The 144,179-nt window shown below is 39.0% G+C and overlaps 9 protein-coding genes, 1 long non-coding RNA gene and 2 pseudogenes across 17 annotated transcripts in view; 2 read left to right on the top strand and 10 right to left on the bottom strand.

The window, feature by feature from the left end:
* Nucleotides 1–1,632: 1,632 nt before the first annotated feature.
* LOC120296206 (calmodulin-binding protein 60 D-like) lies at nt 1,633–6,960 on the bottom strand. The gene is made up of 6 exons (XM_039317906.1): nt 6,820–6,960; nt 3,722–3,774; nt 3,021–3,514; nt 2,849–2,922; nt 2,508–2,639; nt 1,633–2,010 (listed from the first exon to the last, which is right to left on the bottom strand). The coding sequence occupies exons 1-6, from the start codon at nt 6,958–6,960 to the stop codon at nt 1,633–1,635; spliced, it is 1,272 nt and encodes a 423-aa protein (XP_039173840.1).
* A 17,914-nt stretch (nt 6,961–24,874) lies between these two features.
* On the bottom strand, nt 24,875–33,974 carry LOC104434906 (calmodulin-binding protein 60 B-like). Its single transcript, XM_010047756.2, has 11 exons — nt 33,812–33,974; nt 33,583–33,650; nt 29,301–29,362; nt 29,161–29,214; nt 28,192–28,270; nt 27,599–27,651; nt 26,897–27,390; nt 26,602–26,762; nt 26,285–26,491; nt 25,931–26,102; nt 24,875–24,957 (listed from the first exon to the last, which is right to left on the bottom strand). Exons 1-11 carry the CDS (start codon nt 33,972–33,974, stop codon nt 24,875–24,877), a joined length of 1,596 nt encoding a protein of 531 aa, XP_010046058.2.
* Nucleotides 33,975–35,890: 1,916 nt separating this feature from the next.
* LOC104429079 lies at nt 35,891–39,766 on the bottom strand (annotated as a pseudogene).
* An 8,810-nt stretch (nt 39,767–48,576) lies between these two features.
* Nucleotides 48,577–52,356, bottom strand: LOC104435220 (calmodulin-binding protein 60 D-like). The gene is made up of 8 exons (XM_018863924.2): nt 52,257–52,356; nt 52,082–52,157; nt 51,271–51,323; nt 50,602–51,095; nt 50,305–50,465; nt 49,987–50,193; nt 49,630–49,801; nt 48,577–49,416 (listed from the first exon to the last, which is right to left on the bottom strand). The coding sequence occupies exons 1-8, from the start codon at nt 52,340–52,342 to the stop codon at nt 48,983–48,985; spliced, it is 1,683 nt and encodes a 560-aa protein (XP_018719469.2). The 5' UTR covers nt 52,343–52,356; the 3' UTR covers nt 48,577–48,982.
* A 15,055-nt stretch (nt 52,357–67,411) lies between these two features.
* Nucleotides 67,412–69,736, bottom strand: LOC104434909 (calmodulin-binding protein 60 D-like). The gene is made up of 5 exons (XM_010047758.3): nt 69,418–69,736; nt 69,158–69,318; nt 68,840–69,046; nt 68,480–68,651; nt 67,412–68,265 (listed from the first exon to the last, which is right to left on the bottom strand). The coding sequence occupies exons 1-5, from the start codon at nt 69,734–69,736 to the stop codon at nt 67,832–67,834; spliced, it is 1,293 nt and encodes a 430-aa protein (XP_010046060.2). The 3' UTR covers nt 67,412–67,831.
* A 6,762-nt stretch (nt 69,737–76,498) lies between these two features.
* Nucleotides 76,499–79,280, bottom strand: LOC104432821 (uncharacterized protein YKR070W-like). Its single transcript, XM_039317907.1, has 8 exons — nt 79,264–79,280; nt 78,883–79,158; nt 78,660–78,763; nt 78,402–78,437; nt 77,900–77,973; nt 77,745–77,785; nt 77,304–77,375; nt 76,499–76,938 (listed from the first exon to the last, which is right to left on the bottom strand). Exons 1-8 carry the CDS (start codon nt 79,278–79,280, stop codon nt 76,698–76,700), a joined length of 861 nt encoding a protein of 286 aa, XP_039173841.1. The 3' UTR covers nt 76,499–76,697.
* A 155-nt stretch (nt 79,281–79,435) lies between these two features.
* LOC104432824 (enoyl-[acyl-carrier-protein] reductase, mitochondrial) lies at nt 79,436–83,089 on the top strand. The gene is made up of 9 exons (XM_039317908.1): nt 79,436–79,451; nt 79,669–79,795; nt 80,169–80,317; nt 80,409–80,511; nt 81,849–81,948; nt 82,059–82,146; nt 82,223–82,290; nt 82,557–82,679; nt 82,809–83,089. The coding sequence occupies exons 1-9, from the start codon at nt 79,436–79,438 to the stop codon at nt 82,899–82,901; spliced, it is 867 nt and encodes a 288-aa protein (XP_039173842.1). The 3' UTR covers nt 82,902–83,089.
* Nucleotides 83,090–107,666: 24,577 nt separating this feature from the next.
* LOC104432446 (calmodulin-binding protein 60 D-like) lies at nt 107,667–109,858 on the bottom strand (the record flags this gene model as incomplete). Its single annotated transcript, XM_010044913.3, has 5 exons — nt 107,667–108,100; nt 108,315–108,486; nt 108,675–108,881; nt 108,993–109,153; nt 109,270–109,858. Coding segments are annotated over 5 exons (1,563 nt in total), but the record flags the coding sequence as incomplete, so codon positions are not given.
* Nucleotides 109,859–123,694: 13,836 nt separating this feature from the next.
* On the top strand, nt 123,695–131,342 carry LOC104429088 (annotated as a pseudogene).
* Nucleotides 131,343–134,122: 2,780 nt separating this feature from the next.
* Nucleotides 134,123–138,447, bottom strand: LOC108957115. Of its 8 annotated transcripts, none has more exons than XR_005553057.1 (8): nt 138,112–138,447; nt 137,916–138,019; nt 136,812–137,169; nt 136,575–136,640; nt 135,732–135,985; nt 135,522–135,630; nt 135,329–135,394; nt 134,123–134,740 (listed from the first exon to the last, which is right to left on the bottom strand). It is a non-coding gene; the product is annotated as an uncharacterized LOC108957115 (long non-coding RNA). The 8 variants fall into 8 exon arrangements; XR_005553051.1 differs by having other exon boundaries at nt 135,726–135,985; XR_005553056.1 differs by having other exon boundaries at nt 134,123–134,759; nt 135,726–135,985.
* A 955-nt stretch (nt 138,448–139,402) lies between these two features.
* On the bottom strand, nt 139,403–140,479 carry LOC120286274 (putative adenylate cyclase regulatory protein). Its single transcript, XM_039317909.1, has one exon. The coding sequence runs from the start codon at nt 140,477–140,479 to the stop codon at nt 139,403–139,405; it is 1,077 nt and encodes a 358-aa protein (XP_039173843.1).
* Nucleotides 140,480–140,621: 142 nt separating this feature from the next.
* Nucleotides 140,622–144,179, bottom strand: part of LOC108955720 (disease resistance protein RUN1-like) — a 5,500-nt gene continuing 1,942 nt past the window's right edge. Inside the window, exons 2-3 of the mRNA XM_039318227.1 lie at nt 141,319–141,536; nt 140,622–141,216 (exon numbers count right to left, since the gene is read on the bottom strand). Coding sequence (XP_039174161.1) covers nt 141,168–141,216; nt 141,319–141,536 — 267 coding nt within the window. The 3' untranslated portion in view covers nt 140,622–141,167. The remainder of the gene's footprint in view (nt 141,217–141,318; nt 141,537–144,179) is intronic.

Raw genomic sequence — 144,179 nt, forward strand, 5'->3', positions numbered from 1 at the left:
TCTATCTCGAGATAATTATTGTCAGAGGATTTATAATCCGCTTCCGCATGTGCAATAAAATAAAAAGGGTCGGCGACTAGTCCTGAGAAGTCGCAAAATTTAATCGACCAGAGAGGGATGGGCACGCGCTCGGGGTTCGGGGCGTGACATTGCTTGTCTATATAAGGCTCGCAACCAAATAAAAGTTTAAGAAATGTTAAAGTAGGCGTGTGATTGTTTTTTCTTCTAGAAGATTAGAACATGACCCCACCATAAAAATGGAACAAGACTTATTGGAGATCTCAAATCTCTTTCCTTCATGCTTATGTATCCTCCAATACTTATGTGATATATGCTGTACTTGCGGACAACTACGTAAGTCGATAATTCTAATTATATCTCTTATACAATATTAAAATCTAAATCTTTTCTATTCTATAACTACCTTCCTAAAGAAAAATCAAGTATCGAGATATCTTTATCCTTTGGCATGCACAATTTCGCTAGAATAGTTCTACCAATAATTCCTTTCCATATTAATTATTTTTATACTTCATAACAAAATACTTCACTAAAGCCATTACCACCTTTTCGCACACATGCAACGCCTGTCCATGTTTACTAATATATACGTAGTATGACTTATAAGACCCCCTGGCATTCAAAATGTTATTTTGGACCTCCTCGATGAGCATAAAATCATGTCTAGCTAGCGTGATTTATTGAGTGCAACGAGTTACCAAGTAAGCCTCAGTACAAGTAGATAGTCTGTGTTGCGAGTATATGAGAAGGAGACAAGTCTTGATAACGAGCTCATCAGATAAAGAGAAGCAAAACCATCGTCAGAGGGAATTGCGTTAAATGACAACTCCCCCTGACGATGATGATGGAGAGACTAGCAACTCACGAGATAGAGTTGCTCTTACGGATAACCAGAGCAGGTCTAAGACCGCAACAAGCAGAGGATGATGATGCTACCTCTTGAAAAAGCAACAGCTGTGGCTGCTCTTGAGGATGAAGATTGGTGGGCGAAAAACAAAGACTTGGAACAACGGAGAAGGGTGGTGGTCTAAGGGTGCGTTCGTTTCATGGAAAATAAATGAATTGGAAACCAATTTTTTCGAAAAATGATTATTTATATTGTTTAAAAAATTAGTCAATGATTTTTTTTTAATTATCGATAATAATCTGTCTAATTATTTTCATGGGTGATATTAAATTTTCCATTCATTGATTTTTATTAACGATAGAAGCGATTATTCTTTGAAAAAAACTTTTTAAATTACTCATTTTCTGTGAAACGAACGTACTTTGCTAGAATAGAAAAGTTGATGGCAGAGATAGTGATTTTTTTTCTTTTTTTAGAAAGACTGATGGCAAGAAGAAAGATAAAGCTAGGGTTTTGATTTGGGTGGTGCTCTCATGGTGGCTATGATATATTTAGATGTTCTAAGAACTTCAAAAGAGTAGGAGAGAGAAAATACTAAAAAACATCTTTACTCAATAACTTTATTTGTTGGTCGGTTACTCAGGAACTTGATAAAAGAGTACATTGATTGTTCTATCTATAGACTATGAAATCACTTGCATAATCCTAACGTCTTATTTATGACCACCTACACAATAACTTGATAAAAGAGTACATTGAACACTTCAACAGAAATTGCCAGGGATCGGAGATGGCACTTGGTAGAGGTCCTCAGGAGATGAATGAAATTCCAGGGCAAACGGTCCTTGAGAGTAACCAGGATGATGACTGCTTTTGCCAGCACTACAACCGGACGAAACATCCTGCCTCGCCGAGCTCTTTGCCACGGTCGGATCCAAGATTTTTGCAATGATATGGCTCTCTAGCCCCAGACAATCTAACTTTCTCTTCTCTGTGACATTGTAGCAGTGCGGTGTTGAAGCCTGGGAGTAATTACATTCGGGAGTCACTTCGGGTCTATCTGAATAACAACGCGGTTCGGTTTCAGCTACCATAGAGATGCAAAATGATGGATGTGCCACTAGAGAAATAGAAACACTTTCCTACGAAAGTTTAAAAAGGCCAAAAAGAAAAAAGATAGAAGTGAAATAACATCACAATACCTTGGTTTAGCACTGTGTAATCTGGATGATGAAGAGGCGGGTTCAGGCCAATTAACGGCTCTATAGGCAAGTTGGTCAGGGCTCTCGAAGGAGTGATGCTGGGGAGGGAATCAAGCGGCACCCATTGATTCTTGCTTTGGTAAGCTTGCCTTCTTAAGTTCTGCACCAGAATCTGGCGACGGAGCAGCCGGTTTGATTGAATCCAAAATCAAACAACTGATTACGAATTTTCAGAAAAGTGTTTGTGTTATATATTCTGCCAGGTAAACGAACTAGTCCAATGAATACAAGCCCTTCGATAGTTCCAGATAGATTGACAGTCAGGTATTCGACAGTAAAGTTTCAGGTTCTGATTTATGTACCTTCTGAGAGTGGGTCAGTTTGTCTACCGACTGGTAAGTTCAGCCGTCAAGTGTTGCTTGAGTAACTTTCATTACCGAATTGAACAGTATGCTAGCCTTGTTCAAATCTTGGTAGTAAGCGTACATCTTGTTATCATTGACCACACAGGTGCCGGCGTGTCTGACAATCTTCTCCCATGTCCGATTGGTGATCCTAGTGCCAAGTATCTGAGATGACATCTTGGTAGTTAATAATGCTTAGAATGACATGTAAAGAACAAGATTAGCATGGCTCAAAGAAAAATGGAGGTTACGTTTCTCAGAGAGGATGCATCGACTTCGTGCAACTGGAGGAAATCTTGAACAGTGTTGGTACTTCTTGAACTCATGCACTTATGTAGAGGGCCGTGTTTGGCTATTTTCTGCAAACGCCATACTTCATCACTCAGAGATGGAGGGTGGTGCTTCTTGTTCACTGCGCTTAACAGAGAAAACTTGTCAATCTTTAAGTCTTTTTAAGGTCCACAGATAGAATCAGGAATTAATGGTCAAAAATCAAAATTCTATTGTCTAACGAATGGCATCGAAACTAGGGCATTGCAAACTTACACTCTGCTCGACGATCTTTAACGACAAAAGGTTCACTTCTTGCTTCCCTTATTCTCATTTCTGTAGAAACCTTTTGAGCAGCTTGAGCTCCTAACCTGAATTTCCGACTTTTCATCCAGCTTGAGTTGTCGGTGATGATTAAATTACGCAGGGAACCAATTCCTCCTTGCAAGGTCACATTCAGCACCCCGGTAATCAATGGCCTTTTCCCTTCCCTTTCATGAACGATATTGCAATTGAATTCCTGCTCAGTCCAATCCTCTCCCTCATCTGACCCGAAATCGCCATCAAGGATGACAATTTGGAGCTTTATGGAAGATAGAGGGCCACTTGTAACCCTCTCATTGGTCCTGCCATCTACTACTTCGATCCTCAGAGGAGTACCATCCTCAGCTTCTATCTGACTGTCAGTGAAGATGGTTGCCGGCGATTTGGTAATGAACTCCAGTCGCAAACTGCTTTCTTCAGAAGTTCCAACAGGATTAGACAGTGCTCTGCGATATAGACTAGAAATACATAAGTTCTCCTGTGCATAGGGGATGTTGAAGTGCCGATATGATGTTGGAAAAGAACTTATTTTGTACTTGAAACCAGAGTAGTGTGTCTAGTATGAAAATACTAAAACGAAACAAGATCAAGATGGCCTCTTTTGATTGGGAGCCAACCTTGGAGGTTGATGCAGAACTACAAGGAACACTGACCTTAACGGTGGATCATGAAAGCTCGAGATCACACGTTCCACTTCCTCACTAACCTGCTTGATGCAGAATGTAAATCAGATTCAAAGTGACATTAATACGATAGTTTCGACCTGTTTAGCATCACGCTCAAAAAAGGTGATTTCATTAGACTACGTGCAGGGCAAATCTTACGTTCCTAGTCTTTACCAAAAAAAAAAAAAAATCTTACGTTCCTAGTGTGCGATGTTTACAAATACAAGGAACTTCTGGAGAGCATACCAATCAAAATAAATAACTAGAAAATGGAAGGATTCATTTGATTGTTCAATAAAAAGATTCATTCATAAAAAAAGAGGTGAGGATCAACAAATATATCCTTTTTATTTGGAATTTAGTAATGAGAACAGGATTCACAGATCTTTACTCCAAAATGAACCCAACGAACAAATCACTTCAGAAACAAGTAATATAAAAAAATGGAGCAAATCAGGACTTCATGAAGTATCTTCCATAAGAAACAAGACATGGACAGGATCCTCTACATCTTTGTGATTAAAAATACTTTTGCCTGAGCCATATAATTTGGTGATTACAATGGAAGTGACCTAGATTAAAATGTTTACTTTGCTGACCAAACATCTAAATCACCACATAGAAAACAATCTTCTCATTAAAAATCGGAACTACATCCACAACATGCCGACTGAACATCACTAAGCCAGGTGATATGAATTGTAAAATCCTATTGGAAAAACTGATGAGTCACATACTAAGCATAACGGTTGCATGAAATTATTAATCAAAGTGTGAAGAACCGGACTTGAGTCCTTCTCAAGCAACACAGCTAGAGACTGAGAAGCATATCATACCACTTTCCGAAAGAGAGGCTCGACAAAAGAAGCAAATTCACCCGGCAACAGTCCACCGTTCACATTTCTCCAATGACTGCGAAGTAATCAAGAATCTGAATCAGGTCTGTTATCGTCATACATACTCACAGACACTTCTATTGGAATACAATGGTCCCTATTAAAGTAATTCTACTTAATGTTAATCCTTCTTTTTGATCCTCGAGCCGAATATCCGGAACCACCCTCCTGAAGTTGCCTTTTCGCCATCTCCTGAGAATAAAGAACACTTAAAATTTAAGTCCAGAGTTTCCAAAACTTGCAGTATTTATAAATACAGCAACCGGCACTGCCAAACCAGCAGAGAACACATGGAGAGTCGAGATTGGCTCACCACAGAAATGGAGAGTTCAAAAGAGCTTCAACTTTGAAACCACTGACAATCAACATGGCATTGACACGAGTAATAAATAGTTCTATTTGTCTTCGAAAATGATACAGAACCAAACAAAAATAGTTCAGGTTTTCTAACGTAATTTTCGCACGTTTGGTTATAGCATTTTGACAATTCCAAGTGCCATCGACTCGCTTTTGGACCCAAGAAAAGATTGGGCGAAAATTACCCAGTAGAGACGAAGATTGACTAACAGTGTCAAGTGTTTTTTTTTTTTTTTAGGTCATGAACTGTGTCAAGTGATTGACAACACTGGCACAGTCTAGAAGACAAGCGAATTTTCAATTCTTTACATTTTCTCCCTGTGGGATTTGAGAGAGAGCAAAGGTCACAGTGACACATGGCGAAACCGACATGTACGTGCGGATACGACGGATAATATTAGAATATTCGGGTTTCTAGGTTTTGTCAAATGAAGTGGCTAATAAAATTCAACCAAAAAAAAGTGGTCAACAAAGTGAAAAAAGACCACTTTATTTAAAGCAAAGAGACATGGTCGAGAGAAAAAAAGGGGAAGAAGAAAAAGTGAGCATGATTGCAAACATAGAGGAAAAGAAGAAAAGGAGAAAAGAAAAGAAACAAAAGGGAAAGGAGTATATGCCATAGAAACCTCAAATTTAGTTTGTTTCACAACCCCGGTAAGGATTCAAATTCTTTGTTCATCTAATTGGGATAGTTAGAAATGTTACCATTCCGGTTCTATCCGGGTGTTTCTAGGCTCTGAACTAAAGGGTATAGTGGTTTTCCTGCCAAAAGACTGTCCTTGAAGGGCTTGAACAAGAGGTTCGCCCATTGTGGGAAGGCATACTTGCAGAAAACTGACTTTGTCCTCCATGGTTCTAAGCCTAAGTTCATTCAATGGTATCAGAGCTAAGGTATTATTTCTAATGATATCCGTTCCATGCGCTTAGTAGGTCAATCCAGTGCTGAGAAGATCTTTTCACACCATGTCTACCGAACCAAAAATTCTCGAAGCACCTATTTCTCTCGCTACAACTCCATCATCCTCAACCCTTTTAGATTTCCATATTTCAAATACTTCTAAGATAGACTATCTCTATGAAGTCTCTCTTAGTGAGGAAACTAAGATCTCTGAAACCCAGCTTCGTTTGATGAACCCCTATTCCACCTTTGCTAAACCCACCTCATCATTTTCATCCATCCGCTCTATTCACCAACTCATTGAGGTTGGGATACTTGGAGTACCATAACTTGGCACGGAAGGACACTTAAGTGCCATAACTTTGAGATGGTACACTTAAGTGCCAATATCGGAGTAAAATGGAATACTTAAGTGCCGCTCCGGCGAAAATCTGGCCAAATGGCGACGTGGCAATTTTCCGGCGAGTTTGGTCCAAAACGGCGTCGTTTTGCACGCTGATGTGGCGGAAAAAATGCAAAAACGACGCCGTTTCATGTCCGACGTGTAAAAAAAAATATAAAAATTAATTAAATTAGATTTAAACTTAATTTTATTTAAAATTAAAAAAAATTTTAAAAAATTAAAAAATTAAAAGTGCGGGGGGGGAAGGGAGGGAGGTTGAACGAGGTGGCCGAGGGCTAAGCCCTCGCTGCCGCCGCCTCCTCGCCATTGCCAGGAAGGGCCGGCGACGGAGGGGGAGGGGAGGTCGAACGAGGCGGCTGAGGGCTAAGCCCTTGCTGCTGCCGCCTCCCCGCCATTGCCAGGAAGGGCCGGCGACGGAGGGGGAGGGTCGGCCGGGGTTGTCGGCCCCGGCCGACCCTCCCCATTCCATCGTCGACCCTTCCGGCGTCGGTGGGGAGGCGGCGATGGCCCGCGAACCTCGCCCCATGCGAACCCTCCCTAGATCGAGCGAGGGCTCGTGGGGCCTCGCCGGAAGGGGCCTGCCCGCCGCCTCCTCGCCATTGCCGGGAAGGGCCCCGGAGGGGGAGGGGAGGTCGAACGAGGCGGCGAGGGCTGCCGCCTGCCGCCTCGCCATTGCCGGGAAGGGCCGGCGACGGAGGGGGAGGGTCGGCCGGGGTTGTCGGCCCCGGCCGACCCTCCCACTCCATCGTCGGCCCTTCCGGTGTCGGCGGGGAGGCGGCGATGGCCCGCGAACCTCACCCCATGCGAACCCTCCCTAGATCGAGCGAGGGTTCATGGGGCCTCGCCGCCGCTGTCGGGAAGGGCCGGCGACGGCATGGAGGCGGTGGCGGCGAGGTCTCGGCCCTCGGCCGCCCCGTTCGACCTCCCCCATTTTTAAAATTTTTCTTAATTTTTTGAATATTTTAAATAAAATTAAGTTTAAATCTAATTTAATTAAATATTATATTATATTATTATTTACACGAAACAGCGTCGTTTTTGCATTTTCTCCGCCACATCAGCGTGTAAACGATGCCGTTTTGGACCAAACGCGCCGGAAAGTTGCCACGTCAGCCATTTGGCTGGATTTTCGCCGGAGTGGCAGTTAAGTGTTCTATTTAACTTCGAAACTGGCACTCAAGTGTACCATTTTGAAGTTATGGCACTTAAGTGTCCTCCCGTGCCAAGTTAAGTCACTTGGGCTGTTCTTCTGCCCCAACTCATTCGCCAAACTCCAAAGGAAGTGAAGGAATATGTTCAGTCCTCCAAGTTTGACCAGCATCCCATCCCTGCCACTGAAAATGAGTAGTTTGTTACTCTTCAAATTTCTTCAGAGTTTCCTAGATAGTGGATTTAGAATGGATATTCCCATGTTCATTATGGAGTTGTTCGTCTTGCTCTTACTTTTTATGGTCATAACAGTTTGCTAGTTGTGGCAAGAATTGCGTTATTAGATACCAGGTTTTTAGAATACCAGCATACTTGCATAGCTACTGTTAAGACAACTTTAAATGCTAGAATAGTTTTTGTAACACTATATCCAAATTTCAACATTGCTCTTTCAGACCCTCAATTACTTTCTTTTCTAAAAGTCCAGGTCCAACTCACTGGGGCACCTTAGACTGCTGATTCTATAGCAGCAACTTTGCATTACCAAATGGTTTATAGAGTGTAGAACCATGTGCTTGACTTAAATTTCCACAATGGAAATGAAGATGCTCTGTTCATATCCATGCAAAATGATCAAGTATCGTGTATCCATGTCCCTAGACAGATCCCAAAAGAAAAGTTGGTCACGCTTTTTCTAGAAACGTGGATTACCAACTATGAAAAGTTGCATCAAAGCAACAAGCCTTTTCAGTAATCAAATTCTGAGTTTGTCAAAAAGAAGGATGGAACCGTTTCCATCAAATTCGGCAAGGAAAAAGAAGAAAGTCCTTCTATCTTCCAGACTCTCTTTATGATTGAACCATGTGTTCCTGAGTCCATTTTCGAACCAGATCAAAAAAGCTTATTCGACACTTTAATAGTGATGGACATCATGTCCATGACTATAAAGACTAGTATGGCCATTGTTTTTGGGACCCTTTATGCTAATGTTCTTATTGTACACATTCTCCTGATGAGGTAGATCCATTTGCAAAATCTCCTCCTCGAAGAAAAAGGCCAAAAAACCTTGTGTACCAAAGGTACCTAAATGGAGACCATTCTGTTGATACTCTTGGTGAATGTGATAAATTTCAGTTCATGGTTTCATATGTACCAACACCACCACCAGAGTTCACTGCTTCCTCTTTAGTATCACTAGATCCACCACAATCACCTCCTCCATCTCCTCATCAGAAAAAATCAGCCATTTCCCGTTTTATAACCCAATTGTAAAATGGGCCAAGAAACATTCGTACCCACTCGAGGTTCCACGAGAAACACCATCTAGTTCTTCCATTGCTATATTCCAAGAAACAAACTTTCCTCTTCTTGTTCAGGAAAGTTCTAAACTCTCTTTTCCTGCTTCAGAAGAGTTTATCGATCCATAAGGCAGATATAAGCATGTTCCCAAGATACCTGCCCCAACTGATGTGGATGAGCATGGAGGATAAAAAAAGAACTCCTATTGTTGAATCTGTCTTAAATTGGCAATCGGAGATTCTTCTAGCACACAATAATGCTTTCAAAGCAATTGATTCCAAAATTGGAAATGTGCAACAAGATTTGCGAAGATATGATGAAACCACTAAGAAGATGCTTTTAGATTTCCAGAAGAGGCTTCATGCCTTAGAATCTGGACAACATCTAGGCTATCACCATCTTGAAAGTCCTAGAGCAGAAATAGAAAAGCTTAAAAGACAAATCTAGATCCTCGAGGAAGGAAGGCTCAACCCATTCCCAACTACTCTGCGAGCAGATCCTCTCCCTCCTCCACCACCTCAGACATCTATTTTTGCTACTATTACAGATACACCTGTCAGACAGGATAGAACGTATGTGGCTGAGATGTGGAAATCATCTCAGAAAACTTGATCACATAAGGAAAGAAAAGGGAAAAGAAAAGATGCTCGAGAAATGCTCTCTTATCATAAGGGAACTTGATCAGATGATGTTGTCAAATCCGTTGGAATCATTTTTAAGAGATTTGGGTAATCAGGAACTATAGCCTGATCCTGACTCTATTATTCCACAACCTCCACCCCAAATTGATCCTGTTATCCCAACATATCAAATTATGTTCCCAACAAAACCGGCTTTTCCAAATATTGTTGACACTGAATCAGACTCGGTATCTCTTTCATCCTCATCATCCTTTTCAATCCCTACTATTGATTCCTTTCCCATGGCACCAGTAACGTCATCAATATTCATGGACGATCCCCCATACCATGATATGGAATCAAATCCTTCTGCATCAGAGGTTGTTCAGCCAAATGGCCACTCTTAGAGTGTGTCCACTTCATCAAAACAGTTTTTCACTATTGATGACATACCTTATCATAAATGGCCAGAAAGACTTGAGGAATTTCATACTTGGTTGAATACCCAAGTTATTACCAACTGGGACAAGTATGATGTTCTTTTCAACTTTGTCACAAGGTTCACAGGTAGTCTCAAACTTTGGTGGCAATCTTTAGTAGAACAAGATCAAATTCACTTTTTGATCTTCCCAAATTTTGGCCATGCCATTTATGTCCTATATCATTTCTTTGTGGGGAAAACTTGTTGATCTCATAAAGCTCAAAAGAAAAGAATTTTTTGAAAGAAGATGCTGCTCCCTCCAGAAAAAACATCTTGATAAGTATCATCGTGAAATGCTTAAGCTCTTCTACCAAATTGGAGTTGATGCCAATTTAAAGCATATTTTTTTAACCTCCATCCCCAAAGAATTATCTCAAACAGTCGAAAGGACCTTTCTATCCAGACAAAGAAGGATCCAAGATGTTCCGTTGGAAGAAATCCAACAAGAAATTCATTTGCACCTTGAAGAACTATGCATCAAATGCCAAATGATCCAGTCCTATGTCAACGACAACAAAGAACTTGACAAGGCCTGTTCTCACCAGAACCTGAAAATTAAATGTTCCAAGAAAGATTGTGATGGTTATTGTGGAAAATCTTCCAGAAAAAAGAAGCACTTCAAGAAGATCTGGATAAATAAATGCAGACATGGCTCTAAGCACTTCAGAAGGAAGAAAAGATGGCGATATTTACGCAAGAGGAAGGATCACTCAGGCCACAAGAAATCAAAACGATGCTTCATCTGCAACCAAAGAGGACACTTTGCCAAAAACTGTCCCTAGGCGAAAAAAGGTCAGAATCATTTGATACATCATATAGAGAATGAAACTAGTATTTCTATTCAAAATGATGATATTGAATCTTTATTCTCTACGGATAAAGAACCACGTGAACAAACTCTTTATGTCATTCCTTGTTATCAAACTCCCAATGAAACTGATTCAGATTTAGATCCCGAAGAAATCTTCCACATATCTTTGACTCCTTCAGAGGAAAGCACTGACATATTTTCAAGCTAAACTCATTGTCCTCATTTTCTTGTGAAAATATTCACTTCAAAGTTTGCTAAGCCAATCACTGTCATTGCTCTTATAGACACTTGAGCTGCCTCTTCCATTTTAGACACTAAAGTTCTTCCTGAAGAATATTGGACTTCCTGTGTCCGATACTTCAATTCTGTTTCAGGAGATACATTCTCTACAAATATCCGAACTATTCCGATCATCGTCCAGTTTTTTCCACAATGTTCTATAACCACAAAGATTTTTGGCTCAAGCCTTCCCAACAAAGATTTTAATAATTGGTTGGGACATTATGACTCAAATTTCTCAGCTTTGTATCATTTCTGGAAAATGTCTTAAGTTTAAAGACCAATTTTCTGAATTTGTCAATATTCAGAGACTCTTTTCCATCAAAATGAGCCTATTGGATCCGATCATGCAAAAATTGTTAGAATCCTGTTCGGAATCTCATTCTGACTTTGCTCAGAAGTATTCCCATCCTTTATGGAAAAATCTAGAATTCTTTGTTCGCCTTCCTTTAAAAAAGAATGAGGATATCAATCCAACTAAGGCGAGTTATATGGGAATAAATCCAGAACATCTAGTTTTGGCTTAAAAGGAATGCTCAAAATTGTTGCAACAAGGCTTTATAGAAGTCTCACATTCTCAATGGGCATGCGAAGCCTTCTATGTTAACAAATGTGCTGAGCAAAACCGATGAAAGATGAGATTGGTAATTAATTACCAACCCCTTAACCTTTTTCCTTCAAGATGATAAATTCCCCTCTACCTTCCAGAATTTCTCTTTTTGCTAGACTATCCAAGGCCTAAATTTATTTCAAATTTGATCTGAAAGACGAATTTTGGCAATTAGGCATTCATCCTGAAGATAGACCCAAGAAAGGGTTATGTATTTCAAACCAGCACTTTCAATGGAAAGTTCTTCCTTTTGGTTTAAAGGTTGCAGCATCTCTTTTCCATAAGGCGAGGTGTGAGATCTTTCAGCCGATTCTCTCAAGTGCTGCAATATACATCTATGATATCTTGCTCTACAGTCTTGATGAGCAATCACACTGCCAACTTCTTGAGCATTTCGTTGAAATTGTGAAAAAATATGGAATTATGCTTTCTCAAAGAAAGATGAACATTGCCTAGATAGAAATTGAATTCTTGGTATGCACCTTAATAAATGGACATACTATCCAGGGCCACATATTGCTTAGGAATTACTAAAATTTCTTGAAGAAAACTTCACAACAAAACAAGTTCAACAATTTCTAGGGATAATTAATTATCTTAGAGATTTTGTTCTAGATCTTGCACAACTGCTAATGCCATTGCAGACAATGTTGAAAAAGAATCCCTTACCTTGGGGAAAATGTCAGACTACTGCAGTTGTTGAACTTAAAGAGATTATACAGTCTCTTCCTCCGTTACAAATCCCATCAACTGGGAAGAGAGTTCTCCAGATTGACACTAGTGATGAATACTGGGCCGCCATCCTATTCGAAGAAATTGATGGTAAGAGACATTTATGTACTTACAAAAGTGAAAAATTTTCTCAAGCTGAAATGCATTATCATTCCACTTTCAAAGAAATATTGGCGGTAAAAAATGGTATAAAAAAGTTTGAGTTTCATCTCATTGGCCATCACTTCCTAGTAGAATTGGATATGGAATATTTCCCTCAGATGACCAAATTCAAACAGAAGCAGATTCCAAATTCCTAACTGCTTTAATGGGCTAAATGGTTTTCAAAATATTCCTTTGAAATCAAACAGATTGCTGGAAAGAAGAATGTGCTTGCTGACTTTTTGTCAAAACCAAAAGCTCTAGCAGAAATTAACATGTATATCATGAAGCATGTCTTTCGTACTACTCATCACAATGAGAAGTATGAAATTGAGAAAGTTAAAGACTAGCCAAGCTGGCGATAACCCCTGGAGATCATCGAACAAATCCAGAAAGACAGTCTTACTGAAAATCTGGATAAACTCATTTGGCAATGTGATGCAGACTTGTTCAAACTCAATGGAGGTTAGATTCTTTATCTTTTTGGATTAAATGCAGATTATCCGTTCATACATCCTTTGAATTGGAAAGAAGATGATTTTCCTGATCAACTTCGATGGTTATTATGGTACTTAACCAATAAGTACTTAATAGCTATTGAAATTCCAACCAGAAGATTCATTGTCAACCTCACCAGGATATTGGACTCGGCAGAGGTAAGATTGAAAATGAGAATGACAAAAACCTTTTAGATTTTCTTAATTGGTTTTATCCTCCAACTCGCCTCGAAATGGCTCTTAGAAAAAGAATTGAGAACTACACAGCCAAACCCTAAAGTCCATACCATTATGTTTTTTTTGAAGACCATGGGCTTTTCTCACTAATAATGGAAACATCATCAAAGCTCCCTTGAGTACATGAACCTCATCATATAGACCTGTTCCACATAGTGTAGAGGCTTGAGTTCACAAATCTTATCTAGGAGCTGTTGGTTGCTATAAGCACCAGTATCGAGAACTCCAAAGAATCCTATGCTAGGAAAATAAAACTATTCCTCCAGATGCATGGAATTATATTGTACCAACTGCATAGGATCATTATGACCTAGCATCAGAAGCCAAGGAAGCACTCGAAGAGTTCAGACAAGCTGCATCATCCGAGGAACATGCACAAACCTCTCAAGACCCCTATGCTAGATGGGGAGGTCCTCTTTCTCAAGACCCCTACAGCCAAGGACCCTTGTCCTTATCTTATGACATGGACACATCTTTTTACACACAACCATCCAATTGGCCACAGCCAAGCATTCCTGCCGACACTGTAGATGATGACAATACAGACTGGGCTCAGGAAGAAGTATCCCACTGAGCTCACGAGGAAGCATCAGCATCCACGACACACTAGCTAAACCAAATCCTCACGCTAGAAGACCTTGAAGCTCTTGAAGAAAAATATGATGAACATATTCTGGCAACAGTCCACAGCTCAGATGACTCAAACTATGACTACAATGCTCGTGACGGATGAGACCACTGAACAAGATCGTTGTCTGTACAAGTTTATTGCAGTAAGTTACTGTTCACTTTTACTGTAGCACTAGGTTAGGGAAGTTACTGTTCATACCGTGCGAATAATTCCCTACTGAGAGTTTTGGAAGTCTTTGTTTGTCCTCGGACCCGTGAGCTTGGTCCTTATTTGTTTGTGACCTCTTATTGCCTATAAAAGGCGAGGATGATGTAATGTGTTGGGTAGAGTCCCTTGAGTAAAGTGAGTGTTTTGTGAAATTCTCTCATGGCTTTCTAAACTCCCTCTTCTTCTCTAGCCTGGTAGGATCCTCTGAGAAATGCAGCTCGGATAGTTAGAAATGTTACCATCTTGGTTCGAGAGTTCAAGTGAGTTTTTAAAATTTTGCGGATAGCTTTGAATATTTTCTTTGAAGGAATGATTTATTGACTTGTGGGAATCATTTTAGTTTAGCCGATTTGCAGTTTAGGTGGCGTTTCAGTCATTGTGATGTTGTTTCTTGTTTATTTAACGGGATTGTGGTTCGAGTGTTCAAGTGAGTTTTGTTGTTTGGTCTTAGGCATTCTAGGTAAGTGGTACTTATCTCTTCTTTGAGTTTGTAAACTAATATTTTAAAAGTGATATGGATTAGATATAATATGAGTTATGAAATGACATTTTTGTTGTATAAATGTTTGTATTTGTGGTGGTTTGAGAGTGGTTTTAAGAAAGGCTTTGTGAAAGGATATATATTACTTTGCAAATTTTGTGTGGTAAAAATAGTAGGAGTGTCATAATTTTTGTACGATACTCACTTGAGTGTCAAAACCTTTTTTTTTCTAACTTGAGGGCTACAAATTTGAAAAAAAAAAATGATCACATAGTGCCATCGGCAATTTGCTTCGCCAAAAAATTCGATGTGGAAGCTAGTTGTCTGACATGGCTTTGTTGTCGCTGATGTGGATATTTTTTAATAGTTTTTATTTTTTATTTTTAATGTTTTATTTTTTATTTTGATTTTTCTTTTGCCTTTATTTTGCCTTTATTTATTTATTTATTTTTTTGGGTTGGCGAGGGTCATTGGTGACCCTCACCAGGGCCGTGAAATTGTTGCCCAATTTGGGTGAGGGCTGCCTCCCTTGTCGTAAGCGAGGTCGTGAAAGCCCTCACCAAACTTGGGTGAGGTAGCATCATTGCTAGTCACCCACTCTAGGTGAGGGCCTTCGCGGCTTTGTTCGCGATCAGTGACGCAGTGCCCTTGCCCAAGGCTTTCATGATTAGATTTGGGCAAGGGCCACCTCACCCTAGACAGTGAAGGCCTCAACTAGATCTGGGTGGCCGGTGGTTACACTGCCTCACCTAGGTTTGGCAAAGGCCTTTGCGGCCTCGCCTACAATCGGTGAGGCTACGATAGCCTTGTCCCAGGCCTTTGCGGCTGAGGGTGAGGTGGTCCTCACCTAGATTAGGTGAGGGTTTTGTGGTTGGCGAGGGTCGTTGGCGACCCTCATCAGTCCCCCAAAAAAAGTGAAAAAAATTATCTACTTAGTACTCTTGATTTGGTTGTTTGACTGTTATTAATTTTAGTTCAATCTTAGATGTTAAGTATGAGAAAATTTAGATGATTTCATGTTGATTGAAACAACCTCCCGGAAGACGTGGTCGTATGATGGATGAGAAAACGAAGGTAAAGACGTGGAATTTGGACTTGAAGATGATATTCACATAATGCTTGCTAACTGATTGGCTGACTAAATTTTATTGTTCTCTATGCATTGACTTTTATTGAGACATAGTCTCTATTTTAAGTTCGACTTCCAGCTTGTCTTTTTTTCTAATGATAATACTATGTTGTCTTCGTTGACTTGAATCGACACATTCCGATTTTATGATAAATCAATGTCTTAAGATTTGATAACGTAAAAAGTGAACTTCTCCCCACACTAAAATAATTACGTGGCTTTTATATTTAAAAAAAAAAAATCAACGTGGCTTAAGATTGTCCACGGTGGATAGCATAAAACGACGCCGTTTTCATTTCTTCGTAAGAAACAACGTCGTTTCTTGCCATCCACCGTGGATTCACATAAGAAACGATGCCGCGTTGCTCTATAGCAAAAAATGATGTCGCTGAAGAGGGAGTAAAATAGGGTTCGTATACGGTTCTCCTTGACGCCGGCCGTAGCTTGCTCACCCACCGTCATTCACCCACCACCGTTCACTCGCCTGCTGTCGCTTGCCCGCCGTCGCTCGCCTGCCGTCACTCGGCCATCACTGTAGTTGTGCCATCGTTCACGATCGTTCATGTTTGTCATGTTTTCTACGTGGATCAATTTTGCGAAAAATTTAGGGTTCTGATGGGCAAGTTAGGGCACGAAGGGCAAATTGAGGGCTCGGCTCAGGGAGAAAGTAGTGGAAAAAGTGGTGGGGATATCACTTTTATGGGGACGGAATAGAAAAATTGATTATTCCATCGTTCGTTCGCCTTTTGTTGTGGGGACCAAATAGAAAAACAGGGTGTGGAGGGGCTTGACTCTAATGGAAATAGTGGTGGGATTGAATTTGTTTGTTTAATTAATTGGACTGCTTTTGGGGGGACCGAATGTGAATGTGATTAAATTGAAAAATGGGTGGTGAGGACCTCACTTTGTTTATTTAATTCGGTTTTTTTTTTTTTGTTTCTGTAAATGCACCGAATTTGGGAGATTTTAGTCGCATTTGTTCTTTGACAACAAAATGACAAGGACCTGCATGTGAAGTTGGCGATTCTGTCATGTGTTTCCAACAAATTTTCATTGGGTGCAGCATCGACATGGACGCAAATCAGGTAGGTGTCATTGTTTGCTATGGTAGAGAGTTTGTTATTGGCATTGAAGATTGTGAATATAGTGGTGGAAATGAAGTTACTATTTATGTTAATGTTTGGAAGCCATCATATATTGATTTTATGAGGGATTTGGTATATTTTTTACGATGCAAAGTGCAAAAACTACATTACTGTGTTTCTGGAAAAGAATTGAAGGATGGGTTGAGATTTTTTAATGACGATAAAAGTATTAAGGATATCATTTACCATTATCTTCACGGTGAAGAAGCTAAGGTATATATTGAGTATTATAGTGAGGATGAGGATGGGGTGAGCAGACCACCACTAAAGGAGGAGAAGTGAGGGATCATGTTCAAGCGAGTAATCGGGTTGGGGATGAGTTTAGGTTAGATGGAGGGCAAAATGAGAGGGAGATAAGTCATATTGATAGAGATGAACAAAGAGGGAGATGTCCTGAAATCTTGGGTGAAGATGTGGGCGATGAAAACTTCATTGGATTAGAATGGAAAATTGCTTTATCTAGTGAATCGGAAGATGAATGTTTGGCTTTAGTAAATTTCCCAAGTGACGAAGATGACGATGGACTCGCACGGTCAAGACAAAAGCAAAGGGAATTTCTAAGAAAAAAAACTTACAGCTTCAGCAAAAAGGCCCGAGCCAGTAAATAAGGATGGAGATCTAGCTGAGAGTAATAGAAGTGAAGATGAAGAAAGTTGTGGCGATGAAGTTACTAGTTCGGAAAATGAGCTTGATAATGATGATGAAGAACCTGCTCCTCGAAGAAAAAGTAAGTACCCTTACTATGATCCGACTGTTGATAAATTTGTTTTGTCGGAGGGCATGAGATTTGATGATGCTAAACAGTTCAAGGAAGCTGTTGTGAAGAACACAATTGGTGAACAGAGAAGCGTTAAATTCATTAGAAAGACGAAGGAGTTTGTGAGAGCTAAGTGCTCACAACCTAATTGTTCATGGAAGCTCTATGCCGCGCTTAGTAAGAATGGGTCATTCTAGATTAGGTCCTTTCAGGAGGAGCATACTTGTCCAACTATCTTTAACAATAAAAGGGTAACAAGTGTGTGGTTATCGAAGCATTTTTTCAATACTATCAAAGTAATGCCCGAGATCAAGAGTCCTCAATTTCAACAGTTAGTGAAGGAGCAAGTGGGGGTTAATGTGTCGAGAAATCAATGTAAGAGAGCGAAGATGAGGGTGATGAAGATATTGATGGGTGGGTATAAGGATGAATATGCACAGGTATGGGATTATGCTGGTGAATGTCTGTTTCAAAACCCATCTAGTAGGGTATATGTAGAGGTTGTGGAGATGCCACTCCCTGATCTTGGGCCTAGATTTGATAGATTTTATGTCTGTTTTGATGCATACAAATGGGGCTTTTTGGCTAGTTGTAGAAGAGTTATAGGATTGGATGGATGCTTTCTAAAGAGTTTATGCAAGGGGGAGTTGTTGGCTGCTGTGGGGAGAGATGCCAATAATCAAATATTCCCGATAGCTTGGGCGGTGGTAAAGATAGAGAATAAGGATATTTGGTCATGGTTCCTAAAAAAATTAATGGCTAATCTTGAGATTATCGATGGGGAGAATGGGCATTCATGAGCGACCAACAGAAGGTAATTTAATTGTCAATTAATTCACTCCCTTTTAATATTAGTCACTTGCATATTTTTCTTGACTTGTATTTATTGGTTTGAATTTTTGTAGGGACTTATTCCTGCATCGGCTGAATTGATGCCACATGCTGAGCATAGAATGTGCGCGAGATAAATATATGCAAAACTGGTCAAGGAATTTCAAAGGAGATAGGTTGCAGAAGCAGTTCTAGCAGATAGCAAAGCGTACGAATATGACTAATTTGAGATTAGCCAAACAAGGATTGTTGCAGCTAACAAAGGAAGGTTTTGATGCACTCTTCCAGACAGAAGCTAAGCACTGGTGTCGGGCCTTCTTCAGCGAAGAGTTCAAATGCGATATCATTAATAACAACCTCAGTGAAACTTTCAATGGTAGAATTTTAGAGGCCATGTGCGATTGGCACCAATCATCGGCATGCTTGATGATATTCGATATATAGTTATGACTAGACTGCATAGGCAAAGAGATGAGGCTACAAAATGGAGTAGAGACTATGGCCCTAGGATTGTGAAGAGATTGGATGCAAATATTGCTGCTAGTAGGTTCTGCCATCCAGTTTGGAATGGAGATAATGGATATTAGATTATTCAAAATCAAGATAAGTATGTTGTCAACTTAGATAGAAGAAAGTGTTCATGCCGAACCTAGCAACTGAATGGAATTCCCTGTGCCCATGCCATTTGTGCTATTCAGATGAAGCACGGAAATCTAGATTATTACCTACATGATTGGTACAAAAAAAAGGTCATACATTGCTTCATACCAATTCATGATGCAGCCTATCGGAAGCAGCAAATTTTGGGAGCCAACAAATCATGAAAACTCTCTACCTTTACCGCCGAAGAAGCAAATAAGAAGGCCAAAAAAGAGACGAAGAATGTAGCAGGAAGAGGCATCAAGTCAAAGGATGAGTAGGACTAGATCAAAGATGAAATGCTCCTATTGCCGCAAGGAATGACACAATAAAAAAGGTTGTGAGCTGAAAAAGCAGCGTCAACAATAAGATGTAATGGCTGATTCAGTGCCAGGGACAGGACCTACTGAAGAGTTTCTTGTTGGGCCTATTGAAGGGAGGACAAAAGGCCTTGCTGTAATGCCTACTGAAGGGCAAACAGAAAGCCATGCTGTAAGGTAAGTATCATCTTTGTCTCAGTAACTTTACAGTTCTTATTCGATAGTGTTGTTGGTCATAATCCTAATATAGTACATTGTTGTAAGGTCTACTAAAGGGCCAGAAAAAAAGGCCCTGTTGTAGGCTCAAGTGTAGGGATAGGGATTGGAATGGGCAGGACAATAACAACAACAACTGAGTCCACTATTGAGCAAACAAGAAAAAAATATCCTGTAAGTTGTACATCGCTATGTTTGGTCTTTTATGGGCTAAAATTTACATTTGTTATGTGTTTCTCAGGTGAGAAGACGAGAAACTGCACAAGTTGCAGAGGTTGCTACAATGATTATTGTTGCTGAAAATGATGCATCACAGCGAACAAGAAGGACTCTTGGAAAAAGATTAAGGCAATATGGTTATGGGATTTACATAGATGAACGTACTTGAATGACTATTTTGAATGTAATATTTATAAGCCTCATGCATTTAATTTGTTGTACTTCAATTCATTTGGTTGACAATATTACTATGTTCTTGTAGCCTGGGAGAACTTCGGAGGTACTTCTCTCTCAAGGTGGGCTAACTCAAGAATCAAGGGCGCAACCAAAGAAGAGTGCTCCAAAGAAGAAGAAGACAACGAGTATAGTTGCGAAACAACAACCATCCAAAAAGAGCCCAGCACCAGTTCCATCTTAACCAACGATTGGGAGCAGTATTGATGATATGGACCAACATAGGACACGTGCTAGAACAAAAATAGCCGTCGTAAAAAACAAGGAAAAGGAAAATGAGGTGATAGAAAACCCAGCTAAAGAACCTGCACATCCAGTTCGAATGAGTGTTTGGATTATAAATCAATTCAAAACTCCAAGAGAAAAAGGAGATCAAAGTGTTGTCAATATTGACTGATGGGAGGGTGCTGGACATGGTCTCTTTTTATGTGATGCTAGACATGGTTTTTTTTCATGTTTTCTTTTTTTAAGAGTGTGCTGGATATTATATCATTGATGGTAGTTGTTGCTTGCAATGCCATTGTTTTTTTTTTTTTAAGATAGTGTTGAACTTTCGATGATTGGGGAGTGAAGTTAGACATGCTTTTCTTTTCTTTTGTAAACAATCAATCAATGTTAATGACAAGTACTGGAATGACTATTCATTTTCTCTTGTGTTGGTTTCAGCTAGAATGCTAGCAAGTCAGTTATGCTACTGTATATTTTATTTTTGTTGTTGCTGCAATGTTGTTGTTGCTGCACTGTTGCTGTCAGCATTGTTGGTTAAAGTTGTGGATTATAATGAATTTGTGGGGTTTTGATTATATATGTTGCTATAAGAACACTTTGGGTGTTGGTACATCTTGTTGCATCTAGGCTGGTGTAAGAAGATGCACCAGCAACTCGACTGGTGTAAGAACAAGGTGCATTTGGAATGTGACGTTTGGCACTAACATGTTCTTTTTAAAAAAACTTGTGCAATATAAGTGATCACTTTGTAATCGCGGCCGGCACTTAAATGATCACTTTTATAAAAACTTGGCACTCAAGTGATCACTATTTACAACTTATGGCACTGAAATGGTTAATCGTGAATTTGCCACCATCCTTTAATTTTGGCCATGGTTTGCAGTTGCAGCAAACCAGCAAACCAGCAAACCAGCGAACCATTAACAAATAAAAAATGCAGCAAACCATTACTAAAAGCTTTCAATGTAGCAAACCATTACCAAATAAAAAATGCAGCAAATCATTACCAAACAAAAAAATGCAGCAAACCATTATCAAAAGCTTTCAATGCAGTAAACCATTACCAAATAAAAAATGCAGCAAACCATTACCAAACAAAAAAATGCAGCAAACCATTACTAAAAGCTTTTAATGCAGCAAACTATTACAAAATAAAAAATACAGTAAACCATTATATTTGAAGCAAAAAATAATCAAAACAAACATTGACAATACACAACTAAACAAAAAAACTTTTAAGTGCTCACAACTAATGCATTCCAAGTCCAACTTTGCATTTCTACCCATAGATTACAACAACAAAACATTCTGCTCCATATAAAAATTACAGCAAACCAAAAAATACATTTTACTTATAAATAATCCAATATAAGTGCATATTCCACGTCTTCAACTATGGTAGACATATAAACTTCTTTTCATTACTCACTTTACATTTGAATAAACTACCCAAGAGAATAAGAATACAATCAACGCTCGATAAAAGTTTATTTCGATTTTCAGCCTTGAAACCTCACTCTTCAAATGGTCCACCAGAGATGTTAAACCATTCATTTGAGCTTGCATTGAGTTGACATCCTCCAACTCGTCCATTAACATAGGTGAAGGTTGATTTCGACCTTCAAGTAACTCTAATATTACCGCTGTCGCTCGATCAGAGAATTTCTTATCAACCCATTTGAAATATTGGCACTTCGAGCCTTCTCTATATCTGCCGCACCCATGGAATCTTCTCCCGGGATTCAACCGAGTCCCAGATGTTCTTATCGGACTCAGTAACCCACAATAACAGTAATACTCACCATTTACTTCACTTTTCTTATAGAAATGTGAGCCACTGCTGAAGCTTTTGTCCTCCATTTGCAAGAGCGAGCTGATAACTTTGGGAGAAAATCGAAGCATGCACTCGAAATAATCGAATTGGGGATTTAGGGTTTTCAACTTCCGGTTCTAATTGAAATTGGGGATTTAGGGTTTCTTATTTGGGGGAAAATGGTAAACGGCATCGTTTTGTTCTTTGTATGCTGATTGTATTCTCCGGCGATCCACGTCGGCGTCAAAAATTAATAAAAAACTGCCACGTCAGATTTCCAGCCAACCAAATTAGCGATGGCACCAAAGTGATCGTTTTTCAAAAATTTTGGCACTTAAGTGATCCAACGGAAACTTTTGGCACCAAAGTGAGCGCCGTACACAATTTATGGCACAATTATTGTACTTATCTCGATAAATGTGTGGTATAATATTTAATCACAGTAACACTCCCCATTACGCATAGGTAAGATTTTTTTGGCAGAAGCCTAAAGCGTGGAAATATATAATTGGGGAGGTAAATAGGGCCTCGTAAGATTTAAACTTAGAACCTCTAGCTCTGATATCATGTGATATTTTGTGGAACTATTACCAACTTTTCCAAAAGCTTAAGCTATTAGATGAAGATGTGGTATAATATTTAATTATTCTAACATAAGTAATACTTTTATGATATTGATTAAATTATTGATTTACTAGTTAAGTGCTATTGGCTAATCATGTGGTCAATTCTTGGAGATGTCGATGTTCACATTGTTGCTTAATTGGGTTGTCGATGTTCATGTTGACAATTAGTTGAGAATGTTATCATTGCTTGTACAAGAAATAGAAAGAAAGGTGAGTGTGTTATTAATACTTTTGTAACTAATGCATAAAAAAAGGCATCACAATTGTATTTTGTCAATAATTTGCATAATATGATGCCGTCCACCGAACTTTGATTTTGCGAAGCTATGCAAGAAATAATAAGTGTTGTTATGTGATTATACATGGAAATCATTATGCTATGTTTCATCAATCATATATTGGTGGGGGATGATGTCCTAGAGTTAGGATGCCTCATAGTGGAGATGGCTCGGAATTGGGATGCCATGAGAGTCGAGATGAAATAATCAATATAAGCATGGCTATGTGCATGCATGTCTATTCATGAACTAATTGGTGATAACCGCATCTCATAGTATGTTATGCCATGCGCTTGCATTTGAGTGAATAATCTTATGTCCTATTATTCGTGGTTTCCATTGACATAACATGCGAGGCATCCATTTATTCAATCATCTCTCATAGTTATTTTGTATGTAGATGGATTGTTGTGCTTTGCATGTATCGGGTTAAATAGTGAGATGATCTCTTACCTTAGCCTCAGGGTTTTCATTTAGTGAGTTTTGACTCACTCAGTTATTTTTCAGACATGTAGGATAGATCTCCCACCGCCACTGCTTTTTGGAGCTCCAATGCATTTTGATTACGTTTATCAGGATGTGCTTGTACCTGAATTATTTGTAGAATATACTAAGTGTTGTATAGATCGACATAGGGCTTTTCGAGTGGATTCCTTCTCAATTTGTTGCTCGGCACCTGAATATTGACGGCGAGTTGGTTTGACTATTGAGGGGTTTCAACGGTGACGGCAACATGTCGATTGACAAAGTTGTTGATCCGTATTAGATAGCTTGACTTTTATACAGGGAGACTTTTGGGCATAGGAGTATTGTGCTAAAGTTAGGTGACCCTGACCTATGTATTTTGTGCTTCACTTGGTCGTTGTATTGTAATACTGTTGTTAATATAAAGAAGATGCATATGTATTTTTATGAACACTCATGTGATCATTTTGTATAAGATATTTTGAATGTTTTAATGTGTTTATGCATGCTCGTAATAATTAGTGAGTACTAACCGGCAAAAGACACGTGTCATGCGTGACGTTCTCAAGCATCACAGTATTGACCTAAAAAAGAAAGCTAAGACTAAAACCAGCTACCTGACGACGATAGTAGCTTGATTTTGACGGAGAACCAATGACCATGGTAGATGGATGCATAGTGGAACTAGGCTAGAGAATAGACAAGCTTGGTTTGTGGTGGACTTCACTGGTATAAGGATGCCAGAGACTAGTCTAATGAGGCCGCATTAGATGACGACTCCCCCTGACGACGATGGAGAAACTAGCGACTCACGAGATAGAGTTACTCTTAGAGACAATCAGAGTAGATCTATGACTGCAACAAGCAGATGGCGATGATGCTGCTCTTAAGGATGAAGATCGGTGGGCGAAAAGCAAAGACTTCGAAAAACGAAGAGTAGCGATCTTAGTGTTAGGGTAGAAAAGTTGATGGTAGAGATGAGGGTTCTTTTTTTCTTTTTCTTTTTTTTTCCCTTTTAACCCAAACTAACGGCAAGAAGAAAGATAAAGTTATGATTTTGGTTTGGGTCATGCGCTCGTAGTGTCTCTGATATTATATAGATATCTTAGCATCTTCAAAAGAGAGGGAGAGAGAAAATACTAAAACTAACATCTTTACACAATAACCTGATAAAAGAGTACATTCATTGTTCTATTTATACAGTATGAAGACACTTGCTAAATCCAAATGTCTTATTTGTGTCCACCTGCGCAATAACTTGATAAAAGAGTACGTTAATTGTTCTATTTATAGAGTATGAAGACGCTTGCACAATCCTAATGTCTTATATACGACCACCTACTAACTTCTGACGAATATCCATGAATACTTCAACGGAAAGTATGCTCCGGTGTCCACGTCAAATTGCCAGGGATTGGAGACGGCACTTTGAAAAGCTCCTCAGGAGACAAATCAAAATTCAGGTCGAACGGTCCTTTTAAGTAACCAGAATGATAACTGCTTTCGCCAAGACTAAAGCCGGACAAAACATCCTTCCTTGCCGAGCTGCTTGCCACGGTCGGATCCAAGATTGTCGCAATGATAAGACTCTATGGCTGCAGACAATCCAATTGTCTGTTCTCTGTGACATTGTAGCAGTGCGATGTCGAAGCTGGGGGGTAATTACATTCGGGAGTCACTTTGGGTCTATCTGAATAAAGACGTGGTTCGGTTTCAGCTAACATAGAGAAGCAAAATGATGGATGTGCTAATAAAGCAATAGGAACACTTTATATGAAAGATTAAAGGCCTGTTTGATAACACTTCAAATAGTGCCTAATTTTATTCTTTTGTTTCTTGGAACAAAAATATAATAAAAATCCGTTTGATAAATTTTTTGTTTCCGAAAATAGATTTGGAATATAATCAAAAAGTAGATAAAAGTTGCTTCTTCTTCCCAGGCAAGCCAAAAAAAAAATTCTCTTTTATTTTCTTATTTTCCTTTTCTCTTCTTCCTCATTGCTAGGCTAGGCAAGGTTCGGCAACCTCGTCGAAGCCCATTGTGGCCGGCGACTGGCTAGAGAGGCCCGATGAGGCTTAGCCTTGCTGTTAGTCAACACAGGCCGAGGCCAGCCTTGCGTTGGCTAGACGAGGTCAAGCCTCACCGGTGGCCAGGCGAGCTAGCCCAACGATCAGCAAGGGTTTGCTGCTTGCCGGGCCTCGGCCTGGCTTGGGGAGACTCTAACGAGGTTGTTGGACCTTGCCAGCCAGTCGCTAGTCATTGCCATGGCCAGTGACTAGCTAGAGAAGAAGAAGAGGGATGGAAAAAGAAAAAAAAAAAAAAAAAAAAAGAGAAAAATATAATAAAAGTATTACAAAGTTAAAATAAATTCTAATTCATAAAAGAATTTGAGACTTTATCAAACGTATTTTTATCCCGCGGATAAAATTTTTAGACAAACACCTTTAAAGGCTTAGAAACTCATATAGGGAACATAATAAAAAAGAATAATTTTTAAACAAGAAATTGTAAAATAGTTACCAAATGCACCTAAGGAAAAAGATAGAAGTGCAATAATATCACAATACCTTGTTTTAGCACTGTGTAATCTGGATGATGAAGAGGTGGGCTCACGCCAATTAATGACTCTATAGGCAAGTCGGTCAGGGTGCTCGAAGCAGTGATGCCGGGCAGGGAATCAAGCAGCACCCATTGATTTTTGCTATGGTAGGCTTGCCTTCTTAAGTTCTGCACCAGAATCTGTGGAACGAGCAGTGGATTCGATCGAATCCAAAATGAAACAAGTACTTACTAATTTTCAGAGAAGTGGTCGTGGTATATATTCTGCTGGGCAAACGAACTAGTCCAATAAAACAGGCCCTAGCTCCAAATAGATTGACACTCAGGTATTCCACAGTAAAATTTCAGGTCATGATTTATACCTTCTGAGAGTAGGTCAGTTTGTCTAGCGACTGGTAAGTTTGGCCATCAAGCGTTGCTTGAGTAACTTTCATTACTGAATTGAACAGTATGCTGGCCTTGATCGAATCTTGGTAGTAAGCGTACATCTTGTTATCATCGACCACACAGGTGCTGGCATGTCTGACAATCGTCTCCCATGTCCGGTTGGCGATCCCAGTGCCAAGCATCTGAGATGACATCACAAAAGAAGTAGCACGATTTAGTAGTTGATAATGCTTAGAATAACTTGTAAAGAAACAAGAAAAATTAGCATCTCTCCAAGAGATATGGAGACAACATTTCTTAGAGAGGACGCATCGACTTCATGCAACTGGAGGAAATCTTGAACGGTGTTGATTTCTATCGAACGCATGCGCTTATGTAGAGCGCCATCTTTGGCTATATTCTGTAAACGCCATACTTCATCGCTCAGAAGTGGAGGGTGGTGCTTCTTGTTCACTGCGCATGACAGAGAAAACTTGTCAATCTTTAGGTCTTTTTAAGGTCCACAGATAGAATCAGGAATTAATGGTCAAAAAACAAAATGATATTGTCAAATGAAAGGCATCGAAACCAGGGCATTGCAAACTTACACTCTCCTCGACGATCTTTAACAACAAAAGGTTCACTTCTTGCTTCCCTTATTCTCGTTTCTGTAGAAATCTTTTGAGCAGCTTGAGCTCCTAACCTGAATTTCCGACTTCTCATCCAGCTCGAGTTGTCGGTGATGATTAAATTAAGCAGGGAACCAATTCCTCCTTGCAAGGTTACATTCAGCACCCCGGTAATCAATGGCCTTTTCCCTTCCCTTTCGCGAACGGTATTGCAATTGAATTCCTTCTCAGTCCAATCCTCTCCCTCGTCCAACCCGAAATCGCCGTCAAGGACGACAATTCGGAGCTTTATGGAAGAGAGAGGGCCACTCCTAATCCTCTCACTGGTCCTGCCATCTACTAGTTCAATCCTCAGAGGAGTGCCATCCTCAGCTTCTATCTGACTGCTAGTGAAGACAGTTGCCGGTATTTTGGTAATAAACTGCAGTCGCAAGCTGCTTATTTCAGAAGTTCCAACAGGATTTGACGGGGCTCTGCGATATAGACTAGAAATACATAAGTTCTCCTGAGCATAAGGGAAATGTTGAAGTGTCGACATGATGTCGAAAAACAACTTATCTTGTACTTGAAACCCAAGTACTGTGTCTTGCATGAAAATACTAATACGAAACAAGATCAATTTGGCCTCTTTGATTGGGAACCAACCTTGGAGGTTGATGTAGAAATACAAGGAACACCAACCTTAATGATGGATCATGAAAGGGCGAGATCACACGTTCCACTTCCTCACTAACCTGCTTGATGCCGAATGTAAATCAGATTTAAAGTGAAGTTTTTTAACAATACAATAGTTTCATCCTGTTTAGCATCACGATCAGAAAAGGTGATTTCATTACACTTGATGCAGGGCAAATCTTACGTTCCCAGTCTGCGATGTTTACAAATACAAAGGAACTTCTGCCTAGCATAGCAATCAAAATAGACAACCAGAAACAGGAAGTATTCATGTGATCACTCGATAAAAAGATTCATTCCTTTCATACAAAATAGAGGTGAGGGGCAAAAAATATCTTATTTCTATTTGGAATTTGGTTATGAGAATAGGATTCACAGATCTTTAATCCATGAAAACGAACCCGACAATCCATGAAAACAAACCCGACAAACAATCACTTCAGAAACAAATAATATAAAACAGCAGAGCAAATCAGGACTCCATGAAGTATCTTTCATAAGAAACAAGACATGGACAAAACCCTCTACATCTTTGTGATGTAAAGTACTTTTGCCTGAGCCATGCCGACCAAACATCTGATTCACCACTAGAAAACAACCTTCTCATAAGAGATCCGAACTACATCCACAACATGCTGGCTGAACAACACTAAGCCAGATGATATGAATTGCAAGATCCTATTGGAAACACCAAAGAGTCAAACAGTAAGCATAGCAGAGGTATGAAGTTATGAATCAATTTGTGAAGACCAGACGTGAGTTCTTCTCAAGCAACCCAGCTAGAGACCAACTAGGGAAACTATCAAAAAAGTTCTAAACCTATTGCATTTGCACCAATTCAATCCTAAATTTTTCAATTGTACCAATTTAATCCTAAAACCTATTCAATTTTTGCCAATTGAATCCATTCAGTCAATTTTGACTGGAAATTGTTGATGCGGATGTAGGCTGTCCTACATGGCATGAAAAAGGTCGATGTATGAAAATATTATAATAATTTTTTGAATTTTTTAATAATTTTTGTTTTTGTTTTTTCTCTTTTCTATTCTCTTTATTTATTTTTTTGGATTGAGATCAGCAAGGGTCGCAGGCCAACCCTCACCGGCAACCCTTGCCATAGGTGATGGCTAGGATGCCTATGCTTAATATGGGTGTTGTAGCCTCACTGAGATCAAGTGAAGGTGTTGCGAGCCTCACCCAAGCCTTTATCAACTACAACAAGGGTCAGTTGGCAACCGTTGCCAGCCTCAGTAAAATATATATATATATATATATATATATATATATATATATATAAATTCAAAAAATTATTTAAATATGTCTACATTAGCGCTAATACGTTACGTAGGACAGTCGGTGTTCACATCAACGATTGCCAATTAAAATTGGTGAAGTGGACTCAATTAGAAGAATATGAAAACGTTTATGACTAAATTGGTGCAATAAAATGTTTAAAACTGAATTGATACAAATGCAATAGGTTTATGACTTTCTTTGGTAATTTCCCCAATGACTTGCATAGCATACCACTTTCCGGAAGAGAGGCTCGACAAAAGATGCAAATTCACCGGGCGACAGTCCTCCCGGCACGTTTCTCCAACGACTGCAAAGTAATCAAGAACCTGAATCGATGTCTATCATAGTAATACACAGTCACAGACACTGAAATTGGAATACAATGGTTCCTAAGTAAAGAGGTTCTACTCGCCTTCTTTTTGATCCTTGAGCAGAAGATCCGGAACCACCTTCCTGAAGTTGCCTTTTCTCCATCTTCACAGAATCGAAAACATGTTAAATTCATGTCAAAAGTTTCCAAAACTTGCGGTTTTTATAGATACAGCAACCGGCCCCGCTAAACCCGCAGAGGATACATACGGAGTCAAAATGCGCCCACCATGGAAATGGAAGGTACAGAGCAGCTTCAACTTTGAAACACAAGACATCGACTCAAGTCAAACAAATGGTTTTTATAGGGGCTGGAAAAAGAAACAAAGCCAACCAAAAGCAGATATTTTTTAAGTACACTTTTGCACGTGTAAGTAATTGCATCTAGACGATCCCAAGGGCCATCAAACTCTCGCCCCTGGACTAATCAACTGAATTAAGGATGGACAACCAAGACGATTGGGCCAAAAATTCCCCAATGAAAACCAGGATTAACAAACCTTGTCTATATTAATCGCACAATCTAGAAGAAACCCAGATAAAAATATCGTCCTTCCTATGTTTGCTCGATAAGGGATTTGAGAGAGAGAAAATTTACAGAGACATGTGGTCGCATCGACACGTACTTGAGTGGACGATGAGTAATGTGATCGAGGAACCGCGTTCCACAGAGTAGTATTAAGCTGCAGAGGAATGAACATTCAAAGTTTGAACTCGATTCTCGCCCATTTTCTTCAGATGAATCTCTCTTAAGAAGTTGTTGGGATCAATGTAAAAAACATGGTTGTTTGTGATTACCTTGGGTCCCAATTCAGCCTTGAACTTTTACTTAATTAAGGGAGATTATGCATAATTTGAAGATATGGAGGATCAAGGAAGATATATAAATCTATTGATATTTTTAATTATCTTTAACATCACCTTACCAACTCAAGAGTACTTAGAAGAATTCAATTTGGCAATTTGAAGAAAAGAACTGAAAAGCACCGGGGTGGATGTGCCTTAGTGAAGATATTAACAATTTGATCAAATAATAAAATAAAGATGGGAGGAGCATTATCACGGAGTAGGGGTGAGTAGTTTTAGGTTCTATAGAAGCTTCACCTGGAACCTAAAACCTACCCATTGAAACAAATTTTTAATTTTTTGGAACTCGGAACCCACCCTACATACTTTGGAACCTAGAACATACCTTATCATAAATTCCGCAGTCGGTTTTAGGGTCTATCGAGGTTCCATCTGTGTTATTAATTGAATGATTATAGTAAATCATCACATTTAATTACCATTACTTGCTAGCACAATTCGCTGACCAAAACTTATATTTAGACACGAAAAATGTGAAACATGAACAAAGTAAAAATCTCAGCCATAAAATAGAAGCTTAGATTAGTGGTTTCAAATTATACACTCATCATTGAATGCCATGGAATACCGCAGAATCATGCGAAGACATAGACCAAGAAAAACACAAAAAAGTTATTGTAAGTTCTAGATTCCACCAATGTAGAACTTGGAACTCATCCGTCGAAACAAGTTCCCCAATTTTTGGAACTTGGAACCTACTCTGCATACATTAGAACCTAGAATTAGATATATTCTCATCGGTCTAGTTCTCAAATTCTAGGTTCTATCCTAAAACCATGCTCACCTCTACCTTGGAGCACATGATATCGGGTGGAAACCATCATTATCATTTATTTGAATAGCATTCTGACTGTTGTAATAAATGACTGTCTCACCATTATGGCGAACTCTCATATCTTCTAGTAATTATTGCAACCACAATAATTTTGATGTTGTATCAACAAGAGCATGATATTCTTCCTTCATCCTAGAGCGAGCTATGATAATATGCTTCTTGCTACGCCATGGGATAAATGAGTTAGAAAGAAACAATTGCCTACAGTGGAGTGATGATCTAAATGGTTTTTTTGGCCTAATTAGCATTAGAATAAGCGTTCAACTCTAGATAGAGTTAGCAAAAAAGTGAAGGTCGTGAAATGAAGTACCCTTTAATGTAATGAGTGTTTGAAGAACTATATCAAAGTGAGTTGTACGTGGTGTGGTCATGTACTTCCCCATATCTAGCGAGATTGCAATGCCCTTTGCAGTTCTAGGCCTGGCAGCCTCGCTTGTGGTTGGTGACCTTCATCAGATTGTGTTGAGGCTGCGAATTGGTGAAAGGAAATAATAAAAGAAAAAAAAAGAAAGAAAAGAAAAGAAAAAGGAGAAAAAGAAAAATAGAAAACGATTCAGAAATATAAAAAAATTACAAAAATTATCCACGTCCAAAATTAGCCACAAAGACTACATTAACAAATTTTCAAAGAATTTAAGACAAAATTAACTAAATTGAAAGATTTAGGATAGAATTGTCATTCATACAATAAGTTTATCATTGTTTTTGGTAATTTTCCCATCTCAAATCCGCATTACCAAGTGATGTGGAGGCAATGGACTTGTTGAATTAGCACATCGGATCTAGACCATATCATTAAATTTAAGGTTAACAGGGTCCAAATTTTAATACATAAGGAAAGTTGGCGATAATTTACGAGACAAAAAAGAAATTTCACATAAGTTTGAGACTCGATCTTAAGTCATTATTTAAGGGAAATTGGCCACGTTATGTGTGATAAGCGAATGTGGGCATTACGTTTTTATTTTTATGTTTGTTTGTTGGGAGCGGGTCTCCCCTAAGCAGAATTTGTCATTGTCCGTGTCCAAAAACACATAGCCGGGCACTTTCCATGCTAGGTTATGTCCACATGGAAAATATGTTGCCAGAGCCATATATTTTAGTGATTAAAAGAGAAGTGACCCAGATGAAAATGCCCACTTCGGCGACCAAACATCCGAATCACCACTAGAAAACAAACCTTCCCAATTTGAAAACCGAGTCCCATACCAAGCATAGCGGAAGTATAATAAGATCATGAATTAATATTAGAAGAACCAAACTTGAGTTCTTCTTAAACAACGCAGTCACCCTGAAACTCACTTTGTTAGGACTGGTTCCCAGTTTTTGGAACCTAAAATCTTTGTAAACTCTGAAATCGAAAGTGACGGCTCCTTTTTTTTGGGGGGGTTCACTACTCTTTCAAATATTCACTTACAAAACTCAAAATTGATGATGACAGGTGGCCAACATGATTAGAAAAATATAAGCCCCACGCATCAGCTTCACATTTCTCACAAAGAAACTTCTTTGTGGCAAATTCTTCAAATTTCTTAGCAACTTCCATTGTCTTATGCCATCAAAATCTTTTTTATTTAGCCAAAGATCCTTATAACTTTGTCGTCTAGGCATGATGAAGCAGCCGTGAAATTCCTTAGCTTGACAAGCAGGGAACTAGAGGCAGCAACAAGATGCGATGCATGAGTAAAAAGAGAGAATTTGGGTTTTCTCGGTCCAGTTTTCCCGTTCGGTTTGATTCGGTTCCAATATCTCATCCCTAGTCACGTACACATAAGTTGGAATAAATCCCTAGTAAAGTAACTCTCCTTAATGTCAGGCCCTCTTTTTGATCCTCGACCTTTTCATCATCCCGAGAATCACAAAACACTTAAAATTCCTGTCCATAGTTTCCAGAACTACGCAGTGTTCACAGATATGGCGACCGGCACTGCTGAACCAGCAAAGAAATCATAGGGAGTCAAGATAGGCCCCCCACGCATGCACTGTATTTGGGCTCAATGAACCTTCCAAACCACTAACATTCAACATGAACTCAAGTCAAATATGTACACTGTATCTGGGCTCGAAAAACCTTCGGAACTATTAACAATCAACATTGACTTTCCACACAAAGAACCTTCGAAACCATTAACGATCAACATGGACACAAGCAAAACATCATTTGTATTTAACTGCATTTTTGCTTGTGCCAATATAGTAATCGCATTTTGACAATTCCAAGCGCCATCAAACCCTCTTGCCTTTGTACTCATCAAATGAATTCAGTACCCAAGAAGATTGGGCGAAATTACCAGGTAGAACCCAAGATTGACTAACTAACTAAACGCGTCGAGTGATTGGCGGCTGCATAAATCGCACGATCTAGAAGATATAAAGATAAGAAAACAAAGGAGAATTGGGGATTTCACTTTTCATGCTTAGAATACGGTCAACGTAAAAATTGTGATAAGCCCAAACGAAAGAGAGACATAAAAATGATTATATGTCAGTGCTTAAGCAATAGTTAAAAGCCTCGAGCTACTGAGGCAAGCTTGGTAAGAACAATTTGCTTGCTTTTGGTCAGGGGAAACCCACTTCTCACCCAGCAAATAGGAGAGCCAAACCTTATCAGTTTGCCAAGCACCTTCCACTGTCCAGAGACGATATGAATGCTTACTCTAGAGGTTAAAGAACTCGAGAGGTCTTGGAGGTCTGAAACCACCAGGAACCAATTTCATTGATGCAGGACAATGATCCGAAACATCAGGAGAAAAGAGGAAAAGACTGAAACCAAGCCTCATTCCCCACAGCCCTATCCAACTTCCTTTCCACACATCCCACCGTTCTCCTATTAGACCAGGTGATTAAGTTACCAATAGTCTTTATGTCCGGCAGCTCCAAGTGAAAGAGCAATTGCTTGAGATCCTCTATATCTTCAGAGTAAGCATCATCAGAGCTACTAGCTTCAGAGGCAGAGCAAATTGTGTTAAAATCTCCGGCAAGAAACCAAGGCCGATCAATAGTTTGAGGGACCATTGTGAGCTGACCCTAGAGTTGTTTCCTCTCTCCCAGCGTATCAGCAATGTAGGTGACAGAAAGTAAGAATTCACAAGGCAATGAAGAAACTGATTGCTGTGAGAACAGATAGCAATAGTCAAATGAGAATCACAGAGCACCCAAATTAGTCCTGAATCACAATCAGCATAATTATGATATCAGGGCCAATCAGGGAAATTGCTGTTAACAATTAGAGTATCATCTTCTTCTTTAACTCGAGTTTCTAAGATTCAAAACAATTGTCATGATTCTTACTAACAAGGTTACAAATCTATGCTTATAAGGCTTATTGAAACTCCTTGAATTCCAGCATACAACATTCATGAGAAGAAAGAATTGAGGAGCTAGACATACCATCCAGCATTCTCCAACTCAGCTTCCAGATAGCATTCTTCCTTCTGGAGAAAGTTTAAATCACCAGGAGGAATAGCAACATCCAGGTCAACTGTCAAAGTCAACGGAAGCCTCCAATTCAGGCACTATGTCTAGCACTTGCTCTTCTTCCTTCTCAACATCATCATACAGTAGTACTACAAACTGGTTATGTAGTCAGACCGTCCTCAGATAAAAGTCTAGTAATAGCATTGCATTTTAAAGCCTCACGAGGGTACAGATCAGCCAAATCCTCAAGGGAACACACTTTTAAGGAACCCATTTCAACTTTTTCTTATTCTTTGGAAAAATGACCAAATTTGAAGCAACTAACACATATTCTAAAACCCCAAGGGTACTCCAATGTAACTTTACCCATCTTATCATCATCCAGCAACACAGAAACATTCTCGGGCTATTCTTTAGACAAAATCCACCTCCAGACAGACCTTTTCATAATGAAGTCTGTTCCATCGCTCATGGCTTTTCAGGATAGAGAACACAAATCCCACCTCCAATGTCACGACATACAGAGGAACTCATTGTTACTTGTCAGAGACCTACAAACTTTGCAGTTCAGGCTTCTATTTTCTCAGCACAAGAGGATAGTGTGCAATCGGTGTGTAATTATTAATTGCAACAGATTTATAACAAATGAATTCAAACGGCTTTCTTTTTGCATCTTTGTTTGGGGATTTGCGTAAAGTTTCAGAGGGATTACGTCATATTTGAGCCGTAAAAGTTCTATGGGAGTTGTAAATAATTGCCAATTATAATCCTGAAAACATGTGTAGCGTGTTAGACTGCTGATATGCTTTCATTTATAAATTCATAACTTCAAGAATACCATTTTGGTTCTCTTCCAATTTTTCCGTTAGAACTCACTCTGCCAATTAATTAACTTGTAAGTGCAGAGTTCTCTTCTCTCGTGCTTCCTGTGAGGTGGTACCCAGAACCAAACCATTTCTCTTGAAAAAGACCTTGATGAGCTAGCTACATTCATGCTCCTCTGATCTTCAGAGTATTGACCCCATAAGAGTTATTGCAAGAATTTAAGATCTCATGACCAATTTGAACCAATCATACAGGATCGGATCTGGTCGGATTATATCATTTGGTCAGCTTGAGCTGCTAGGCTAGCAGCATTTGAACAGACAGGTCTGATCTGGTCTTCCAGCAACTTTCCATGCTGTCTAAACTAATGTGACTCTAGTAGGTGCCACTTTCACTACTCCCAATTTGTATTTTCGCTGTTTTTGGAGAATGTGAATTAGGAAGGGGATTTTCTTTTTGCCCCATAATTTTTCATAGTTAGAAATTAAAAACAGATGATATCAAAATTTGGACTTTGGGCATTGTGACTCTAATGGTTAGAATATTATGTCACAAACAGAGAATAGCAAAGCCTCCCTGAGAAACTTTGGACTTCGCAAGCTAAGTAAAAGACTCACAAATTGTGTACAGCAAAGAAAAGTCTGCTATGTATATCAGAGCAATAAACTAATGATCCAAGATATAATGGGTTGGGACAAACAAAGTGCCAAACAATTCTTGAACAAGAAAAAAAGGCCTACAATTCTTGAAGAGCCCTTATATTGAGGTACTTCATAAGTTCAGCTAGCGTGATCTATACAAAGAAGAGACGCTCTATTGGCACTAGTCCTTAGATTTTTATGCATAATACTGAATTATTGCATGCAGGGAGCTTGCGCTTAGATGCTTTGCAGATTCTTGGTCCTCCCAAAACAAGACATTCTCATCCACAAAAGCCAATCATCGGGCGTCAAGCTTTGTAAATTTCCTTTTTCCTTTTTTGTTTTCTGTATAAATAATGACACTTCGCCACGTGATGGTTGGCTTGTGTGGATGAGAATTTTGGATATAGGTTTTCGATGTTTACAGCTTAATAATATGGGAAATTGAACATTGCTGTTCTCCTTGCAGCCACGACCCGCCGTACCGATCCCCACTTCACCACGGCACGGATCTTGCACCACGCTGCCCTGGGCCTTGAAATCGTCGTCTTACAGACTCCAAAATCAGTGCCAGATTGACAGATCCCAAGATCTGCCCCGCTGCTTGATTCAATGACAAAAGTAGGCTCTGGTGTCCACATCAAATTGCCAGGGCTTGGAGACTCGGGAGATAAATGAATGTTTGGCACAAAGGGGTCTCGTGAGTGACCAGGATGATGACTACTTTCACCAGCACCATTGCCAGGCAAAAATTCCTGCCTCGCCAGGATGTTTGCCATGGTCGGATTGAAGGTATTTGTGATGATATGGCTCTGTGGCCCCAAACAATCTAGTTGTCTGTTTTCTGTGATATTGTAGCAGGGCGACATTGAAGCAAATGAGTAATTAAATTCAGAAGCCGCTTCTGGTATATCTGAATAAAAATGTAGTTCGGTTTTAGCTACCACAGATATGCAAAATGATGTTACTAAACTATGAACGATTAAGAAGGCCAAGAAGAAAAACATAGAAGTGATAACAATACCACACCTTGGTTTAGGATTGTGTAATCTAGATGATGAAGAGGCAGGCTCAGGCTAATTGATGGCTCTGTAGGCAAGTTGGTCAGGGCTCTTGGAGGACTGATGCTGGGTAGGGCATCAACCAGCACCCATTGATTCTTGTTACAGTAAGCTTGTCTTCTTAAGGTCTGCACCAACATCTGTTGACCAAGCAGTGGATTCAATCACATCCAAACAAATGCTTATGAACTTTGAGAGAAGTGGTCGTGTTACAATTTTTGCCAAGTAAATGGACTAGTCCGATAAAAACAGCCCCTTGTATAGCTTCAGATAGATTGACACTCGGCTACTTGATAGTGAAGTTATGATATATGTACCTTCTGAGAGGGGGTCAATTGGTGTAGTGACTGGTAAGTTTTGCCATCAAGTGTTGCTTGAGCAACTTTCATTACTGAATTGAACAGTATACCGGCCTTGTTCCAAGCTTGGTAGTAAGTGTACATCTGGTTGTCGTCGACTACACAAGTGCTGGCATGTCTGACAATTGTCTCCCATAGCCGGTTGGTGATCCCAGTGCCAAGTATCTAAAATAACATCACATCACGAAAGAAGTAGCATGATTTGATATTTAACAGTGTTTAGAATAACATGAACAGAAGAAGGATTTTATCAGGGCTTGAAGAAAGGTGGTTACTACGTTTCTTAGAGAGGATGAATCGGCTTCATACAGCTGGAGGAAATCTTGAACAGTGTTGATTCTTCTCAAAGTCATGCGTTTGTGTAAAGCGCCGTCTTTGGCTATTTTCTCTAAACGCCACACTTCATCGCTCAGAGATGGAGGGTAATGCTTCTTGTTGACTGCACATAGCTTGGAAAACTTGTCAATCTTTAAGTCTTTTTAAGATCCACAGATAGAATCAAGGATTATTGGTCAGTATCATAAAATGAAAGGCATTGAAACTAAAGCATTGCAAGCTTACACTCTCCTCGATGATCTTTAACAATGAAAGTTTCACTTCTCGCTTCTCTTATTCTTATTTCTGCAGAAACCTTTTGAAGAGCTCGAGCTCCTAACCTGAATTTCCGACTTCTCACCCAGCTCGAGTTGTCAGTGATGATTAAATTACGGAACCAACCACTTCCTCCTTGCAAGATAACAGTCAGCTCCCCTGTTATCAGTGGCCTTTTCCCTTCCCTTTCACGAATGATATTGCAATTGAATTCCTTCTCAGTCCAATCCTCTACCTCATCTGACCCAAAATCGCCATTAAGGACGACGATTTCGAGCTTTATCGAAGATAGGGGCCACTTGTAACCCTCTCATTGGTCCTGCCATCGACTAGTTCGATCCTGAGAGGAGTACCATCCTCGGCTTCTATCTGACTGCTAGTGAAGATGGTTGCTGGTAATTTGGTAACAAATTGTAGTCGCAGACTGCTTTCTTCAGAACTTCCAATGGGAATAGATGGGGTTCTGCAATATAGACTAGAAATACATAAATTCCTCTGTGCATAAGGGGTGTTTAAAGTGTCGATACGTTGTCAGAAAACAACTTATCTTGAACTTAGAAACCAGATTACTGTTCTGGTATGAAAATAATTATATGAAGCAAGATCAACATTGGCTCTGATTCACAATCAACCTTGGAGGTTGATGCAGGAATACAAGGAACACTGACCTCAATGATGGATTGAGAAAGCGTGAGATTGCACGTTCCACTTCCTCACTAACCTGCTTGATGCAGAATCTAACTCAGATTTGAAGAGAAATTTCATAACAAACCAATAGCTCTGTCCCATTTAGCATCACGGTCACAAACGGGTGATTTCATTAGACTACGCACAGGGTATGCATTACGTTCCTAAGGTGCAATGTTTTCTAATACAAGGAACTTCTGCATAGCATAACTGTCACAGCAAATAATTAGAAAAATGAAAATTTTCACTTGATCGTTTGATAAAAAGATTCATTCCCTTCATCAGAAAAAGAGGTGAGGGGCAACAGAAATTTACTTTTTATTTGGAAATTGTTTATGAGAACAGGATTCACAGAATCATGGAAATGAACCTAACAAACAAATCTCTTCAGAAACAAATAATTGAAACATTCTTAATATGAAATAGTAGAGCGAATCAGGGCTTCATGATGCATCTTTCATAATAAACAAGACATGGACAAAGGCCTCTACATGTTTGTGATGAAAAGTACTTCGCCTGAGCCACATATTTTGGTGATTATAATGGGAGTTACCAAGATTAAAATATCACTGAGATGACCAAACATCCGAATCACAAAAACAACCTTCTCAATAGATATCAGAACTACATCCACGACATGCTGACCAAACATCACCAAGCAAGATGAAATGAATCTTAATATCCTATAGAAAGAACCAAAGTCACATACTAAGTATACCATCAATATGAAATCATCATTCAATTTCTGAAGAACCAGACTTGAGTTCTTCTCAAGCAACACGACTAGTGACTGATGTGGAATAGCATACCACTTTCCGAAAGAGAGGCTCGAGAGCAGATGCAAATTCCTCCGGCAACAGCCCTTCGGACACATTTCTCAAGTAACTGCAAAGTAATCAAGAATAGTAATTCACAGTCACAGACGCTAAAATTGGAATACAATGGCCCCTAGTAAAGTAGTTCTACTTAATATTAGGCCTTCTTCTCGATCCTCGAGCCGAAAATCCGGAACCACCCTCTTTATCCTCCTCCAGAAGTTGCCTCTTCAACATCACCAGAGAATCAAAAACACTTAAAATTCATGTATAAAGTTTCTAAAACTTTTAGTGTTATAGATTCAGCAACCTGTGCTGCTAAAGCAGCGGAGACTATATAGGGAGTCAAGATTGGGCCACCACAGAAATGGAAGGTGCAAAGAAGCTTCAACCTTGAAACCTTTAAAAAGACCTCCACTGAAGTCAAACAAATAGATCCTATTTGGGCTCCAAAGAGCAACAAAACCAAACCAAAATATGTCGAATTTGTGACTACATTATTGCGTGTGACAAATTAATAATTGCGCTTTGGACACTTCCAAGCGCTATGAACTCCGCCTTTGGACCCATCAACTGAATTCAGGAGGGACGTCCTAGAAGATTGCAGGAAAATCACCCTATGAAAACCAAGTTCAACTGACTAACCGTGTTGAATGATTGACAGCTACGTTAATGGCACAATCTTGGAGATACCCAGATAAAAGAATGGCTTTTTAAAATGTTTTCTCGACGTGGAGTTTGAGAGAGAGAGAGAGAGAGAGAAAATCTAGGAGACACGGCGGCATCGACGCGTAACTGAGTAAACCGAAAACAATGTGATGGAGAAAGCTTTTGGAAGTTACAGGCAGAGCTTCAGAGCAACCGCGTTCCATGGAACGTTGTCATACTCAAGAGGAATGGACGATCAAGATTTGAACTTGACTCCTCCCGGTTTTCGCAGTTGAATTTCTCTTGCGAAGTCGTTGGGTACAACGTTAAAATATTAGGTAGGCTTGTGTGCTACGCGAATGCGGCATTATTTTCATGGTTTTGTCGGAATAGGGCTTTCCCCCGAGCAGAGCTTGCCACTGCCCGCGTCTAAGAACATGGCCATGCACGAAATTGGAATTTGGCTTTCCAGGCTAGATTGTGATCCTCTTGAAAAGGAAAGAAAATGAATTAAAATGATTATGTGTTTTGAGTGTTTAAACAGGACGTAGTTCCCTAAAAAGAACTCCAAACTTTACATCCAATCCCAATCCTGTCCCAACTTTTCTTTTTGTTTGATTAAAAATTCTTAGCTTTCACTATAATCCAAAATCAGCCCACCATCCAAAAATTGCCATTATTTTCTCCAAAATTATTAACATCAGGGTCAATTAGACGTTCATCATTTGACCCATGTCTTCATTAACATTCTCACCGGAATAACAATAGCCTCCTGAGATAGATAATCTTGAAGAAACCAAATTAATTTTTTTTATCACAAAAATCTCAAATTTGTAAACTTATAACAAATTTACCCATCGTTAATTTCCATTTAATTTTATTATCAATTTGTTGAATTTGATAACACATCGCATTTAACATGTATATCAATTTGAGACTTTACTATTCGTTTGATGGTTTGTGGGTTTTTGTGGTATTAATTAAATTTAACAAAAATTAACGAGGGTAAATTTACTACAAATGTACTAAGTTGAAGTTTCTTTTTCTTTTTCTTTTTGTAGTAAAAAAATTAGTTTGGGATAAATTTGTCACAAATATACTAATTTAAGGTTTTTCATAATATTGACCCAAAAAAGTTATGATAGAATGAGAATTAAACTTAAAGTTGGTTTTTTTTATTTTTTTAAGGGGACGAGCCCATTTTGTCAAAAAAAGGGGACGAGCCCATTTAAACAATAATGAAAACCTTGACCTATTAAGCCAAGCTTGGCACGAGCAATTTGACCTTATTATCATCTGATATAGAAATCATACTCGAAAAGCATGCGGGCAATAAAGGAAATAAGGAAGGAGAATATGAGGAATAAACCCGCTGCCCCTTGCTCTCACCCGATCTTGACTTAAGGTTGAAATGTCTTCGTCAATGGAAAACAATAGAAAATGACAATTTCCAGGAACAACATGGGGATGTCAACATGCGTGCGATGACAGAAGATCTAAATGTCGAAGACACACCTTACGACAGTGAAACCCTAGCCATTACTTACACTATGTATGTACGTATATATGGACAAAAGTATGTATTTATGTATGATGTGCAGTCCGAAGCATGCACCCTAGTTCAGAACAGTGACTGTTTGGTCATGGTTTAGTCCAAGAGTAACATCGCAACTTCTGTGCTACTTCCCAGTTCGAATAATTAGCCAAGATGATTTTCCGGGAAAATTCAAGGGCGTGGAAGAACATTCAGGGAAAATCTTCTTCAGCATATCATAAACGCGTTTGCTCAGTCTACACCAGAACTTGGAGATGAGAACAGTGGAATTTCAATTGAATTCAAACTCAGTTTCTGTGTTACTACCTTTAAAGTAGGTTGACCTAGAATTGTAGAGGAAATGACATCTAGAGTGCCAAAATTCAGCACGGAAGACACTTGAATGCTAAAAGTTTGGAAAAGTACACTAAGGCTCTGTTTGGTAACCAACCCAATAGTAATTGATTCTGATTTTTTGTTCCCGGGAGTAGTTTGGAAACAGAATCACGTTTGGTAAATTTTTTATTCCCGAGAATAGATTTGGAGTAGAATCAAGAATAAAAAAAAAGTTTATTCTAATTCCCGGGAATAAATCTAAGAATCAAGTCTTCTTCCCTTTTTTCTTCTTCTTCATCTACCGCCATCTCGCGGTTGTCATTCGTCGCCACTATCTGTTGGTTGCTGGCAATCGGTCTGACGAGCTCGCTAGGCTAGAGCGAGGTTCGGTGAACTCGCCAGAGGCAAGCATAGCCACCGGCAAGGCGGACCTTGCCCAACCCCGGCAAGGCTCACCCAGCCTCGCCGGTGGCTAGGTCGGCCTCACCTAGCCTCAACAAGGCTTGCCTAGCCACCGGCAAGGCTGGGTGAGCCTCACCGGTGGCTAGGCGGTCCTCGCTTAGCCCCGTCGATGGCCAGGCAAGTCTCACCCACCCCAGCAAGGCCAGCCTAGCCACCAGTGAGGGTTGGCCTCGTTGAGGGCCGGCGACGCTCCAGTGAGGTCGCTGGCCCTTGTCTGGTCGGTTGCCAATTCGGCAACCGACCACTTGAAGAAGAAGAAGAAGAAGAAGAAGAAGAATAGGAGAAAAAGGAAAAATGTAAAAAAGAATATTTAAAAATTAAACGAAATTGATTTGGAACATAATCAATAAACACGATACCAAACGCAATTCTATTCCATAATCAGAAATTTTGGATAGTTACCAAATGGCTTAAAATACTTAGAAATTATTCTAGGAAACATAATAAAAAAGAATCATTTCTAATCAAAATCTGTTCTCGGGAACAAAATCGTTACCAAATGCGCCATTAAATGCCAAAATCGAAGCACAATGGATTAGTTAAGTGTTACCGATGACAAAATCCAGCCAAAATGTTGACATAGTATTTTTTCGGCCAAACAAGTGCAAAACGATGTCATTTTGCACATTGAGTTGGCTATATAAGCCAAAAACAACGTTGTTTTGCTTTGAATTTGAATTTGAATTTTAATATTAATTAAATTAAATTTAAAACTAAATTTATAATAATAAAAAATAAAAGAGGGAAGGGGGAGGAGGGGGAAGGTAGAATGTCGAGGGCTATGCAAGCCCTTGCTGTTGGCGACCATGGAGGGCTGGCCAAATCCGACAAGGGCCAATGACGGTGGGGTGACAACAACAATGTCTTGCACAGCTCTCACTGATTTGCAACTCCTCCCCCCTTTTTCTAAATTTAATTTTAAATTAAATTTAATTAATATTTATATTAAAATTCAAATCCAAAGCAAAACGACGTCGTTTTACCTCTTCTTTGCTAACTAAGCTCTCTAGCAAGCCACGTAGGCGAGCTATATTAATAAAAATTTGCCATGTAGGATTTCCGACCAAGGTCGCTAGACTTGACATTAAGGTGTTCAATTTTTCAAAGAAAGTAACACTTATGAATATCGTTCATAACTTTTTGCACTTGAATATCTCTATACACCAATTTTTGCATTTCAAATATTCTTTTCCCTAGAATTATATTAATTGAGCCTTTATTTTCTTGAAAAAAAAAAGATATCATTCGTTCATATAAAAGGCATGTTCATAGAACTTGACGGCTGATCAGTCAAGTTGAACATACTAGAAAAAACATAGAAATCCAGATGGCTTGTGACTACGTTAATCTTCACAAGCCCCGTTATTTCCACATGGACGTTGCTTTCTATATATGTAGGCACGATTCAGTTATATATGAATGTATCTATGTATGTCCTCTATGTTTTTGCACCATATATGTCCAAAAATGGGCCGAAAGCGTAGGAATGAAGTGACTCAACTTAAAGGAAAGGGAAGGAACAATCCGAAAAATGCTATCTTCGACAAAATGAAAGGTTTTTAATTGAATTTGTTGCTGTTTTCATATAACATAAGATGAATGTAAAGCTTAACCAACTATTAGTCTGTCTGCGACATGGCTAAGATGTTAGTGTCGAGAAATTTTGAAAGTATCTTATTTTGTGTAGTAAGTTATGCTGAAAGTCTAATTTCAAATTCAAAGTCTTATTTCTTTAGTATTGTAGGTGACACCTCTCCTTTCAAATTCAAAATCTCATTTCTTTAGTACTGCAAGTGACATTTTGCTTGACTAGGTAAGACCTTGCAGCCGGGGAGTTCAACAAAATAGTAAAGTAAGCGAGCATGTTCAAAGGTCTTGATTTGATTTTCCATCTTGAAGATTAGAACGTGAACCCACCGCAAGAATAATATGGGACCCGCATTTTCAAAAATCCTCAAATACTTATTTGGCAATGTTGTACCCATGCTCACAAGCGCAAATTCATAATTCTATTTTATCTCTTACAAGTTTCGACATCAAAATTTAACTCTTTCTATCCTGTAACAACCTTATTAAAGAAAAACCAAATCTTGAGATATATTTACCTTTTCACATACACAACTTCTTCATGATAGTTTTACTGATTATTACTTTTTATATGAAATACTCAGATATTTCATGATAAACTATTTTCCTAATTATCAATTTTTCGCAAGCATGCAAGACATGTACACATTTGCTAGTATAATACATCATAACTTATACGACCACATGGTATTCATACTTTGTTTTAAACTACATTGGGGTATGTGAAATCATGTATAGTAAGTGTAATCTATTAAGTATAATGAGTTAAATAAGCCTCAGGACAGCTAGATAGTCTGTGTTGCGAGTATACGCGAAGGAGATAAGTCATGATAAGCACCCCATTATATATATATATATATAGAGAGAGAGAGAGAGAGAGAGAGAGAGAGAGAGAGAGAGAGAGAGAGAGAGAGAGAGAGAGAGATGTTCATTTAGGCTAATTTATGTAAAACGCAACAATATATAAATGATATGATATGCATATTAAAACCTTATTCACAGTAACAATCAAGAAACTTTGGTCATCATTAAAATACAACCATCTGCAAAAATTTCAAGTCGTCACAACATTGTTGTTGGAAATTTTTTTGGAAACTTTCAATACAACTATGCAATAGCTATCCTTTCATGCATGTGGTTGGGTGAGAGACGGGTAAATTAGAATTGCACCTCAAAATTTAACATTCATTGCTAATTGTCCATGACCTTTCAGTTTTGCAATGTCTCCCCTCAAGTCTTGAAACCAGTTGCAATGTTCCTCTGGTATTGACTCCGTCCATGTGTTCGTAGCATGATTAATTTGCTGTCTTATGGTGAGAAAATCTAACAGCTAATGACAAATTACATTTCACCCCTTAGGTTTTGACTCTTGGTCGGTTGTCTCCAAACTTTTCATTTTCTTTTTCAATGTTCTACTTGGAGTATTGAAATGAGTTCCCAAAGTCACATCAACATTGATCTTGACCAAATTTTCAATCCAATCTCCATCCGAGATCGGTGCAAGCTACTTAATTGAGGGTTGTTCTACCTTTGCCCGATACATGTGCATGGGGTGAAGCACCCTCAAAGTGCCAAAACCTATCACGGGTGAACATTAAGTGTCAAAACTTCTAAAGATATACTTAAGTGCCCAAATCAGAAAAGTAAATGGACATTTAAGTGCTAACAACAAGAATTTTAAATAATGTGGCATTTCTTTAAAATATATATATATATATATATATATATATATATATATATATATATATAAATTCACATGATGCTGACGTGACTAAATTAACAAAAATGATGTCTTTTTGGTCCAAATTTGATTTTTAATGTAAATATTAATTAAATTAAACTTAATTGTTTAAATTTAATTTAATTAATATTTACATTAAAAATCAAATTTGTGGCCAAAATGACGTCGTTTTGAGACAATGATTATTGAGTAGACATTTCAACAAGCCACATAGATGGTATTTATTAATAAAATAATATAATGTCAGATTTCTAACAAGTTTTGCTGAAATTGACATTAAAGTGACCAATTCTAAAAAAAAAAAAAGTGGCATTTAAATATGCATTTTAGAAGTTTTGACACTTATATGTCTACCTGCACTTTAGGTGTTTTTCTTCCCGTGTGTGGCAATTGGGTAGCCTCTACAAGCGGCTACCACATGCTAGACTCGTCCCTCTCTCTCAAAAAAATATTTCTTTTCCAATTTAATTGATGGTAGAAATTATAAAATCGTTTCTTCTGATTCACAAGTATTTGCTCACACAAGGACCATCTAGAGGTAAGATATTTATTATGATTTAGTAATAAATAACAAAATTTGGCACATTGTCACGCTGAATCGAGATTTGATACTCGTGTTATGTTTCCTATAAACTAATGTTAACGTTATAACATCATATCTTTTATTTAACAAGCAAAATAATTGGGTTTAAGAGTAAACATGTTAATTTGTGCTAATGACCAAATTATGCAAATTATATTTATTTTTTATAGTATTAGGATTTTTTTTTCTGCATATCTCGGTTTGCTTTATGCTTTACCCGATGTTACAAGTTCTAATAGGTCATTTTTTTTTTTAAAAATGATAATGCAAATTTTGGCTGATTACATGACACCTTCGAAAGTTTGGACGAGGTTTGGTTATTTGATTGATTTTCTTACTGGTATGGGCTAGATTCAAAAAAAAAAAAAAACAACTGTAGCCCTTTTCATGAAAACTGGCTAGAGTCAACCATGAGGAAGACATTGCAACCAATTTCAAAACTTTTAGGGGAAAATTGCGAAAATCAAATAGTTGGGGCAACTTGCAATTAGTGCCAAAAATTTGTGGGGAAAATATATTGTGGATGATGAAAATATTTTTATGAATAATTATTTTAAATGATATAAGTGATTATTTTCTTGAAAAATATTTTCTAAATCATTTATTTTCTACGAAATAAATGTAGCCTCAATCCTCTAAATGGATATGATATTATGCATATGTATGAACAAGAATATTCATTTTTACGTGTAGATTTATGTATCACAACCATGGATATGAGAGCGTACGAAAATCATATGCGACTCAAATATGATTAAGTCGCATATGATTTGGTTTTTAGTTCGCATTGACCATTCGCTTGACTTGCTTTCGTAGAGAAGCAAGCAAGAAGCTCCAGGAGACCGGAAAACAAGAGGAAGTTGCTGCAGAATTTACTGATTGACCTGAAGAACCACGGTGCCTGCGTCCCTCCAAACGTGGAAGTCCGAATCAACGAGGCCTTTCCAGGTTGGAAGCTGTCCTGACCATAAAAGTCAAGCTAAATAGTTGTTTTGAGACTAATGAAGCTCTTCTTTTCATTTCCTTTTCGTTGGCTGAAAAGCCATCCAGCCTGACCCGCTTGAAACCAGCTCGTCTTTTAATACGTTTGTTGATAACTATCCGTGCAAAAGATAAGATAAGATATGTAAACCCCGAGGGGTCTAGAGGAGAAGTTATTGTATGGTCTACAGACGATGTAAGCTAATATCATCCAAAGCGTTGATTATGCGGGCCTCACCGTGCGACAAATATTATTAACAGTTGAGATGGCTTCGCCTACATGGCGTTCAGTCTAATGTAATGTGTTTTTCCATTAGGGGGAAGTGGCCGGCCTTGTGAAGTGAGTATTCGTTTCCCTTCCTTTGCGGGTAGGATTGGAAACCCTTTATTTGACATGGTGTCTGAATCTTGTTTAGAGATGTTTTTGCTAGTATTACCCTGGATTTGGATTTCCTACTCACATGAGCCCATATCCTTGCTTTTCGATCGATCTCTTATTCTAATCTTCCTCCCCAATATGATATTATGGGTTCATTGATAATTCTAGTATAATATATTCTATCACACATATAATCATACTTAATTAGACTCAATCATTAGATTATTCATTATAAATTTATAAGCTAGCCCAGTCCCATTATGGGCGGAATCCATTGCTTTTCCAAGTCGAGCCCTGGGATATGATGGTGAATGATGACCTGTTGAAGCTAAAGTTCCATTAAAAAGCGTTTCGATGATATAGAACCTCCTTAGTTCACTAGGTCGTCTCTTGTTTGCTCATGAATTCAGCAGTAGTTCAAAAGATTGACTAATTTGGGAATCTCTAGGAATGATCAAGATAGGCCCAAAATCACCTATGGCTTAAACCCTACTTTTTAATCTCATTCTTTTACTTATACTCTTTTGATTTTCTCATTCATGAAGTCAATTAGACACCTTGTTAGCTTGTCAACTCATGCTAATCAGTATGCTCCTGTACATTACTAAGCATTATCATAAGAGTCTTATACTTGATAGGACTACTTAGTTTGAGCCATAACTATTTCACACCACTATGACTCGAGGATCCAAAGTTATCGAGCTCATCATCAATAATTCTATGAAAATACTATCAGCCATAAAGTCTCTCCATATAAGGCACGATAGGTAGATAACTTAGCACAAGCAATTCAAAGGTTTACTCATGACAAGAATCAAACTCGTATTCTTGTGGAAGGCGGACGATTCATTTTAATATTGGACCACTTACCTTGATGGTCAATTCATGTTTAGTTAATCCACCTGTGAAGCAAAGAAAGGTCTGCTGAGTATGTTAGAGCAATAAATTCACAAACAAGAGATTGGCGGGTTGGCACGAACAAAATGCCAAGCAATTCTTGAAGAAGAAAACAAAAAGGCTTACAATTCTTGAAGAAGAACCCTTGCACTGAGGTACTTTATAACACCAGCTTGCGTGATGTATACAAAGAAGACACGTTCTATTGGCACTTATCCTTAGATGCTTAGTCAAAATAAGAAATTGATGCATCTAGGGCAGTTGCTACTTAGATGCATTGGAGAAATTTGGTGCTCCCCGAAAACGAAATTCTCATCCGTCCAAACCAATCATTGCATGTCAAGCATTATGAGTTTCCTTTTCTTCTTAAGTAAGAATAAGGATACTTCGCCCATGAAGATTGGATTGTGTAGAAGAGAGCTTCGCGCTCTTGGGGCACCGAAATTTCTCTTGGAGGTGGGAGTTTCCATGCATACATCTTAATAATGTGCAAGATTGAACATTGCCGTTCTCTTCGCAGCCACAATTCGCCGAACCGATCCCCACTTCACAACGGCACGGATCTTGCACCATGCCGCCCTGGGCCTTGAAATCCTAGACTTGCGGACTCCATAATCCGTGCAAGGTGGACAGATCCCGAAATCTGCCCCGCCACTCGATTCGATGACGAAAGTATGCTCTGGTGTCCACATCAAAATGCCAGGGACAGGAGATGGCGCTTTGAAAAGCTCCTCAGGAGATGGATGGATGTTCGGCGCAAACAGTCCTCGTGAGTAACTGGGATGATGACTGCTTTCGCCGGCACTAAAACTGGACGAAAAGTCCTGCCTTGCTAAGCTGTTTGCTCTGGTTGGGTTAAAGATTTTTGCGGTGATATGACTCTGTGGCCCCAGACAATCTAATTGCCTGTTCTCTGTGACATTGCAGCAGTGTGATGTTGAAGCCAATGAGTAATTAAATTCAGGAGTTACTTCTGGTCTATCTTAATAAAGAAGCGGTTCAGTTTCAGCTACCATAAATGAGCAAAATGGTGGATGTGCCAATAAAGAAATAGGAACGCTAAACTATGAAAGATGAAGAAGGCCATGAAGACAAAGAGAGACAGAAGTTATGTAACATCACTTACCTCGGTTTAGGACCGTGTAATCTAGATGATGAAGAGGCGGGCTCAGGCCGATTGACGGCTCTGTAGGCAAGTTGGTCAGGACTCTCGGAGGAGTGATGTTGGGTAGGGCATCGAGCGCCACCCACTGATTCTTGTTATTGTAAGCTAGCCATTTCAAATTCTGTACCAAAATCTGTCGACCGGGCAGCAAATACACTCAAGTCCAAAATCAGACAAATAATATTTTAAGAGAAGTGCTTGTGGTATATATTCTGCCATGGAAATGGACTAGTCCGATAAATACAGGCCCATCTATAGGTCCAGCTAGAATCACACTAAGCTACCAGAAAGAAAAGTTTCCGTTTATGATTTATGTACCTTCTGAGACTGGGTCAATTTGTCTACGGACTGGTAAATTTGGCCGTTGAGTGTTGCTTGAGCTACTTTCAATACTGAATTGAAAAGTATACTGGCCTTGTTCGAAGCTTGGTAGAAAGCGTACATCTTGTTATCGTTGACCGCACAGGTGCTAGCATGTCTGACAATCGTCTCCCATGTCCGCTTGGGGATCCCATTGCCAAGTATCTGAAATAATCGCACCACGAAAGAAGTAGCACGATTTGATAGTTAACAATGCTTAGAGTAATGTACAGGAAAAAGGGAAATTAGCCAAGCTCGAAGAGAAATGGTCACTACATTTCTTAGAGAGGGTGCATCGGCTTCGTGCAGCTGGAGGAAATCCTGAACAGTGTTGATTCCTCTCAAAGCCATGCGCTTCTGTAAAGTGCCATCTTTGGCTACTTTCTCTAAACGCCACACTTCGTCACTCAGTGATGGAGGATGGTGCTTCTTGTTAACTGCACATAGCAGAGCAAACTTGTAAATGTTTTGAAGTCTTATTAGGGTCCTCAAAGAGAATCAAGAATTGGTTGTAAAAAATCAAAATGTTATTGTCATATGGAAGGCATCGAAACCAAGGCATTGTAAACTTACGCTCTCCTCGATGATCCTTAACGACGAAACTTTCACTTCTTGCTTCCCTTATTCTTATTTCTGCTGAAACCTTTTGAACAGCTCGAGCTCCTAACCTGAATTTCCGACTTCTCATCCAGCTCGAGTTGTCAGTAATGACTAAATTACGGAGGCAAACAATTCCTCCTTGCAGCATCACAGTCAGCTCCCCGGTTATCAGTGGCCTTTTCCCTTCCCTTTCGCGAACGATATTGCAATTGAATTCATTCTCAGTCCAATCCTCTTCCTCGTCCAACCCGAAATCGCCATCAAGGACAACAATCTCGATCTTTATCAAAGATAGGGACCCACTTGTAATCCTATCATTTGTCCTGCCATCGACTAGTTCAATCCAGAGAGGTGTACCGTCCTCGGCTTCTATCTGACTGCTAGTGAAGATGGTTGCCGGTACTTTGGTAACAAATTGCAGTCGCAGACTGCTTGCTTCAGAAGTTCCAATGGGATTAGATGGCATTCTGCGATATAGACTAGAAATAGATAAATTCTCTGTGCATAAGGGATGTTAAAGCGTCGATATGATGTCGGAAAACAACTTATCTTGAACTTGAAACCAGATTGCTGTGTCTAGTATGATAATACTAATATGAAAGAAGATCAATATGGCTTCCTCTGATTCCCAGGAACACTGACCTCAACAGCGGATCCTGAAAGCACGAGATCACACGTTCCACTTCCTCACGAACCTGCTTGATGCAGAATCTAAATCAGAGTCAAAGTAAAATTTTCTAACAATACCTATAGTTTCAACCTGTTTAGCCTCACGATCACAAACTGACTTGGTTACACTACATGCAGGGTAAATCTTACATTCCAAGGGAGTAATATTTTCAAATACAAGGAACTTCTGCATAGCATACCTATCAAAATAATAGCTAGAAAAAGGAAGGATTCATTTGATCATCCGTTGAAAAAATTCACTCGCTTCATGAAAAATACAGAGGTCAGGGGCAACAAAGAACATTTCATGTTTGGAATATAGTTATGGGAACACGATTCAGAGATTCAGATATCTTTAATCCATGGAGATGAACCCAACAAACAAATCACTTCAGAAACATATGATGGGAACATTCTTAATAAACAATAGTAGAGCACATCCAGACTCCATGAAATATCTTTTAAGTAGCAAGACATGGACAAAAACCTCTACATCTTTATGATGAAACACTTTGCCTGAGCTATCTATGCTGGTGATTATAAGGGAAGCGACCTATATCAAAAGCCCACTCTGCTGACCAAACATCCAAATCACCACTAGGAAACAACCTTCTCAGTAGAAATTCAAACTACATCTATGACATGCTGACTGAACATCATACAGAAAAAACTGATTAGTCACATACTAAGCTTAGCAGTAATATGAAATCTAAATCAATAGGTGAAGAACTAGACTTGAGTTCTCCTCAAGCAACACAGCTAGGGACTGAAAAGCATAGCATACCACTTTCCGAAAGAGAGGCTCCAAAAGAGATGCAAATTCCTCTGGCGAAAGCCCTCCGGTCACATTTCTCCAATAACTGCAAAGTTATCAGAATCCGAATAAGGGTCTGTTTTAGTAATCCACGGTCACAGACACTAAAATAGGAATACAGTGGCCCTTAGCAAAGATATACTACTTAGTGTTAGGCCTTCTTTTTGATCCTTGAGCCGAAAAACCAGGACTGCCCTCTTTATCCTCCTCCTGAAATTGCCTCTTCAACATCACCAGAGAATCAAAAGCACTTAAAGTTCATGTAAAAAGTCTCCAAAACTTGCTATGTTTATATATACAGCAAACAGTACTCGGCTAAACCAGCAGGAACTATGTGGGAAGTCAAGATCGGCCCACCACTAAGGAAAGGAAGGTACAAAGAAGCTTCACCTTTGAAACCATTAACAATCTCCATGACAATTCACTTAAAACAAATAAATTCTATTCGGGCTCCAAAAAGCAATAAAACCAACCAAAAATTAGTCACATCTGTGACTACATTCTTGCGTGTGCCAAAATAATAATTGCATTTTGGACACTTCCAAGCGCCAAGAGCTGTCCTTTGGACTCATCAACTGAATATAGGACTGATACCCAAGAAGATTGAGCGAAAATTACTTAATAAAAACCAAGTAGATTAACTAACTAACGAACCGTGTCAAATGACTGACAGCTACATTATTGGCATAATCTAGGAGATACCCAGATGAAAAAATGTCCTATTCCATGCTTTCACGATGTGAGGCTTGAGAGAGAGAGAGCGAAAATCTAAGGATACACACGGTGGCATCGACGCATACCTGAGTAGGCAATAAGCAATGTGATAGAGAAAGCTTTTGGAAGTTAGGGCGGAGCTTCAGAGCAACCGCGTTCCGTAGAGCGGGGGAGTCCTCGAGAGGGAATGGACGATCAAGATTTGAACTTGACTGTCGCCCATTTTCGTCAGTTGAACTTCTTTTTAAGAAGTCGTCGGGCTCAACGTTAAAACTTAAAATATTAGGTTGTCTTGTGTGATAACCGAACATGGGCATTACGTAAATTTTCTTGGCTTGTCGGAATAGGGTTTCCACCGAGCAGAGTTTGTCACTGTCCGCGTCGAAAGACATTGTCATCGCATGAATCGGGATTTCACTCTCCATGCTAGATTACGATCCGCATGAGAATAGGGATAAGCATATTCCAAAGGGAAGAAAAGGAGACAAAAATGATTATGTGTATTGAGTGTTTGAACTATTGGTGATCGGTTCTCAGTCCAATCCGGTTCTAGTTTCAGTCCAATAAAACCAGTCACTATTTTTTCTTTTCACATTTTCATCCATATACTTTATTGTCCAAAGCATGACCAGAAGCAAATTGAGCTCAAAACAAATCCTATGCTTCTATATGGATATTTTATTGTTCAATTACAGGCTCCCATTTCCTTGGAAATAATAAATTAAACCCACATCTTTTTTTGAAAAAAATAAAAATAAAAAAAGTATATGTAACCGGACTGCCAAAACACCAGTTCCACTTTTAGGGACCAGGACCGAACTAACACTCTTGGGAATGGGTCACAATAGGCTGGTTCGGTTTGATTTGGGCACTTCCTACTTTGGGCGGTCTGTTATGGGAAGCTCAATCTGCTATTCATCTTTGCTTGGATATTAGTGTTGTGAAATTGCAAAATATGATAGTTGATGTAGTAAGTTACGTCGAAAGTCTGATTAATTCAAAGTCTTATTTCTTTAATATTGTAATAGACCTTTTGTTTGACCAGATAAAACACGCAACAAATAGAAGAGTTCACAGATAGTAAAGTGCATATGTTTGTAAATCTTCATTGATTTTCCTTCTTGAAGATTGGAACTGAACCTACCGTGAACCTACCGCGAACCTATCGCGAAAATGGAGTGGGACCTCTTTACCTTTTAGGAATTTCAAATCTTTTTCCCTTTAGGCTCAAACATCCTCAAATACTTACATGATAAATATTGCACTCATGGGCGAATGCATATATTAATAATTCTATTTCATCTTTTACGTGTTTCAATATTAAAATTTAAAATTTTTCTATCCTATGACAACTTTCCTAAAGAAAATTCAAATCTTGAGGTGTTGATACATTTCCACATACCCCAATTTCTTTGGTATAGTTTTACCAATAATTTCTTTCTACATTAATTAGTTATATAAGTATTTAATAATGTTATAGCTCGTTAATCTTGCCAATATCACTTACATGCACACGACGCACGTGTACATTCCTCAGTATGTACCAAAACTTATGAGACCACATTGCATTGTATGTTATTTCAGACCACATTGGGAACATGAAATCATGTCTGGCTAGTGTAATTTACTCGGTATAATGAGTTACCAAATAAGCTTCATCACAACGTTGCAGCAAGCGCACGAAAAGGAGATTTAGTCATGGTAAGGATCTCATAACCAAGAAAGAGATGCTCATCAGTAACACATACAAGCTGCACGACTCGTTGGTGATTTGGCAAGGGTTCGCATAGACCTTGCACTTCGACTTTCTTCACGTAGGGAAGCAAGCAAGAAAAGCTTCAGTAGACCAAGAAGACTGGAGGAAAGGTCTGCAGAGTTTACAGATTGACCAAACTACTGCTTGCGTTGTCCCTTTCAACGTGGAAGTTTGAATCAATACGGCATTTCAAACCCAAGAAGCTATACTGACCTAAAACAAAGTCGAGCCTAAAAAAATATTTGTTTCGAGATCAATTAAGCCAATCCTGCCCATCGATGGACGGGTCCAAGGGAGAAGTTTTTGCGTGGCCCACGTACAATTTCATCTCCATCATCTATTAACGGGAAAAAGTTACCAAAAATCTCAAATGTGTACTTATGTGACAAATTTACCATCCATCAAAGTTTTATCAATGAGGATCATTAAAAATCTACCTATATTAATGCCGAAAAACCAAATGTTGTTGAAATGACACTCATGTGGCTTAAATAAAATAATAACAACGCTATTTCGACCGAAAAATCATTTAACGAAACTTTGATGGAGGATAAATGTGCCGCATACGTATAAGTCTAGATTTTTTATATCACGAGAAAAAATTAAAGGTAAATGTGTCACAGTAGGCATAGTTTGTGATTTTTACTGTAAAAAAAAATCATGATAAATGTGTTGTGATGAATATAATTTGGCATTTTTTGTGACAATTTTCTCCATTTAATAGGTTCTTCGTGCGGCCTACATGATGAGTGATCGAGATCGAGATGGACTTCGCCTATTCGGTGCGCGGACCCGTGCAGTATGTTATGGAGATTCCATGGCCGATGATGAAGGTAGGCCCAAACTCACCAACGGGTTAAGCACTATTTAACTACTAAATGATAGGCGGATAGTCCAGATTTGGGTAGGCCCTCTCATATCAATCTTACATGCATTTGGCATCCAAAAATTTACCCAAGTCGGTAATCTCACGCACACGGTCAGCAAAGATGACGGCTCGATTTCGCAAATTAAACATAGATGGCTCGATCTAATACAAAATTACCCCTTTTCTTTTTGCCTTTTTCAAAGGAGCGACATGTTTATTTGTTCCGTTGCAAGTATTTAATCGCCTCATATGCAAAAGGGGCGACTAACATCAGCCACTCTTCCGGGGCCGTTAATAGAAGAGTCTTATATCCATTACGGCTGTCCTATTTTCACGATGAGGGGTTTGAGAGAGAGAAGAGAGAGAGTTAAAATCTATGGAGGCATACGGTGGCATCGACGTGCGATAAACAATGTGATCGAGAAAGCTTTTGGAAGTCACAGGCGGAGCTTCAGAGCAACTGCGTTCCGTAGAGTGGGGTCGTCCTCGAGAGGGAAGGGACGATCAAGATTTGAAGTTGACTGTTGCCCATTTTCGTCAGTTGAATTCGTCTTGCAAATTTTTCGGGTTCAACGTTAAAATATTAGGTTGTCTTGTGTGATAACCGAACATGGCATTACGTAAATTTTCTAGGCTTGTCGCAATAGGGTTTCACCGGGCAGAGTTTGTCACTGTCCGCGTCGAAAAGACATTATCGTGCATGAATTGGGATTTCACTTTCCATGCTAGATTACGATCCGCATGAGAGGAGCATATTCTAAAGTAAAGAAAAGGTGACAAAAATGACTGTATGTCGAGTTGAGTTCTTAAACGATAAGTAAAACCTTAAGCTACTGAGCCATGATCGGTAAAGATCCATTTGATCCCATTAAAGAATACAAGGAAGGAGAATATGAGAAATAAACCCGATGGCTCTTGCTCTCGCACGATTTTGACCTGACTTTGAAAATGTCTTCGTCGTTGGAGAACAATAGAATTTGATAAATTTCAACCTTTGTTTTCTTGAAACAATGGTGGCATTAGTTCATATAAAAAGGCTGGTTCATAGATAGAACCTAACCGAGTCATTAGTCAAGTTGACATACTAGAAAAACATAATTTCCACATGGGCGTTGCCTTCTATATATGAAGGACGGTTCAATAATATGTGTGTGAATATGTGTGTGTGCGCGTCCTCCAAGAATGACTAAAGCGAAGGGACGAAATGACTTGAGTGGAAGGAGAGGAAAGGAATAGCCCAAAATAACATTATTAATAGCTAGCATTTCCTTGAATTTGCTGTTTTTTCCAAATGGCATAAGTTGGATGGGAAGCTCAGTCAGCTATTCATCTTTCTATGGCTTGGCTCAGATTTTAGTATCGCGAAATTATAAATTATGATAATCTATGTAGTAAGTTACGCTGAAAAGTCTGATTTCAAATTCAAAGTCTTATTTCTTTATTACCACAATAGACTTTTTTGTACCAGATAAAGCTTGCACTAGAGAGAAGAGTTCACAAATAGTCAAGTAAGCGCATACGTTTTCAAATCTTGATTGATTTTTCTTCTTGAAGATTGGAAGTGAACCCACCGCGCAAATGGAGTAGGACCTCTTACCTTATAGAGATTTTGAATATTTTTTTCCTTGAGGCTCAAATATTAGCAAATACTTACATGATAAATATTGCACTTATGGGCAATTTATATTTTGATAATTCTATTTCATATTTTATGTGTTTTAATAGTAAAATCTAAAATTTTCTTTTCTATAACAAGTTTCCTACAGAAATTCAAATCTTGAGGTATTGGCAACTTTCGACATACGCCAAATTTTTTTGCGTAGTTTTACCAATAATTTATTTCCACATTAATTAGTTATATGAGTATTTCATAATATTTTAGCTGCTAATCTTGCCAGTATCATTTGCACGCATGAGACCTGAGTGCACTTTCATCAATAAATACGCATCATAACTTATGAGACCACTTCGCATTCATATGTTATTCCAGACAGCATTGGGAAAATGAGATCATGTCTGGCTACTATAATTTACTCAGTATAATGAGTTACCAAATAAGCCCCAGCACAATGTTGCTGCAAGCGCACGAGAAGGAGATTAAGTCATGGTAAGGATCTCATAACCAAGAAAGAGACGCTCATCAGTAACACATACGAGCTGCACGACTCGTGCGTGATTGGATTAGGGTTCGCATCGACCTTGCACTTTGACTTTCTTTACGTGGGGAAGCAAGCAAGAAAAGCTTCAGTAGACCAAGAAGACAGGAGGAAGGGTCCGCAGAGTTTACAGATTGACCCGAACTCCTGCTTGCGTTGTCCCTTTCAACGTGGAAGTTTGAATAAATACGTCATTTTCAAGCCCAAGAAGCTTACTCTGACCTAAAACAAAGTCAAGCAATCAATTAAGCCAATCCTGCCCATCGATGGGCGGGTCCAGGGGAGAAGTTTTTGCATGGCAAACATACAATTTCATGTGGACCGTTTATTAAAGGGTAAAAGTTATAAAAAATATCAAATTTATACATGTACGACAAATTTACCATCTATCAAAATTCTATCAATGAGGACCATTAAAAATCTACCTACATTGATGCTGAAAAAGAAAACGTTGTCGAAATGACACTCATGTGGCTCAAAAAAAAAATTAACAATGCTATTTCGATCGAAAAATCATATGACGGAACTTTGATGGAGGGTAAATGTGTCATATAAGTATCAAATCTGGAATTTTTTTAAGTCGCAAGAAAAAGTTAAATGTAAATATGTCACAATAGGCATAATTTACGGTTTATACTGTAAAAATGATAAATGTGTTGCGATGAACATAGTTTGTTATTTTTCGAACGTTTTTCCCTAATTAAATGGGTTCTTCATGCGACCCAAATGATTAGCAATTGAGATGGGCTTTGCCTATTCAGTACTTGGACCCGTGCAATACCTTATGGAGATTCCGTGGCCGATGATCAAGGTAGGCCCAAACTCACCAACGGGTTAGGCACTATTTAACTACTAATGGCATAGGCAGATAGTCCAGTTTGGGCAGGCCCTCTCATGTAGACCGAACCCCTCAGCCCGCCCACATCAATCTTAGATGCATTTGGCGTCCAAAAAATTTACCTAAGTCAGTAATCTCACATCACGCGGTCACCGAAGATGATGTATCGATTTCGCAAATTAAACATAGACGGCTCAATCAAATACAAAATTACCTTTTATTTTCGCATTTTCAAAGGAGCGACATGTATATTTATTCTGTAGCAAATATTTAATTGCCTCATATGCAAAAGGGGCGAGTAACACCAGCCACTCCTCCGGGGGCATTAATAGAAGAGTCTTATATCCATTACGGGGTGTTCCATTTTCACGATGTCGGGTTTGGGAGAGAGTGAAAATCTATGGAGACACACGGTGGCATCGACACGCAATAAACAATGTGATCGAGAAAGCTTTTGGAAGTTGCAGGCGGAGCTTCAGAGCAACTGCGTTCCGTAGAGCGGGGTCGTCCTCGCGAGGGAATGGTCGACCAAAAATTGAACTTGACTGTTCCCCATTTTTCGTCAGTTGAACTTCTTTTTAAGAAGTCGTCGGGTTCAACGTTAAAATATTAGTTTGTCTTGTGGGGTGAGCGAACATGGATGGGCATTACGTAAATTTTCTTGGCTCGTCGGAATAAGGGTTTCCACCGAGCCGAGTTAATCACTGTCCACGTCGATAACAAAACATTGTCATGCATGAATCGGGATTTCACTTTCCATGCTAGGATTACGATCCGCATGAGAATAGGGATAAGCAAATTCCATTCCAAAGGAAAGAAAAAGAAACAAAAAAAGAAATGTGCAAAACGGACTGCCTAAACCGACTAATACCGAACCGGCTGGTTGGGCCCAACTCTTGGGAGTGTCAATCTGGTTTCGATTCCTAAGTTCCAAGGGGGAACCTGACCGGACTGGACCGGACCGACTATATAAATATTTATTTATTTCATTAGTAAAATATGAACTAAATACTATATTGTTCAATGGCACAAGGTACGGTACAATGTTGCTGCAAGCGCACGAGAAGGAGATTAAGTCATGGTAAGGATCTCATAACCAAGAAAGAGACGCTCATCAGTAACACATACGAGCTGCACGACTCGTGCGTGATTGGATTAGGGTTCGCATCGACCTTGCACTTTGACTTTCTTTACGTAGGGAAGCAAGCAAGAAAAGCTTCAGTAGACCAAGAAGACAGGAGGAAGGGTCTGCTGAGTTTACAGATTGACCCGAACTAGCCGTCCCTTTCGAACGTGGAAGTTTGAATTAGTATGGCATTTCAAACCCAAGAAGCTATTCTGACCCAAAATAAAGTCAAGCCTACAAAAATATTTGGTTTGAGATCAATTAAGCCAATCCTGCCTGACGCCTGGAAGGAAAGCTTTGAGTACATCGGTTGCGCAACCATACGTGCCGAAAAGAGAGAGAGAGAAAAAAAAAAAAAAAAGAAAGAAAAGGGAAACCCCGATCGATGAACAGGTCCAGGGGAGAAGTTTTTGCATGGTCTACAGATAATTTAATCTAGATCATTTATTAAAGGGTAAAAGCCACAAAAATGCCTAACTACCTTTCTGTGATACAAAAAATCTCAAACTTATAAATATGAGATGAATTTACCAGTCATCAAAGTTCTATTAATGAGAACCATTAACAATTTACTTATATTGATGTTGAAATGACACTCACGCGGTTTAAGTGAATAGGAAAAATGTTGTTTTGATCAAAAATCATCTGACGGAACTTTGATAGGGTAAATGTATTATATAGATATGAGTTTGGGATTTTTTTTATATTGGAATGTGTTATAGTAGACATAGTTTGTGGGTTTTGCTATAAAAGAAAATTTCGAGTAAATATATCACGGTAGATATAATTTGGGATTTTTTATAACATTTTTCCTTAATTAAACGGATTCTTTCATGCGGCTCATATGATCAGCTATTGAAATGGGTTTTGCCTGAGCACCGTGCAATATTTTGTTCGACCCCGGGGGGAGCACTAGGGGCTTACGGAGACTCCGTGCCTGATGATCAGGTACGCCCGAACTCACCTACGGGTGAGGCACTATTTAACTACTAATGGCATATAAAGATAGTCTAGTTTGTGTAGGCCCTCTCATGTAGACCCCCTCAGCCCACCCATATCGATCCTAGATGCATTTGGCATCCTAAAAAATTTACCCAAGTCAGTAATGGATGTGCAATGAGAACTGCCCGAACCAGACTAGACAGGACTGGCTGATTTTGGGCAGTTCTCACACGCGATGGTCCGGTTTCTTGTTCCTATTTTTGGAATCGGTGGCTTATCAGTCTGGCTTATCAGGACTGACCGATTAGATCGGATCGATTATATAATATATATTTAATTTTAAAAAAAAAACCCTAATCTTTCCTAGTTTCCCTCAGTCCCTCACTCAGTTCCTCTCGCAAATTCCACCGTCATGCTTATTCCAAAGAATCTATTAAACTTTGCATTTTTACTAAATTTTATACTGGAAGACAAATCGGGAGGACAGAGTTATCGTCCCCTGGATAATCCACCACTAAGAATCACAGCGACGCTTCTAGTATGCCAATTCACTTAAGAACAAGAGCTGCATGCAACTAAACCGCACGCGAGTTCGAAGCACACGCAGAACAAATGTCTCCCGAAACAGCCCGCTCAGCTCAAAATTCGAGTCCCACTCCTACACAGTTCTTCCTTTATACAAACCGGAAAAAGTGATTAGTCCCATTGAAACCATACCAAACCGGACCCGGTCTAGTTCTCGGTCTTGGGATCAACCAGTCTGGTCCCGAGTCCCAAAAATTGGAAACCGGTCCTCTCAGTTTGATTCCCGATTTCTTGGTGGGACCGGACCGAATCGAAAAACGATCACCTCTAAATCTCACGTCACGGGCTCGATTTCGCAAATTAAACATAGATGGCTCGATCAAATACATAATTACCCCCTTTTCTTTTTGCCTTTTCAAAGAAGCGACATGTTTATTTATTCCGTTGCAAATATTTAATCGCCCCATATGCAAAAGGGGCGACTAACATCGGCCACTCCTCCGAGGGCGTTAATAGAAGAGTTTTATATCCATTACGACGTGTTCGATTTTCACGATGTGGGGTTTGAGAGAGAGAAGAGAGAGTGAAAATCTATTCAGACACACGGTGGCATCGACGTGCAAGAGACAATAATGTGTATCGAGAAAGCTTTTGGAAGTTACAGGAGGAATTTCAGAGCAACTGCGTTCCGTAGAGCGGGGTCGTCCTCGAGAGGGAATGGACGATCAAGATTTGAACTTGACTGTTGCCCAATTTTCGTCAGTTGAACTTCTTTTTAAGTAATCGTCGGGTTCAACGTTAAAATATTGGGTCGTCCTGTGTGGTGAGCGAACATGGACGGGCATCAAGTAAATTTTCTTGGCTTGTCCGAATAAGGTTTTCCACCGAGCCGAGTTTGTCACTGTCCGTGTCGAAAAAACATTGTCATGCATGAATCGGGATTTGACTTTCTATGCTAAGATGACCATCCGCATCAGAACAGGGATAAGCATATACCATTCTAAAGGAAAGAAAAGGAGATAAAAATATGGGTGTGCAAAATGGGCTGCTTGAATTGGCCCAAACTGAACCAGCCGATTGGGTCCAACTCTCGAGAGTGTCAATCTGGTTCCCAATTCCTAGGTTCTAAGGGGAATCAGACCGAATAGGACGAATTACGTGTGTGTGTATAATTATTTCATTAGTAAAATGTGAACTAAATATTATATTGTTTAGTGGCACAAGATACGACACAATGACTTTTTACTCATTGTTGCTTCCATCAATATCTTAAGATTTTTCATTCTCTCTCATTGTGCACGAACACTCTTCAGTTGGAAAAAAAAAGTCACATTCCATTGGACAGAATCAAATTGAGAACCGATCACCCCTGCATAAAAATGATTATGTGTGTTGAGTTGTGTGCTTAAATGATGAGTAAAAGCTTAAGCTAATGAGCCAAGCTTGGTAAGACCCATTTGTTCCGATTAAATAATACAAGGAAGGAGTATATGAGGAATAAACCCGATGCCCCTTGCTCTCAAACGATTTTGACCTAACTTTGAAAAAGTCTTGATCTATGGAGAACAACAGAAAAAGCCCATCTGCACAAATCATATTTGGGATGTTAACATGTGAGCAATGATGAAGATCCATGTGTAATGGATTAAGATTTTATGGTTTTGAAGCGTATACATGCTAACGTTCCCCCAAAATGATGTGTTGAAAGTTGCAATCTTTACTCGTAAGAACTAAAATATAATCAATAAAGTGAACTTAGAATGGATAGGAACTTTATAAAACGCACATTTTAATGTAAACTCATACTAATAGGGTATCGAGGATCAATTCATTTCCTTACTGCAATGCAGCGTGAAGCTGCTTCTTAATGAAATTTTGTCTAGTACTTGCGTAAAGACCTAAGGGGCTTTTTCAAATTATAAGATGCAAATAGCAAAGTTAGATAAGAAGACAAAGGAAAAGGAGTGAAAAGGGAAGAAAAGGAGAGGAAGGAGAGGGACAAAGGAAAGGAAAGGAAGACGATAGCGAGAGGTTGACACTCGGCATCCATGGAGAAGCTACTCCGAACGTAGTTGTACGTACGTATGCATGCATGATGTGCAACCGGATACACGCACCCTAGTTTCAGAACAGAAAGAATATACTTTCGCTGTCTGGTCATGGTACAATGTGAGCAACACCACAAGTTCTGCGCTACTTCCCCGTTCAAATGATTAGCCAACATGATTTTCCGGGAAAATTTGAGGGTCGTGGAAGAAAATTCTGGGAAAATCTTCTTCAGCTTACGATTAACATGTTTCCTCAGTCTGCACAGGAGTTTCGACCCCTTTGACTTTCATGTCTTAGGTGGACGGTGGACCCATTTTCAGGTGAAGGGAAGGATTGAATTTGCTTCAATTTGGAGATGAGAAAATGTGAAATTTTAATGGAATTGCGACTCAGTTTCTGTGATACTATCTCTGAAGTGGTTGACCTAGAATTAGATTAATCTTGACCTTAGTTTTCTTGAGAAAAGGGTGTCATTAGTTCATTTAAAAAGGCGGATTCATAGATAGAAACTAACATTCATCAATCAAGTTGAACATACTAGAAAAACATAATTTCCACATTGATGTTGCCTTCTATATATGAAGGACGGTTCAATAATATCTATGTATGTATATATGTGTGTGTCCTCCAAGAATGACTGAAGCAAAGAGACGAAATGACTCGAGTGGAAGGAGAGGAAAGAAATAGCCTAAAAAAATACAATTAATAACAAGTGTTTCCTTGAATTTGCTGCTGTTTCCGCATAGCATAAGTTGAATGCGAAACTCAGTCAACTATTCATTTTTCTGAGACTTGGGTCGGATGTTAGTAATGCAAAATTCCAAAATATGATAATCTATTTAGTATGTTATACTGAAAAGTCTGATTTCAAATTCAAAATATTATTTCTTTAGTAACACAAAAGACCTTTCGTTTGACCAGATAAAACCTGTACCAGATAAAAAAGTTCACAAATAGCAAAGTAAGCGCGTATGTTTGCAAATCTCGATTGATTTTCCTTTTTAAAGTGATTTTCCTTTTTAAAGATTGGAAGTGAACCCACTACGAAAATGGAGTAGGACCTCTTACCTTTTAGGGATTTCAAATCTTTTTTCCCTTCATGCTCAAATATTCTCAAATACTTACATGATAAATATTGTACTCATGGGCGAATGCATATATTGATAATTCTATTTCATCTTTTACGTGTTTCAATATTAAAATTTAAATTATTCTATCTTATAACAACTTTCCTAAAGAAAATTAAATCTTGAATTATTGATACATTTCCACATACACCAATCTCTTCTGAATAGTTTTACCAATAATTTCTTTCCACACTAACTAGTTATTTAAATATTTCATACTAATATGTTTTTTTTTTAAAAATATAATTTGCTTTTCTTGCCAATTTCAATTTTCACATGCACGTGATGCGCATGCACATTTGCTAGTGAAAACATACCGTAACTTATGAGACCACACGGCATTTGAATTTTATTTTAGACTACATCAGAGGACATTATATCATGTCTAGTTAGTGTAATTTATTAAGTGTAATGAGTTACTAAATAAGCCTCATCACAACGTTGCAATCACGTGAGAAGGAGACAAGTCATGATAAGGATCACATACAAAGAAAGAGATGCTCATTTAGGCACATACAAGTTGCACGACCCATATATGATTTGGTAAGGGTGCACATCGACCTTTCTTTACGTAGTGAAGCAAACAAGAAACTTCAGGAGACCAAGAAAACAGGAGGAAAGATCTGCAGAATTTGCTCATTGACCTGAACTGCTTGCGTCCCTTCAAACGTGGAAGTTTGAATCAGTAAGGTCTTTCGAGCCAAGAAGCTGTTCTGAACTTAAAAGTCAAGCTAGAAGGTTGTTTTGAGATTGATAAAGCTTCTCTTTTCGTTCTCCTTTCGTTGGCTGAAATGCCATCCAGCCTGGTCCGCTTGAAGTAAACTCGTCTTTGATATGTTTGGTGACATAACTATACGCCAAAAAAAAAAATGTATATGATAAGAACCCTGTAAATTAACGGGTCTAGAGAAGTTATCGCACGTTTTACAGACAACGTAAATTAATATCATACAAAGTATCGATTAGGAGGGTCTTACCGTACAGCAAATATAATTCACGGTTGAGATGTGCTTTGTCTATATAGTGTGCGGTCAAATGTAATATTATTTTTCCGATCATGTGGAAGTGGCTGGCCTTGTGGAGTGAGTATCCATTTCCCTCCCTTTCTGGCTAGGATTGGAATCCTGTATTTGGCATGGTGTTTTAGCATTGTTCAAAGATCTTTTTGCAGGTATCGACCTGGATTTGGATTACCTACTCGCACGAGCACATATTTTGCTTTTCAATCAATCTCTAATTCTATTCTTCCTCCCCAATATGATATTATGGGTTCATTGATATTTCTAGTATAGTAGATGCTATCACACATATAATTATACTCAATTCGATTAGATTATAAATTATAAGTTTATAAACCATAACCCATTCTAATTTTGGGCAAAATCCCTTGCCTGTCGAAGGAAGGTTGAGCCCTCGAACTTGACAGAGGTCGTGACTGGTTAAAGTTCCATTAAAGAATGTTTCCACAATAGAACCTCCTTATTTTGCCAGCCCATGGATTCGGCAATCGTTCAAAAGGTTGACCTATTCCGGCATCTCCGGGACTGATTGAGGAGTCCCAAAATCACCTATGGCTTTAACACTACTTGATATTCTCATTTTTACTTTTACTTTTTTGGTGTTTCTCGATTATGAAGTCAATTAGATGCCTTGTCAGCTTATCAAGTCTAGTAGAGAGTGCTAATCGTTATGCTCTTGTGATACGAATCTCAAGCAGCATTGCACTTGAATTTTGGAAAGCTGTTGTGTTTCCCCATTGGCATGCTTGTCCGCGCATCGATGCCTTGCGACATGATCGATCTGCACAAACTCGACGTCTAAAAATCTTCCTAGTCAATAATGACAAATCACGGAGTCAGTGAAGGTAGCAGCTCGATTAGATTCCGAATGAACCCCACTTTAAGCAACCACCCTTTACTCGGTTTCTTTGTTTTTCTTGTTTTAGCAGTAGAAAAGGGGTGACCAACACTAACGACCCTTAAGAGTTATCATAAGAGTCATATACTCAATAATAATTTTTTATTTGAACCATAACTATTCCACACCATCCATGACTCAAAGGTCTAAAGTTGATGACCACATCACAAATAATCCCATCAAAATGCTAGTAGTAAAAAATGTTAGCATAAGCTATTTATAAGTTCGCTCACAACGTGAATCAAACTCGTAATCTTATAGAAGAAAATATGATACCTTTTATCACTAGACCACGTACCTTGACAGTCGATTCATATTTAGTTAATCCACCTAGAAAACGAAGAAAAGTCTGCTTAGTGATATTGCTAGTATGAGTACCTAGAGGGGGGTGAATAGGTATATAAAGAATTTTTCTTAAACAATTGCACAATACTAGATAGTTGGGGGAAACGATAATCAAAGTAAGACTGAGAGAAGAAAAAATTGAACACGCAGTTTATAGTGGTTCGGCTTATATCAAGCCTACGTCCACTCTTCTTCACTGACAGCCTATTGGCTGGATTCCACTATGAACAAAGAGAAGTTACAGCACAGCTTTGCCTTGATTCCACAAAGTGTAGACGTTATACCACACCTCCTCAAGATTTCTCACAAATATAGACTCTCTCTTTCGTATATAAGTATTCACTCAAAAGATTTGTCTAAAACAAAACAAAAAGCTTCAGACTTTGGAATTCTTCTATCGAGCACACCTTGAACAACTAAGACAGTCTTCCTTATATACTCCTTTATGCCATCATACCCATTGGCACTTACCAAAGGAATTCCTCCAATCTACCCGTTGGACGGAATCAATTAGGAAGATTGTTCAAGCTATTAAAGGAACGTGTTGATAGCCCATCAATCATGTTCGCCCATACAATCAGGATCCCGGTTTCCATAAGCAGAACTTTCCAATAATATTTAGGCAATCACCGGATCTTCAATTATCGAGTCAATCTTCGATTAATCAAATGACTCCGCTATGTCTTCTCCAGCCACGAGATCTTCTCCAGTTGATAAGGTTAAATCCTTAACGAAATATCCAGTTCTAGATAACCTTTCTTCAACGGATTAGAGACTGTCAATGAGGATAGACTTTGAGTCTTGAGTCTGGCTGTCCGGAGGTCTTCAGACTTTAAATAGCAGAGTCTGCAAGCCTTCAAACTAGACTAATAGAAACGTTTTGTCAACTTCAAAACACTTCAAGAAGATTTCTCCAACACTTAGTACATCAGAGCAATAAGCTCACAAATTAAGAGATTGATGGGTTGGAACACAAAATGCCAAGCAATTCTTGAAGAAGAAAACATAAGGCTTACAATTCTTGAAGAAACCTCGAGGCACTTCATAAGATCAGCTTGCTTGTTCTATACAAAGAAAACACGTTCTATTGGCACTTATCCTTAGATGCTTACTTATAACATGAAATCGACGCATCTAGGGCAGCTTATCTTTAGATGCTTTGGAGAAATTTGGTACTGCCTGAACATGACATTCTCATCCATCCAAACCAATCACTGCGCATCAAGTATTATGAATTTCCATTTTTTTTCCTGCAAAATAATGATACTTAGCGCGCCATGATTGGATTCTGTGGAAGAGAGCTTCGTGCTCCTGGAGCTAAATTTCTGTCGGAGTTGGGACTTTCTATATATGCAGCTTAATAAAGCGCAAAGTTGAACATTGCTGTTCTCTTTGCAGCCACCACACGCCGGACTGATCCCCACTTCACCACGGCACGGATCTTGCACCATGCCACCTTGGGCCTTGAAATCCTAGATTTGTGGACTCCAGAACCTGTGCGAGATGGACAGATCCCAAAATCTGCCCTACTGCTTGATTCGATGACAAAAGTATGCTCTGGTGTCCACATCAAATTGCCAGGGATCGGCGATGGCACTTTGAAAAGGTCCTCAGTATATAGATGGATGTTTGGCGCAAATGGTCCTCGTGAGTAACCAGGATGATGACTGCTTTCGAATGCACTAAATCTGGACAAGAAGTCCTGCCTTGCTAAGCTGTTTGCTATGGTGGGATTAAAGATTTTCGCGGGAACGTGACCCTGTGGCTCCAGACAATCTGGTTGTCTGTTCTCTGTGACATTGTAGCAGTGCAATGTTAAAGCCAATGAGCAATTAAATTCAGGAGTCACTTCTGGTCTATCTGAATAAAGATGTGGTTTTATTCCAGCTACCGTAGATGTGCAAAATGGTGGATGTGCCAATAAAGAAATAGGAATACTAAACTATGAAAGATTAAGAAGGCCAAGAAGAAAAAGATAGATAGAAGTGATGTAATATCACAATACCTTGGATTAGCTCTGTGAAATCTAGATGGTGCAGAGGCGGGCTCAGGCCAATTGACGGCCCTGTAGGCAAGATGGTCAGGGCTCTCAGAGGAGTGATGCTGGGTGGGGCATCGAGCAGCACCCATTGAGTCTTGTTATTGTAAGCTTGCCTTTTCAAGTTCTGCACCAAAATCTGTCAACCAAGCAGCAGATTCAATCAAATCCAAAATCAAACTAATTTGGGAATTATAAGAGAAGTGCTTGCGGTATATATTCTGCCATGTAAACAAACTATTGCATCAAATGCGGGCCCTTCTATAGCTCCTAATGGATTCACACTCAGCTACTAGATGGAAAAGTTTCAGGTTATGATTCATGTACCTTCTGAGAGTGGGTCAATTTGCTTAGAGACTGGCAAGTTTGGCCGTGGAATGTTGCTTGAGCAACTTTCATTACCGAGTTGAACACTATACTGGCCCTGTTCAAAGCTTGGTAGTGAGTGTACATCTTGTTATCATCAACCACACAGGTGCTGGCATGTCCGACAATTGTCTCCCATGTCCGCTTGGTGATCCCAGAGCCAAGTACCTGAAATAACAGTGCACCACAAAAGAAGTAGCATGATTTAGTTAACAATGCTTAGAATAATACGTACAGGAAAGGGGAAATTAGCACAGGTAGAAGAGAAATGGTCACTACGTTTTTTAGAGAAAATGCATCGGCTTCATACAGCTGGAGGAAATCTTGAACAGTGTTAATTCCTCTCAAAGTCATGCGCTTGTGTAGAGCGCCATCTTTGGCTATTTTCTCTAAACGCCACACTTCATCGCACAGAGATGGAGGGTGGTGCTTCTTGGTCACTGCACACAACAGAGAAAACGGGTCAATCAGTCTTTTCAAGGTCCACAAATAGAATCAAGAATTGATGGTCGAAAATTAAATTGTTATCGTAAACTTACACTCTCCTCGATGATCTTTAACGACAAAAGTTTCACTTCTCGCTTCCCTTATTCTTGTTTCTGCTTGAACAGCTCGAGCTCCTAACCTGAATTTCCGACTTCTCATCCAGCTCGAGTTGTCGGTGATGATTAAATTACGGAGACAACCAATTCCTCCTTCCAACACCACAGTCAGCTCCCCGGTTATCAATGGCCTTTTCCCTTCCCTTGCATGAGTGATACTGCAATTGAACAATGTGCAGCACGCGGTCAGCGACCGTTGCTGACCAGGTGCGGCACCCACCACACACAACAATGTGGACACGTGCACGATCAGCATGTTATGCGATCAGCAACATTTACCAAAAAGAAAATAAGTGTGTAATTTGCGCACGTGAGAGTTTGGATTATTGGTTCCGGTCTGGTCCATTTCCAAGATGGAATCAGGGGATGGATCGGGATGACTGGCTCGCAAAATTGAGAATCGAGGATCGGACCAATTGATTTTACTATTGGGAATCGGTCACTTATTTTTTCTTTCATTTTCCTATATGGATATTTTATTATTCAAAGCATGACTAAGAATAAATTTAGAACTCGAGATAAATTCTATACTTTATCCAAATACCTTATTGTCTAATTACACGTTCATATTTCCTTGGAAACAATTAACTAAGTCCTATAATTCCTTCTAAAGAAATAATAGATATATATATATATGTAGTCGGCTTGATCAAGTTCCCCTTAGATATTGGGAACTAAACCATCCGAATATTGGTTCCACTTTTAAGAATCGAGAACTAGATCGACACTCTCGGGAACTGGATTAATTGGCTAGTTTGGCCTAATTAGGGTAGTTTCCAATTCTAGCTGTCCATTTTGCACCACGTGAGGGGAAAAAGAGATTTTCTTTCTCGTTGGTGCTGTGACTGAAATATCAAAAGTGTGGAGAATTATTTTCACGAGATTGTTGGTACAATTATAATGGTGATTTTCCATTCAACGTACAATTAATATTGTGTCTAAACTATATATCCGACGTTTGTAATGCTCGAATTGAATAACATCTAAACCAAAGTCATTTTGGGCACGTTACAAGAGTTAATCCATTTAGCTCTCTTTGTTCTTTTGATTTTTTATTAAAATGTACGAACAACGTCCTTGGAGATAATGGTTTGATTTTATTTTTATTTCCGCTGCATTTATATTTAATTTTCCTATGCATGTTCCATAAACTCCAACACATCGATCTTGATTGAAGTCGACAATTGCAAACTACTTAAGCGCAGTGACGCTCAGGATCTGAGCCGGCGAATGAGAAACGAACAAGTACAGAGCAATCCGAATACACGCTTCCGAAGCGGTCGGGGAAGAGGCGAGCCAGCCATCGGCAGCGATTGCTGGCGGACCAGAGGCGATCGAGAGAATGAAGAAGCCACTGGAAATTCAGGAAAAGACCGAGAATCAGTACTACTAGCTGAATCAAACATGGAAATCGTGAAGAGAAGACTCAGCTTTCGTTCTCGTTGTCATAGTCAAGTGATATAGAGCTTGAAGCGGTAAATCCCGAGCTCGATCGAACTCCATTTATGGCTGCTGCAGATTGCTTTCATGGAGCGGCGGAGTTTGAACGACCGCTGCGAGCTCTCTGGCTCGGAAACAAGCAGAACGGAGGAGCTATCGCGCGGCCGTGAGAGAGACGGCTTACGACAGCGATTAGCGACGTCGGGCCTGTGATATTTAAGCCTTTGGACCCATCTGGCAACTCTCCATGAAATTGGATGGGCTACTCAAATTAATTTATAGGTCGAGCCCAATGAAGCTGAGGTGAATTACATTAACGGGTTGCCTGCGTTTGTTGCACGAAGAAAATTGTCCAAAAATTTCAAATATTTTCCATTTTTTTCGTAAATCTTCAATATTTTGTCAATTAAGTTTTAAAATCTTTTACCTTTTGCCAATAAAATCCATCTAACCACTTTTAGTTGAAATCGCTCATGTAGACGCTGCTGTTCAACATAATACAATCAGTGCTGACGTAAATAATTTTTAATAATTAATACAAATTATTTTTTTATTGATTTATCATCCTTTTTTTCTCTTCCCTTCTTCTTCTTCCTCCAGCCAATTGTTGGGCCTTGGTGATGGCTGACGATCACTAGGCCTCAATGATTACCAATAGCTAGCCAGAGGCAAGGATCAATGAAGTCGACCTCGTCAACCTTTGGCAAGGCTTGCCTAACACAAATGAACCCAACTTCGCCATCACTAGGCAAGTTTGAGCCTAGCCATGGCTCGGCGAGACTCTAACCTCACGAGGCCTAGCAATCGGCTAGAAGAAGGAAAACAATAATAAATAAATAAATTGAAAAAAATTATTAAATTATTATTAAAAATTATCCATATTAGCATTGACCAACATAGGATGGCCAATGCCACATTATTGATTTCCAATCAAAATTGGTCGAATCAACTTGATGGCAAAAGATGAAAAGATTTAAGACTTAATTGGTCAAATTGAAACATTTATGACATTGACAAAAGTGTAAAATGTTTAGGACCTTTTCGGCAATTCTTCCAGGTGAGTTGCATATAAGGAAAGTTTCTGAATCAGGTAATGTCATGCCCCGATCCTCGAACGCATGCCCATCCCTCACCTGATCGATTAATAGCAACGTCCTAGGACGCATCACCAACCCTTTCATTTTAATACGCATGTGGAAGCATATAAAAATCTTCAGATAATAAAACAATAGGATAGAAAAGTATGACTATATTTTTTTTCAACTGAAAAACCACAACCACACTTTTATACAAGGCAGACCTCATAGTATATATTATAATACTATTAACAAGAGTCTGAAATGTATCATAACACTTCACACTTAGGGTTTGCAAAATGGGGTGAGGTCTTAGTCCTCATCTGGGTCATACTCCAACTCATCCGCGGGATCCTCCTCGAGACTCTTCCTCAGGGTCCTCCTCTTCGAGTTCTTTCCCCTCAAGTTTCTAAAATTTCTCATCTGGGTCATGAAATGTTGTCCCACAACCGGGATGAGACTACATCTTAACAAGTTCTACCCCCTAAGACCCGATTAGGAAGCCAATACACCTTAGGTTGCCTAAGCACAACATGAGTCGGAGAACTTACTTTGGCATCAGTTCCTTCTTGCAAGTCAATACATATATCAAATATACACGATCACATCACATCACCCAATCAGATCAAATCGTCGATCAATCGACCTAATCGATTACATGTCATCCATACCATCACTTGGTCGGCCCCTTCCATACTATATATAAGTCTGATCAACATCCAAGACTACTCACCCTAGGTGATATATAAATAGTATATTATCTTATCTCCAAATGACATATAAAGTCATCGAGCTATCAAATCATACCGTACTGTCTCAAGATGATCTATAGAATTAGCGAGTCGGTATATCATACCGCACTGTCTCAAAATAACCTGTAGAGTCACTAAGCCGATATACATACAATTTATCATACCGTACTGTCTCAAGATGATCTGTAAAATTATCGAGCCGGTATATCATATCGTATTGTCTCAAAATAACCTGTAGAATCACCGAGCCGGTAGATTATACCGTCATGTCTCAAGATGCTCCGTAGAGTCATCAAGGCGTTATACATGCCATTCCAAGTAAACAATCAAATAACCATTTTTATCCCTCCCGATAAAATGTCATGTGTGGGTACACAGTCGGCCTTAGCCAAAATATAATAATTTCATTTCCACAAATCCCATCATTTTCTATAGTCCACCAAAACATTTTTGGCGTTGTCAACCGACGCCCGGTTATTTTCCAATTAATTATTCAAAATTAATTAAGTTAGAAAATAATCATAAAATCATCAACAAATTAATTCAACGCAATCTATCATTCAATAAATTAAACAGACTGCATCACGATAATCAGCATAAAATTCCGGTCGTCAACCATTCCGATCTAATTTCTGGAAAATAATTAATTAATTAATTAATTTTGAAAATTAATTATTAAATAGCAATAAATCCAATTTAGGCCCGTAATGCCTAACGAACCCGGAAGAATTCCAAGTGTCGTTCAATAAATAATAGGACATGTCTACTTGCTAATTACATTAACCATTCTCCTAACATGCATAGGTAAATCCCTAATTTAATTATTCTACTCTAATTTAACTATCTAATTGCACTTAATTAAATCTAATCAACCCCTAAGCATCATTAGCCTTTTAAGAAGAGATTAGTGAACAAAACTCACTTGTGCAAAGCATAGACCAAAACACTGCAACGATGGCACAACAGCGGCCGAAACCCGAACTTTCGGCGGCGTCGACGGACTTGGACCGGGCCTAGAATTAGCCCAAATCTCAGCTCAATTTGAGATTTGTTTTTGCATTGGACTGGGCTTGGCTTCGCGGGCTAGGCCTACTTTGCGGGCCCAAGATTGGCTGAAGATAAGCTGAAATTGCTTGGGCCTCGCTGAATTGGGCTCACTGAAGTTAGGCTGAGCAAATGCGAGCTGGGCTTGACTGAAGATGGGCTGCCTTCTTGTGCTGAGATGGGCTGGGCCAAGAAGCCCTGAAATTTGCGGCCATGCTGGGCTGGGCTTGGAGACGCAAGTTGCTGGGCCGATCCACGAAGATGCTGGCTTCGTGTGAGAGACACGGACGAGCGGGAAGAGGAGCAGCTTCGGGCAGAATGGCTTCGCTGGGGAATTGACCGAGAGAAGCAGCGAAGATGGAGAGGAACGTGGACTGGCTTCGTGGCAGGGCTTCGCTGGCTTCGGTGGAGGTGCAGCTTCGAAGGAGGGAGCAGCTGGCGTGTGCTGACGGCTTCGTGCAATTATGGGCTGCTGAAGACGACAACTTGCTGGGCTTGCGGAATGGAGACCTGGTGGAGACCAGCGAAGATGGAGTCAACGTCGTGGGCGCAAGGCTGAGAAATTTGACTCAAACGTGGCAGCTTCGGTGGGATTTTGGGGAGTTTGTTGGCGTTCGGTGGAGGGGAAACAAAATGGAGGAAGCGGACGTTGACTGGTGGAACGAGTTGGCGGATGAAGGGCAGAACATAATGGAGGAGCAGCTGCTGGTGTCGTGGGGTCTTCGGTTGTCTAGAATGAACGCAAATGAAAGTGCAGGGAGATGAAATGAAAACGGGGCAGCGAAATGGGAGCTCGGCAGAAGAAGAAAATGAAAGAAGATGAAGCTGCAAGGAATGGGCAGAGACGTGCGAAACTTGATTGAGAAGTTGAGGGGAAGAAAGTCCAACTAAAATATCTATAATCATCATTAGAATGCTTCATTAGTCTTCAGTCTTATCTACTTGCTTTCCCCTAATACTTTGTTGCCTTTTATTTCCATAAATTATCCACTTTGATAGCAAATGTTGCACCCCCATGCCTAGGTCCGAATTTCACTCATTTTGGGACTTCAATTTCTTCTCCAATCCCTCAATTTGATGTCCAATTTTGTTGTAGAAAAAATCCACATCAATTCCACAAGTCCCCATCGCCGATTAACTCGGTAAGAGGCCAAAAATCCTTTTAATTTGGCCATCCGAATTTTTGTTAATTTTTTGCGACGTCTGAAGTGATTTTCCGTAAAAATCCCGAACTCGATGAAATTTCTCCAAAAGACAAGACAACGTCCTCTAAATGAATCGTGACATGCTCGAACATTCAATTTTTAAACCGAATTTAATTTCATGGTTAAAATCGACCGAATGCGATTTTAGTCAAATCTAACCAATTAGATAGCTTTTAGGGATTTTACCGCGATTATATCCCTTAACGGTTTCACCCAATAGATTTATTAACTCGTGAGTGATCAGCTCAGAGAAAAAGGATCATAGACACGTTAACGAGATGCCTATTTCGTTTTATCGGAATGAGTCGAAAATTCAGGATGTCACAAGTAAGTGATTGATATAGTGCAATAACTTCCCCGATGCACATAGCAAAGAAACTTGTCCCCTCGAAAACTAGCTTGGGAATTTTCTGTTGGTATTTGTTTTGATAAACAAGCATGCATAGATAAGTAAATTAAGATCAAAGTCTGATCGCAATGGAAGTAAAAATGCTTATACATGTGTTTCCAAATTATTTTCGTGCATTTTAATAAAAACATAGAAGAGATAAATGGGCTAATTATATTATCCTTGTACTATGCTCCAAATTTGGTTTGATGTTCTTCGGATCCTAAGCACGAACGTCTGATGTCCTCATGGCAATGATTATGACGTTCTTCAGAATCTGATTACGAATGTCTGATGCCTTCTAGTAACACCGGTTATGAAGTTCTTGGAATTTTGACCACACAAAAATCTAATATCTTCTAGTAATACCGGTTCTAACGTTCTTCAAATGTAGAACATCTGATCTCTTTGCATTGCAGGTTTTGACGTTCTTCAAATCTAGCCTCACAAGTGTCGAGCTTCTAGTTCAGACACACCACCTATCTCATGTTGAACATAAGAGAAAAATTTAGAGATCTCACAATTATAATTGTGCTAGCAATTGCTCTTGTGTGTGAATGATTTAGTTAATCATTATCAACACTCTCAATTATCGATTGTCAATCGTCGATCATCCAAAGATATGTTCTTTGTATTACCTTTTGTAGCTAGTGTATATCACATTTAAATCGGCTCATTAATTTTAAAACCACGAGCTGCCCTCATTCCGCCATTCCTTCGCCACGAGCTGTCCTCATTTCGCCGCCTGGGTCTTCTTCCACTGCCCATGTTTGATCAAATTAATCAATGGGTTTCGAAGAAAATGCCAAGACAAACCCATAGGTTCAAGATTCGGCAAAAACGACTAACATATTGATCGGAATTAAGCCTAAATGATTTGCCCTAAAATTCTAATCACCAAAATTTCATCGCTCGATTAACCTCCGAGGATCAGTAATATCACGAAAAATTTAAGGGTTTTTCTTCCTAATGGCGGTGTGACCATGTAGATCCATTATCGCATGATGGGTCACCCAAATTTGGCTAAAATTTGAAATTCCATTCCAAGCCAGTGAAACTTTGGATATAACACTGGGGTATTCAAGGGAAAGATAAGAATATCACAAATAGATAGATGATAACACTCCATTTTATCACTTCTTTCAAACTTTATTTCAGTGCCCACTAGACTTCTAAAAAGATGATGACTAAAGTTGCAGAGTATTTACTGAACAAAAAAAACAAAGCCTAGTGTCTTTTGATAATCAGTTCAAAGATTTAGAATTCGTGTGACTAAAATCCCAGTATGGACTCAAAAGCTGAATTATATAATCTAAGAAAGGACAAGATCCATTAGAGTGGTCACAACCTGAATATCTCTGCTCCAGTCAACAGAATCACTGACTACAAATGCTGCCTGAACTCTCTGTGTTTGCACAGCAATTTTTCTCTTCGCCATCTCATTAGAACTGCTATTCTGGTCAATGTCTGCTTTTGTTGTCCATCTCTTGTATGGTGCCAGTGGATCAATGGCATCAAAGTAGCTAGTGTACTCATCAACTGACAGAACATTTCTGCGTAGAAAAGATATAAGCAGAAAGAGGGTCAACCGGAGAGGAAAAAAAGGAGAATCAAGTTGTCGGAGTTCTTGTTCCAGGAGTATTGAACACAGAAAACTAAGATGATTTATGGAGAGGACTCCTCTCCGATTACTCAAGTCCCTGAGAACTTGAGTACTTTCTATTAACTTTGCTTGCTCCTACGTATTTTACCTAGATTAAAGTAATATCCATCGATATCAGTTTTATTAAATACATATCTTTATCCCTATTGCCTCTCTCTCTTCCCCTCCCCCACCCACACACCTGCATGCATGAACAAGTAATTGAGACATTGCTGGGTACATTTGCAAACCTAGAGAAGTGGTCAACATATTTACTTGTATCCATATTCGGACATCACAGCAGCAGGTTCTCCTTTGCCAACAGCAACGACAAGTTCGTTCTCAAATCTGTGCAAAAACCTCAATTAGGAAACAGATGAATAAAATAGAGAAGCATATTCATGAGTAAAATAGAAAAGCCTACGCAGAATTCTTTTAGAATAGTTAGTACATGCATTGGCACTCTTCTCAGTCTTTTCAACTCATATAATATAATATAGGTAGTGCATTCCCCTAGTTTCCAAGAACAAAGCACAGGAGAATTCTTATCAAGCTAATAATACACATGCACTATATTTTATTTCGCAATTTTCATAATCACGAGCGAGATAAATGAAAAAAAGCAAATGTTATAGAAAATGCTCAGTTCTGATTTACATTAGTATGCCGCATTTCTCGTTGGACATTGGTCATGGAGATAATCCAACAAATCCATACCTATTTACCAGTTGTTTAAAAGGTGTGTGGCCCTGTATGACCTGCAAATTATCTTGGTCAAAATATGAGAGAGAAACGAAACAAAGTAATTCTGGACCTGATGACAAGCAAAATCGTGAGGGCAAGCAGATTTTCTAACACAAGAGACGAACTACCTGTGAAGGTAAAATGTTGACTCCTACTAGTTGACCTAAGTCCTGGGCTCTTTTGGATTCAGAAAAGCCACCTCCTGCACCAGCCATTGCTATTAGCAGCATGCAGTAAAAACTAATTATCGCTTCTTCAAGATTTGACAAGCGAAATTTCTTATCTCAAGGGAGTAATATATTGAACGATTATAGGTAAGGGCATCTCAAAAGGCGTCACAGATTCAAATTGCTTGAATGACTTAAACATAAGATAGCAGCAATCTCAAAATCATCAAGACGATTACTATTAGATCTTAAAAGTACCAATACTTGCTGATAACTGAATAATCAACCACAATAACCATATGATGCCCAGCTTGCAACTTGAAAACTTTAGTTTGACCATCATATCACGGCACTCACCGGTGATGACTCTATAGAACGATGGTCACATTCCCTAACACACATCGAAAGTGAGAAATGTAATAGTAAAGGTTACTAACACATTTAAGCAATCACGAACACTCATCATTTGTTAAGAACACGAAAGGTATCTTCAAATTTCCTGAAAAGATGTAGAACAAAAAGTAAGTGATAGCAGTTTACAAATAGCAGATATCGAGATTCAGATACGAATCTCGATATCCGCCGCCCTTTACAGTCCATCAGAAATTTCGGTAGCAATCAGTTCGGAACGTAGAACATTGGAAGACAGGTGAAACAGCACGATTCACCAGCATGAGATAAGCCTCGCAGGTATATCAGCAAGCGATGGCGAAAGCTTTACCAGAATCGTCGTACAATCTCCTGAGCGCGCGAGGAGAACCGCCGATGGGAGTGTGACCGAGGAGGACCACGCCGTCGATGTCGAAGGCGATGCCGAACGAAGGCCTGCACGACGAAACCACGACCGTCGATTCGATCACCGACGAAAAAGAAGAAGAAGAAGAAGAGAAAAAGAGAACATCGGATAAAATCACGAGCGTAGTCGAAGCATGACCGGAACCCACCGATCCGATTGCGAGCCAAGCCGCGAAACGAGCGCGAGGCGAGCGGGGACGGTTGCTTTCTGCTTCCTGTTCGCGGCGAATCGCTTCGGGAGATCGAGGAGCTCGAATCGCCGGAGATGAAGCTCCAAGAAGAACGGAGCCAGCTTCAACAGTTCAGTCCATAGAGAGAGAGAGAGAGAATGGCCAAATCGCGCAGCGTCTTCTCGTTCGATGTTCAGGAGCCGTGAATTGGGCCCGTTGAAATGATGGGCAGCCTCGATAACGGACCGGCCTTTCCTTCGGATCCGAGCTCAACGGTTAAGCTTGATTTTGGTGAACGTTTTTGGGCTGTTTTTGATGGTGGACTGAGCACATCGCGGAGGAGTTCGATGTTTCGGGGACCTCGAGGCTACTGACATATCCGTGATGGCTTCTGTGTCCTATAAATTTGATTTTAGGCGTCGCTTCATCCTTAGAAAGTAACCTGAATTCACGAAAAAAACTAAAATGATTTGCGATAATGTCCTATTTATGCCTCATGTTCGATCGGCGCCTTCTTACTCATTATTCACCCATGGACTTGATCTTTGGTTGCTGACATATTGGAAGAGAATAAAAGTCTAACTGCGAGATTCTGAGGCGGCTAATGCATCTTTTATGACTTCACTGTTTGACTTTGACAATTGTTGATCCATTTCCTGAGGAACATTGATATGTAGTTACAAAGTCAGATCATAATCCATCCATGTACTATTTATTACTTTGCGTGAGGTTTATTTGATAATTCATGCATAAACTTTGATCTAGGTGTGTGTCCGGTGAGGCCACAGCTGCCCGCAGTCGGAGTACGTGTAGGAGTTGGCGAAGTGCACTTAGTTGGCTCTGCCATGAAGGATCTTTCTCCTGGCGATTTAGTCATTCCTTCTCCACTCTCTTTTGGTGAAACATTCTTTCAGTATTACCTAAGTCTTAAAGTGATATCAGATTAACAGTGGACCAGCCATGCTCATCTAGTTTATCACTTCTGAATGATTTTTTATCCAGCCAAAGGATAATCTTCTATATTTGCTCCAGCATGTTTAACATTTTCAACCTGGCGAAAATTTGATTAGATGCAGAAGAGAAACGAGTGGAATATCAACCAAAATAAAATCAAAATTGTTATACACACCTTAGTATTTGTCTTCATAAATAAAAGAAACTTTTGCATTCCATAAGTACCGACTTGTTTTGTTATGCAGAAAATCCATGTCTAGCACTTACCCATTGTAAATTTGAGTGTGTTGAAAGGTGAAATAGTTTTTGTGCTCGGGGACATGGCAAACTTACATTGTGAAAGACCAGAGTGTGTGGCAAAAAATGGATAAGAATTCTCCTATTGAATATGCTGCGACAATTTCAATTAATCCTCCAACCGCTTTGAGAATGCTTGAAGACTTCGCCTCTTTGGAACCCAGCATATAGACAATACATGAGTCTCTTAGCTGTCCCCCAACTTTCACCGTAAGCAATTTATCTAAGTTGTCCTAATCAGCTATAATCATTAGGGGATTCGATTGTGCAAAATGGGGCTAGGAGTATGGTGGGTCGATGCCTCATCCAAATTGCGAAATCCCATGGAATCCATAGCATCAACATAATCAGGGATAGGTGCTCTCTGAAAGCTTTCAATAACCTTGATACCACATCACTTTCGTCAAACTACTGTTGCTTAAAACTTTTGTGTAGACTTTAGATAGCAAGGGTATGTGTGGGTTTGCTTTTATTTCTCCTTTTCTGTGATCTGCCTTAACCATTGCTAGAAGCCCTTTTTTTTCCTGGGACGCATTGAGCTCTTGTCTACTCAGCTTCTGAAGTAGCTTTTGATGGTTACATAGCTTGAATTATATTTGAAATTCAACCTCTGTGATGACAAGTTGGAACTCTTTGGGGACTGAACTACTTGTGGCAACCCTGTCTTTTCCTGTTCTAATTATGAATGTTGCTAGTGGACTAAAAGTTATGAACAATTGCCAGATGCACAAATATGTTGATTATGTTCGGTTGTGGCGATGATATATCAATTTACAAATTGAAAATGTGCCAAAATATTTAGCATTCTCATATATCTGATTTGTTTTTTGGAAGCTGGTGTGATTGATTGAGATCTCTTGCATCAAATAACAGGGAGAAGTGGACCTTCAGCTTGTGTTACTATAGCTAACCCTTTTAAGCTTGAAGTAATTATAGTGTTTGGTTAGGTGCTACAATGGACAGGAATTTATGTGGTTGACTGAGCATTAGTACATGCATTGGCATGCAAGAATGGTTCTGTTATGAGGGCATTTTGAAGAACTAATTATGTTGAACTTATCAAAGAAAATAAGAAGGTACTTTAGGTTTGTGTAGGTACATCAACTAACATCCTTTAATCTCCCAATATAAAGATGAGGTTTTGTTGTGAGGTAACATGTATTTGGAAAGACTAGAAGGACTTGTTTTTAATCTATCAAAGGCAAAGGCAGTTAACTGTAGTGTGAATTGAACAAAGATCTTTCTGCATTGCTTATCAGAAGTGACTTGTTACTGTTGATGCTTCTTCTACTATTTTTGCAATCATCATGTGTTCTAGACATTGATTGCTGGTATGTTTAGATCATCATACTGCTGGGCATTGGTAATTCCATCTTTTTCGGTTGTTGGTGGAAACTTCCTTTTAGTATATCTAAGACCTCTCTTTGCTTTGCAACTTCTTTTGGAGTGAAATTTTCCACCTTTTCTTTTAATTCTATGATGAGACACAAAAAGAGGTCAGAAAACACTTTGTGGTGCTTGACGCATTAATTTAATAGGGCTCTCTCAACCAACTTATTAGTTAATGCTATGACATTTGAGCACAAATTTGGTAGAATTCTTTATTTGTTTTCCAACTTAGCAGTTAGCACTGCATATCAGTAACTAAATTTGAATTTTACTATGCTTTCATGGCCATCCTTTTCCTGTGACAGAGTTGGCTCTGATGAAGCAAAAGAGGCATTGAAGAAACTTGGTGCTAAAGAAGTGTTCACCGAGAGCCAATTAGAAATAAAGAATGTCAAGAGTCTACTGGTATCATCCATCCATTAATCCATTCTACCATATTCTCATGCATGAAACACATCCATGTTTGGCCATCGACACTTGAGTTCTTTATTTACATCTTATTGACTTGCTACTAGGGTGATCTAAAAGACCCTGCCCTAGGATTAAACCGCACTAGTGGCAACGCTGCTTCCTTGGTGATGAAATTTTTTAGGTTGGACAAGTGTTAAATTCGTGTTTAGTGCTTCCCTTATCTTTCTGTAGAGAGCTGATTTAGTTTTTGTTCTCTGGCGAGGAGGAGCCATGGTGACATATGGTGGGATGTCTAAGAAACCAATTACAGTGTCAACTTCATATTTTATCTTCAAGGTAAATTAAGAAGCGGTGAACTAAATTTTCCACCGATGGTTAGAAGGTTATTTCAGTCAAGCCATACAATTTGATTTGTCTACATTTCGGTCTCAATCTTGGTCAATGCCCTATAGTTTTATTTTTATTTTTTGTCTAAATTTGGCCCAAAATCTCAATTTCAGTATTTGACACAACCAAATTTGAGTGAAAAAAAAAATTATCCCTAGAGTCAAGACTAAGGGGAGTACATAAATCAATGAGACAATGGTTCTTACGGTTTGCAGGATCTTTCTTTGAGGGGATTTTGGCTGCATAATTGGATGAGTTCAAATGATGTAACGGGGTGCAAAAGAATGATAGATCACTTGCTCGAGCTAGTGCCGGATGGGAAGTTAAAATACGAGTATGTCTTCAGTAACCACCACTGAAATTGCTGTATTTAGGTCTTCATATCTTTATAGTGTCTCTAATAGTATTTATCTTCAAGATAGTGTGCTTGGACTGTGGATGCATATGAATTTCTCCAAAATTGCAAGACGGAGCTGGTTTCTTTTAGTGATTTCCACATTGCACTGGATAAATCATTGGGGAAACTTGGAAGCCATCCTAAGCAAGTCCTGAAGTTCTAGGGCTACTGAATATTTAAGGGCAGTGAGAAGATCAAAAAATTCTGCGTCATATCCTTCAGACGATCAGCTGTTCTGAAGTCGAGGCACTGGATCAACCGGGCACGATAACTATGTATCTTTTCCGTTATTATTTTTCTCTTTTCATAAGTTATGCATCTTTTCTGTTGAGGTAATTTCGTTGCTGCTTATTTTCAGCAATTTCCATTCTGAATTTGTTTTGCATCATGCCTTCCAATCTAAAACTAATCTCATGCTCTGCCAAAACATGATGGCTGAATTTGGAGATCCAAACATCGGCCCGCTTGGTATTGGAAGGGTCCAGAAAGGTTTCAGATTTGCCAATTACGATTCTCATACACACGTAATAAGGAACATTGGGATACTTCCCAAAAATCATGTAATCAACATGGCATGGATTGAGAAAAAGAGCAAGAAGAACCATAAATTCTTCATTTGATCTAACCAAATTCAAATGGGATGCTGAGGGAACACAGAATGGAAAGATCGTGTCAGCTTCCAAAGAATTTGACACTTCCAAAGAATTGATGATTGTTCAGATACCACGGAAAGAAAAGGCATCTTTCGTCTAGACAATGTCAAGGACCGCACTCCTTCCTCAAGATAAAGGAGTTGGACCAGGATGAGCAATTTTCAAATTCATTTTTAGCCTTGGAAAATTTAGAGAGAAAACAAATTCCCCACAAAAGTGGCTTCCTAATGCAAGATTTTGAAATACTAACATTTTGCTAGGCTGAAGAGATGGGCCTCGCAAAATGGAAGATTATAAGTAATTGGAAGATTATCCACAATGACACCTCAAAACACTTAATGTAATGTTTGGTTAATTGTCATGAAATCATGAAAGGAATCCCAAACTGTAAAATCAAATAGAGGACAATAATCGAGAAAATGTTTAGGGATCTTATTTGGTTCTTCATCCTGTTTCTATCCCTAGTTTTCAGTTATGCGATTTGTATGCGTTGATTGGAGACGCATTCCATATCTTACACGTACAACATTTTTATCATTTTAAGAGATGGGCTTCATTCGGTGAGCATAATTGAACATGGAATTCCACTTTGACCCCAACCTAAGAAAAGAATTTCTGAATCAATTTGGTAATTTGGGGCGCATATGACAAAATTTCCGGAACAGAAATCAATTTTTGTTTAGAAATCAATTTCTCAATTTCTATTCCATGGACAAGTTTCAAAGTAAAGAAATGTGTTTTCTGAAATAAAAATTCATTTGATAACAAAATAAATTTCTATTTCTAGTAGTGGCAACGACCGGCGTCTGGTGGCCGGAGTCCGACGTTCGATGACCGGCATTTGACATCCGATGACCGATGGCAGGCAGCCAAAGTCCAACGTTCGGTGTCCGGCGCCAAGATCAGTGACTGGCAGCGAGTGGCCAAAGTCTGAAGTCTGACACCAGAGTCCGACGACCGGCGGCCGTCATCCAACGTCCGGTGTTCAACATCTGACGTCCGACATCCGTAGTTCGGTGACAAGAGGTTAAGGGTGAGTGGCCAATGGCTGGAGTCCGACGGCAAGTGGCGGGCGGTCGACATCCGGTGGTCAGTGGTGAGTGGCGGACGGTCGCCGACAAACATCCGATGGTTGGTGGTGAGCCTGGGCATCCAATGATTAGCGATGAGTGACCAACGACCGGTGGGCATCCGGCATCGCGACAGCAATCGGAGTGCGGTGGTTGGCGACCGACGTCCAATGGCCGAGGCCGACGGCGAGCATCCGGCATCCCACGGGCGGCAAATGGGCAACGGGTAGTGACAAGAGGAACGATAAGAAAAATTTTGATTTCCCATTTCTATTCTAGAAATAAGAAAAGTTAAAATTTTAACTTCTAATTTCTGCTCCAAATCTATTTTTGAAATAGAAATATGTTTCATAAATAAAAAAAAAAATTACGTTATTAACGGATTTTTGTTCCAAACCTATTCCGGAGAATAGAAAAATAGAGAAATAAAGAAATAGAGATTTTGTCATGTGCATCCTTAGACTTTTTTTGTTTCGCAAAAAATAAATAATTTGATAAATATTTTCGTAAAAATGATCGTTTATATCACTCGAAGTAATTATTTGATAAGAAACATTTTTATTTTTCATAATAATTTATGTCCAAATATTTTTCATAGAAGGTAAACAAATTTTTAATTCGTTTATTTTTTAAGCAATATAAATAATTATTTTTATGAAATGTATTTTAAACCATTCTCTTAATCAAAGATACACTTCCGTTACATTTGTGTTATAGTTCCATCTTCATTCTCGATCGTATTATTTAATCATCCGAGCCAAAAGTAAAGCAAAATATCTATGTGCTCTAAATAGGCAATAATACTCCAGCTTTTCATCAGCCAACATTAGCTTTTCTCATGGACCAATGGCATCTGTATTTTTGGTTGTCATGGTCAAAAACTAGATTGGAAATTAGAACACCTTTTGAATGGAGGAGTTTTTTTTTTTTTTTTTTGAACTTGTTGAATGGAGGAGATTATGTAAAGCCAAAAGAAGCAATATGGACGGACCATTTTTCTTAGCCATTGCGTCAACAAACAAATGGATAAAATTATGGAGATGCAATCCTATTTTGATGGCAGCTTAGCAGTGTACTAATTGCTGGCCAACGGAAGCACGTGATCATCGTCTTTTACCGAGACAATGAATGATTAGATAGCCTCATTGATGACATGGAAGTGACAAGCGGTACTTCCACTAGTGCATCTACTTTCAAGGATGGATTCCCATTATATTCTTTCGTGCCTTGGCCTACAATAAGGCACAAGGGAGAGTATTAAATTCCAAAAATAAGCCCATTGACATTTCTCTATCGGATGCTTAAATCAAAAGAAAAACTGCGTCGTCTTATCATGTCATGATGACGTCATTACACTTAAATAGTCGAAAATAATTGAAACGCCATGTTAAATGAATTCATTGAGATTTAGCTAAAATGGTTTATTGCATTTTTCCCTTCTAAGTTTAAGTCTACGTTATTTCAATTAAAAAGTTTATACTTTAATAGGTTTGAAATTTCAGTATAATAATTTTAGGAGAGATTGTGCAATTATCTCAAAAATATGACAATTCGGTTTTCTCAATCTCGTGCTCACACTCAACTCAATACAATATATATACTCGCATCAAACTCGATCCAACTCTAATATTATAAACTAAATTATAGTGTAAAGCTTCAAACTCCATCTCAAGTTCTCATAAAAAAATTTTCAAAAATAATGATTTTTTTCATTGTCCTTAGTAAAATCCTTTAAATTATTAACAAGGCTCACAAGTCACATTACTGTGATATTACAAAATTTGACACCTCCAACGTGGCAATCCATATTGTTAGGTCCAAATACATAAAAGAAGGGGTGAAGTGTTCTTTTATACATATAAAAATATTTATGTTTCTAGAACCAGCACGTTATTTTAAAAAAAAAAATTATATGCAATTAAACTGTTAATTTGCAATAAGAAACTTATAGAGTTTAGGGATAAAGAAATTACAAAAGCTATTTATAGAGTTTCAATTAGGATATGCTTTCTCTTCTAGCTCTAGCAGCCCCATTAGATTGAAATTCACTACTTCAGCCAATAGTGCAATTACCAAGAACTTTGTATTGCGCAAAATCAACTCCTCCTACGGCTATCTCACTATAGAATAAATAATTATTAGATCTCTTTCAATAGATGTTCTCACACCTTGTGCACACAACACGGTAGACATATTCTCCCCCAAAATTATTTAACCACACTTCTAAGTGTTTCAAATAATCATTCACATATTTCGTCTCTTATCTAAACAATTGCATTCTCTCTAAGCATGACCACTTCTTCCATATGTATACAAATGATTTTGGCACCCTTGCTAACTTTTAGGATCAAAACTAAATAGATTATAATGAAGCAGCAAAGAGATAGATCTCAAGAACACTTAATGTGTTTCGATTTTTCTTGTTGCAAGCACTCAATCACAAGCTACATTTTACTTGTAGTTTGTCCTTATAGGCCTCCAAAAACAACTCTCCTGTTTCAACCATCCGATTCAAGTCTATCACATAATGAGTTTCATTTCATCACACGGAAAAGAGACATTTGGAGGGGTACTTAGAGATCATCAACAAATGAAAAAATCAAAATGATGAGGAGAGTGAGCAGAAGTTGGTAAGTTTATAAATTGACTTATTATAGTTTTTGCAATTTATTTATGATGCTTGTAAAATATCCAAAGAGTTGGTTATTCTTTAATTCATTTCAAAGTTGTTAAATTTTTAACAGCATTGATAAGTTATTGATAGGTTATTTGGCAATCAACTTGACGGTCATCCTTTTCTTTTATCGATTGTACTAGATATTAATGTTGCCTGGGTCTACCTGCGTGGGGCCTGGTTAATGTTAATAAATAAATAAAAGGGTCAAAAAGTCAAAAATGCAATAAAGGAAAAGAAAGTCGGGCTGCTTGTTCGGAGAAGACATGAAATGGGCTGTGACATCCGGTCTAGAATCGAAGGCCAAATATCATCGGAGTTTACTCAAATTTCAATATGTTGTTATAAGACCAAGACAGATGAGTCGAGATAGGCAAGTCCATCAGTTTCATTTGCCAATCCGTTTTGTTCATTGAACACTTTTTCTAAATTATCTCAAATTTCTCCAATTGCGATTAGAGTTTCTTACTTCATATATATTAATCCGCTTTTACAGAGACAAAATGTCAATATATTGTTAATATTGAATCTCTAATAAATTACTAAAGAAGAACCTATGTGCATCTTACTATTTCTTGTGATTAGTGAAAGTTTTTGAATCATCTATAATTTTTTTCGCGTTGAATTTTCCACGTAAACTTGTTGTGTTTGCTTTTGTCTGTTTTTATCATTTTGGCATTATTTTTATTCATTACGAGATTAGAGGGGTTGAGTTGATTTTGGTCCATTTAATCGTGGGAAGAAATTGATTCTACATTAGGTTAATTTTTTATGAATTGTTGCCGGTTCTCTCGAACTTTGTATCAATAATCTTGGAAATCCATCAAGTAAGGGAAATTTTGTCGCACTTTCCTTTGACTGACCCTGCACTCAGTCCCGAAAAGCTTGCGTCGGCCACATCTTTGATTTTTTGTGTCATCGACCAATAGCATTTGATTTTATGGTCTTCGTCGTCGTGAAAAAGGATGATTTCTGTCCCAATTGCGTCCTCATCGGCATCTTTGATTTTTTTGTCTCATCAACCAAAAGCATTTAATTTTATGGTCTTCGTCGTCGTTGATTTTATGGTCTTCGATTTTATGGTCTTCGTCGTCGTTGATTTTATGGTCTTCGTCATCGTGAAAAAGTATGATTTCTGTCCCGACCGCGTCCTCATCAGCATCTTTGATTTTTTTGTCTCATTGACCAATATAGCACATGATTTCATGGTCTTTGTCGTCCTGAAAAATATGATATCTGCCCCAGTCGTGTCCTCATTGGCCCAAACATTTTACTTGCTTTTCCCAGAACTGCCCCAGTCAATAACACTTCAATTCGTGTTACATTATGATCTGAGAAATGGATGTTTACTGTGGGGTTCGTCCAAATCGGTTTCGTCCAGGGGCACGATAAGAAGAGATGCTCCAATTTTTCTTTTTTAAAAACTTTCTTGCAAGATTGATTGCAGTTTTATTTTTCAGGAGTCGTGCTTTGATTGGATATGTTCATATTTCGGAGGAGGTTCGTGAAATTTTGAAGACGACTCGCATCATACTTGTCAGCATGCAGGATGGAACTATCATATATTTTTAGTGGGGTCAATGCCCTAAAGACTATAAGATAAGTTATTTCATTTAACAAAAAAATTATAAAGATGAAATTGAGCTATTTATTGATTTGAAGTAGTTTTTCTACACAAAATCTGACTTGAAATCAACACTTTGACATTGAATCATGAATGTGAACAAAATTTGGTTTCAAATCCTTGTGCTTGAGCTCGACACAATATAGTATTTAGGGCTAGAAATTGAACTCAATTCAACTCCATTATTAAAAGCTCGATTATACTCATTTGACTTGTTACTTAGGATGCTTCTTTCTATTTTTTCTAATCATATATTGTACCTTATGCATACCCTGGTCATGCTATTTGATTGCTTTATCTTCCAACTCTATCAAGCCTCGTGTTTGATTGGTGGTGTGGTTGTCTAGTAGTGCAATGTCTAAGGTTGATAATTTTTTGATAATTGTTTATCTTTTTACTTCTCTGTTTTTTGCATCATAAAGAAGTTTATAGTACATGGAAAGACAAGATACTGATTTTGATTTCTTGCAAGTTAGCACATGGTCCCTTAGAGGGCTACAAGGCTAAGCCTAATTACATTGATGAACAATGGAAGTTACTAAAAAGGCAATGTGGGGTTTTATTAGGCATCATCAGTTGGATTTTATCTCTTTAGATAAATTATAAGGATCCCATCCCACTGCTCCTTTTGCTCTTTCGATTTCCATCTTTTGGCAATGGAAAACCATAGCCACGACAACACCGATATAAATTAAGGAATCATTATGCTAGCTGGATCCTATGAGAAACAATTGATGTCGTCTCATCCATTGATCGTCAGACTCTTAGGATTATATGTCACAACTGCACTTCCATTCACTCACGGAACTCTTCTTGGATATGTCCTTCCTCAGCACTTCATTTCAAGTAGGGATTAGTAGTCCCCCCCCCCCCCCCATACAGATTGGAGTACGAAGCCCACCCAAAAATCGAATAAAATAGTCCGTTCCATTTTGCCTATATCACCAGCTGACTTAGTTCCAATGACTCTTCGGAATGATGAGGCAATAATAGAGCAAATATGTCAAACGGTTCTCCACCAAGAGCCGGAAACTCTTTTTATTATGTATTGATTGGTCGATTTATGACATTTTGTATAGAAATTATGAAAAAATGCAAATAGTTATAATTTGTTATAATTCAAAAATTTATTTATCGATGACCATAAAACTGCTCATTTATTATAACAAGAAATTAAAAAAACCCTCCAACACAAAAGTTATTCATTGTATTGAATCTCCAACATTGTATAGTAGAGTAGACGATCTATCACCGTGCATCATTTAAGTTTCACACACAAACATAAATAGAATCTTCTAAATTCATAAGCATACAATAAGATAAGAAAGACTAGTATAATTTATGTCTCATTTATTGTCTAGATTAGACAGGCCGCCCAATCCAGTGCCCATGGTCAGGCAATTTGTACTTGAAAAATGCAGATACTCCTCCATGCTTGCACTTCTCACCAACGAATAAAATAGAGCTTCCCGGCTGCCCCTTTCTGCGGCCCTCGCTCCCCCTGCTGCCCCTTCTCCCCTCGCTGCCCCTTCTCCCCCTGCGGCCCCTGCGGTCCCCGCCAACGGATGCAATAGAAAAGGAAACCACAAAGCATGATGGCAACAATGACTAAACCAACAATAACCCACGTTGGGGTGTTATTGTCATTGGATGATACAGAATTCGGATCGATCCATGCCGATGGAGGTGGAAAGTACTGGAAACTCGGATAAGTTTGTGGATAGTTATTGTTCTCCATCAAGAAAACTCTGTGGAATTAGTTCAATGTGAGCATTGAGTCTACAAACATATTATGAAGCATCAATCCAAGAGACAATTTACCTTTTTATCATGATGAATTGATTGTATGATCTGAGTGCGAGATCAAAATGATTCAACACATAATTCAGCGAGATATAATACAAGTGGAAGTAGGTGCTTGCACATATACCTTCACAAGAAGAACCGAGCAAATCAGTGAATAATGTTGCGCCAATGCTAACGCAACCTGCAAAGAAGTGAGAATTTTCGCCTGGTGGAGAACAGCCTTATATATGCCCCCACGATGCTTCCTCCCTCCTTCCCTCCCTCACGTGGTGGGTTTTTTTTTTTTTTTTGACTGAAAGATAATAATTTTCAAAACTAACCAACTAACGGGACACCATTAGTTGAAAAGTCTAAACATAGAATTATATATAGAGAACGTGGAGAATTAAAAGTCCAATTGCTGAGCTGACTCGGTAGGTTAGGTAAGTGTTTTAAGCAATACATCACCATTCTTTTTTGAGGATGTAGTGTAATGATTGAAGCATCTCATCAAAAAGTTGGGAAATTTTATTCACGTGTCAAAATAGGAAAAAAATATAATAAAAAATCATAAATTTATTATAATTGTGCCAATTCAATTATAAATATTTTTTTTAATCGATTGAGTACTAAATTTTTTATATTTATATCAATTCAGTTCGTCCGATTAAAATTGGCTACTCAGCACTAAAATGAAAACAAGGTGTTTTACGGGGCACCGTCGGATAATTTTTAACAATATTTGAATATTTTTTCGATTTTTATTCCTATATTTTTTAATACTTTCTTTTCTTTCTTTCATTTTTTCTTTTCATTTTATCTTTCTTTCTTTTTTCTTTTTTTTCTTTTCACTCGCTTCTTCCTCTGGCTGGTCGCAAGCAACCACTGGAAATGAAGGTCCAGGAAGAACGAGGCAAGCTTCACCTACAGTCCAAGCTCGATCACGTCTTCATGTGTGATGTTCAAGAGCTGGGAATTAGGCCCATTGAAATGATCCACGTGTTTGACTAATACGGTCTAAGGGAATAAGATTTTGGTGAAGGCCTAAGAAAAACAATAAGGTTTGAAATGAGAAATTATTATATGCTCTCCAAAATGTGTGATCCAATATCATCTCAATCATTAATCAAGGTAGATCTCGCTATGAGCCCACGGGATCAATTGTTGAATTGGGTTTCAACATGAGATATATAGACCATACAGTAACATTTCATGCAAAATGGGGTTATAGAAGTGATCTGAAAAATAAAATTCACTATACTATCCAAAATCAAGTCCACAAAAACTTATTTTAGAGCCGACCTGCTAAGTATATAAGAGACCCCACTGTTAATTTGTTTCTATTTCGAGTATTCTAAAAATGTAGGAAAACGTTCTAAGGTCGTCCTGAACTTAAAACTGTCTTAGATGGACACATAAAAAAACCACTAACCCCAGTCCTCGCGTTGGTCTATTCTTGTCCACATCTCTCTTGTGGTCACGTGACTTCTGTTTGTTGCCAGCTAATTAGGACGGTGGAATTAAAGAAACGTGGGAAAAACGACCCAAAAAGGCAAAGTCCGCCGCCTCATCACCATCGGTCACGTTATTCATACTCAACCTAATTCATATATGATTTGACTCATATTTCTAAAACACTTCATATTTAAACTAATTTAAAAAAATCCAAAATGAAGGGAGAGTTTGTAAACTTATTTAATACCCATATTATTTTGAATTTAAGTCATTCATAAAATCAAAAAAAAAAAAGTCTTATAACCCATTTTAACAAGTCTACTATTAGATAAACATGATATACTAACGGATAACACCTAAATTTTGACAACCCGATTAATTGTTTATTACATTAAAAATTAGAGATTAATTTTTAGTTCATAAACAAAAATAACATATTATTTTAGAGGCATTCATTATTTAGTTTATATTATTTATTTTCGATAATTGATGAGCTTTAATTTTATGAATTGGGAGATAGATATATTTCGAAAATGATTTGTTCTATTTTTCCAATATTCGATGATATGACGAGAGATTTTTTATATATTTAGGCAATATATACACCGACGGATATTTCTTGAATGAAAGGAATGTTTCGGATGGAATATTAGAAAAATATAAAAGAGAATATTGCACGTAAGTACATATATTTTGATGATATATTCAGGAGGCTATGTGCAAGCAAAAGTTAATTTTCATGCATATTGAAAAAGGATTTAAATTTGAAAGGGTAGATCGAAAAAGTGAAAAAGGAAATAAAATATAAGTCCTTCGCCTGTAAAAGGGGCCACGTACGGAGAAAAAGTGAAAAAAAAAAAGGAAATAAAATATAAATCCTCCGCCTATAAAAGGGGCATGTACGGAGGAAAAAGGGGGACTTCCTTTTCTTTTTTTTTTTTTCTTCGTGGGGAGGGGGACTTCTTTATGGCTTGTTGGGTCAAAGTCAATCAAAAGGGTACAGAGACAGAGAGAGGTGACGTGCGAGGGGGACGAAAAAGGAGGCAGAGAGAGAGAAAAAGTCATATTTTAAATAAATTTATATTTTCCACGTGGCTTTTAAAATTATTTTTTTATTTAAAATTTTAAAAATTAGATTTAAAACTAAAAATGAAAAACTAAAATTTAATTAAAAAAAAAATTGAAATAAACCAAAGGAAAGGAAGAAGAAGGAGCCGGTCGCCGACCCCCTCGCCGCACGACCTGAACACCCGCCGATCCGAGTGAGTGGGCTGCTGCCGGCCACCGCCGCTGCCGCCGTAGCCCCGAGCCCCCTCTTCTGAGCGACCACCAGCAGCCCGCCCGAGCGCCGCCACTGCTGCCGTGCCTCCCTCTGCCCGAGCCCGCGACGCCAGCAGCCCGAGCCGGTCGCCGTTTTTTTTTAAATAAATTTAGTTTTTAAATCTAATTTAAACAAGAATAAAAATAATGTTAAAAGCCCATGTATAATGAAAATCATTTAAAATGCTGCCGCGCGACCTGCAGGACTCACCAATTTAACGCCGTCGCTGCTGCCGGCCATCGCCGCTTGCAGCGCCTCTGAGCGAGCGCCCGCAGCAGCTCGCCTCTCAGCTCGCTTCCGCGCCACTGCCGCCCGTCCCCCGCTGGTCGCCGTCCGCGACGCTTGCAGCGCCTCCGAGCGACGCCCGCAGCAGCTCGCCTCCGCCTCGTCTCCGCCTGCAAACCGGCCCCCGCTGCTGCCGTCGCTCGCCTGAGCGACCACCCGAGCCTCCGCCGCCGACGCCAGCAGCCGCGAGCACCCGCGCCGGTCACCGCTGCTCCTGCAGCCAGCCCCGAACGCGACGCCAGCCGCCGAGCCTACGCTGCGCCTCCGCCTGCCGTCCTCCACGCCGGCCGCCATTTCTTCTGCTCCGCCCCCGCCCTGCAGCCAGCCCCGAACGCCGCAGCAGCAGCCCGTTCGTCGCTGCTGATCGCCAAGCCACCGCACGCCCGTCACCGGCTTCCACCCGACGACCCGTGACCTGCAACGCCTTTGCCACCCTTCCGTTCCTCGCCAGAGCTTCGAGTGAATTAGGAGCGTAGAGAACATGTTATGAAGGAAAAAGTACTATGAGCAAATTGGTAGCGTTGAATTTGCTTATTAAGTTTGAGCACTCTGTGGTCGGCCTCTTATTTACCTTTCCGCATCTTGCTCTGTTTGCAATCAGTTATATTAATAAAACTTCGTTGATGTCATCTGGATCCTGATTTATTTGGCTGTAGCCTCGCCAATTGAGTTGAGGAGGTTTTTGTAAGATTAAACTAACAAAATGATTTGGGTCACTATCGACTAGTATTAGAATATTGTTTTACAAAAGTTCTTGTCCGGAGAATATTGCTTCAGCAAGAAGTGAGCCAATATGACATTATTGCGATATACCAAAACCAAAGGCAACGTATTAGAAAGCATTCATGTCAAGTGCCTTAGAGGCCAGAAAAGCTCGGACCATGGAGCAAACCACACTATTGAACCAGACAGTTATCTTGACTGGTAGTAATTTTCAATAACTAGTGGCAAACGTGATATTTAGCACCGTTCGAACTATGAGATTTGTACTTGGCATTGATTTTTTTTTCCAGGGCGATGAATTGCAGAGAATAGAGACAATGCACTGAATATAATAGACTCGAGCTTTACATTAACTTCAACAAGTAAAGAGTTGGCGAGACAGTTTCACAGAACGCTTTTCAGCGGACAGCCTACATCCTTTCTGATTCGCTTCTAGAAGTTGGTCGCAAGCTGTTGTAAATGTTATGCCTATATGATTATCGTGCACTCTTGTTCCTAGCAATAACACTACAACTCCTTTTAAGCCTATAGCTAATATCATTACCAACTGATTCATCTTCCTTGCAACATCTTCCCTGCCAAGACTCCGCAACCACCTCTTTGTCCAACTCTCTGGCAACGCAACTTCTCCCTTCAGCGACAGAGTAAGAAGAAGGGGAATGTGATTAACAGTGTAGGATGGTGGTATAAACCCTGGTTTTATCAGTATGCACAGAGGGAAGTATGGGAAAGTATGGGAGAAGGGTTTAACAATGGTTTCGTTTGATTATAAATAACCAAGAATGTTTGGCAAGATTTCAGTCTGATCGGTTCTCGGTGAAATCTTGCACAGATGCACATCAAGGAGGTTTATACTCGGTGAAACTTCATGGACAAATAAAAACGCTAATGAACACAATGTGGTCAATCCATATGCACATGTGTGACGTATGAAAAAGAAACTTACAGTAATGTTTCTTAACTTCTCCCAAAAATGCAGATGGCTCCTGCCAGGACTGCACTAAGAGAAAATAAAGACATGAAAGTATTAAATGGCATAGTAAGTTTAACATGTGACAAGACGAAAGAAATCAATTCGCACATTAGTATAAGGAATATCTTCATCTTGCAGGACTACATTCTTATGCTGGAAAAATAATGTTCCAATGTAATACAGGACAGGCCATTTTGTTGCAAGAATATAATCATAAGAATATCCAGTTTACCTTGCTTCAACGAAGACATTCCACACCAGAACCACGCCTTCTGGAAATACACTTCCTCTGGTGGCCCTCCACCAGGTACTTGCATTTCCCTATAGCTGATAGACTGCAAGGACCACATTATCTTCCTCCGAGCACCTTAGCAATGCGAAGGCTTTCTCCAACTCTTGGATTCAAAGAGTTGCCAGCCTTGGGATCACCTTCTCCTATGAACCTTGGTGGGTACAACTTCAGAAATTGCTCTACAAGCTTATGCATCGATCGGTCAGCAATCACATTCCTAGGTGGAACCTCGGAAGGTGCGGCAGCAATAGCGGCAGCAACAGTGGCGGCAGTGGTAGCGGCGACTATAACAGCGGCAGCGATGGACTTGACTCTGGGCTTGCTGCCCTACCACGTTTCCCAACGTCTCAAGCACTTGCACGATCCCATCAAGGTCCCCACGCCGAAGATTCAACGACCGTGACCGGTGCCCGACGGTGACCAGCCACCACCACGCACAAGCCTTGCGTGGAAAGGAAAAAAAGACAAGAGAAAATGGAAAATCAATTAGGTTGTTTTTATTTTTCATTTATTTTATTTTATTTTGTTTATATTTTTTTAGTTTAGTTATTTAAATTGGGAAATTGGATCTCAATGTTCACTTTATGAATCTTGTAGGCATAGGATAAAAATAACTTTCCTATTATGGATAATATAAATCATATCCACATTTATCTCACATTTCCCATTAAATAATTTTATCCGGCCTATATTCTCCTTATATCCGATTTTATCTATTCTGAGCAAGCATCAAACGTAAGATGGGATAAATCATATCATATCTCGAATTTTTTCCGATTGCCGAACGCAGCCAAAGTGGATTGTCTTTGATTATCAAAATAAATAAAATAAAATAAATAAAAAGTGGATTCTCTGTGATTCTGCTATGTTATTAGAAATTGTCCTTCCTTTAGCTTAATGCAAAATTATTTTATAATATAACATATTCAGTATCAACATGACATCCAAATTTACATCGGTTTCTCCAAAAATGCAATTTAACTCGAGCCTAGAGGACAACCCTTGATATCTTTGAAAATAATAATCCAATGTACCAAGAGCGAAAGACTATGCTTGCAGCACGATTGGCCACGTTTCATTTTGCAATTGTACCACAAGAAGTTTGACTTTTAATGATAATTATTTAGTATTTGGCAGCCGTCGAAATCGCCAGTAAGAGATTTACCAGAGATTACACAATTGCTACCAGGGGCTACGTCGCCAAAAGTTCTAGTGGTGATTGTACAAATTGTAGCACGAATTATCGCGATGATGGCCATAAGCGCCAAATGTCAAACAAAATTCTTTCAACTATTTTCCATTGTGAAATTGGCTAGTGCCGCTAAACCATTGTTGCGACCAATTTTTCCGAGTGTAAATCACCTAGGGTTTGGCTAATGGATTGTTAAGCCTAGACTTAACTCGGGCTCTCCCAAGCCCATACCAATTCGCGACTTAAGTTCAAATTTTTTTTAAACATGCAAACAGATTTTATCTAGAAATCGCCCCTAATCTATTTTTGGTAGGTCGATTAGAAACCCAAGTAAAGTATTGGGAGTTTTACTTTATTCTTACAAACCAGAGACTACGGGGACTTGGTTACACTAGATTTCTCTAATGCCCTTTTAGTACCATTCTTTTATTTTCAAAAATGTTTGGCAATCAGTTTGAATTGATTTTAAATCATTTTCCCTAACATGTGAGGTGATCATGCGAGTGCGCAATCCACCAATTTAACACCCAAATGAACGATAAATAAATTGCAAAAACTTACCTCAAAGTAACGAAAGTATCGCAATGTTAAATTAAAATCTACATCAACAACCCTAGATATGGTTTCTAATTAACACGCAATTTCTTTCTTTTTTTTTTCTCTTAATTAATGAAATCACGCAATATGCAATGAAATATTAACTAAATGATCTAATCCTAATGACATGTAATTTCTAATTAAATGAGCTTAGCAAAAGTACTAAATGACATACATCTCAATGAATCTAACCCTAATGATGTGCATATGACATTTTTTTTTTCCTAAAAGAATGCATTTTATCCTAAATAATAAAACTAATTTAACCGATGACATTTTTGTATTTTTCATGAAATTCGAAATTTGGTGAAATGTGAAAATTACCTAACTAGATTAAGGTCCTATTTAATTTATATTAGGAATTAGGTTAAGCCAAATCCTAATTTAAACTAAAACATTATCTTAACCTAAATAATCCTAAAATGCAATATATCTAAAAAATACCTAAACTTATAATAAATTAAGAAAAGATATTATCTAAAATTAAACTAAGTGCAATTTAACCCTAATATGCAATGATGTACTAAATATGCCCTAATTCTAAATATGCCCTAATTCTACATGACACATGTGTCACGGCTCGAAAGAAAGCATGTCCAAGAGGTTTCTCTAGCACGAGCGTGATACATTAAAGACCCTCGGCTTATACCCCCGAGATTTAGAGTATTTTCCTGGGGGCGGGCGATACTGTATTTGTACACATACGTTATAAATGCGAGTAGCTGGTAGTTGTGTAATTAATACTGGTAGTTGGTAGATGGGGAGGTGCAATCTCCACCGTTAGATCTACGGGAGATTTACGGATACAGTTTGTCTTGTACTTGTATATAAATGGGTCTCCTCCTTCATTATATTCTCATTCACAAGATATATAAAACCAGAGCTTCTCTATCATCAAGAGTTTCTCTCTCTAGAAGTTCCTTGTGAGTCGAGTGTTGAAAGGCTGCTTAAAGGTAAAACCTTAAGGCCGCACGAGTAAATTGAAGAGTGATCGATCAGCCCATGACAAGTGGTATCAGAGCTTATTTGCGATCCAAGTGCAAGTGCAATGGTTGACCCACGATCTGATGAGGCGTTAGCCATGGGTGGTGACTACGCTGATCGTGGGCAGAACGCCGAGAAGGGCGCTGCCAAGGGGAAGAAGAGCCGTGGTGGTTCGAGTTCTAGGGATCCAATGGGGGATCTTGCGCAACGGATGGCGAAGCTAGAGTTGTTCATCTCCGATGTCCAAGGATTGGTCGATGACCTGACCCAGACCATGGACAGAGTTGACGCCGGAAGGGAGGAGCTAGTTGCGGATGTGCAAGAACTCAAGACCGGCATGGGAGAACTCCGCCACGAGTTGCTGGGGACCTTGCAAAAGGAACTGACACAACGGTGTGAACCCTTGGAGGCCATGATGGCGGCCATGCGCGCGGAGATCGCGGAGCTTATGAGTAAGCTCGCTGAAGCACAAGCTGCACGCATGAACGATGTGATCACGGTGCAAAGTCTATGAGTGGACACGTCGAAGCCAAAGGAGTTCCGGGGCTCGCGGGTGGCCAAAGATGTGGACAACTTTTTGTGGTACATGGAGCGGTACTTCCAGGCCATGGGAATCAACGATGACCAAACACGGGTAAACACTGCATCGATGTATTTAGCTGATAGTGCATCGTTGTGGTGGCGTCGTCAGTCGGATGATAGGTGTGTGAATCCTATCACGACCTGGGGTGGTTTTGTCGAGGAGTTCCAACGGAACTACTTCCCTGCTTACGCGGAGGAGGAAGCTCGTGACGAGCTGAAGCGTCTCGAGCGTAAAGGCGCGGTGTGCGCGACTACATCAAGCGGTTTTCGGAGTTGCTACTCCAAATCCCCTCGATGAATGAGATTGAAGTGTTTCACCAGTTCATGGGTGGCCTCAAGTTATGGACAAAGCAAGAGTTGAAGCGGTACAACATGGGAGATCTCACTATGGCCATGACCGTAGCCGAGTCGTTTGTGGAGTACAAGGCGTCGCCTTCCACATCCTGATCGGACACTCGTCCTAGGGACAAAGCCACTAGCGGGAGAGATCGAAGGAGATATAACCGCCCGACCGGAGGCAAACCATCGGCTAATCAACACAAGGCTCATGCGGGGCCAAGTGGTGGAGGACAAAGGAAGGTACGCTCATATAGCTGTTTCTTTTGCGATGGTCCGCACATGGCGCAGGATTGCCCGAACAAGGCCAAGTTGACTGCTCTTTGCAAAGAGGATGAGCCTAGGGAGGAAGCGCGGTTGGGATCGTTGCAACTCCTTAGCACGATCAAGTCTAAGAAGGCGAAGGAGCCCAAAGGCTTGATGTTCGCAGACATGAAGATCGAAGTGACTACGATGAGTGCGCTCGTGGACACGGGAGCATCCAACATCTTCATATCGGAGGAAGCTGCGAAGAAACTTAATCTATGGGTTGAGAAGGGAGTCAATTGGCTCAAAACAGTGAACTCGAAGGAAGTCCTTGCAATCAGGGTTGCAAGGGACGTGGAGCTACAACTCGGGTCGTGAAAAGGCAAAGAAACTCTAGAAGTAATTCCACTTGAAGACTATGATATTGTCATTGAAATCAAATTCCTAGATAGAATCCATGCGGTTGTAGTCCCGTTTTCCGAGTGCATATGCGTGTTGGACAAGAATAGCCAATGCGTGATTCCAGTCCACCATGAGTCGGATCGTGATCGGAAGATGATCTCGGCCATACGACTCACCAAAGGAACAAGGAAGGGTAAAATGACCTTCCTGGCGGCCTTGAAGGTCGAGGACGGCAAGGGTGAAGGGAAGGAAGTCCCGACGGAAGCAACCTAAGTCCTCAACTTGTTCAAGGATGTCATGCTTTCGAAGCTGCCAAAAAAGCTGCCATCCAAGAGAGAGGTGGATCACCGAATCGAACTTGTGCCCGACGCTCAACCACTTGTCATGGCGCCTTACCGTATGGCGCCACCCGAATTGGAAGAGTTGAGAAGGCAACTCAAGGAGCTGCTTGATGTGGGCTATATATGGCCATCCAAAGCTCCGTTCGGTGCGCCGGTCCTATTCCAAAAGAAGCACAATGGGTGCACTCCGAATGTGCAACGACTACCAGGCGCTGAACAAGCTAACTGTGAAGAACAAGTACCTGATCTCGCTCATTGCAGATCATTTTGATCAACTTGGGGGAGCTTAGTGGTTCACCAAGCTGGATCTTCAATCGGGCTACTACCAAGTTCGGATCGCTGAAGGGGACGAGCCAAAGACCGCCTATGTGACGCGGTATGGATCCTACGAGTTCCTTGTAATGCCGTTCGGCTTGACCAACGCTCCGGCTACCTTTTGCACAATGATAAATAAGGTACTCCACTCTTTCCTAGATCGGTTTGTAATGATTTACTTAGATGATATTGTGGCTTATAGTCGGACGCTGGAAGAACATATTGAACACCTAAGGCAAGTCTTCCAAGTCTTGCGCAAGAACGAGCTGTACGTCAAGCGTGAGAAGTGTGCCTTCGCCTAAAAGGAAGTTCCGTTCTGGGGCACATCGTCGGGGCTGGACGAGTGCGCATGGACAAGGCCAAAATTCAATCGATCGTCGAATGGGAGCCGCCAATAAAGGTGCCAAGGTTGAGGTCATTCTTGGGCCTCACCAATTATTACCGACGGTTCATCCGGGGCTACTCAAGCATCATCGTGCCACTCACAGACCTATTGAAGAAAGAAAAGGCGTGGGAGTGGATGGATCGATGCCAAGGAGCCTTTGATCGATTGAAGACCGCCATGACCGAGGAGCCGGTGCTGGTACTGCCCGATCACACCAAGCCCTATGAGGTAGAGACTGACGCTTCAGACTTTGCCATTGGTGGTGTGCTTATGCAGGATGGCCATCCGGTGGTGTACGAGTCTCGCAAGCTGAATGATACCGAGCGCCGATATACCGTGCAAGAGAAGGAGATGACCGCGGTGGTCCATTGCCTTCGGACGTGGAGGCATTATCTCCTAAGGTCAAAGTTCATCGGAGGATGGACAACGTGACCACGAGCTATTTTCAGACACAAAAGAAGTTGAGTTCGAAACAAGCTCGATGGTAGGATTTTCTTGCGAAGTTCGACTACGCGTTGGAGTACAAGCCAGGAAAGGCCAACTCCGTGGCAGACGCGCTGAGTCGAAGGACGGAGCTTATGAGCCACACGGTGAGTCGACCAAGTTGCCCGTGGGTCGACCGCATCAAGGAGGGGTTGATGCATGATCCAAGAGCTCAAGCCCTCATCGGGTATGCCAAGGAGGGCAAGACCCGACAATTTTGGTGGGAGGACGAGCTCCTCTACACCAATGGAAAGCGGTTGTACGTGCCTTTCCATGGGTAGCTGAGGAGGGAGATCTTGCGCGAGTGCCACGACTCGAAGTGGGCGGGTCATCTAGGGATCCACCGCACGTTGGCCCTCGTCAAAGATCGGTATTACTGGCCTCAAATGCGAGATGACGTTGAAGCCTATGTGAAGACTTGTTTGGTGTGCCAACAAGACAAGCTGGAACAACGCTCGTCGCTGGGTCTTTTGGAGCCACTTCCCGTTCCAACTCGTCCATGGGAAAGCATTTCCATGGACTTCATCGTCAACCTGCCGAAGTCCGAAGGGTGTCGGACTCTAATGGTGGTGGTTGATCGGTTCTCCAAGTATGCAACCTTTGTGCCTGCGACAAAGGATTGCCCGGCCAAGGAGGCGGCCAAACTTTTCATGCAGCATGTGGTGAAGTATTGGGGAGTGCCACAAACAATCATGAGCGATTGGGATCCCCGCTTCACAGTTTGTTTCTGGTCCGAGTTGTTCAAGCTGCTGGGGTCGGAGCTGAACATGTCAACGAGTTTGCATCCCTAAACTAACGATCAGACAGAGCGGATCAATGCACTCTTGAAGATCTATCTCCGGCACTATGTGAGCATGACGCAAGCGAATTGGGCGAAGTTGATCGACGTAGCCCAGTTCTCCGACAACTTGCAGCGGAGCGAGTCAACCGGCCAAAGTCCGTTCGAGGTTGCGACTGGGCAACAATCGAACACCCCAAGCACTATCGCTTCGGGTTACCGAGGGAGTAGTCCGCCCGCGTACAAGTTTGCCAAAAATATGCAAGAACAGACGGACTTGGCACGAGCGTGTCTACACAAAACCTCCAAGCGCATGAAGAAATGGGCGGACAAGAAGCGATGGCACGTGGAGTTTCAAGTGAGAGACCAAGTGTTGGCCAAGCTATACGCGGTCCTTCACTACAAGGACGTGCATAAGGGGTTGATCCGTCGCTACGAAGGGCCATTTCTTGTGCTGCAAAGGGTCGGGAAGGTCGCCTACAAGCCGGAGCTACCGCCAAAACTCAATGTGCATCTAGTGTTCCACGTAAGTATGCTTAAACATTTCCAAGTTGATGAGGAAGATCCGGATCATGGGGAGTCTCATCGGGCGCCACTTGGGGCAAAAACCTCGTATGATCGAGAGGTCGAGAGCATCTTGGCTGATCAAGTCATACAGAAGCGGTATTGCGCACCCAAGCGAGAGTATTTGATCCGATGGAAGGGTCTTCTAGAGAGTAAAGCCAGTTAGGAGCCTGAGGAGAGTCTTTAGCAGTTCAAGAAAGAGATCGAAGCTTTTCATGCCGAAGACGCGACGAGGGCGTCATCTGATTAGGTGGGGGAGAATGTCACGGCCCGAAAGAAAGCATGTCCAAGAGGTTTCTCTAGCACGAGAGTGACACATTAAAGACCCTCGACTTATACCTCGAGACTTAGAGTATTCTCCTGGGGGCGGGCGATACTGTATTTGTACACATACGTTATAAATGCGAGTAGCTGGTAGTTGTGTAATTAATGCTGGTAGTTGGTAGATGGGGAGGTGCAATCTCCACCATTAGATCTAAGGGAGATCTACGGATACGGTTTACCTTGTACTTGTATATAAAGGGGTCTCCTCCCTCATTGTATTCTCATTCACAAGATATATAAAACCAGAGCTTCTCTCTCATCAAGAGTTTCTCTCTCTAGAAGTTCCTTGTGAGTCGAGTGTTGAAAGGCTGCTTAGGGGTAAAACCTTAAAACTGCACGGGTAAATCGAAGAGTGATCGAGAGTTGATCGATTGGCCCGCGACACATGCATGATAGTTTTTGTTGTTTTTTTTTAATTAATTTTCGAAATTAATAATTGCCAAATAATTAAACATGCAATCCAAATTAAAATCTAGCAACCTAAATTGATTAATTTGAATTTTGATTTTTTTATTTTCGAAAATTCATGATAAATAGAATGCTTAGCCTAAATATGCAAATAACCCTAAAACATGCAATATTCTAACTCAAACATATTTCAAGATAAATAAAGCAATCAAGTCCATTCAAAATTACCCAAAAAATATCACACATCGTTCAAATCAAGAAATAATATTTTGCTAATAAAATCGATAAATTGATCTTAAGCCTTAAAGATCAAAATATCAATTTCATTTCCACTTGATTAATTATTTCATCTAAAGCCTTATAAATGAAATAAAAACCCTAACCGAATCAAGTGATATATTGAGATTTCCAATTATGCATAGAGAAATATTTCAAACAAAGAAACCAAGATATAAAAAATAAAATAAGATAAAATAAACTTGCCTAATAAAATAAAGCAAATCTACCTAATTCGATTTTTCTTTTTAAATAAAAAATAAAAAATCTTGACCACCGGTTTGGGGCTCCAGCGAAGGGTTCCGGCGAGGGCACGACGAGCAGCACGTCCAGGGGCGGGGCAGGGAGGGTTGACAGAGCCGGAGCGCGGATCGTGGATCGCGGGTCGTCGGGTCACAAGCTTCGAACGGTGGGGCGCTGCAGTGGACGGCAGAGGCCTCGGGCTGCAGCCTAGAAGCTTCTGCATCTCGGATCTAGCTATGTGGCGCAGCGTCCGGTGAGAGAATCGGATCGGGGCACGGGCTCCTGTGGATCGTCGCTCGGGCAACGCGAATCGCGCTCAGGTCAAGGGCGATAGCAGCGTCGTGGCATCTCAAGGCAAATTTGCTGCGGCGGAGCGAGGGATCGGGTCACGGCTTGGCGGAGCTTCAGGTCGGCGTCAGGACTGCTGGCGTCGCGTCGCCGCGGGCGGAGCAACGAGCAACGGTGGGCGGGGAAGCGGAGGCGCGGTGGTGCGGCTACGACGACGCAAAGAGCTCGGGTAGCAGAGGAACACCGTAGGCAAAACCTACGAAGAATAAGAACAGTGCTTCTTTTTTTTTTTTTTCTCTCCTCACATCAACCTCACTGTCCACTCTCTGCCGCTCACGTCTTGTCTTTCCTCTTCTCTTCCTTTTTTTTTTCTTTCTCTCCTAAAACCGAAGAAGACCCTCCCTTTTGCTCCAAATTTTTTCGAAATTCCTCCCCCCCCCCAAACAAATTGCACGCGAGGTATTATATAGATCTAAAAAATGTAACTTTACGGTATATATTTTTTTCCTTTTTGTTCATGCATGATACCCCTAAATATATCGTTGAAATATACCCACCTCACGCAATTACCTTTTGGGGATTTCAAATCTTTTTTCCTTCATGCTAAAATATCCCCAAATACTGAAATGATAAATATTGACTCATGGGCAAATGCGTATATTGATAATTCTATTTCATCTTTTACATGTTTCAATATTAAAATTAAAGTATTCTATCCTATAACAACTTTCCTAAAGAAAATTCAAATATTGAAATACATTTCCACTTACACCAATTTCTTCAAAATAGTTTTACCAATAATATCTTTCCACACTAACTAGTTATTTAAATATTTCATAATAATAAGATTTTTTTTTAAATATAATTTGCTATTCTTGTCAATGTCGATTTTTCACATGCACATGACGCGCATGCACATTTGCTGATAGATACATACAATAACTTTTGAGCCACACGGCATTTGGATTTTATTTTAGACTACATCGGAGGACATTATATCATGTCTAGCTAGTGTAATTTATTGAGTGTAATGAGTTACTAAATGAGCCTCATCACAACGTTGCAAGCACGTGAGAAGGAGACAAGTCATCATAAGGATCTCATACAAAGAAAGAGATGCTCATTTAGGCACATACAAGTTGCAAGACTCATGTATGATCTGGTTAGGGTTCACATCGACCTTTCTTTTCGTAGCGAAGCAAACAAGAAACTTCAGGAGACCAAGAAAACAGGAGGAAAGATCTGCAGAATTTGCTCATTGACCTGAACTGCTTGCGTCCCTTCAAACGTGGAAGTTTGAATCAGTAAGGTCTTTCGAGCCAAGAAGCTGTTCTGAACTTAAAAGTCAAGCTAAAAGGTTGTTTTGAGATTGATAAAGCTTCTCTTTTCTTCTCCTTTCGTTGGCTGAAATGCCATCCAGCCTGGCCCGCTTGAAGTAAACTCGTCTTTGATATGTTTGGTGACATAACTATACGCCAAAAGAAAAAATGTATATGATAAGAACCCTGTAAATTAACGGGTCTAGAGAAGTTATCGCACGGTTTACAGACAACGTAAATTAATATCATACAAAGTATCGATTAGGTGGGTCTTACCGTACAGCAAATATAATTTACGGTTGAGATGTGCTTTGTCTATATAGAGTACGGTCAAATGTAGTATGATTTTTCCGGTCATGTGGAACTGGCTGGCCTTGTGGAGGGAGTATCCATTTCCCTCCCTTTCTGGCTAGGATTGGAATCCTGTATTTGGCAGGGTGTTTTAGCCTTGTTCAAAGATCTTTTTGCAGGTATCGACCTGGATTTGGATTACATATTCACACGAGCACATATTTTGCTTTTCAATCAATCTCTAATTCTATTCTTCCTCCCCAATATGATATTATGTGTTCATTGATATTTCTAGTATAGTAGATGCTATCATACATATAATTATACTCAATTCGATTAGATTATAAATTATAAATTTATAACCCTAACCCATTCTCATTTTGGGTAAAATCCCTTGCCTGTTGAAGGAAGTTTGAGCCCTCGAACTTGATGGAGGTCATGACTGGCTAAAGTTCCATTAAAGAATGTTTCCACGGTAGCACCTCCTTATTTCGCCAGCCCATGGATTCACCAGGAGTTCAAAAGGGTGACCTATTCCGACATCTCCGGGACTGATTGAGGTAGGCCCAAAATCACCTATGACTTTAACACTACTTGATATTCTCATTTTTACTTTTACTCTTTTGGTGATTTCTCGATTATGAAGTCAATTAGATGCCTTGTTAGCTTATCACGTCTAGTAGAGAGTGCTAATCGTTATGCTCTTGTAATACGAATCTCAAGCAGCATTGCACTTGAATTTTGGAAAGCTGTTGTGTTTCCCCATTGGCATGCTTGTCCGCGCATTGATGCCTTGCGACATGATCGATTTGCACAAACTCAACGTCTAAAAATTTTCCTAGTCAATAATGACAAATCACGGAGTCAGTGAAGGTAGCAGCTCGATTAGATTCGAAATGAACCCCACTTTAAGCAACCACCCTTTACTCAATTTCTTTGTTTTTCTTGTTTTAGTAGTAGAAAAGAGGCGATCAACGCTAACGACCCTTAAGAGTTATCATAAGAGTCATATACTCAATAATAATTTTTTATTTGAGCCATAACTATTCCATACCACCCACGACTCAAAGTTCTAAAATTGATGACCACATCACAAATAATCCCATCAAAATGCTAGCAGTCAGAAAATGTTAGTATAGGCTATTTATAAGTTCGCTCACAACGTGAATCAAACTCATAATCTTATAGAAGAAAATACGATACCTTTTATCACTGGACCACTTATCTTGACAATCGATTCATATTTAGTTAATCCACCTAGAAAACGAAGAAAAGTCTGCTTAATACATCAGAGCAATAAGCTCACAAATTAAGAGATTGATGGGTTGGAACAAAAAATGCCAAGCAATTCTTGAAGAAGAAAACATAAGGCTTACAATTCTTGAAGAAACCTCGAGGCACTTCATAAAATCAGCTTGCTTGTTCAATACAAAGAAGACACGTTCTATTGGCACTTACCCTTAGATGCTTACTCATAACATGAAATCGACGCATCTAGGGCAGCTTATCTTTAGATGCTTCGGAGAAATTTGGTACTGCCTGAACATGACATTCTCATCCATCCAAACCAATCACTGCGCATCAAGTATTATGAATTTCCATTTTTTTCCTGCAAAATAATGACACTTAGCACGCCATGATTGGATTCTGTGGACGAGAGCTTCGTGCTCTTGGAGCACCTAAATTTCTGTCGGAGGTGGGACTTTCTATATATACAGCTTAATAAAGCGCAAAGTTGAACATTGCTGTTCTCTTTGCAGCCACCACGCGCCGGACCGATCCCCACTTCACCACGGCACGGATCTTGCACCATGCCACCTTGGGCCTTGAAATCCTAGATTTGTGGACTCCAGAACCTGTGCGAGATGGACAGATCCCAAAATCTGCCCTACTGCTTGATTCAATGACAAAAGTATGCTCTGGTGTCCACATCAAATTGCCAGGGATCGGCGATGGCACTTTAAAAAGGTCCTCAGGATTTAGATGGATGTTCGGCATAAACGGTCCTCGTGAGTAACCAGGATGATGACTGCTTTCGACCGCACTAAATCTGGCTGAGAAGTCCTGCCTTGCTAAGGTGTTTGCCATGGTGGGATTAAAGATTTTCGCGGTAACGTGACCCTGTGGCCCTAGACAATCTGGTTGTCTGTTCTCTGTGACATTGTAGCAATGCAATGTTAAAGCCAATGAGCAATCAAATTCAGGAGTCACTTCTGGTCTATCTGAATAAAGATGCGGTTTTATTTCAGCTACCGTAGATGTGCAAAATGGTGGAAGTGCCAATAAAGAAATAGGAATACTAAACTATGAAAGATTAAGAAGGCCAAGAAGAAAAAGATAGATAGAAGTGATGTAATATCACAATACCTTGGATTAGCTCTGTGAAATCTAGATGGTGCAGAGGCGGGCTCAGGCCAATTGACGGCCCTGTAGGCAAGATGGTCAGGGCTCTCAGAGGAGTGATGCTGGGTGGGGCATCGAGCAGCACCCATTGATTCTTGTTATTGTAAGCTTGCCTTTTCAAGTTCTGCACCAAAATCTGTCAACCAAGCAGCAGATTCAATCAAATCCAAAATCAAACTAATTTGGGAATTATAAGAGAAGTGCTTGTGGTATATATTCTGCCATGTAAACAAACTATTGCATCAAATGCGGGCCCTTCTATAGCTCCAAATGGATTCACACTCAGCTACTAGATTGAAAAGTTTTAGATTATGATTCATGTACCTTCTGAGAGTGGGTCAATTTGCTTAGAGACTGGCAAGTTTGGCCGTGGAATGTTGCATGAGCAACTTTCATTACCGAGTTGAACAGTATACTGGCCTTATTCAAAGCTTGGTAGTAAGTGTACATCTTGTTATCATCAACCACACAGGTGCTGGCATGTCCGACAATTGTCTCCCATGTCCGCTTGGTGATCCCAGAGCCAAGTACCTGAAATAACAGTGCACCACAAAAGAAGTAGCTTGATCTAGTTAACAATGCCTAGAATAACGGGTACAGGAAAAGGGAACTTAGCACAGGTAGAAGAGAAATGGTCACTACGTTTCTTAGAGAAAATGCATCGGCTTCATACAGCTGGAGGAAATCTTGAACAGTGTTAATTCCTCTCAAAGTCATGCGCTTGTGTAGAGCGCCATCTTTGGCTATTTTCTCTAAACGCCACACTTCATCGCTCAGAGATGGAGGGTGGTGCTTCTTGGTCACTGCACACAACAGAGAAAACGTGTCAATCAGTCTTTTCAAGGTCCACAAATAGAATCAAGAATTGATGGTTGAAAATTAAATTGTTATCGTAAAATGAAAGGCAGTGCAAACTTACACTCTCCTCTATGATCTTTAACGACAAAAGTTTCACTTCTCGCTTCCCTTATTCTTATTTCTGCTTGAATAGCTCGAGCTCCTAACCTGAATTTCCGACTTCTCATCCAGCTCGAGTTGTCGGTGATGATTAAATTACGGAGACAACCAATTCCTCCTTCCAACACCACAGTCAGCTCCCCGGTTATCAATGGCCTTTTCCCTTCCCTTGCATGAATGATACTGCAATTGAATTCCTTTTCTGTCCAATCCTCTCCCTCGTCCGACCCGAAATCGCCGTTAAGGACGACGATTTCGATTTTCATTGAAGATAGGGTGCCACTTGTTACCCTTTCACTAGTCCTTCCATCAACTAGTTCAATCCAGAGAGGAGTACCATCCTCGGCTTCTATCTGACAGCTAGTGAAGATGGTGGCTGGTAATTTGGTAAAAAATTGCAGTCGCAGACTGCTTGCTTCAGAAGTTCCAACAGGATTGGTCAGCACTCTGCAATATAGACTAGAAATAGATAAATTCTCCTGTACATAAGGGATGTTAAATTCTCGATATGATGTCCGAAAACAACTTATTTTGAACTTGAAACCAGATTTTGTTTAGTGTGAAAATACTAATACGAAAACAAATCAATATGGCTTCCTCTGATTCGCAACCAACCTTGAAGGTTGATGCAGAAAAAGAAGGAACACTGACCTTAAGGACGGATCAGAAAAACGCAATATCGCACGTTCCACTTCCTCACTAACCTGCTTGATGCAGGATGTAAATCAGACTGGAAGTCAAATAGTTCTGAAATACACAATACCAATAGTTCTGTCCTGTTTAGATCACAATCATAAACAGGTGATTTGGTCAGACAACATGCAGGACAGATCTTATGTTTCCAGAGTGCGATGTTTTCGAATACGTGGAAACTCTGCACAGCATACCTATCAAAATAAATTACTAGAAAATGGAAGAATTCATTTGATCGATCAATAAAAACATCCATTCCCTTCACTGAAAAAAAAGAGGTTGGGGGCAAAAATTTACTTTTTATCTGGAATTTAGTCATGAGAACAGGATTCACAGATCTCTCATCCATGGATATGAACCCAACAAACGAATCACTTCAGAAACAAATAATGGGAAAATTCTTATATGAAATAGTAGAGCAAATCAGGACTTCATGAAGTATCTATCTTTCATAAGAAACAAGAAACGGAAAAAAGCCTCTACATCTTTGTGATGAAAAATACTTTGCCTAAGCCATATATTTTTGTGATTATAATGGAAGTGGCAAAGATTAAAATGTCTGCTTTGCTGACCAAACTTCCAAATCGCCATGAGAAAACAACTTCTCAATGGAAATTCAAACTACATCCACGACATGACCGAACATCACTAAGCCAGATGAAATTAATTGCAATATCCTATAGAGAAAACCGAAGAGTCACATACTAAGCATAGCAGTTATGTGAAATTATTGTTCAATTTGTAAAGAATCAGACTTGAGAGTTCTGAAGCAACACAGCTGGTGACTGATACAAAGCATACCACTTTCCGAAAGAGAGGCTCAAGAAGAGATGCAAATTCATCCGGCGAAAGACCTCCGGTCACATTTCTCCAATAACTGCAAAGTAATTAAGAATAGTGATTCACAGTCAGAGACACACTAAAACTAGAATACAGTGGTCCCTAGTAAAGTAAGTCTACCTAATCTTAGGCCTTGTTTTTGATCCTCGAGCCGATCCAGAACCACCCTCCTTATCCTCCTCCTGAAGTTGCCTCTTCAACATCACCAGTTCTAAAACCTGGGAGTGTTTATAGATACCAAAACCAGTGCTGCTAAACCAGCAGGGACTATATAGGAAGTCAAGATTGGCCCACCACTATGGGAGGTACAAAGAAGCTTCACCTTTGGAAACCACTAACTCCATGACAATTCACTAAAGTAAAAAAAAATTAGATTCTATAGGGGCTCCAAAGCAAGAAAACCAACCAAAAATTGGTCAGATATGTAACTACATTATTGCGTGTGCCCATATATTAATTGCATTTTGGACACTTCCAAGCGCCAAGAAGTCTGTCGTTTGGAGTCATCAGCTGAATATAGGACTGACACCCAAGAAGATTGGGCGAAAATTACCCAATAAAACCAAGATTAACGAACCAACGAATCGTGTCAAACGACCGACAGCTTCATTATTGGCACAGTCCAGGAGATACCCAGATGAAAAAATGTCCTGTTTCAAGTTTTCCCGATGTGGGGTTTGATAGAGAGAGAGTGAAAATCTACGGGACACACGGTGGCATCGACGCGTACCTGCGTAGGCAGTAAACAATGTGATCGAGAAAGCTTTTGGAAGTTACAGGCAGAGCTTCAGAGCAACCGCGTTCCGTTGAACACGACCGTTGCCCATTTTCGGCAGTTGAATTCCTCTTGCGAACTCGTCGGGTTCAACGTTAAAATATTAGGTTGTCTTGTGTGGTGAGCGAACGTGGATGGGCTAAATATTATTGGCTTGTCGGAATAAGGGTTTCCACCTAGCAGAGTTTGTCGCTGTCCGCGTCATAAAAACTTTGTCGTTGCAAGAATCGGGATTTCACCTTCCATGCTAGATTACGATCCGCAGAAGAATAGGGATAAACATTTTCCAAAGGGAACAAAGAGGAGACAATAATAGGAGTGCAAAACCGACCGCTTGGATCGAGAATCGCCTAAACCGGCCGATTGGATCCGGTTCTCAGAAGTGTTGGTCCAGTTCGTGGTTTTTAAAAGTGAAATCAGTGTCCGAGCAATCCACTTCTCGATTTCAAAGGGGAATTGGATCGAATTGGACTATTTGCATATACTTTTCCTTTTTATTTCTTCAAAAAAATTAGTAAACTATGAATAAATATTATCTTGTCCAATGGCATCACAAGCTGCGACACAACGACTCTTCACTCATCGTTGTTTCTGCCAACATCTTAAGATTTATCACTCTCTTTTATTGTGCACGAACACTCTTTGGTGAGAAAAAAATGACCGATTCCATTGGGTTGGATGGGAATTGGACACAGAACTGACAAAAATATTTTGCGTGCTTGAACGATAAATAAAACCCAAAGCTATTGAGCCAAGCTTGGTAAAGACCCATTCGATCCCATTAAAAAATATAAGAAAGGAGAATATGAGGAATAAACCCGATGCCTCTTGCTCTCAAACGATTTTGACCTAACTTTGAAAGTGTCCAGGCATGAAAAACAATAGAAAAAACCCACTTGCACAATTCATGTTTGGGATGTCAACATGTGCGCAATGACGAAGAGATCCATGTGTATTTGATTAAGATTTATGATTTTGAAGTGTATTCATGCTAACGCTCCACCCCAAATGGATGTCATGTTGAAAGTTGCTACCGATACTCATAAGAATTAGATATAATCAATAAAGTGATGTTTAAAAACTTTAGAAAACACACGTTTAACATAAACTCATACTAGTAGGGTATCAAGGATTGAGTCGTTTCGTTACTGTGACAAGAAGCGAAGTCGCTTCTTGATACAACTTTGTCTAGTACCTAGGTAAAGACCTGTCGCGACCTCTTTTTTTTCGGCGCTCGCCCTGATCGGGCCTTTCCGATTTGCAAGATGCAAAGGGCAAAATTAGATAAGAAGATAAAGAGGAAAGGAATGAAAAGGAAAGGAAGGAGACGGACAAAGAAAAGGAAAGGAAGGAGGTTGACACTTGGCATCCATGGAGAAGCTACTATGAACATATTTGTAGGGATGTATGCATGCAAGGGATTGCCAGCGTAACATTATTTGGTTTATTGTAACAATAATAATTTATTGAGTCCAAATTCTTGAATGGACCTTATAATAATTTATAATTATTTCCTATTTAGTTTTTTGTAATGTAGAACATACTATTATTCTCACAATAAATTAAAGATTATCATCCAATCATTTCTCATGCATACATAATATATAGTCAAATACAGCACCCTAGTTTTAGAACAAAAAGTAAGTATAGAACAAAAAGAATATACTTACGCTGTTTGGTCATGGTACAGCGCCAGTAACATCACAAGTTCTACGCTACTTCCATGTTCGAATGATTAGCCAACATGATTTTCAGGGAAAATTCGAGGGTTGTGGGAGCACAATCTGGGAAAATCTCCCTCAAATTTCCCCGGCCTGCATTAGAATTTCGATCCCTACTTTCATATTCTTGGTGGACGGTGGCTCATTTTGAAGTGAAGGGAAGGACCTAATTTGCTTCTATTTGGAGATTAGGAAGTGTAAAATTTCAATGGAATTGCAACTCAGTTTCTGCGATACTGCCTCTAGAGTAGGTTGACCAAGAATTAGATTAATCTTGACCTTTGTTTTCTTGAAAAAATGGGGCCATTAGTTCATATAAAAAGGCTGGTTCATAGATAGAACCTAACTGAGTCATTAGTCAAGTTGAACATACTAGCAGAATATATAAAGGACAGTTCAACAATATGTGTTTATTTATATACGTGTGTGTCCTCCAAGAATGACTGAAGCAAATGACTGAAGCAAAGGGACGAAATAGCTCGAGTGGAAGGAGAGGAAAGAAATAGCCAATATATATATATATATATATATATATATATATATATATATATATATATATATAATAACTAGCATTTCCTTAAATTTGCTTTTGTTTCCGCAAAGCATAAGTTGAATGGGAAGCTTAGTCAGATATTCATCTTTCCATGGCTTGGCTCGGATGTTAGTATTGCGAAATCGCAAAATATGATAGTTTATGTAGTAGGTTACGCCGAAAAGTCTGATTTCAAATTCAAAGTTTATTCTTTAGTATCGCAACAGACCTTTTGTTTGACCAGATAAAACCTACACCAGATATAAGAGTTCATGGATAGTAAGATAAGTGTATATGTTCGCAAATCTTAATTGATTTTTCTTCTTGAAAATTGGAAGTGAACCCACCGCAAAAATGGAGTGGGACCTCTTTACCTTTTGGAGATTTTAAATCTTTTTTCCTTTAGACTCAAATATTCTTAAATACTTACGTGATGAATATTGTACTCATGGACAAATGTATAAACTAATTATTCTATATCATCTCCTACATGTTTGAATATTAAAATTTATATCTTTTTTTTTCCTATGACAAACTTCCTAAATAAAATTCAAATCTTGAGATATTTATACGTATACATATCCACATACACGATTTCTTTAAAATAGTTTAACCAATAATTTCTTTCAACACTACTTAGTTACATAAGTATTTAAGTATATTATAACTTGCTAATCTTGCCAGTATCAATTTTTTCGCATGCACGCGACGCGTGCAAATTCATTAGTAAATCCACATCATAACTTACAATATCAAATTGCATTCATATGTTATTTTTAGACACCATCGGAGAACATAAAGTAATTAATGGCTAGTGTAAATCACTAAGTATAATGAGTTACTAAATAAGCCTCATCACACAACTTTGCAAGCACACGGGAAGGGGACCAAGTCATGACAAGGATCTCACACGAAAGAAAGAGATGCTCATCAGTAACACGTACAAGCTGCAGGACTCCTATGTGATTTTGGTTAGGGTTCGCATCGACCTTGCACTTTGACTTTCTTGACGTAGGGAAGCAAGCAAGAAAAGCTCCCGGAGACCTAGAAACACAGGACGAAAGATCTGCAGAATTTACAGATTGACCGGAATTGCTGCGTTGCTTACGTCGTCCATTTCAATCGTGGAAAGTTTGAATCGGTAAAAAGGCCTTGCACCCCAAGAAGCTATTCTGACCTAAAACAAAAAAGAAGAAGGTCAAGCTAGAAAATGTTACGCGCCTAAAAGAAAGAAAAGAAAAGTTATAGAACCCGATCGATGGACGGGCGGGCGGGTCTAGGGGAAACGTTATTGCGTGGTCTGCTGACGATATGGACCGGTATCATCTTGATCATTAATTAGGCGGGGTCCCGCCGTGCGATCTGTATGATCAAACAGTCGAGGTGGAAGAGGCCGGGCTTGCCGAGATTCCGTGGGCAACGATCAAGGCAGGCCCAAACTGGCCTATGGGCTTGGACACTATTTAGTAATCGATAAAGCACATGCAGATGGTCCAGTTGGGTTGGGCCCAAACCGTAAGCCCACCCATGTCGATTTCAGGTCCATTTGGGCCCGACATTGGGCCACACCTCGCGCGCTCTCTCTCTCGAATTCTCTTTCCACTCTTCCGATGATTTTCTCATCCATGAAAAATCAGTTAGATGCCACGTCAGCAGCTCGATTAAATTCGACATCGTCCCTCCTTTTTTTGGTTTGCGGAAATTCCTTTGGACTTGGTTTGTTATTTTTCGTTGTCGGCAAAATGGCGCTAGGAAGCCAAGACATAGGCACTTATTTCTAGGAATATCATCATAAAAATCTTAGACCCTTCACGGAAGCTCATCCCTCTCATAATAAGATCTCTAATATCGACGAAAAAGGGGTAGAAAGAGCGGTCAATGGTGGCGGTCTCCTTTAATATATATATATATATAAAGGGGTTAGGATCGAGAGTACTATGTGAGAGAACGAAGAAGTATCAAAGACTAACAGATCTATATGAAAGTAGAGAGATGTATATAAAAGGAGAATGATGTATAAGAACAGGAAAGTAAATAACTTAAATAAAATCGCGAGAATTAAAAATAATGTAAAGACAGAAAGCAATATATAAGATATAAAGTAAGAGTATGCATAAACAAAAACCAACCATGAAGGTGGTCTCGAACTTGTATTAAATAAAGCTGAAAAGCTGAAATTACATGTATTGAAAGATGCAGAAACTTAAAGTATCAAGTCATCCGCTAGGGCGGTAATCCGCACCTGTGGGAGTATTGATGTGTATTACAAGAAATGGTTAACCAACTATCATGTAAGTTGGTAACCCCGTATAAAACTATGTATGTGAAAACTAACTTACTTTGAAACCGGGGATACAAGGTAAGAGAGCTTGGAGATGGAAGAGATGAGGATGGAGATGGAAGGGGTGATGGGTTACAAGTGAGAGAGGGAGAAGAAGAAGAGAGAAATCTGGAAAATTTCGAGCCCCCTCTTCTATGTTGAGACGGTGTATTTATAGTGGGTGCTACAGTGTTGCTACAAAGGTCGAACGGTGTAAAGTGAACAAGATCGAGTGAACGGTGCAAAGTGAATAGTGAACAAATGTATGAAGAAGTGTATGTCTATTACAGACGGTGTATAGCCTTTGCGCCGCTCGTAATAGTGTTGGCATGTGATGTCTTTGAGTTTAATCTGGGCCTGCATTGATCCCGTAGTGATCGTCTTCATTAGTGTTTCCACCGTGATGTGACTGGGAGGATCCGTCTTGATTTGTCTTGAGATTTGGAAGATCCACATTGTGATTCTTCCGCTTCCGAGAGCATTGTCCCGAGGATGTTGCAAAGAATCCTCTCTGTTTTGGACTGCTGCAAGTGCTTTGCACTTGCCATGGATTTTTCCCCGTAGGAACGATGTATTTGATGGGGATGCGATTATTTGGGTTTTCGGCTCGGCTTTTAGCCATGTTTTAACCGATTAGCCGAGATCCTTGATCAAAAACCTCGAATCCATCCCACCATTTTGTTTTGTATTTTCGGACAAGTACTGTACACCTGGTTTATTGGATGTATTGTATTCAAATTCCCACGCCGTTACCCAAGAGATTCTGAATATTATGAAGAAATGCAGGCATGGGAACCTTATATCATGAGGTGTTGGTATGAATTGTTCATGAAGACCTTGTATCCTTGTTTGACTATGGGGTGTAGTATTATGTCTAAAGGACCAAAGAGATCCCACCTGTGAGTCAAACCGGTTTGGTAAGCTTTGTCTTGGGAAGTTGTCTTTGAAGAATAATAACCGGGAGTGTTGGAAATTTGTATTCCGTCGAAAAAGACATTCCACCAAGCTTGTTGGTAGTCCCGGTATGTATATGAGGAGGAGTATGGCAAAGGCTTTGGGTAAGTCCGGTTTGGAATTTTTCGGGGTGTATGGGGTGAGGCTCCCCATTGTGAGGGGTGTATGACTTTACTGATGGATATAGTGGAATAAAGGATGTTTTCTGTATTGTTTTTATCAGCAAAGTGAGTGAACCTTGCCGATTCTGTTTCCACTAAAATTTGCTCATAATAAGCAAGGGTTTTGTTTGTATTGTGGGGTTTGAAAAGCCAATTTTTTGGAAATATGTTTTTTTGCAAATTTTATTGGATCTTCATCAAGAATCCGTCTTCCACGACTAATATTTTTTGGAAAGATGTTTTGGGGAAAAATTTTGACCTTGAGAAGGAGGGGTTGCCCGAGGCCTAATAACCACCTCACTCGAAATTCTTTTGTATTCCGCTTGTTTTTGTGTAGCAAGCGGGAAGGATTTTTACTTACCTCTATGGCACCGGATGGCTCTTTCTTTACATTTTGTAAAGACTGGGCAAGTAGCAATATTGTTTCTTTTGGTAGTATGTTGGCTAATTTGATTAAGGGCTAGCATGGGTTCGAGATGATATGGGTTACGTTGTCAAAGGTGTTTATTTGTAAGAATGTCTGATTGTTTTCTGCCATTTGGAGCCATGTCTTGACGGATGTTAAGCCTTTTTGGCTTTGGTGGTGTATTGAGGGTTCGGCAAAGTGGCTTTGCCTTTGCTTTTATCTTTGTCTTTTTGGGTCTTGGCATGATTGTATCCCCTGTAAGAATTCTCTTGTGAGAAAATCAGGTAATGAATTTGAAGAACCATTTATAAATTCAATGTCAAAATCGAATCTTTTGAAAGTATGGCTTGCCATCGGGCAAAAATTTGTTTTGATGCAATGTTTAAAACGTCTTTTGTAAACGCCTTTGGCTGATTTGCAATCAATCCTCAAGATGAATTTTTGATTTAATAAATCTCCTTGGAATTTTGATATAGATAAAACTATAGCAAGTATTTCTTTTTTGATTGTCGAATAATTTTTGTTGAGTGGAATTCCAATGTTTTGAAATGAACTCGAACAACTTGTTCTTTGTTGTTATTGACTTGTTTGAGAATACCACCATATCCTAATTCTCGAGGCATCTGTTTCAACTATTTTGAAAGTGGAAGGGTCAGCAAGGTGTAAGCATGGTATATCTTTTACATGCATTTTGATTTGTTTGACAATGTCTGTATGGACAGATGTCCAGGGTGGAGGATCCTTTCGTAACCTTTGGTGTAAGGTTTACAAAGGATATTTATATTTGGAAAGAAATCTAAAATATAATTGAGACTACCCAAAAACCTTTGTAATTGAGTTTTGTCTTTGATCTCATCAGGGAATTTATCGGTAAAAGAGATTGATCTTTCAATGGGGGTTATAGTATTTAAATGAATGTAATGACCTAAGAATCTAATCTTGGTTTTGAAGAGTGCAATTTTAGTGGGAGAAACTACAAGACCATTTTGTATTATTATTTTTATGAAAGTAGATAAATGTTTGAAATGTTGTTCTATATTGGAAGAAAATACTAGAACATCATCTATATAAACTATGATGTATTCTCGAATACGGGTTGAAAATCTCATTCATAATTCTTTGGAATTCGAAGGGGCATTTTGAGGCCGAATGGCATAACATTCCATTCATATTGGCCAAAAGGTACTTGTAAAGGCTGTCTTGTATTTATCCTTATCATCGACCCGTATTTGCTTAATCCCGACTTCATGTCAAATTTTGAAAATATTTTTGATCTACAAAGTCTGTTTAGCAAATCTTTTTATTGGGTATAGGATATCTTATCCACCTAAGGGCTGTATTAAGAGGTTTATAATTAATGACTAACTGGGAACTCCTCTTTCAAGTTCAGCATTTTTATTGACATAAAAGCAGAACAACTCCAAGGTGATTGGCTTTTTCTTATGAGTTTTTATCTAAGAGATCTTGTATTTCGCTGATGAATTTCAAGACTTCTTGGTTCATTTGTGTTGGGCGAGCCTTGGTAGGTATTTTTTGTTTTCGTAAAAGTCATGTTCATAAGGTAAATCAACGATATGTTTTTTCTTTCCCAAAAGGCATTGGGTAGAGTAGAACATATAGTTTTTTCTATGTGTTTTTGAAGGGAAGCTATTTTCTCTATGATGTTTGGTTTTATAAGATGTTCTTCTATTCTTTTGAATTCTAAATCTTCTTTTAAGAATTCGAGTTGATTTTCTTTGTCTTTTATGAGGCAATTTATTTCTGAAATAGAATGTTCTTGTAAAATATTTAGGCTTTTCTTTTGTGGTTTTGTTATGAAGTTGAAGGTGATTTTTCTATTTAGAGCATGGGTTTCAATACCTTCGTTAGTAACGTAAAAGGTTGTATTAGTTGTATGAAAGGAGTTCCAAGAATTACTTGTTGCCTCATATTTTTAACTAAAAGAAAAGAGGTTTTATAAGACATTTGGTCTTTTATTATTAGAGCTTCGGGTAACTTGTATTGTATATTCGTTTGTCTCCGAGGCTGATTTTAAGGATTCTTAAGTTTTATCAAAGTATCTTGTTGGAACAAGGCCTTCCTTGATACAATTGAGGTCAGCCCCGTATCAAAGAGTGCCGTTGTTTCAATAATATACTCATTATTGATTTTTATTTTAATATTTATTATCCATTTCCTAGATGTGATTTCGTTAATAACATAAGAAAGGTGGATCAAGTATTTGGGGTACTAGTGATTTCATTTTGGTTATCAATATTTGTTTTTCCTTTTATGACAAGAGACTTTATATTAGAAATTTCTTGTTTCATTTCTGATTGGGTTTCTTTTAAGGCTTGTATTTCCAATTTTTGTTGTTTTATTTCATTTTGAAGGTCATTAATATTTATGGGTCTAGATTGGGGTTTTTTGTTTCTATTTAGAATGTCTCTAAGATTGTAAGAAGTATTAGGCTTGGAAGTAATATTCATAGAAGAGTGTAGTCTATCTAAGTATTCTTTTTTGGCTTCGTGGTCAAGTATTTTGTCGGCAGTCGAGAAGGAATTCTTCTTCTTTAGTTAAGACGTTTACTTCAGAATGGGTTTTCTGGTGAAGCATCTTCGTATTCGGATTCGAAGAGAATTCTATCTCATTAATCAAGACCTTCTTCCTCAAGAAGTTCATCAGGAAGAAGTATCATCATTTTCTATGAAGATGTTATTTAAGCGATTAAGAGTATTGTCATCTAAAGAAAGTTCATTCAATTTTTTGTTAATCCTACAATATTTTGAAATATGACCTTTTCTACCACAAGAATAGCATTTAATGTCTTTAAAATTTTTTCTATCGATTGAGGTCTATTTTGGTTATTCTCTTGTCTTTGTTTGTTTCTACGAAATGGAGGTCTTTTGTGATGTTTCTTTGTTTCCTTTTCAGGAGGACAAGTTCCCTTACATTTTGATTTTGTTTTTTCATTATAAGAGGGGTCGTATTGAGCACAAAAATCTCCTAGACTTCTATTGGTGAGGGATTGTTCTTCCTTGAGTTGTCTTTGTAATTTGATTGTATTACACATTTGGGTTCCTTGTTTATAAACATAAGAGACTATTTCTCCATAAGAAAGGAGATCATAAGGAATTTGACCACTATAATCTTCTCTAATTTTATCTCTAACTTGGTCACCTATAATCTGAGGTAAACCGGCTAAGAATTTTTCTTTCCAAAAGGGTTGATTGCAGTCGGGTCTAATAAGAACCCTTTGAAAGAAAAGCTCTTTGTATTCTCTAAATCTTCCTAAGGATTTGCACGCATATTGGAAAGGAGATCTTGGTTTCTATCCCTAATGTGTGAAGGATCTCCTACAAAGTGTTGTGAAATAGAATAGATAAGGGTATTGACCGCATCTTGGATGAGATGTCCTTGATCATCATCCATGCGTTGACCAAAATCATCTACCTTATAAGCAAGTTAAAATTTGTGTCTTTTGTTCATCCTGTCGGTAGTTATCCCACCAACCTTTTAGTTGTCCAAGAATCCGGCTACTAAAAGATTAGCAACAGCATGGTCGAAACATCTTGCTGTGTTTTGTAAGCATTAGCAAGCATCACCATGTTGTTAAGGATGTTCATAATATTGGTTTTCGCAACACCATCAATGTTCCATTCATAGATGGCGTCGGAGAGTATTTATTCTGTATTTTTTTGCGATGATTCTTCTTGGGCAATGTCTGGTGGGGTAGCTCTACTATAATAAAGCTTCGAGGTTGTCTCCACTGAGTCTGTTAATTTCATTGAGCGGACTCATTCGGAATTGCCAGAGTGTTTGGTCGTGGTACTAATAGTGGGTTGGTCTGAGTGTCTTTAATGATAAGATTCTCGAATTTAGGAGTGTCTAGTATAGATCGAGGTTCTAACTTTGATTTTCCTAAGAGTTTTTTCTTTTGTTCTATAGCTTTGGCAAACTCGGGCTAAGATTTTTGGAAATTCGAAGGCTTTAAAAATGGGTTTTTGAGTGTGTCGGCTTGAGGTGAAATAAGCCGAGTGGGATTTCAGTATGGTGGATTCTATCCTATTCAATCAAGTTTTCCTAAGGTTACTAAATGTTGATTAGTAAAATTGTTTTGTTCAATAACTTTGTGGGTGTATAGAGAGTCTCCTTTGTCCGGAAGCCTAAAGGGAGTGGCTGTAACCTCGCTATCTCCATGCTGAATTTTTATTCTTCTAAGGGGTGGATGATTGGATTCTATGGTTTCACCATTATCAAGTTTCCATTTGTAATGATGATCTAAAACAAATATTTCTTTTGGTTCGAGGAATTGTTCTTTCTAACCAATCAAAGAAAAATATATGGACTTCATATTCATATATGTAGTCGTAATATTTTTGTTTGATGTCTTTTGCTTTATCGGCAAAGGTTTTGAAGAACCATTCTCCGATTTGTTTGTTATTTTCTAATTAAACTCTTTGTTAAGAAAAGTTTTGTTTGGCTCAAACATTAAGCTCAGCATCTATCATTTCAGAATAAGTAGGAGAATGATAAAACATTAAAAGCGGAAAGACTATTATCTATCATTTGTCAAGAGGAATAAGTGGAAGGAGAATGTATCATGAGTGGAGAATGATTTTCTGAGGGATGGTGAGGACTGAGGAAGATTGGGATTAAGATCTACCGACCTTTTTTGTTGACTAGATCTTGAATCGAATGATCTTTCTGGGGAAATCTAATGGTCACTCTTCCTTCTGATGTTGAATGACATTAGTAGGTTCTGTATTTTGAACAACTTGTTATCTAATCCTCGGTAAAGTAACTAATTAGATCTAGGAATTGTTGTATTTGTTCGTTTGAAGGAGAAGGCCAAGACATAGGCACTTATTTCTAGGAATATCATCATAAAAATCTTAGACCCTTCACGGAAGCTCATCCCTCTCATAATAAGATCTCTAATATCGACGAAAAAGGGGTAGAAAGAGCGGTCAATGGTGGCGGTCTCCTTTAATATATATATATATGTATATGGTGGTTTGAATTTCTGATTAAGATAAAATTGAATATGATAATATATGAAATCTATAGATTTTGTTTTATCATATCTACCTGTTTAATGAATCATAGTAATGAAGTTGAACATACTTAGATCTTATTATGTACATTATTTGATATGAACAACATATTAGTGTGAATAAACCTAAAAAGCTCATAAACAAAAGGGTAAAAATCTCTCACAACACTTTTGCCTACTTTATTTTTATTTGCTTTTTTTCCTCACTCTTTTTAATTATTTTTTATTTCTTTTTTCCTTTCATCATTCTCTAATAAAATTTTATTAAATAGTAAATTGTACTAATATACCTAAAAATACCAAAAATATGTAATAAAATAAAATATATATATTGAATTTATATTATAAGATAAAAATTAAATTTGAATATATAAGTAAAAATAAAATAAAATTAAAAAACTAAATTGTTATTTTTATTTTGAATATAATCTTAATTTTATCAATTTAAAAAGTTTATTATTCGAGAAAAATGATTTTCTTATTATGAATATTAAAGATTATATCCACTTTTATCTCACTTTCCTCATATGATAATTTTATCCGTGCTATATATTATATTTGATTTTATCCTAACTTAAGTAGGTACCAAATGTGAAATATATATAATCTTAAATTTTATCTTGATTGCTAAACGCAGCTTTTAGAGTTACCATAAGAGTTCTATACCCATTAAGGAATATTCAGTTTAAGTTGCAATCTAACTACATTACTTATGACTCAAAGGTCTAAAATTAATGAACTCGCCACCACGATTCTATCAAGGTACTAGGGGTTAAGAGGACTATCCATACAAGGCATGCTAGGACGAGCCATAAAGAAATTCTCTCGCGACCTAAATTAAACTCGTGACCTTGCATAAGACAAAACGGTTATTTGTTTAGTTGTCACGCGTGTGTTTATACCTCATCATTAGAGACATAAAAAGGGGGCGGAAAAAGGGAATAAAACATTAATATGTCACTTTGGGGAAAGATCCGGTGGGGCCCACCACGAGTTCTTCAATTTGTCAGGTGCCCCGATTAAATTAGGGTTTCATTTCTCTCTCCACTTCTTGCCCAACCAGATGCGACTCGGAAGCTCGCTGATCACGAGTCGCGTTCTCCGGTAATGACTCGCTTGTGTTCTTCCGATTCGTCGTTCGCGTCTTTTCCATCCGTTGGTCGCTGCATCATTTGCTATTTTTGGTTCTCTTCTTGCTGCTGCATTGGTCGAAGGAGCAATTTGTCGCTTGATTCCGTTGCCTGCTGTGGATTTTGAGCTTAGGTTCGTTGTCGGTCTATGTGCAGAAGGGTTCATTGGGTAAATGAGGGGGGAGAGAGGAGAGGGGATGACTTGATTTGGCCCGAAATGGAGTTACTGGGGGATGTTTCGGAGACGGCGGGATGAGGTTGAAGTGTTTTTGCTCTCGTCGGAGTGACTTTTTGAGTGCGTGATGCGAGAATAGCGGCGGCTGCTTGGTTTGAGTTCGTTGATTTTGCGATACTTCCCAGTTCAATTAGCTTCTGTTGTTGAGCACTTTATGGCGACTGAGCTTAGCTTGTGTGTTGGATGATTCTTTAGCTGGCAGCCTGGCACTTCTTAGAGTCTCGTTTTACATATTATGTAGAGGAAAGCAGTAAAAAAGTTGCAGTTTTAAGGAATCATGTGAGACGTGTTGTGCTCGAACTCTGTCAATTATCATTCTTGTCGTCTGGTGCAGTGTTTCCTCGAGCATGAGGTAATTTGGTGTTTTTCCATGGTACTTGCTGTAGGTTGGCTAGTTTTAACCAAGTAATGGCATGAGTATGACCACTTCAATCGTACTTTAAGGGCACGTTTGTTTGGACTTAAATAAAAGGTTTCCCGCCAAAATTTAAGCTATTATTCAAATTTCGGAAAATTACGAAAAAGTTATATGTGAATGTACATGTCAACATATGAGTACGGTGAAAGTTTCATGAGTTTCGCATTTATAAAAAGTTAAAAGTGTGTGAGCTGCAATATATAGATTAAGCAAAAATAAAAACATAGAAGTCATTCCTGACATGCCCAAAGCTTGGACAGGTTTAACAGCTTTTTCTTCTAGTTCTGCCTAGGTTCCTCAAAGCCTGCTTGAACTTCCCCACCTTGGTTCAATCGCAGAGGACATCCAATCCAATTGCTAAATTGGCTTCTTTGTTTTTCTGTCTCTTTAACTTGGTTGAATTCTGCCTCTTTGGTCTTGGTGCATAGAAATGAACCTTCAGATGAAGTTTCTTTGTTTGGAGAATTGATAGCAACTTTTTTTGGTGAATGGTTATGAGAGTACTTGGAGTGTGTGATTTTTGGTTCTGGCTGCTCTGTCGTTCTTATGGATGATAAACAGGACTCTGTATGATGCTTGTTATCTGAAAACCAATGTTTTTATTCTTTGTGGGACAGTTCTGCTTCCATGGGATGGAACGATAAAATCGTCAAGCAGCCGGAAGAGGAAAATCATGAATCGTGGACCCTAACTCTACACTCTCTGTCTGATTTATCCCACATTTCGCCAATTGTATTCTTGTACCTCATTAAAGAATGTTATGCTTCTGGTATAAGAATGCCTTCCCCTTCAAAAGTCTCTTGCCACGTTTATATTCTCCATTTTCCCTTAGTGGTATTTCACATCATATGCAGTATATGCGAGCAAATGACTTTTCTAGTGTTCCTATATGTATCAGATGATCGACTTACCTGCACCTTCTGGTTTTACGTCAACTTTTTCTTTAACTTCTCTTCCAAAGATGAGGCTCTTCTTTAGATGCTAGTTTTATTCTAAGAACAAGCTGAAGTTTTGAGCCATGTAAGACAATTGTCCTCAAATCTCAGCAATTAGAGGACACACATGCAGTACATTGTGCATCTCAGTATTTACAACTACTGTCACACTGCACATAGCATTACACTTTTTGATGAGGAATAATTGGTCATTTACTGGATGTTGCTATCCTTCAGTCTTTTCATAGATGCTTGGAATCCCCTTGGTTTATGGCTATCTGGACTTCGTTTCTTAGAGATATTGCCTTTTGTTCTAATGCTTAGGTACCTTGAAGGCAACTAGGAAGTTCGGGGCACTTCAACATCAAGTTCATCAAGTATTAAATAATGGGCCCCGACCTGGACCTGCTACTTTTGTTATACACTGTCTCTATGCACTACCCATATTTGACATTTACTGTGAGGGATTCAGTCACTTGATAATATCTTCTCTCCGTCGTTTTCTGAAAGCTAACCTTGCGGACTCCATGCAAGCAAAGGACTTAGCTGCGCATTTATTTGTTGATATGGTTCAGGGTTATGTATATCATGATGAGAGGATACTTGTGAAGATAGTAGAAGTGTATGATGTGAGACTGACAAACCTTGAGAATGTTATATGCCAACTTAAAGCTACAGACATTAACTTTAGACAAGTCACTGCATTGACATTTCTTGAGCAATATATTTTCAAGTTGATAAAGTCCCAGTCCTATATGACAGCAGTGACTCTATTGGAGCACTTTTCTATTCACCAATTTGGGAAATCCTTCCTTCTTGCTATGATGGAAAAGAAAGAATTTAGGGCTGCAGAGAAGTGGGCCACATTTATGGGCAAGCCAATGTTATGTCTACTTGTCCAGGAATATATAGACAGACAAATGCTGAAGTATGCTTATGTGACAATAAAGAAAAACAATCTCCGGCAAGGAATTTGCTGATGTATATCATCAATGTAAAGAAAGGTACTTCTTTGCTGTTAAAATTTTCTGGAAGTGACATTTGCTTTAGATTTATTTATTATGTTGCTGATAGTGCATGGAAATCCAAATTTCTTACTGCAGCCATTGTATTGAGAACAGCAAGACTAATTTATTCTTTTGTAGTTCAATGAAGCAGCTAGCAGAAAAAGGGTGTTGGGATGTTGCTGAGTCAAAGGCAAAGGGTGATATACAGCTCATTGAATACCTGGTATTAGTCTAAAATGCTTTGTTCCAACTGTGGCATCTTTCTTTAGATGAACTTGAAGTTGTATGATTTTAAGTTGCAACTTTAGTAGATTTGTATCAATCTTTTGAGGTTGGCAGTTTGGCCTTCTACAGGGGTTCCTCAAATAGTTTTATCAGTCCTGTGTCCTGTCTTTCTTAGGAACGGGTATTGGCAGAACTGTTTCAGTAATCGCACGTTTTATCTCCTGCTATTGGACTTTGGTGCAATGTCTAATGGTTCTTGGTCCTTTCATAGAGAAATGTGATTAATTTTCTAGTCATAAGTATGTCTTCTGATGTAACTATAGCATTTGAGCTGTGTACATAAATGATATCTTGTGGCTTGAGCAAGCAATTCCTGTGGTACCACCTCCTCCTTTGTGATGAACATTTGTCCTATTACTGTTGTTCTTTCCTCCTTGCCTTTGCCTTTTCCCGAAGGTGATGTTTAAGTTTTGAAATAACATATTACCAGTAGCTGTCGTTAGACATAAAGAAGGGAGACTTTACGTGCTTTTGTTTATTCTATTAAGATTTTTCTCTTCCACTTTAAAGGTCTATTTGGCAATGGAAGCTGGTTATCCAGAAAAAGTTGATGAATTGTGTGATCAATACTCTCTTCAAGGTTTTCCAAAAGCCAAAGGTGTGCCAACATCTATTATGTTTGCCAATATATTAGGATAAACATATTGCTGTAATTTCTTTTCTCCAACCTGTAAGTTTAGAAAACTATGTTGTTGCACTAGTTTTGCTGAAACAGTTTTTTGTCAGTCACTGCTGTGATCGGAACCTCTATTGTGCTACTAGAATCCAACTACATGCCTCAAGTAGGTTACTGGGAACCTTAGATAAGGTTTCTTCCTGCTTTGTTTGCATAAAGTACCTGGACTATGCATAAGATACTATAGGCACAGTTAACGAGGTGTTGGCATTCTTGTCTATTGAGTTAAGTATGGGGCAATTGCATTGGTCAATGTAGATGGCTATCTTTGTTCGAATATACCTTCTAATGTGAATATCTTTATCAATATATTGCTTGCATTTTGTCAGAGAATGTGGCAAACTGATTGGGATTCTTATGGCCAGTATATTGTTATTCGGTGAACTGAATGGATGTTTTGCTTACGTTCTCTTGTTGTTATAACTTGTAAATCTTGGTTTGAGTTGTATCTGGGGAAGTGCTGAAGTCATTATGTCTCAAAAATTGCTGAATCATTTGATATCTTGAATCTGACAGTTGCATCTGCAATTAGGTCTCTAGTTCTCCATGACTGAGGAAAAGAATAGTTCTGCTTGTGCCTGATGATCTAAAATCATATGCTTGCCATATTATGTGGACCTTGAAAAGTTTTTAGTAGACCTTCGTATACGTTGGGTATTAAACTTCTCTGATAAATGTGTATTCTGTTGCACTATCATCAGTATGGTGTAAGTATGCTATGCCTAGATATTTAGTCCTTGGTGATCTCATGTTGTGGAGTACAACAGTAGGATTTTCTCAGTAATGTTGCATTCTCTTTTTCAAATATACTAATTTGTAACCGTTGGCTTGTTTAGAATTGGATGCAACTTTTCTGCATTGTAAGCACTATTTGTGCCTCAAAGAACTGGGCATTGAAGATGTTTTTTGGGTTGATCGAGTGGATAGTTTGCATACAGCAACATACTGTATTGAAGAATCTAAAGTTGTTGGTGTGGACTGTGAATGGAAACCCAATTATGTAAAGGGCAGCAAGCCTAACAAGGTAATTACTAAGTCCTGTTTGTCCTCATCTTCCTATGCATAATCTCTTGGAGGTTTTATTTACTCGCTGAAAGTTGTCTTTGTGCCTTTTTGTTCCAAACAAATTCCTTGTTGCCAGAAAAGAAATTAAATGGTTTAATGATCAAGAGTTATCGTCAAGCTTTTGGTGATTGCCACTATCTTTCTTACGTTTCAACGGCCATGAAATCAACTATGAAGTATGATATTCAACAATGGCGTGCTGAGAACAAAACTTTTAAGATGATTTCAGATGTGCTGTACTTGTTATATAGTGCGCTTCCTTTCAAAAAATTTGATGATTCATGTAAAATGCTTGGCCAGATGTAGGACCCGTTTGAAGGCTGCATTTGGAAGATTCGTGTAAAATGCTAAAGAGTATCTATATGCCTTTTGACATCTGTTAACTACTATCACAATGGTTTAAATCAGACAAGGCAGATGTAGATGGTATAGGACTATGGAGAGGATATGGCAATACAAGAAGACGATGGTTTTGTCTCCACTTCTCACCATCTTATATGTGGTTGCCATTGGCATGGCTAGTCTCACCAATCAATGTCCCTAACTGCTGTTGACTTAGCTCTCTTGTTGTGTGTTATTTGGCTCTAAGCAGTGACTTGGTCTCTTCAGCCAAATTACAGCAGCTGCTTGCTCTGCTGAGGTGATTTAGAGGTTTTGGTTGAGCAAGTTGTGGCTGCAATTTGGTGGAGAAGATCAAGGCACCGTCAGGTCTCAGGTTGGCAACTTCGTGTCAATTGTCATGACTTTTTGTCACTTTTCTGATTGGCTCGTTCCACTATGACCTCTGTGTCAGCACAAATATCTTAAAAGGTCATCCATTAATGTCAGAAATTAATTAAGTCTGATGTTTATTTTGATTTTCAGGTGTCCATCATGCAGATTGCTTCCAGCAGAAGTGTTTTCATCATTGATCTAATAAAATTGTCAGGGGATGTGCCACATATTCTGGATAACTGCCTGAGTCGTATTTTACAGTCTTCAAGTATTCTAAAGCTTGGTATGAGAAATTATTTAGCATAATTGTATTCTATCCTTTGCTTCTTGGTCCAAGCATCAGCCTTAATCAGGTATAACCAACATGTGTCTTCTAATCTAGGGAAAAGAAAATCATTGTACTGACATAAGAATTTGGAATTTCTGGTACCAGACGTACATCGGGGCATCATAAAGCAAGAGTTTAGGCAAGGAATAATTATTTGTGCATGTTTGGTACTGATATGACTAAGGGTGACTGGCATTGAATGTTTCAGTATGTTTGTTTTGCTCAAGTGAATAGCTTTCCACAGAATTTCCTGATGTTCCTGCCCTATGCAGGCTATAATTTTCAATGTGATATGAAGCAACTCGCCAGCTCCTATGAAACTCTGGGGTGTTTTAAGCATTTTGAAATGCTGTTGGACATTCAGAATGTATATAAAGAATCCAGTGGTGGTCTCTCGGGGCTTGCTGAGGTAAAGTGGACTTGCATTGTATGACTAGTATTGCTGCCTCGCTTACTAACAGTGGTGAAAAGGGGGGAACATGATTTCTTCTTGCTCAGAACTCATGTTGGAATCTGTGATGCATGCCTTTGAGGTTGCTTTTTGCCCTGATGAGTAATTACTTTTACTGTTATCTCTTGCCTCTAACTAGGAAATACTTGGTGCTGGTTTGAACAAGACAAGAAGGAATAGCAACTGGGAGCAACGACCTTTGAATCAAAATCAGGTTATTTTATATTTTCTTTTTCCGTTTTCTTTTGATATTATTGCCTCAGAAAGGAAATTGCCAGAAAGATCACATGATTTAATAGCAGAACTCAAATGGTTGCAATAGCATACTATAATGCGTGGAATGCATCTGGAAGAACGATATCAGTACACAGAACTTCATGGAGACTTCCAATTATATCTTAATGCTCTGAACATTAGAGAGCCTAGGGTCAGTAGACATGATAATCATTTGCTTAAGCAATTTCTCGAGATCTTTAGTGCAACAAAAATTTCTCGTGGTGTCTATTTAAAACAATGTTTATGCTGATATTTTTTAAAAGAAGCTTTCCTTTTTCTTTTTTTTTATTTTTATTTTTAGCAAACACCATTTGCTATTTCAACTCCAAGAAAGAGAGAGAAACATAAAGTATATTAAGGAGCAAACACAGCGCAGAAAAGAAAAGGAGAAAAGTTAACCGTTGGTGTTTCCTGAAATATGATTAGAGCAGTAGCCCTTTGATGTAACTGTAACAATCGCAATGTTCGCAGCTGGAATATGCCGCTCTTGATGCTGCTGTTCTTGTGCACATATTTCATCATATACGGGACCAATCTCAGCAGGGTACTGCAGATGGTAATGACAAAATCGAATGGAAGTCTTCTATAGTAAGTGGACAGCACCTATTAATTTTCCTTAATTCTCCTATAAGAAAAGCTGAAGTGAAATGACATTCTTCTTAAGTTTTGAGCCAGCTTATTTGACCATTTAAAATTATTGCAGATTTCACACTTGGATAATGCCAAGACAACTAAAAAGAATGTTCGGAATAGAACAAAGTGCAGGGTGGAGACTAAATAGCTGGACAATCAATTCATGAACTGTCGGAGCTATTTGCTGCAGGGAGTTTTTCTTATGTAAATAGCTTTTGCATATAAGGACATCATTACTTAGTGATCCAATTAACAATTCTGATGTGCATATGGAAAGGATTCATTGCGAATGAGTGCTTTGGTTCCGTCTTCTTGTGCTGGGTCGCTTTTTCTCAGGAGAATTTAGGTGCCTCAGAAAGCTCGTTGGTCGAAACCTGACCACGGCCACACTCTATGCTTTTGAGTTCTGGTTTCCCAACACGAAGTTACTATTGAATTTCCTTGATATGCCGCGAGTGTATAAATCTGATGGATATATACTCGACAGGAGCCAAATTGTCTTGCTGAGCCATTCACCAAAATGAGCAGCCATCTATGCAGATATTGTAATGCTCTACCTTGCTCGCTGTAATTTGCATTCGTCGTGCCTTTTGCTCAAGCTAAGCGATTTCTGGGGAACAAAGCGTGCTGTATCTGGCAATAAGAAGAACCAAAAAAAGGGACGATCGAAACCAAGAATAACCGCAATTTAGGTATGTGCATGATCACGTTTATATCAAAAATTAATAATTTGATTTATTGTTGCGGGTCTTTCTTTGATTTTTGAATAATTGAACTTCCGACTGATGAACCCAATGAATGTAGCCGATTAGGGACGAATTTTTCTTCGCCTCCGAAGCCGAATCCGAATCCGGCATCACGGGTTAGTATCAAAGATCTAGAAGCCTTAGTTGCATGTAACCTCTAACTTCACTTAACAAAAGAAAAGCATCATCGTAATTTCGAAAGAAAGGGGGGAAAAAGTGCATGGATTTATATCCAATGTTAAAAATAGAAGGTCCAAATCCTGGTCACCTATATCTCTCTTACATGGAAGTCTCCATCCCCAACAGAAAGAACCACCTGTGTGTTTGCTGTCATCTCCATATCATAACATTAGAGAGACCCCTCCTCCCTCTCTCTCTCTCTCTCTCTGTGAAAAAAGAATCCTTCCCATCCGAAAAGGGGAGAGGCCGAGGCCGGGAGAGAGAGAGAGAGAGGGAGATATTGAGGACATAGATGGACCCGTGGTCACCGAGCTACCGATCCCATGGAGTTGGCCGGAGTCTAGAGATCATGACGATTCAAACTCTTAACCAAAACCAGATGTACGTAGCCAAATCCCGGCCTCGCATGCTCGAACACGCTTCACCCCGCACAGACTAGACAACGTGAAGGAGTCGGCGATAAAAGCATCGTGGTGGAATGATCCAGAGAAGAAGAGGAAGAGGAGGGTGGCCAGATACAAGCTTTATTCGGTCGAAGGCAAGTTCAAGGCTTCTTTCAAACAAGGGTTCCGATGGTTGAAGCGCAAATGCTCGACCTTCGCACGTCGATTCTAATTAGCAGAAATTACGGAATACCGTGTCCATCGTCATCAAGAGAGAAAAACGGTGAGAAAGAGGAAACAGAGAGATTTGCTGTGCTCTTTGGGTGTTCATCTTTATATGTATCTAATGGTAATCAAATATTCAGAAGGGTGCCGCAAATGTTCAATCTTTCCGATATTATGTTCATCTGACTCATTGTTTCATTCATCGATCTCCAGCATTCAAAACATAGGCAAATGAGATGACTCGTACGTGATAGTAATATATATTTATATTTACCGATTTTTCTTTTTCTTTTTTGAATTTTCTTACCTTCTAATACATTTGTAACAGGATTCTGCATCCATGCCCATGCAAAGTAGAATTGTCTGATTTGTTCAATTCTCCTCTTTTCTGTAAGCTCTTTTCCTAATAAATGTGATGCTGATTGCAAAACCAGATGAATACTTGTATTTGTAGGATTGACATTACCATCTATTTTGTGGTCGATTTTGTTGGGTACGATTTTGTTTTGGCCAAATGTTGTTTACGCCTTGTTTCTGGGGTTCTTTAACCCCCTAATTTCCTCAATTTGTCTAGTTCGATTCCTCTTCGTTGTACGATTCATCATATGGCAACATATATTGCTGAAGTAGATATTCTAAAATGACATGCACCGGTGCTAAACAAAACGAAAGGCTTTCGATGGTTCCATTTTGATTTGAGGACAATTTTCATATTTCGAATGCCGTCCCATTGAGACCGGAGTTACGAAAATGTGGAAAACTGAAAAGCCCAAAGGGAACCCTCTTTAATTCTATCAAAACTTGCGTAGTTATTGTTCAAATGGTCGTAATTTATAGGATCTTGATGTAATATGTGATAGAACTTTCAAAAACAAGGTCAAAGCAAATCTCTGGCATGAAATCGAAGGAGAAGGAGAGTATGAAAACCCATGAGCAGAACCGAACCGGTTCACCAGGTTTAACACCTTCATCCAATTATCCAGTCGATTCACAATTTTCAAATTTTAAATCAATTCAGCCGATAAGGTTGTGACTAAAATTCTAAAAGTAGTCAAAACACATAGCCATTGCCCTTTAGAATAATGGCTTAGACAATGGTTAAGCAACTTAGCAAATAAACTGTAGACTCAACACATCGACTTTACTTGTGATTTTTCTTGTGAAATGTTCAATCAATATTCTGAAAATTTAATTATTTCACATTAAGTATGTTTAACAAGTATTTCAACACGACCCACACTATATTTGTGTTAATAATTATAGATTCGAACTTGGCTTAAAAAGCTACCTGGCCTTACAAGCTACTTGGCCTTGTATTGAGCTCCGGAAATATTGAGTTTCAGTTCAAGTAGACAAGCAGCGAATCAGACAGAGTACCTTGCCAGTAGCTTTCAGCCTTTCGACTACTAAAATTCCACCATTGTCATCTAGTACAAGGGTACAGGAATATCAAAGAGTGACCTCAAAGAAATTGCTTCGATTGAGGCTTCAATGCGTGACTGGTTAACACAATTTGGTTTAGTAGAGTCTGATTATTAACCAATAAGATGACCCTTTTAAAGTTTTTTGTTCAAACCAAATGAGTAAATTTTGGGAATGGCCTTTTCACCCTTCCAAAAATTTCCCACATTTTTCAATAGTCTTCAATCGTAGCCTACGCCAGAGAAAAATAGGTTTCAGATATGAAAATGTACATGGATGTGGCTCTTCTACTTTTAGATTCATGCTTAAATAAATCAAGTTTGAGATTATACGATCAAAACGATTGCAAAATGCCTACATATGATTTTTCAATGTAACCAGACTAGGAAGATGATTTTACATTGACGAGCGCTTTATTTCGTGTTCAAAATTCTTTCAAATGAGAAAACTACTGTCTTCTTGGAAACATTATCATTGAAACTCTTGCCTGCAATTGACAAATTATTTGCTAATTCCATGGCATTCGCTTTTTCCACGAAAAGAATCTCTCCGCCACAAAATTATAGCTTGAAGTGGACATCTAACTGGTAATCTTGTTAGCAAATCTCATTTTATGCTTAACCTGCAAATGCATTCTTCCAGCAAGCAATTTGTGATTCGGCCTTTGCTAAAGAATAGCACGATGTGAAAGCTCGCCAAGGCCTAATGCACCATATGAGAAGAGGTCACCTCACATCCAGAATCCTTTGAAGAGTACTAACAACACAAACGCCAACAGGATAGAACTTCAGGATGACTTTCCATAATGACAAAGCTCATTCCTGCTCGCATCTCCATCCCATGGTGTTTGGGGACTTTCTCTGAGTTAAATAAATTGCAGCTTGAATCTACACAAGACGAATAGCACTGACTATAATCATCAGTAATGAAAAAAACCAAGATACGTAGCATCACAATTTACCCCATCAAAGATAAGGTACAAATGCATAAACATCATTTCCACCAGTTGGACCACAATGAACAGACGCTTCATTAGCTGGCTGATGAAATAGAAAAGAACAGACTTGGAGAAGTAAGCAATTAGCAATACTTCCCTTGTTTGTGTTTAGGAACAGAATTGATGCTAACGGAATGATGTTGAAAAGGTGTGAGTGCCTAAACTACAGAACAGAGAGATGTATTTGTTACTTGGGTATTTCACAATATCCTATTAGCAAAATCAGCAATAGCGGATAGTTTGCAAGGAGGTCAATTTCAACTTTACAAATCCAATGCCACATACACATGAGAGGTGAGCCTATCAAATCAGAAACCTACATGAGAATATTTACGAGATATTATCACACTAATAAACTGATAGAAATGAAGGAGATTGTCATCATGCATACTTGCGTACTAATTTCAGGTGAAATTACATAGCTCATATAGTCTAAGCACACAAGTAAGTCTTTCATGGTACAACTAGCACTGCATACCTCTCCCTTCAGAGCCTCAGCGAGTTGAGGAGTGATATATTTAGAATGCAACTTTATCAAACAACTCTGCAACATGGTAACATACAAAAAGTCAGCAGCTACGTGTTTGATTAACAGAGAGATAGAACCTAATGAGCATACAGAAAGCATAGTTAATTGAAAAAAATACATTTACAATCGTTCAGGTACGTACTGTTGAGACATGATCAAGTGTTCGAATATTCACAAGCATCAAAACTTCCTCAGGACACTCCAGTTGGCCCCAGAGCGTCTTCAAGGTTGGCACAGAAAATGGTCCTCAGCTGTTGTTATGGAATTTGAAGTTCCTCAGCCAAGTTAGAACTAGTAATCATGTTAACAAATCTCATTTTATGCTTCAATTCACATATAGAACCACCTGCACATGCAGTCTTCCTGAAAGTGATTTGTCATTCAGCCTTTGCCAAAGGAGAGGACAATGCCAAAGGTTGCACAGGACTAAAACACCACATGAGAAGAGGTTGCTTTATATCAAGAATCCTTTGAAGAGTATTAACAACACAGAGCACATGATAAACGCCATTAGCAAGGAATTTCAGGATGCATTTCCATAATGACATAGCTCATTCCTGCAGTGTTTTGGGACTTTCTCCGGGTTTCATGGAATGCAGCTTCAATCTACACAAGGAAGATAGCACTGACTAATTATCAATAAATGAAGATATCCGAGATCCTAGCATCACAATTTACACCATGAGAGATAAGGTATAGTTGCGTAAACATCATTGACACCAATTGCAGTTAGACGACAATGAACAGAGACTTCATTAGCTGGCCGATGAAAAAGAAACCAATAGGCTCAAAAGAAGTAAGCAATTAGCAACACTTTCCCTGTTTGTGTTTAGGAACAGAATTGAAGTTAATAAAATTATGTTGAAAAGGTGAAGTGCCTAAACTATAGAACAGAAAGATGTATTTGCTACTTGGTTATTTTGTAAGATCCAATTAGCAAAATCAGCAATACATGATAGTTTGTGAGGAGGTCAATTTCAACTTTACAAATCCAATGCCGCATACATGAGAGCTGAGCCTATCAAATCAGAAACCTATCTGAGAACATTTAGAGGATAGTATCACACTAGTAAACTGACAGGAATGAGGAAATTGTCATCATGCATACTTGTGTCCTAATTTCAAGTGAAATTCCACAGCTCATAGAGTATCAGCACACAAGTTAGTCTTTCATGGTACAACTAGCAGTGCATACCTCCCCCTTCAGAGCCTCATCAAGTTCAGGAGTGATATCATTAGAATGCAACTGTATCAAGCAACTCTGCATCAGGGTAACATATAAAAAGTCAGAAGCTATGTGTTTGATTAATGGAGAGGTAGAACCTAATGAGCATACATAAAGCCTATTTAATTAAAATAAGTACATTTACAATCGTTCAGGTATGTGTTGTTGAGACAAGATCAAATGTTTGAACATTCACACAAATCAAACCTTCCTTTGGACACTCCAGTTGCCCCTAGAACATCTTCAAGGTTGGCACACAAGATGGTCCTCAGCTGTTGCTGATGCTTCCTCCGCAAAATCCCTTTTCTTCATTTTGATTGGTCTCAAGTATGGAATTTGAAGTTCCTCAGCCAAGCTAGCCACACCCAAATCAGATGATAAAACAATTCCACGGCAGCAATAGGATCAAATGCGATGCAAACCAATTAGCAAATTCTTGAGCCCCTCATCCCAGCTTGTTTCACAGACCGGGCAAAAATTGTCTAATTATGCAAAAGGTCATCGACATGGTTGACTGAATTGAAGTCCCAAAGTAAGTCTTGATCATTGCATAGACCAACCAAACCTGTCATAGAAGCAGCACAAGTTTACCTTGCTTGATAATATTTCAAAACAATAGTATGACTACTGGTAATGTTAAGGGGGTCTACATTCATATATGAGAGACTAGCCAAAACAACTTTCAACATTTTCTTTGTCACCAAACAGAAACACTTGAACCTTGAATTTTATTTTATCTCAGTTCATCATATTCCAAGAAGCAATGCTCTTCTTAGAAGGTTAATGAGGGACATCAAGAGAACAATAAGAAACTTGACGGGGGTTTCGTTCATCACAGAAAATCAAAAGGTGTTTGTCCCAAACAGGATATCTGCCATTAGTCAAATTTGACATACAAAAGAACTTACAAAGGAACTCAAAATGGCCAAGGATTTTTTTCAAAGAAAATATGAACATTGGACATTGGGAAATTCTGGGTGTAGTATACAATAACAAGTAGTAGAAGTTCATCAGCCTCTAGATGAAAATCTCAAATCCCAGGTTTTCGATAAGGGAAATGTTAATTACTGGGTAATTTTTATCTTTGTTGGTATTTATATTCTTGCCTTGCAAGCTGCTATATGTTTGCAGTCTACAGAAGCTGGCAACGGAAGAATAAACAAAAAACATTGCTATAACGTAATCAACAGCAATTATAGAGAGGCAAATCCGGAGTTTCCAAAATCAATCAAATAGATACCCATTGTAGAGCAAATCATTCTAAAAATTTCTTTTCGCTCATGCCGGCATTTCAAGGATGAAGAATCTTACTATGCCTTCTATTGGGTCTACATTTTGATCTTGGCTGAAACATCACGTCAGCTTCTGGCCAACTCCCCCACTCCTTCAATAATGTAAGACTAGCAATTTAGACCCTGTCATGGAAAGCCTTCTTGTCAGAAGAAGATGGTGATGTAAAGTTGGTCATGGATCTCAGAAGAAAAATGATTGTTCATTGCTTATTTACCTTTGTTGAAGAAACATTACTCCTCTCACTGTTGTAATATGGGTGTAAGATTTATTACATCATTATCACCGCAAGATAATGTTTCCAAAGAGAACTAAAACTTAAACTAGGGACGTAGTTCATAATTTCTATTGACGTGCGTTCTAGATAAGTTAGGTATTGCTTCCAATGAGTCACAACCAGAAATATCCAAATAAGTTAAATTCAACATTTCAAGTCCCGAAGCTGAGCAAGTTTCTTGCAGTCTCGAACTATTAGAGATCGTAGCTTCTCAAATCCTGTCAAATTTGGCAAAGTCTCCATTGATTTGCATCCTGTAAAATCCAACTCTTCTAAGAACTTCGCACCGTCAGGACCTTCAATTTCAACTAGATTGGGAAGCCTTGAATGTCTTCAAACGCTTGCATTCATATAAAACTAAGTTAAGTATTGCTTCCAATGAGTCACAACCAGAAATATCCAAATAAGTTAAATTCGACATTTCAAGTCCCCGAAGCTGAGCAAGTTTCTTGCAGTCTCGAACTATTAGAGATCGTAACTTCTCACATCCCGTCAAATCCGGCAAAGTCTCCATTGATTTGCATCCTGTAAAATCCAACACTTCTAAGTCAACTAGATTGCAAATGCTTGCACCATATAAACTAATAATTGCTCTAATGAGTCACAACCAGAAATATCCAAATAAATTTCAAGTCCCCGGTGAGCAAGTTTCTTGCAGTCTCGAACTATTAGAGATCGTAAGGTTCTCACATCCCGTCAAATCCGGCAAAGTCTCCATTGATTTGCATCCTGTAAAATCCAACTCTTCTAAGGACTTTGCACCATCAAGACCTTGAATTTCAACTCAATTTCTTCACTTGCATTCATATAAAAATAATTTAGGTATTGCTTCCAATGAGTCACAACCAGAAATATCCAAATAAGTTAAATTCAACATTTCAAGTCCCCGAAGGTGAGCAAGTTTCTTGAGAACTATTAGAAGTTTCTTGCAAAGTCTCATTGATTTGCACTCCAACACTTCTTAGAGATTGTCGCACCCTTAAGCCTTGAATTTCTTCAAATGAGCAAGTTTCTTGTAGTCTCGAACTATTAGAGATCGCTTCCGGCAAAGTCAATTTGCATCCTGTAAAATCAACATTTCTAAGAAGGACTTCACACCGTCAAGACCTTGAATTTCAACTAGACCCGAAGCCTCGAATGTGTTCTTGCATTCACATAAAAATAAGTTAGGTTTTGCTTCCAATGAGTCACAAAGAAATATCCATTGATTTTCCCCGAAGGTGAGCAAGTTTCAATCTTGAACTATTAGAGATCGTAACTTCTCACATCCCGTCAAATCCGGCAAAGTCTCCATTGATTTGCATCCTGTAAGATCCAACATTTCTAAGAACTTCGCACCGTCAAGACCTTGAATTTCAACTAGATTGCCGCACCCAGAAGCCTTGAATGTCTTCAAACGCTTGCATTCATATAAAAATAATTTAGGTATTGCTTCCAATGAGTCACAACCAGAAATATCCAAATAAGTTAAATTCAACATTTCAAATCCCCGAAGCTGAGTAAGTTTCTTGCAGTCTCGAACCATTAGAGATCGTAGCTTCTCAAATCCTGTCAAATCTGGCAAAGTCTCCATTGATTTGCATCCTGTAAAATCCAACTCTTCTAAGAACTTCGCACCATCAAGACCTTGAATTTCAACTAGATTGCCGCACCCAGAAGCCTTGAATTTCTTCAAACACTTGCATTCATATAAAAATAAGTTAGGTATTGCTTCCAATGAGTCACAACCAGAAATATCCAAATAAGTTAAATTCAACATTTCAAGTCCCCGAAGGTGAGCAAGTTTCTTGCAATCTTGAACTCTTAGAGATCGTAACTTCTCACATCCCGTCAAATCTGGCAAAGTCTCCATTGATTTGCATCCTGTAAAATCCAACTCTTCTAAGGACTTTGCACCATCAAGACCTTGAATTTCAATTAGATTGCCGCACCCAGAAGCCTTGAATTTCTTCAAACACTTGCAAAAATATAAAAATATGACCTCCAAGGACTCCAAATTATCACAGCCCTTAATTTCAACTAGGCTATCGCAATGCTCAATGCGTAATCGTTTCAGATGAATAAATCTTGAAAGGCCCAATGTTTTAATGGAACTGCACTTTTTTATTGAAAGCTCTTCCGAGTGTGTGAGTCCTTCGAGCAAAAGCGATGTCAACTTATCCCACTCCTCCAAACAGAGTTTCAATGGTATTGAGGAAAGCTCGCGGACGTCTTCAAGTAAATGGCGTACCTCAAGATCGAGTTTTCTAGGTGGATGAGGCGAAGGAGCTGTGGCAGTCCAAGACTCTGACAAGTAACCGATAGACATGTTAAGCCCAGAAGGAAGCTGGCAGCAAGCAGGACTTACAGCCCCTTAGGAGCTCCTAACAGCCCCTTAGGTCAAGGCTTTGGAGAGAAGAAGGAAGAAGAGGTCAAGGCTTTGGAGAGAAGGAGCTCCTACGATCTCCCATAGGTAAGGCTTTGGAGAGAAGAAAGATTCCGGACGCTTTCTGGCAGGTCAGATATCGGTGTGAAATTGAGATAGATAGTCTCGAGGGAAGGCAAGTCACCGATTTCACTTGGAATTGCCCCTTTCAAACTACTGCACAAGATGAGATTTAGAATCTTCAGATTTTTCAACCCTCCAATAGCATTGGGAAGCTTTTCGATCGCACAAGTATTCAAGTTAAGATATTGCAAATTCTGTAAATCCCCAATTGAGCTGGGGATTTCTCTCAGTGACTCACATTCGAAGGCACTCAGTGTCTTCAATTTCCTCAAAGAACCAATAGACGAAGGAATTGCTGTAATACCAGATTGATCTAAAAGAAGTTCTTCTAAATCTTTTAATCCACCCACCTCCTCTGGTAGCTCCTTGAGACCTCTACAGAAACACAAGTCCAAGGTAACGAGGCTTGTGAGTTTGCCAATAGAAGGGTGGAGATGCTCCAATCCATAACAATGGCTCAATAGGAGAATTTTCAACTGCGTGAAAGTTGAGAGTTCAGGAGTACATCTTAAATTAGGACAACCTCGAAGGTTGAGAACTTTAAGCTGCTTTGACGCCTAATACAAAAGGAGAATAATCCGTCAAATGAGGAGTTGATTGGCTAAACAAAAAACAAACCTCAAGATCGCAGAGAGGATGTATTCTTTTCCCAATCTTACCATGAATGAATTCCATCCTTCCCAATTCTCTGTGATTCCTTCCCAATCCTCTTCACCCTCCCCCATAAGTCCAGCACCGATAATTTTGGCAAATGCAAGTTGATTGTCGAAAGAGACGCATCGTTTCCAGGATTGCCCCACTCAAGCCATCTCACTTCAGAAAACTTGGAATCTCCGCTAGAAGCTGCCCCCAAAAAGTCGTGGAACCAGGGGCGTCTCTGCAAGTTTTTTCACTTTTTAGTTTTTGCTTTTTTTAAATCTTGAATTTGCACGATTACCTTTTTATCCTTCCCCTATACATGTATGGATATGTAAACTCACATTTATTTTTTTTTTTTTACGACCTTTTGAAAGTTAAACAAATGACGCAAAGATAAAGAAAAAAATAATTATTGCTTTAAAACAACTAAGGCAAATGCACCTCAATGTTTTATCTCTTGCTTCTTCTTCTTTTTCAAAATTTTGTAGCGCATGGATTTTCACTTTCATTTAAGAAGAAATACATAAAACTAGTTTACAACGTACAAATGTTTACTTGTAAATTTTTAAATGACTTATGTATAATTTTTAAAAGAATTTGTTAAAGAGTGTCGACGGGCCACCTGTAAGTAGCTAAGGAAGCACCCTATTTTCATTTCATTAGTTAAATGTAATAATGTGGAAGAGAAAAAAAAAGGGGGGAATTTTTAATATATTCAGATATATAGAAAAGTTTACGTGGAGGGAAATTAAAAGAAATCAAATATGATATGCATTATCAAAATAGATATAGAAAATTAAAAGAAATATCCTTATCTCTAGAAGGTATCTAAATATCTTTAACGTCATTAACTATTTGCGTGGAGTGTTTACTCATTTCTTTGACAATCGAAACGTTTTTTTTTTTTTTTTGGGTAAAGTTTGTTTAAAAAGTGACGTGGCGACATTGGTTAGTAGTTTTGACCAGGATTGAAAAAAATAAGTCGCTTTCAGAATAACTAGAAAATGAACCGATTAACTAAAAAGTGCCGTGGTAACATTGTTTAATCATCATACGTTGGTTTCCATAAGAATAGCATCGTTTCTTTTTCCATCTTATAAATAAATAAAAACATATTGTTTAACTTTCCTGCTAAAACAGATCATTTAATTAGTTGCAGACGGGAAAGAAATTTCCTTATGGCTTTATTTGACTTTTATAATAATACCTATATTTTCCCCCAAAAGTTTAATTGGTTAGAAATTCACTTTTATGGTTAGACACGTTTGTCGTTATATCTGCTTTAAATATTAACCAGTGAAATGCAATGGGTATAAATTCTCTTAAGTCTATTTGTCTGAAAAGTAGCTAAATTGTTGTAATCATATCCCACACTATCTTTAATAATTTTCGCTTGTATATCGATCTATACTATGTATTACATTAAAAAAATCTACTGTATGGAAAGGGGATTTCAAACCTCAAACTTTCGTCAAAAGTTTCCACACAATTCGCATATATCTCACCAAAATGAACTAAAGAAATAGGATATAACAAAATAGGCATAATCATATTTGAAATAGTCAAGACAATTGGAAATTAGTCCCACAAGCATTTCAATTTCCAAAGTTAAATCAAAATCTCTCAAATCGTACAATCATTTCATTTTTTTTCGACACTATTTATCATCTTTCAGCATTTTTGTCCATTCAAAACAGAATTGACCTTTCTTTTTCATTGTTCCAAACACCTGTATGGTGTGGTTTTTTTGCTAATGCTAAGAAGTTATTGGATCAACAAAAGAGTGTGATATTAAATCATAGGAACGAACTATTTGAAATTATATCAAGAATATAAGGCTGCTTTGTTTGCCCAACATCCCTTGGTCAATTTCTAGGGTTAATTCCTTGCCGTTGATCAGCCATGAAACTGTAAAGCTTTTCAAATGGACAATATATAATAAAATGACATGAACATTGACAATTTAAGTTAAAGATAAAACATAGTTGAAAAATTTGCTTCATGCTGAAAATCATATATAATGAATACAAGGTTATGGATATAATAATAAGCATGACATTTCCTCCGATTAGTCAAGTTTTCTTTTTTTTTATCTTAAAAATAGTCAAGTTAGTCTAGTGAATTTTGGCACAAAAGAGGCATTGTCCCAAAAGATATAAATAATATAAAACAACTTATAGCAGATAGAAATGTCTGTTATAAGGAAATCCACTCTTTCTTATACACCTAACCTAATCCATGAAATGAGCAAGGTCAATGCGATAAATCCTTAAAAAACAGTAAGATTTTCTTGTATATATTTTTAAGGAGATTTTTGCTATCTATTAAGAGGAAATAAGAATGAAAAGAGATAGATCTGGGACGGTATCTTCCAAATCAAAATGGAGAAAAAAAATATCAAACATTCGATTCCTAAATCACAAGAGCACCACAATACATTTGGCCGTACTAGAAAGCAAACATATGTGATAAGTGTGAATTTTTTTCCAATCTTATTGCTTTGAATTAATTATCGGTTATTATACTATCTCTTTTTTTTTTTTTAACCAGGAAATCTTCATTTATTTGATCTATGATGTTTATACTTCATCTTCATTCATAATTATAGTCCTTCTAATTATCAATATTTTCAAATAGATATGACAATTGCATGCTTTAAGTAAATGAGATTTATAGTCTAAAATTGTAGTTAAAGGATCTTAAATTGATTGCCAAACAAATTTTTACATATGTAATTTATATCAAGGAAATTGAATCAATGATATAACTTTTTCATCCTTGCCATACTCATGATTTATTTAGTGTCACAATTAATCTACGATGTACATAAATGGATGTTTAAATAGATTTTTTTCCTAGAAAGTAAGAGCATCTTTTCATG

The sequence above is a fragment of the Eucalyptus grandis genome, chromosome 7 (assembly GCF_016545825.1).
Source record: "Eucalyptus grandis isolate ANBG69807.140 chromosome 7, ASM1654582v1, whole genome shotgun sequence".
NCBI lineage: Eukaryota > Viridiplantae > Streptophyta > Magnoliopsida > Myrtales > Myrtaceae > Eucalyptus > Eucalyptus grandis.

What these genes read in the sequence shown, in the direction of transcription:
- LOC120296206 (XM_039317906.1), bottom strand. Translation starts at nt 6,960, where the DNA reads ATGGCGAGGCGGCAGGCGGCAGCCCTCGCCGCCTCGTTCGACCTCCCC. An exon ending in TAAAGATCGTCGAGCAGAGT is followed by an intron (nt 2,923 to 3,020) that starts GTAAGTTTGCAA and finishes GACCTTAAAAAG; the next exon opens with ACTTAAAGATTGACAAGTTT. An exon ending in CTCCATCTCTGAGTGATGAA is followed by an intron (nt 2,640 to 2,848) that starts GTATGGCGTTTG and finishes ATGTCATCTCAG; the next exon opens with ATACTTGGCACTAGGATCAC.
- LOC104434906 (XM_010047756.2), bottom strand. Translation starts at nt 33,974, where the DNA reads ATGGTCCCTCAAACTATTGATCGGCCTTGGTTTCTTGCCGGAGATTTT. An exon ending in GCTCAAGGATCAAAAAGAAG is followed by an intron (nt 29,215 to 29,300) that starts GCGAGTAGAACC and finishes ACATCGATTCAG; the next exon opens with GTTCTTGATTACTTTGCAGT. An exon ending in ATGCGTCCTCTCTAAGAAAT is followed by an intron (nt 26,492 to 26,601) that starts GTTGTCTCCATA and finishes ATGTCATCTCAG; the next exon opens with ATGCTTGGCACTGGGATCGC.
- LOC104435220 (XM_018863924.2), bottom strand. Translation starts at nt 52,342, where the DNA reads ATGTTGAAGAGGCAATTTCAGGAGGAGGATAAAGAGGGCAGTCCTGGT. An exon ending in AAAAGAAGGCCTAACACTAA is followed by an intron (nt 52,158 to 52,256) that starts GTAGTATATCTT and finishes ATAACTTTGCAG; the next exon opens with TTATTGGAGAAATGTGACCG. An exon ending in TTTCAGGATCCGCTGTTGAG is followed by an intron (nt 51,096 to 51,270) that starts GTCAGTGTTCCT and finishes TCTATATCGCAG; the next exon opens with AATGCCATCTAATCCCATTG.
- LOC104434909 (XM_010047758.3), bottom strand. Translation starts at nt 69,736, where the DNA reads ATGCTGATCGTGCACGTGTCCACATTGTTGTGTGTGGTGGGTGCCGCA. An exon ending in AATTGACCCACTCTCAGAAG is followed by an intron (nt 68,652 to 68,839) that starts GTACATGAATCA and finishes CTTGGTTGACAG; the next exon opens with ATTTTGGTGCAGAACTTGAA. An exon ending in TTTCACAGAGCTAATCCAAG is followed by an intron (nt 68,266 to 68,479) that starts GTATTGTGATAT and finishes ACAATGTCACAG; the next exon opens with AGAACAGACAACCAGATTGT.
- LOC104432821 (XM_039317907.1), bottom strand. An exon ending in CTTGGCTCGCAATCGGATCG is followed by an intron (nt 78,764 to 78,882) that starts GTGGGTTCCGGT and finishes TTCGTCGTGCAG; the next exon opens with GCCTTCGTTCGGCATCGCCT. An exon ending in GAGATTGTACGACGATTCTG is followed by an intron (nt 78,438 to 78,659) that starts GTAAAGCTTTCG and finishes ACATCTTTTCAG; the next exon opens with GAAATTTGAAGATACCTTTC.
- LOC104432824 (XM_039317908.1), top strand. An exon ending in CTTCGCCTCTTTGGAACCCA is followed by an intron (nt 80,318 to 80,408) that starts GCATATAGACAA and finishes TATAATCATTAG; the next exon opens with GGGATTCGATTGTGCAAAAT. An exon ending in AGAATGTCAAGAGTCTACTG is followed by an intron (nt 81,949 to 82,058) that starts GTATCATCCATC and finishes ACTTGCTACTAG; the next exon opens with GGTGATCTAAAAGACCCTGC.
- LOC120286274 (XM_039317909.1), bottom strand. Translation starts at nt 140,479, where the DNA reads ATGTCTATCGGTTACTTGTCAGAGTCTTGGACTGCCACAGCTCCTTCG.